The following is a 144179-nucleotide window of genomic DNA, read 5'->3' as shown; positions in this document are numbered from 1 at the left end:
ATTTTTTTCTAAAATGTAATATTATTTTTAAAGTTAACAGTGTTTAATAGTTTAAACTCTATATACTTGCCTTTTTATGACAAACTGTTTTCTTCTATATTTTTATTTTCAATATTTTTGTCTATACTGCCAAAATATGTAAAGTCGATATTTGTGTCCTTTATATTCTTTTGGTGTTATGTTTGTCACTGATACTTTTGCTAGCAATATTTAATCACACAACCAACACAACACAACCCATGGGCTTTTGAGTTTCAGTATTAGTTCACTGCCTGAGCAAACATGCCATTCCTTTCATCATTTAGCAGCTCATATCTGCTAAAATTTGTAAACATGAAATTTCAAAGTAAAAAACACTTACGGAAAAAACATAAACATTCATGTGTGTGGCAGGCTACAAAATGCCAAGTCGATATTAAATACATTTTGAAGAAGGGAAGCACATTAAATTGTAAGGAGCAGATGTTAGTTTATTGTACACAATCGTATTTGGTACAGTTCATGCATAAAAAACAAACTGCAATTTGCAACTGGGGTTTTCAGATTCGTACCTATCCACTAAATATCTTGTTTAAAGTTCTGGATTTTTAGTTAACAAATCAGTGGATTCTGGAAGTTCTTTGTTTCATTAAACCTGATTAGATGAACATCTGATAATCTTACATGCATCACCCATTTGAAGTGAGTTTTCCAAGCTGGAAATAGGATGTAATGGGAATAGACACTGACAAAATTCTTCGCCTCAAATAGTACGTCCTAGGAAAGGAATAAATATTAGGTGAATATGGAGCCTGATTCCTCCCAGCACCAATTAACCACGCATTAATTTGTCTGTCCATCAAGTCATCCCAATGCCTGTCTGTTTTTGTATTGATGTGTTGTTACCTCTGTGCTGCCTTTCTGTATGTGAATGTGTGGCTCGATATTTCAGCTGTCTGTTACCTTCTGTGTGTTGGTGTGTATGCATAAACACCAGTTTTTATGTTTGTGTGTGCGTTTGGTGGCCGATGTCTGTTGATCTGTCCCACTGAGTGCTTGTTGGTCCGTGGTGTGTGCTGGTTTATTGACTGTTTCGGGCCTGTTTTATGATCTGGTGGGCCGGTTTTTACAGTTGGTTTCCCTGATATTTCCACAAACATTCCCTGCAGAAAGCACAAATTCATACAGTCTCCCATACCTTCTAAAAGATCTACATAGCGCCTCTCTGCACATTCAAAACTAACCCGATTTGTAAATGTGGGCCACTTTTTTAGTGATCTGATTTGTTAATGTGGGCCATTTTAAGGTTGCCTGGGCCTGTATTCTGTCCTAGTCAGACCCTCTTTCTGTGTGCATGTCTTTCTATATGTATTTTGCTCTACTGGCATGTGCCCATTTATGTGACGTGATCTATGAAGAAAGTTTACCTTCTGACACTTGTATGGAGATAAAGCGGTTGCCAATGGGCCGTCGGTGGGGCAAGCTTCAAGCTTTGTCCAAAGAAAGGCTTGATGACGAAGGGGAGCCACTGTGCAAAGTCACGGAGTTGGTTGGGGGCTGCTTGCATCAGGCTCAGTGAATCCATCAATGAAGGTTGTGGGCGTCAATCGAGTGCTGCATGCTGTTGAGCTCGGTGTAGCCACCAATCTGGTGCTGCTTACCATCCAATACTCATTGTTGAAACTTGTGAAACTTGTAACTAGGCAGGGAGGAATAGACTCTGACCACACCCACGGTTCCAGAACCCTGGAGACAGTACGTAAGGATCAGGACTCACTCTCACAGAGGCCTGCAGAGGGAACCCGGTCAGGTCCAGTTGGAACTGGGCAGCTAGAATGCAGAAAAATGTCTCTGGAAGCTTGTCTCCCTGTAGCTCCAAAAAGTCTCTTCTGTGTCCAAGGTAAGCAGGCCCAGTCTTCCTTTAAGATTCAGACAGCAGAGCAGCCCTTCGTCTGATTCTTCACAGGCCCAGGAGTATTCTGAGGAGAGGTCAATGTGGTCCCCTTTTTTTCCCTGTCTCAGGCTGTGGGTAGAGGGCAATCCTTTGTGCACACCAAAAACCCCTTTTGTCAGTATCACCCCACCCACTGGATTAGGAGCCAACCTGACTAGAGAGACAAATAGGAGGCAGGACTAGGTGTGAGTGTCACCTGACAGGTTAGGCATCCTTTGAATCTCAGGAAAGAGCTGGGCACAAACCCCAGGCTATTCTATCAAGGTAGTAGACCCTCTCCTCACACACTAATCCCTTTGTCCATTGTCTGGGAGAAATACATATCTCACTATGGGGGAGCCATCAGGGGTCAGGAAACAGCTGGGCACTGGCAGGAACACCCTTTGGCAGGAAAATGACAACTTTCTAAAATTGTCATTTCCAAAACAGTCACATAAAATCTGATTTGACCATTAGTTGGGATTTTAAATTACTATTAAGATGAGCCCTTGAAACATTTGTTTAACTGCTCCCAAATTGAATTGAACATTTTTTAATGTAATAGTGTAAACCAGTGTTAACCTATGGGAGAGTCAGCCTTTGGACTTTGGAGGTTTTTCACCGCCAAGACATTTAAATCATTAACTATATATGTCCTACTTTTAAAAGCAATGCACCCTGTGCTTTGGAATGTTAAGGCATACATTAGTGGTAAGTTATAAATGTTAAAAAGGAAGGTTTAAGACTGGCAAATGTTTTATTTTGCAAGGTTGAAATGGCAATTACAAATTTTAGACCAAGGGCCCGGTGGCAGGCCTGGAGACATACTTTACAAGGCTATTGCAGAGGATGCCAAGAAGAGCCCTGCAGACCACAAGAAGCCTTTAATTTATACTCTGGAAACATAAGTAAATTATATGTGCCAATTAAGTATATGCCAATTCTCCCGTGGTTACAAAGAAGAACACACAAACTTTACTCCTGGTTAACAGGGGCAAAGGATGGAGTGTCCTATGGCCATCAAAAGCACGCCTAGCAACAGAAGGCAAAAATCTGTGGAACAAGATGCTAAAGGCAATGGTGCCGATCACAATCCGGTAAAAACCGGGTACGAACCGTCGGACGGAGCATATTCTCCGTCCGACGCGTACCCGGTCGTCAAAATATACAAACATGGAATTACGATTCGCACGGGTACACCATTACCGTACGAATCGTAAAAAAGACCGACCGAACAAAAAACACCTACCAATGCGATCCGGGAAAGCGCCGACCTGACGTCGGGACGCACGCAGCCAGCCATTCACGACCCAGGAATCACGATTCGCACCGACGTCACCCCGCACGGTGAATATTTTGCGGCAGCCAAAAACTGCCGGGAAATCAGGACGACGCGAACAAGGACCACCAGTACGCGACGGACAGACGGCGACGCGAACAAGGAGGACCAGTACGTGACGGACACACAGGACGACGGCACCAAGGAGGACCCGTACGCGACAGGACGACGCGATCAAGGAGGACCCGTACGCGACGGACAGATATGGACCCGAACCTACGAGTCATCCCTGCCCTCATAGCAGTACACCTCCTCTACAGGTTACGACGCAGACGCCGCAGAAGGTCAGAATAACTAAGGGAGGGGGGAAAGTGGGGTGGGGTGGGGGTGGCACGACCAGGGCAGGCCACAAAACAACCACATGAGTGACACACTACACATGGCCTGGACATACCTGACTCCCATGCCCTGGTCACCACGAGGGGGTGGGGGCGTGTCCTGATAATCCAGCGACCGCCACAACGGAAGTCCGTCACCACGCGAACCGGCAACACAACCAGACAGGTACGTCCCGTACCCACGCCTGAAGAGCGTGGGTACGAGTCGGACCACGCCCACACACGTCACCCCAACAATGGCGGGACGGATCGCACCCACGTGGCAAAGGCCTGGGTACGGGCCGCACAAACATCACATAGCGTGGGGACGGATATGTACGGACCCTACCCCCACCCCGTATGCAAGGAGCGTACCCCCCAGCCCAACAGTGCAAGTACGACCCGTACCCCCACCCGCGGACGTACGGAACGTACCCCCAGCCCAACAGTGTAAGTACGACCCGTACCCCCACCCGCGGACGTACGGAGCGTACCCCCAGCCCAACAGTGTAAGTACGACCCGTACCCCCACCCGCGGACGCACGGAGCGTACCCCCAGCCCAACAGTGTAAGTACGACCCGTACCCCCACCCGCGAATGCAAGGAGCGTACCCCCCTGCCCAACAGTGTAAGTACGACCCGTAACCCCACCCGCGTATGCATGGAGCGTACCCCCCTGCCCAACAGTGTAAGTACGACCCGTAACCCCACCCGCGTATGCATGGAGCGTACCCCCCATGCCAACAGTGTAAGTACGACTCGTAACCCCACCCGCGTATGCATGGAGCGTACCCCCCTGCCCAACAGTGTAAGTACGACCCGTAACCCCACCCGCGTATGCATGGAGCGTACCCCCCATGCCAACAGTGTAAGTACGACTCGAACCCCCACCCACGAATGCAAGGAGCGTACCCCCCTGCCCAACAGTGTAAGTACGACCCGTACCCACACCCGCGAATGCAAGGAGCGTACCCCCCTGCCCAACAGTGTAAGTACGACCCGTAACCCCACCCGCGTATGCATGGAGCGTACCCCCCTGCCCAACAGTGTAAGTACGACCCGTAACCCCACCCGCGTATGCATGGAGCGTACCCCCCATGCCAACAGTGTAAGTACGACTCGTAACCCCACCCGCGTATGCATGGAGCGTACCCCCCTGCCCAACAGTGTAAGTACGACCCGTAACCCCACCCGCGTATGCATGGAGCGTACCCCCCATGCCAACAGTGTAAGTACGACTCGAACCCCCACCCACGAATGCAAGGAGCGTACCCCCCTGCCCAACAGTGTAAGTACGACCCGTACCCCCACCCGCGGACGTACGGAGCGTACCCCCAGCCCAACAGTGTAAGTACGACCCGTACCCACACCCGCGAATGCAAGGAGCGTACCCCCCTGCCCAACAGTGTAAGTACGACCCGTAACCCCACCCGCGTATGCATGGAGCGTACCCCCCTGCCCAACAGTGTAAGTACGACCCGTAACCCCACCCGCGTATGCATGGAGCGTACCCCCCATGCCAACAGTGTAAGTACGACTCGTAACCCCACCCGCGTATGCATGGAGCGTACCCCCCTGCCCAACAGTGTAAGTACGACCCGTAACCCCACCCGCGTATGCATGGAGCGTACCCCCCATGCCAACAGTGTAAGTACGACTCGAACCCCCACCCACGAATGCAAGGAGCGTACCCCCCTGCCCAACAGTGTAAGTACGACCCGTACCCCCACCCGCGGACGTACGGAGCGTACCCCCAGCCCAACAGTGTAAGTACGACCCGTACCCCCACCCGCGGACGTACGGAGCGTACCCCCAGCCCAACAGTGTAAGTACGACCCGTACCCCCACCCGCGGACGTACGGAGCGTACCCCCAGCCCAACAGTGTAAGTACGACCCGTACCCCCACCCGCGAATGCAAGGAGCGTACCCCCCTGCCCAACAGTGTAAGTACGACCCGTACCCCCACCCGCGGACGTACGGAGCGTACCCCCAGCCCAACAGTGTCAGTAGACACGTACCCTCACCTCTAATGCAGTGTGCGTAACCCCACCGTGTATGTGCCAAGCGCACATATCCAGAAATCGGAGGTGTGTGTGCAGAGTCCACCCAGCAGTGCCCTGAGACAGGAGTGGTGGGTGTGGAGTCCTCCCAGCAGTGCCCTGAGACAGGAGGGGTGGGTGCCCATCACTCCCAGCAGTGCCCAGAGACAGGAGGGGTGTGTGCAGAGTCCTCCCAGCAGTGCCCTGAGACAGGAGGGGTGGGTGCAGAGTCCTCCCAGCAGTGCCCTGAGACAGGAGGGGTGGGTGCCCATCACTCCCAGCAGTGCCCAGAGACAGGAGGGGTGTGTGCAGAGTCCTCCCAGCAGTGCCCTGAGACAGGAGGGGTGGGTGCAGAGTCCTCCCAGCAGTGTCCAGACCCAGGAGGGGTGTGTGCAGAGTCCTCCCAGCAGTGTCCAGACCCAGGAGGGGTGGGTGCAGAGTCCTCCCAGCAGTGTCCACACCCAGGAGGGGTGTAACACATGTGTGTGATGCCACAATTACCCACATCCATACTGCCTACAAGGGAACATGTCCCCATGAACTCATGTCAACTGACTCCACACACAAGTACAGTGATCACCAAGGATGCCACGATTGTTGCAGGTGGAGACATGGCCATGCATGCATGGCCAAAGTAGAAGGGCTCCGTCACACACACAGCTCATGTACACACAGCTCTGCGCTAAACATTGGGAACACCCTGCAGGGAAGAAACTGGGTACACAGAGGAAGGAATACACCCTGGGACAATTGAACCATGCAGTAACTGCTGACATGACCTAAGGAAGTTAGCCAACACCTTGTGATGGCACACAGATCCTAGGGTGGCCCCAAAGAGCAGAACACTACTACAAATCCCACACACCCAAAGCCTTAAACACCACCCAAAACAATGTAGCAGCCCCACCAACACCAATACCACCATAGCAGGAGTGTGATAATGAAAAAAAAAATAAGCTTTAATCAGCATGAGCACAATGTCCGTGGATCAACGGCAGTTCAAAGTCAACAAAGGCCATAGGGCAGTCAATTATTCCCAGCTGCATGGGGGACACAGTGGGATGTGTGTCCCCTACCTTGCCTGCACAGTCAAATGCCATCGTCTTCCATACTGGTGAGGGCATCAGGGGGGGGGGAAGCAACAGGCACCGCAGGGACATCAGGGCAAAGGGGCGGCGTTGTGGGTGCAGGGATGGAGGACTCAACCACAGGGGGTGTGTCATGGCCAAAGGCGGAGGCCAGGATGGCACTACACACCTTAGCAAGGTCCTCCAGGGAGTCCCCTGCACCCGAAGTGACTTCAGGCCCCAAGGAGGGGGGGGGTTCAGAGGGATGGGTTGCAGCGCCACCGGGGGAGGGTGGAGACAGGGGGGGAGACTCAACCACCCTGACCGAGGACTTCCTTGACCGCTTGCGTGGTGGCGTAACTGTGGGGCTCAGGGACAGAGCGGCCATGAAGGAGTCCTTGGGGGAGATGTGGCCAGGAGAGCTGAGGGGAGGGGATTTGGAGGGAGTGGATTGTGTGGAATGCGGACTCCCACTCTGGCTGCGTGTCACACGTTTGCCCCCCGACCCAGTGGGTGTGCCTATCTCACCCTGTGTGTGCGTGTCAGGAGGAGTGCGGTGGACCTTCCCTGCTGGTGTGGTGCCTGTGTCTGTTGTGGTGGGTGCATGCCGACGTCTGGGTGTACGTGGGACAGGCATGGAAGTGGGAAGTGTGGATGGGGCAGGGGTAGGTGGGGGGAGGTCGCGCTGCAGGAGACCCACTGCTGCAGTCAGTGTGGAGTCTAGGGACCTCAGCAAGTTGCGTTGGTCAGCCTGCAAAGAATGAATGCCCTCCAAGAATGCCTCGATGTTGGTGAGGGTTTTCCCGTGGGAATGGAGGACATTCAGGATCGCAGCCTGACCAACCTGCATTTGCCGCTGGATGTCCATAGACTCAGCATTGGCGGCAGCAGTGGAGACAGGGGCAGGGGGTGCGGTGCCTGGCAGGAAGGAGACATGCGGTGACCGGGCACGCTGGGAAGGGACACGAGCAAGTGGGAGGCGGTTGGTGGGAACTGAGGGGGCGGTGGCAGGTGTTGTTCCACTGTCAGCTGCTGGTGCAGCCTCCGCCAACCCTGAGACATCCTCCTCGGACCTGTCAGCTTCGTAGTCTGATGTGCCAGTCGACAGGTCCTCGGCCACACTATCCTCCGCCTCTGTCCCACTCGATGTGCCAGCCCCGATGTCACGGCTGCCACTGGTGCTCGGTCCCTCCGCCTGGTCCGTGTCCATGTCTCCCTCTGTGTCCCCCGACGATGCTGTGGGCAGGGTGGAGAGACAGAAATTAATCAGACACCTGTACACATCTGTCACATGAGTCCAATCTACATAGTCAACATTGCATAGCCTGAAGAGGCAGATCCCTAACATCTGCAAAACAAGGTACCGATGTAGGGCATGAAACACAGTTGGTTGAGCCACCATGCCACTGAAATACCATGGAGAGCATGAGACAATAGCTGATGACAGGAAACGGAGTCTGACATAGCACCCAGGCCCTGGGGACAATCCTGCACTGCCTCTGCACCACACAGCGTTTGTGAAAATACCTATGACCAGGGACAATATCCATGAACTTGAGACACATGCTGCATAGGTAATGCTGCAAACATGCCCAACATAACTCGGTCACTGCACCTTGCGTGTGTGTCCAGTAACATCACACACTGTCCAGACCCAGCAATTAGGAATCAGGATTTGACACATAGGCATTGCCCGCCCCAAGCAACCCCCACACGATGCTAATTGCTGAGACACAGGTGGCACCAACATCTCATAGTCTGGGTGATAAACACAGTGGCAGGCAAAAGGCAAGATTGGACGCAAAACAGCAAAGGTGCGCCTGTACAAATAATGAGGTACCAGTGCCCATCCTCAGATGAGTATAACAAGACACACAGGCACTGGCAACTGTGAGTATGAAGAGGGACAATCAGGTCAGGCTGCACAGTGGACACCTGTACATAATAGCACGTCTATATACATGGTGACAGGGGACAATGGCACAGAGCACAACCTACGCTGTAGACAGTGAGAGTGTCCACGTTGATGATGACACAAACAACACTGAGGATAAGGTGCCCCAGGGGACAGTATTGGGCACGCAACTACATGCTACTGAATGGCTGAATGGGAATGACTGCTACACACGTCACCATCCCTGCACTATGCGTAGCGCACACTCATGCACATCATGTCACAGGCCACTACATAGGACATGCGCGCTGTAAGGCATGACACATGAGAGACCAACTCCCATGTCTGGAGCCAGCATCAGTGCCAACTGACATGGAACCCACATGCAGTGAACTTGACAGTTCACAGGCAAGGTCCCACAACCTGTTACCCACCACCACCACCCATGATGCTACAGTCATTGTTCTCGTGGACAAAGCGCCAGCCTACATTACCTTGTGAAGGAGTGACTACACACAGACCAGGGAACACATTGCAAGGAGGGGAAGGGTGGCAGGGGCGCAGCGCTACACTTGGGCAAACTGGATGGGCACAGCACCTTTAAACCCTGCCAGTGAATTAATGCCACTGTGCCCTTACAAATGCCGGTGACACACAACAAACGCACATGTACCTACCCCCTTCCGCCTGCTGCATCGCCTGTAAGCGCCTCTCCAGGTCTGGAAAGACCACCGGCAGCACACGCCTGTGGAGGTGGGTCAGACGGCGGCGGCCGCGGTTCTTGTGGCTCTCAGGTGAGTCCCCCAGCAGGAGCCGTGCAATCCTCCGCGTCCAGCACCGGATATCCTGCCAGCGTTTCCTCACCTGGGACAGGCTCCGCCTCCGACCATCCACACGCCTCACGGCACTGACGGCGGTCAGCCAGATCTGCTCCTTGGCAGAGGCGCCTACCTGTGAGGAAGTACAAGTGACACCACATCAATACACCAGCCACATGTCACAGAGAGACATATGTGAACATAATAGCTGGTTACTACATGGCATGTAATGCAGCCAACGCATTGCACCTCTGTCATAGGGACATCATCCTCTGGTGAGGGAAAAGGCAGTACGTGCCATAGTGGGTACTCAGGTGGAATGATGGCAATGTCACAATCAATGATCAAGGCTCACACTGTGCATCACACCCACCCCTCCTGTCTCAGGGCACTGCTGGGAGGACTCCACACCCACCCCTCCTGTCTCAGGGCACTGCTGTTAGTGATAGGTCCCCACCCCTCCTGTCTCAGGGCACTGCTGGGAGACATCAGGCACCCCCCCCCTGGTACCCCCCCGACAGTACATGGCATGTGTGTCACACCGGGTCACAATGCCTGAAGACACAGTCACAACATAGGGACAGTCTGTGGCAGTGGCCTATGCACTCACCTGATACCCTGGTCGCCCATACAGCATGGGGTACTGTGGGAGGATCACATCCAGCAGAGCCATGTTCTCCTCCAGGGTGAATGGCTGTGTCCTCTCCACAGCCCTTGACATGGTTCCAGGGAATCAGTAGCAGCAGCTTGGTCGACAAATGCAAAGATGTGCAGGCAAGTAATCCCTCATGGGACCTGGCTGCCTTATATGTGGCCTTCTGCCCAGTCTCATGCACAGGAGTACAGAGTGATTGGTCACTCACATTTGCATCCTATGTTTCCACCAATCCCTTCAAACCTAGCAGTCTGTGGGTTCTCTATCGGTTTCATTCTCCTGCATGATGTCAGCCCCACAAACACATTGCAACAAAGTAGAAGAATTCCAACTGACTTCTGCTGTGCACCTTCCAGAACAAAATCGAAATTTGAACCTGGTCGCCATGACAACCAGCATGCATGTAGGCCTTAATACTTGTCCCCTATGTAATTTGGAGCATCACACACAGGTACGGTGCGTTTCGGGGCCCTAGGGCACCCCAAATGCATGGCAACGGCCCGTACATGCATGCCTACGTTCAAAATCACTATGGGTCTGCACGCGTATGCGTACACGTAGTGGTACGGACCGTACACTCGCATGTACGCTCACTATCACTACGGGTACACAGACCCATAGTGATAGTGAGCGTACAGGCATTTGTACGGTCCGTACCACTACGTGTACGCATACGCGTGCAGACCCATAGTGATAGTGAGCGTACAGGCATTTGTACGGTCCGTACCACTACGTGTACGCATACGCGTGCAGACCCATAGTGATAGTGAGCGTACAGGCATTTGTACGGTCCGTACCACTACGTGTACGCATACGCGTGCAGACCCATAGTGATAGTGAGCGTACAGGCATTTGTACGGTCCGTACCACTACGTGTACGCATACGCGTGCAGACCCATAGTGATAGTGAGCGTACAGGCATTTGTACGGTCCGTACCACTACGTGTACGCATACGCGTGCAGACCCATAGTGATAGTGAGCGTACAGGCATTTGTACGGTCCGTACCACTACGTGTACGCATACGCGTGCAGACCCATAGTGATAGTGAGCGTACAGGCATTTGTACGGTCCGTACCACTACGTGTACGCATACGCGTGCAGACCCATAGTGATAGTGAGCGTACAGGCATTTGTACGGTCCGTACCACTACGTGTACGCATACGCGTGCAGACCCATAGTGATAGTGAGCGTACAGGCATTTGTACGGTCCGTACCACTACGTGTACGCATACGCGTGCAGACCCATAGTGATAGTGAGCGTACAGGCATTTGTACGGTCCGTACCACTACGTGTACGCATACGCGTGCAGACCCATAGTGATAGTGAGCGTACAGGCATTTGTACGGTCCGTACCACTACGTGTACGCATACGCGTGCAGACCCATAGTGATAGTGAGCGTACAGGCATTTGTACGGTCCGTACCACAACGAGTACGCATACGCGTGCAGACCCATAGTGAGAGGGCCGTACACTCGCATGTACGCTCACTATCACTATGGGTCTGCACGCGTATGCGTACTCGTTGTGGTACGGACCGTACAAATGCCTGTACGCTCGCCATCACGATGGGTACACATACGGCAGCACTCCCACAGTGATTGGGGAACATACACAGGCCCTCTTAGCAGCAGTACGCCGGTTTGTACACATCACTGTGGTGATAGTCGACACACAGGTAGGAATAGGGCGGACATACTTGTCCATGGATGGACATACTTGTCCAGGAATGGACATCAAGGCATCGTCTGTGCATTACTACATGTGTGGGGCACAGGTGTGACAGGCTGTGATGTGGAACATGCCTCCTGAGTGGAGGAGGCACCAGATGTATGATGAGATGTGTACAGGTGTACTGTGTGAGGGTGCAATGTGTGCCAGGCATGCCCTTGACTCCTTTGACATGTGTGCATGTCGTACTGCGCACTTGGGGTGAGCGTCACTGGCATGGCACGGACACCAACACACGGAAGTGTCCCATGATGCCCGGTACAGGGGTCATGACACCTGACTTGTCACTACCCACAGTGCACAATGTGACTATGTCATTTATGTGTCCGGGATTTACATCAGGTTGATGTTGTAGCACCCTCAAAAGCTGCAGCCGTTGCAGCAACCAACATGTGTCTGTGTGTAGATTATCATTGCACACTGTTCCGCACACCATGCCACATGTGGTATCTGATGTGAGGTGCACATGTATGCATGGGACACGGAGTAGCGTGACAAGGCCATGTCAGCATCCTCACAAGGAATGTGTGGTGAGTCATGACATGTGCACCTTCATGGCAAGGTGTGTGGGCAGGCCTAGTGTAATGTCATGTGACCTGTGGCTCCGGTGTTCCGCTACCAGTCTCTACAATCGGCATCCTACTTCTGCTGATGTGTGGGTGTATGTCACTTCTGTCTTGCGTCGGGCTGTTCACTTGCACTGGGACACAGCTATTCCCATGGCGTGGCATGGGGAGGTTCTCAATCACCGTGTGTGGCTGGGTCTTGGAAGGAGTGTCACCTTGCATCCATACGTGTCCTGGGCATGTAGCACATGCCTGACTCCCTATGTGGCATGTGTGTATTGGCAGATTTACATGTGCTCAGTAGACATGCGTTGTTCTCGTAGTGCACTCACTCTTCCTTGTCACTTCCAAATTACTGCAGAGCGCCTCCTGTTGCCCGAAGAATTCCAGACTTGGCCACCATGCAGGAGAATGACAGGATCCGGCTCTACCGCTTCACCCAACCGTTGATTCTGGAGCTGACGGCGAGACTGGCACCACACCTGCAACCGCAGCACAGGTATCCTACGGCACTGACACCCCAGCTGAAGGTAATGGCTGCCCTACATTTCCTTGCCACGGGTACCTTCCAAAATACCATAGCTCATGTTGGTGGCATGTCCCAGAGCATGTTCAGCGGTGTGCTGCATGATTTCTTGGAGGCCATGTTGATTCACCTGGATGACTTCATCAAGTTCCCAACCCCTGAACAGATGACTGAGGTCAAACGTGGTTTCTATGCCCTGGGAGGGATGCCCCATGTCATTGGGTCCATAGATGGGACACATGTAGGTTTGGTACCACCACACGCACGGGAGGTGGCGTACCGCAATCGGAAGCACTACCACTCCATCAATGCCCTTGTGGTGTGTCTGTCCAACATGGTGATTTCACATGTCTGTGCTCGTTTTCCAGGATCAGCACACGATGCCTACATCATGAGGCGTAGCGGGATGCCTGATATGATGATGCAGCTGCGCAACGAACGTGCATGTGTTGTTGGTGGGTACAGTCTGTCTGTCCTGTATTCTGTTTGGCCGAGCAGCACTACCGCTTCGCCTGTTCTAAGGATATCCATGTGCTTTCCATTTAGGGGACGCTGGCTATCCCAACATGCCTTGGCTGCTGACACCTCTCCGCAACCCCATCACGCCGGCCCAGCTCCGCTACAACACCGCCCATGGCCGGACAAGGCGAGTGATAGAGAGGACGTTTGGCATGCTGAAGAGCCGATTCCGGTGCCTCCACAAGACCGGCGGCGCACTCCCATATGCCCCGGCGAAGGTCTGCAAGATCTTCATGGTCTGCTGCATGCTGCACAACATGGCAGTTGAAAGAGCTGTGCCCCTCATCCTGGATCAAGATGACGAGGACCATCCACCCGTGGAGGACGAAGGGCTTGGCAATGGGGCTAGTGATGTGGAGGATGTGGAGCCGCAAGAGGACATCCGGACTCGGCTCATACGCGACTTCTTTGCTTAGTGGTGAGTACCAGGGTCTGAGTGTGCACGCATTGGTCCCCGTGTGGCATGCGTTGTGATGTGTGTCTCCACCTGCATGTATGGCACGTGGGTCAGAGGTGTGTGTGGGTGTGTCACTGGAGTGATGGTGGCAGTGATGGTAGTATTTCCCCAGACATAATTGTGACCTAGCATGTTGTCATACATACATGTGTCGAGTACATGCACATGCAAGTGGCTGTGCTTCTTGTGGCTGACTTCTTGTGTGTCTCTCTTCCCCAGGTACCTGCGCATGCCGTTTGCTGGTTGCATTGTTGTGGCACTGCTATTCCTCATGGACATGGCATCGTGGGCTGACTCAGCGTTACAGGCACGGACACGTTTGGAAGTCTCCATGGGGTAAGGGATGCATCTGGGGTGTATTGGGTGTGGCAGTTGTTCACGATGTGTGCACACTGCCCCGGTCGGGGTTTGGGTCCTCTGCAGACATGTGGCATCCCCATGGGACACGACATGCAGCTGGGTACACCTGAATAGATGGGCTGCCTGGTTGTCAGTCATCAGTGATGGGATGGTGGATTGTGATGAAGGCATCAATGTGTGTGACACTGCCCTCGGACACATACGGTTAACATTGTCTTGACATGGCGTGGGACTTCCACATCAGCGGATGTATGGTGTATGGCAGGCTCTCCGTGAGCAGCTGTGGGTATTTAGCTATTATCCGACACTTGTGTGCCAGTTCCATGGCTATCACGCATTTGTGCTGCAGAAGGGGGGTGCCAGTGTTGGAGCCACATGTTACTCCACATGATGTGTTCATGTGTACTTCAAGTTGCCTCTGCAATCCCAAACACATGACTATTAAAGGTGTCCCTATGCCTCCAAGGTGCCTCTTCTCAGTCAATGCTGGTGTGTTGGCACGGTGCATCCTGCATGTCTGGCATGGTATTCCCTGATTGTGGCTATGTGTCAATGTGTCGAGTGGCAAGATGCAAGCTGTGTGTGTGTGCTGAGACTGTGTAATGGGCATGATGTCCATGACTGTGTGGGTATTGTGACATGTGCCATCCCCATGCATCCAACGTTGTCCATGACCCCATTCTCTGCATCCACCGGACTCAAGCTTGCAGGACATGGTTCTGCCACCTGTCTACACGTACCTGGGTGCCCCCCAGGACACGGGCCAGGATCCCTGACCTCTGCGCATGACTGTTGCTGTACTCAATGTGTCTGTCAGCACGGTTGTTCGGCCACCCCCTCAGCTGGTTCTGACCATCACGGGTGTGTATGGTGCTCCATGTCTGTCTTGCCTAGAAAACTGTGACCCATGTGTCCTGTGCCAGACTCAGGCCCCAGGGTGTGGATGGTTGAAGTGAACAGATGACTCAGGCATGTTTAGACTGTACAAGACACATGTTAGGTAATAATGCTACCAGCAGGCATCTACTCTTAATAGTGTGATTTATTATTGGGGGGGGGGGGCCAAGTGAGGGCCTTTCCGGGATTAGGGAATCCAAAGTTCAGTAGGGGAGTTGGTGTCCTTGCCATTGGAAATCCTCAGAGTCCATGCCACAGTCTTTGTCAACATTGGTCAGCCAGTGACCAGCAGGGCCATGTGGCAGAGAATGTCTCTTGATGCTGTGATGCTGTTGCTCCAGTGGGCCAGGTGCCAGGCCAGGTGTCCTGGGAGATGGTGATGTAGCAGCCACCCTCACGGTCCTTTCCGTGGACGACCCGGCTTCCTGCGGGGAACCTCAGCAGCAGGCCGTGACGACGTCTGGGATGCTCCGTCGGATGTTTCCTCCTCCTCCTCATGATCCCTCCCTGTGGGTGGTGATGTTCTCCGCCTTCTGGCACAGGGAGGGTCGGCCATGGTGTCGGCCATCCGACGGAGTTCAGCGTGAATCCCCTGGGACGCCGTCACTTGCTCAGCCTGTCTGTCCTCCATCCTCCGTTGGTGTAGCTGTAGACAGGCTATTAGCTCCGCATGTTGCTGGGCCTGCTGGACCTTGATCCCCTCGAGGACGGACACAACCTGGGCCATGCCCGTGGTGTCCTGCCGGTATGAGTCCAGGATGTTACGGACATGGGAAAATACCGGATCCCCAGCCAACTGGTCAGGCTCGCGCCTCCGCCGCTCTCCACTCCCACCACCCCTGCCCACTTGCGCCTGGCCTGCACTTGTGGGCACATGGGGTCTCCGGGACCCCTGAGGGGTGGCATTGGCGTTGTCGCCTGCCTCCTCCTGGGTGCCCGGGACACCGTGTCCCTCCTGGCGAGCCTGGCTGCATTGTGGTGTTGGGGCAGGGATCCTGGGTGTCTCCTGGGATGTGGCAGGAGTGGGGGTGGTGGTTGGCACGGTTGTACCTGACGCAGGTGCTGCAGGTGGTTGGACACCAGAGGGGCCAGGTCGGTCGGGGTCGTCCGCAGAGTGGTGAGAGTGGTCGCTGCCGGTGGGATCGGTCTCCTGCAGATCCGGGTCCTGTGAGTGTTCCCCCCCAGTGTTGGGGGGTGCAGCACGACGTTGACCTGTGTGTGAGAGAGACAATGTTACTTTTGATCCATGCAACATCCATGTTTCATCCGTTACAAAGTTGGCACATTTCCTCTTGGAATTAGGATCTGTCTTGCATTCCACTCACAGTGCACTTGTGCATGTGTGTGTCCCTTGGGCACCAATTTGGCCCCTTTAACTATGTGTGGCACAGTCTTACTTGCTGCGTCAAGTGTGACTGCAGTCAGCAGTGGAGTGTGCATGTGTGCCGAGCTATGCGTTTGCGCCTTCCTTGTAGCACTGTACATGTGCACATGGAGTGGATCCACACACTCATATGATGCAGGTGGCTGTCCTTGTGCTCGTGTACAGGTTGTAACATGGCCCTGCGTTTTGCCATGATGAAGAGGGGGGGTTCTGGCACTGGGCACCCTTGTCTACATGCACGCAGTCCACCTGCTGACGTGCAGACATTCCCACACACCAAAGGACTGATTTGCTCTCCCTGTGTCTCCCTCCCTCTCTGTCCCCCTCTCCCTCCCTCTGTGTCCCCCTCTCCCTCCCTCTGTGTGTCAGCCTCCTCCCTCTGTCCATCTTCCTGTGTCTCCCTCCCTCTCAGTCCCCCTCTCCCTCCCTCTGTGTCCCCCTCTCCCTCCCTCCGTGTGTCACCCTCTGTCACCTTGGCCCAGCTTCCTGGGCACACACTGTTAGCAGATCTTTGAGTGGCCCTTGGCCTGTTGATGTGAGTTTGTTTCTGATCTCCAGGCACCCATTTTGTCTGCTGTGTGTCTGTGCGCTGCTGCTGTGGTGGTGTGTGCTGCCACTCTTTCACACTGTTGGCTGTTCATTAGCTGCTGGCATGTGCAAAACAGTGCCTTCACCCCCATGTGTTGATGCAAGGCATCCGCCATTTGCTGGCAAGTCATTCCTGTGTTGGGACACAGTGTTTGTCTGGCTGTGACCTAGGCCATATGGGCAGAGGGCATTGTTGTCTGCTTTGGAGTCGCACTATGTGATTCTTGGTGCCCAGCCTCCCGCCATCCGGGTTACCGTGTCATGTGTTGTTGTCTTCTGTGGCCTGTGACTTGACATTGTCCAGCTGGGTGCATGGGGCATGGTGGCAGCAGTGGCATGTGCCTGCTCATGGAGTGTGGTTGAGTAATGCGATGGCTTGTGGTGTTTGCGTGCCTGTTATTAATTTTGGTTGTGGTTGCAGTTCCCCCCATGTGAGGTGCGTTGTTTGTGTACTCACCCGGGTCTCGGAGTCCTTCTACTCCTTCAACTGCCTCCACCGGCAGTATGGCCATCACCCTCTCCTCCCAGGGATGGTACTGTACGGGTCTGCGGGAGGGCCCTCCTCCGGTGGCGTTGGCCTGGTCGTGTTCCTCCTGTCTCTTGGCTCTGACCCTCCTCCGCAGATCGTACCACCTGTTCTGGCAATCCTGCTTGGTCCTCCTGGTGTCCGCAACAGCATTCACAGCATCGACGATGGTCTGCCACATGGCTGTTTTGGCTGCCTGGCTGGTGCTTCTGACCAATGTTCCAAAGATCTGTGGCTCGACTCTGAGGATTTGATCAACAAGGACCTCCAACTCTCGGTGACTGAACTTTGGATTCTTGGTAGTGGGCATGGTGAGGGGTGTGGGTGGGGATGGTGTGGGTGTGGGGGGTGTGTGGATGTTGGGGGGGGGTGTGGATGGTTGTGTGTGTGTGTGAATGTGATGAGAGGGTGTTTGTGAGGGTGGTCGTGTGAAGGTGTGCAAGTGTAAGATGTGGTGTCGCTTGTAGTCTGGTTCTGTGGTGTCTGGCAGCAGTGGGTCTGTTGCAAAGGCTCATGGTTTGTGTGTGTGGGCCCTTTTTATTGGTCCATGGGTGGGTGTGGCAGTGTTTGAATTTTGGGTGGGTGTGTTATAAGGAGTGGTGGTGTATTGGGCCTCTGTTTGTTTTTGACAGTTGCAGGTCAGTGATTGTGTTATTTTAGTGGTTGTTGGCCATGTTTAGTGGCTGTGTGCCTTTCGAATGGTGTATTGTTGAGTTGTTTTGTTTTGTCCTTGTTGTGTACGTGCGTTTTGAGCGTGTGTACGGTGTGTACATGGGCCATTTGGTTGTACGATTTGGTCCTTGTGTGTGGCTTTGTACGACTCGTACATGCGGTTGTGATGTTGGGGCATGGGGTGCGCTCCGTACTTAGGAGGTTGTGTTGGGGGTGCGCCAGGAACGTACTGGGGTGGGGGTACGACTGGAACGTACTGGGGTGTACATAGACGGTGGTACGACACGTACAGGGGTGGGGGGGTGTACATAGACGGTGGTACGACACGTACTGGGGTGGGGGTACGACTGGAACGTACTGGGGTGTACATGGACGGTGGTACGACACGTACAGGGGTGGGGGGGTGTACATGGACGGTGGTACGACACGTACAGGGGTGGGGGGGTGTACATAGACGGTGGTACGACACGTACAGGGGTGGGGGGGTTTACATTGACGGTGGTACGACACGTACTGGGGTGGGGGGGTGTACATTGACGGTGGTACGACACGTACTGGGGTGGGGGGGTGTACATTGACGGTGGTACGACACGTACAGGGGTGGGGGTGCGACTGGAACGTACTGGGGTGTACATAGACGGTGGTACGACACGTACAGGGGTGGGGGGTTTACATTGACGGTGGTACGACACGTACTGGGGTGGGGGGGTTTACATTGACGGTGGTACGACACGTACTGGGGTGGGGGTACGACTGGAACGTACTGGGGTGTAGGTAGACGGGGCTGTGACACGTACTGGGGTGGGGGTGTGGCTCGAACGTACTGGGGTGTAGGTACACGGTGGTACGACACGTACTGGGGTGGGGGTGCGACTGGAACGTACTGGGGTGTACATAGACGGTGGTACGACACGTACTGGGGTGGGGGTACGACTGGAACGTACTGGGGTGTAGGTACACGGGGGGTACGACACGTCCAGGGGTGGGGGGTGTACATAGACGGTGGTACGACACGTACTGGGGTGGGGGTACGACTGGAACGTACTGGGGTGTACATAGACGGTGGTACGACACGTACAGGGGTGGGGGGGTGTACATAGACGGTGGTACGACACGTACTGGGGTGGGGGTACGACTGGAACGTACTGGGGTGTACATGGACGGTGGTACGACACGTACAGGGGTGGGGGGGTGTACATGGACGGTGGTACGACACGTACAGGGGTGGGGGGGTGTACATAGACGGTGGTACGACACGTACAGGGGTGGGGGGGTTTACATTGACGGTGGTACGACACGTACTGGGGTGGGGGGTGTACATTGACGGTGGTACGACACGTACTGGGGTGGGGGGGTGTACATTGACGGTGGTACGACACGTACAGGGGTGGGGGTGCGACTGGAACGTACTGGGGTGTACATAGACGGTGGTACGACACGTACAGGGGTGGGGGGTTTACATTGACGGTGGTACGACACGTACAGGGGTGGGGGGGTGTACATTGACGGTGGTACGACACGTACTGGGGTGGGGGTACGACTGGAACGTACTGGGGTGTACATGGACGGTGGTACGACACGTACAGGGGTGGGGGGTGTACATAGACGGTGGTACGACACGTACAGGGGTGGGGGGGTTTACATTGACGGTGGTACGACACGTACTGGGGTGGGGGTACGACTGGAACGTACTGGGGTGTACATAGACGGGTGGGGGTATACATATACTGGGGGTACGTGTCGGACGTACGGGGGCTGGGGGCAGTGTTGGGCGCGTATGCGGGCACATGTCTCCATGGTTGCTATTGGTGTTCGGTGCGGACGGTGTTTTTTCCATACGGTTGTAGGCTCGGACGCACGGGATGGATCGTGATTCCTCGGTCGGACTTGGATTTTTACGTTTGTAAGGTAAATCGTCCGAGGACGTGTCGGACACATTTTCCGACCCGAGGACGTGTGGGGAATGATTCCGGGTGCGGGTCGTATGGACTTTTTACCATGCGAATCGTGATTGCCAGTTCGTACGGCACTTGGACGATTCGTACGGTAAAAAGACCCGATACGAGTCGCACGGGGGAATTTTTTACCGGATCGTGATCGGCACCAATATGTTAGAAACTGGGTTTTTGGTGGACTGGGTTGTGAGCCCTGGTCAAGAAGCAACCACAATCCTAGTCAGGGTAAGCCATAAGCAAACATCAAATTAACCTGCGCTCACCACGTGGTAGCTTGCAACAGAGCAGTCAGACTTAACTTGAAGGCAATGTCTAAAGCATTTTAGCAACACTTCAAACAGTAAATAAGCAGAAAATACCACACAAAAAGATCCCCAACTAGGTTTAGACCTATAGAGTATTTTTTAATAAATAAAACAAGACCAAAACAACAAAAATCCAATCAGTAGAACTGGAAATGTTAAATTATTATGTTTTAGGTTAAAATAGCGGCAAAAAGCACAAAACATAAAATTTGTCATAAAAAAAAGCACAAAGGGCTAACTAGGGACATATTTTTGCACTGGCCCTGGACAAAGTCACTAGTTCATGCCGACTGAGATGGAGTGCAGGCCAGCTGCAGGGACCCAATTAGGTCAGATGAACACAGTACCTTAAATTGTGGTTGCGGAGCATTGCATGGGTGCAGGTCGAAGAAGCTCAGTGCAGCTGAAGCGATGCCTTGGTTCCAAGATTGGGTTGTTGTTGAGAATTCTGTTGAGGGGCTTGACATGTGAAGCCTGGATATTGGGGATGCGGCGTGCAGCTGGCGATGCATCGGTTCCGCCGAGCTGCGATGTGGAGGCTGGCATCTTTGTCGAGGCTACCGTCGATTAGAGATGCAAGGACCTGGGCTGGAGATGTGCCTCTCTGTCAATGATGTGCTGGTCGGAGGACTGTGAGAGGGCGATACAGGCCTTCTGCACCTAGTCCAGTCGACGTAGCAGTGGCGATGCATCTTTTCTGCTCGAAGATTTTCTGCCCAGCCGAGGAGATGCATCAGTTCTGGTTGTGAATGTGCCACTCAGTGGAGAAGTTGCGTCGGTTTTGCTGGTAATCACCTTAAGCCCACCTCCAATGGTCCAGGACTGGGGTTGCCCCACTTGGAAGGGTAGACTCTCAGATGGCAGAGTCCAGGTGTCCCTGTTTTGTCCTCGAAGCGTCAGATCAGGAGGCCAGCTTACTAGCCCTTTGAGTCATTCTGGGTTCAAGAGATGCAGGTCCAGTCCTTCTCACCCAGGCAAGAGGGCAGCAGGCAGCAGGTCAGAACAACAATGCAGGTGTCCAGCATAGTAGCAGTCCAGCATAGTGGCAGTCCTTTCAGCAGCACAGCAGTCCTTCTTGCGCACAGAGTATTTGCAGGACCAGAAGTGTACTGAAGTCAGTGCTTAATTTGAGCCTATGGTTTCCGATGCTCAGCACCGGCACTTTTCTTGAGCACCAGTTAAGGACATATTAGTTTATGGGGACATTAGGTGATTTCCCTGAATCACAGGATGTTGAGCCGATGCCACAACTCAAACTGGGTTCCCCAGCTCCGAAGTCGGCAGCTCTTGCCATTATGCCACATCCTCTCATCACTTTCATGGTTAGTGGCTGGTTATGTTTTAAGTGGCACTAACAGGAGAAATGGGCTACTGAAAGTTGCCTCCTAACGAGAGCGCCAGCACTTATTTTTTTGCAAATTAACCACTGACTGAAGTGGTGCTGTCCTAGGTCTTTCTTTTACACACAGTTGTGCCTTTGAAGTGGGGAAAAACTTCTAGACACATGCCTTTGAAATACGCAGATGCCCTGCCAGCCCTGGCTTTAGATTAACTACAGGGGGTATGCAACCCTTTGTGTGGGGACAGGACCCTGCATGTGTAGGTGTAAGTGAGACTGGGTCCAACTCCTCTCTCCTACCCTGTCAGTGATGACCCATTCAGCCACACCTAAGCTCCCATTGTGAGTGGCTGTCTGAGGGGAATACACAAAACCCAAATGCTAACTACGCCCAATCATGTGACCAGAGACAGGCTGCAGGCACCAAATGGCTGAGGCAAGAAAATGGCAACTTTCCAATAGGGGCATTTTTTTCATTGCAATCTAAAATTCGACTTCAACATTAGTTAGGATTTTCAATTAGGATTCCAGGCATCAAACATGAACCAGTTATATCTTTCCATTTGGAAATTACACTTATAAAATGTAATAAGGCAACTCCAACATTATCCTATAGGAAAGATATGCCTTGCAGTAATGAAAAACGAATGTAAGAGTTTTTCACTACCAGAACATGTAAAACTTAAAAGTACATGTCAATCTTTTTAAATACATTGCACCCTGCCCTTGGGGCTGTCCACGGCCTACCCTAGGGGTGACCTATATGTATTTAAAAGTAAAGCTTTGGCTTGGGACAGGGTTTAGCTTGCAGGTCAAAATGGGAGTTGAAACTGCACACCCAGGCTCTGTAATGGTAGTCCTGAGACATGTCAGTGCTGCAGGCCCACTAGAAGCACATAATTTACAGACCCTGGGTACATGCAGTGCACTTTACTAGGGACTAATAAGTCAATTACATATGCCAGTTGGGTATGAGCAGTTCTACCATGCTTTCAGGAGACAGCACAAGCACTCCAGCACTGGTTAGCAGTGGTAAACTGCACACGGTTCTAAGACCAGTACAATCGAGGTCAGCAAAAACAGGAGGTCTTAAGGTAAAAAGTTAGGAGAAACCATGCCAAGGATGCCAGGTCTAACAGTGATCATTTCCAACAACATACCCACAGCTTAATTGTGCAACATGGCCATTTTAGTTATTCTTGCAACTGTTCTGTCTTGTGGTACCTGTGACGTGGCTTGTTGGTGCAAAATATTCCTTAATTACTGAATCATGGAGTATATGTTGGGCTCACAAGTATGGTATTGTAAGGGGTGTGTTAACCTCATTCTAAGTGCACTGTGAGAATATGATGCAAAATTTTACTAGGGAAATAACATTTGCGCATAATATCGGTGAAAGATTTTTGGAGACCATTCCATCGTTTGCTTCTTCAATTGGGATTAACGGAGTAGGTCCATGAATTTCTCATGCAACACAGCCCAATACCGAATTAGCTACACTGCATTGCACAACGGTCTGCTACTGGTGTCATCTCCTGAGCCAAGGTGCAGAGGTGGGTGTGCACTGTCGAGCTGAGGATTTGACTGAAGGCAGAGCCATCCAGTACATGTTCCGGTGCATAGGCAAATTTGTTAATTTTCCGTACGTTCGATGTGCTGTGCACATGCAGCACACAACCTCAGGACTGAGCACAACAGTTGCAGAATCAGTGATGTGTATAAAGTGCAAACTGTTTGCTCCTGAGCAGCCCATGGAAAGAGGTCATTAGTAGTGGCGTAACATTAGCCCCCACAGCCCCTCAGTGTGGGGGCCTCCAAGCTCCAGGGGGCCCCTTCTGTCACTATGCACGAGCATCGGGCCCCTAGCCTGAGAGCTTCTGACTGGATCTGGAGTGTGGTGGGCCCATCCATGTACTTTGCATGGGGATGGGAAACAGTATTTACATCGCTGTACCATAACAACGCGGTCGTTACAATGACCGCATTGTTCGTACGCAATGCATTTACATCGCAAGTCATTACAATGACTTGCACTAGGGAGCGCTGAGGTATTGAAAATTAATTCCAACACCTTCCCTACTGTTGCGCCAACGTAGACTAGGAATTAGAATTAATACTATTCCTAAATCCAGCAATCTCCCTAGTGCAAGTCGCTGTAATGACTTGCGATGTAAATGCATTGCGTACTAACAACGCGGATGTTGTAACGACCGCGTTGTAAAAGCACCCGATGTAATACATCAAGTTGCAATGTACCATATACCATGGGGACTCGCTCAAGTTTCGTTATGCCACTGGTCAATCGATAGTTAAAAGTGTGTTTTTCTGAGATGGTGTGAGGACGTCTCCGCATATCTATTTCACCGCAACAAACAAAGTCCGATATGCAGTCTAATGGAAAAATGATAAAAGGCCTAACAGAAATGAATATGCAAATATATCAAGTCATCACATCCAACTGGATTGGGGCAGCTACAGCATTATAATTCTGTGGTTGGTAACCACATTACAGTCTATATATAAAGGCTAGTGATGTCCACGCCACAAGAGCCGCTGGGCTCAGAGGTGGCTTGAAACACAATCTGGCATTTTAAATAAAAAAAACTTATGTTATTATCATGATTAATCTGGGCGATGCAAGTTATACGTAATTATTTCGAATTTTATCTAATTCTCTGTCGATTTTTCTTCCACGTTCTACTCGGCCAGCCTTTTTTTGTGATCTTTTTTAGGAGTTACAAATCATCATTTGGTAGAGAATATGCATTTGCTTTTTTTAATTTGCCAGTAATTGGTTTAATACATCTCTAGAAGCTTCCTGGTAAATTACATGCTACCTTCAGGCCTAAACAATGAAAAGCGTCTTGGGGATAAGGGAGATGGTACCCTATTATCTTTTCTGCAAATAGCACATATCATGTGTAATGATGGTCTTGGCCCTGACTTCTAAGAACGCTGTGAATAGGTCCAATTACGCCCGAGCAGCGATGCACAAACGAGTGTCATCCTGTGTCGCTTCGTGGGCACTGTCATTTGTCGAAATGATGCGGCCTTCCCGGAAAATTCGCATTGTGAAATATACGTAGCCTTTGTTGCTTTCTGCTATTTAAAACCCTCCGAATGGGCCGGGGTCGTCAGATTCGCCCAGCAAACGAAGACGGTTGTTTTTCAGGTAACATGTTTTTCATCTCTAGCACAATTACAACTGAAAGCTTTTATGTGCATTTATCATCTGATGCTCGCTGCTCTGTAATGCCAGGTGTTATCTTTCCCATCTGAGTGTTAGATTTACTTCCGGGTACATAAACCGGGGCGTGCAAGGGTTTTTTTACATTAACATAGTCTCGTCTCCTTCCTGGGTATCTCTTCCTTGGGGGCTTGTGGAACCCTGCTCCAGAAACAATGACATTTCCCAGGCCCGTGATGTCATTGCATTGTTTACCATGCGTCAATAGCATCATATTTAGCGATTACTGTATTACCCACGTAGCCCTTTAGGGCTAATGGTGTTAATTAGCAGAATTAAGAGGTACATACCCTCACCGAGGCACCAGGCCAGCATCTACTGATAGTCATGTGCCTTCATCATATCCAGGCCCACTGGAATTATGCGGCAGGAGAGGACTAAATTATGATGCAGGGTTGAGTACATTATGCGGCAAGAAAAGGCAAATTATGCTGTATAATGCGGCACATTTTGGGATAGTATTACATCCTTATTTCATCATTTTATACTTGGTAACATGGTCTGGGCATTGGATACACCTAAGTAGTACCAGTTCAACCCCAAAATATAGCAACAAAAAACAGAAATGCGACCAATGGATTCTTTGCAAGAGGCCTTCTACTGCCCGGCAGCACGTGCTGCTGTATTTTTAATGCCTTTTGAACCGTTTGAGCTAGAAACAAATTTATTTTTGGTAAAATCTGCAGATTGTGCAGATGATGATGGATTATGTGGCAAATGCGGCAAATCTATAATTATGCAAAATTTACAGCTGCTGTGTCCTTAAAGCCGAGACTTTAAACCTACTGCATACAACGTGACCGAAGCACTCCTGAAGAATGTATAACAGAATTCTGCATGCCTTATGAACTCTGTCATTTGAACAATCGTTTTAACGACTTGGCTTAGGGGGGGGGGGGGCGCTGGATATTGGAATAGTTTAATTTACTATTCTAATTCCAGTCAGTCTGTGCAATAGTATGGAAGGTGTTGGACTATAATTCCAACACCACTCCACCTTTGCGCACCTCTAATGCAAGTCGTTGTAATGACTGGTGAGCAGAAAGATTACGTGCAAAAGATGCATTTGTTCTGCTTGTGGCTCTCTGAAGGCACAACGAGTTTGGGGGTTTGACCTAAAGGACTTTTCTCACTCCGAACTCATGACGGAATTCCGCATGCGTTTTTCACGCATGCCCTAGGAACTCCCTCGTTTGAACGAATGCGTCTTTAGCACACATTTGTTCTGCACGCAAGTCATTTTAAGGGGGTGCTGGATATTGGAATACTTTAATTCACCAGACCGCGGGTTCACGGAACTATTTACAATCACGTTTCTGACTCGATTGTGCTTTTTGGGGTACCCGGGGAGTTTTCGACTATCGTGTCGACAGATTAAAGCATCCTGCAGCAGAGTCCCTTTATAAGCTCACCTTTCGTTTATCTTTGCAAAGTTAACACTTAAATAAAGGTGGTGAAGTTGAGAAGTTTTTCTCTTGAGAACCTCCTGTAACCATAGTTCAGAAAAGCTTTTGCTTGTAGTTTTTCACAGTAACATCCGGGCTTTGGCCCCCCTGATGGGGGCATATCAGCAAGGGCATTATCGCCGCATTAGCGGCACTTTTTGCCGCTAAAGCGGCGATAATCTTAACGCCCTATCAGCATGGACACGTTACCGTGTGTTTCCATGCATTTTCGCCATTTCCCGGAACGCCCAGCTGAGCATCTCTAATGCAATGCAAAGTGGGCGTTCTTCCCCCAAATAACGGGAGAAATGTCGCTAAGCGACATTTCTCCTATTATCTAGCTTCACGCTAACCTGCAGAGCGATCAGAAAAGTAGCGCTAACCATGGTTATCGCTACTTTTCTTACGCCTGCTTTTAATCTGACTTAGCCATTATATCCAATGGAAGGTGGATATAATGGTTAAGTCTGTCCTGCCCTATCACCAACGTTTGGCCAATAATTTTACGATTATCGCTGGATTTCCAGCGATAATCGCACAATATGTATCTATCGCTGGTATGTTAATGTTGATGTATTTCCTCGGGGCACAGGCTCCCGCGAACATGGACGTGCCATTTTGTTGAGAGGAAAAGCTGGAAACTTTGCAAACTCCCCTTAGGGCAGTAATCTGGGGTTGTAGCGCCTCTTTCAGAAGTCATTTGAGTGCTATGCAATTCAATCAAGACAACTGATCTGTTTTTATACCATCTCTATTTACTACGTTACAAAAAACAGCGGTCCTAGACCTATACTTAGAATGAATTAATTTTGATTAATTCATTCTAAGTATAGGTCTAGGACCGCTGTTTTTTGTAACGTACATTACCCAGGTCCTTGACCAGATTGGGTTACCCCGTTTTCTGTAATGATCTCTATTTACTAAGCATCATGCAAAGCATTATCCTGATATTAAAGGTAAGTTTGGGATAATCTTTATTCTTCTATGCTGCATTGCTGAAATGTTGATTTATTTATTGAGGTTGGTGCCTCAGTATAGTGGGGTAAGGCAGCAGCCTACAGGCGCCATCTAGAGGTAGTGCCAAATAACAGCAAAAGACCACAAAAAAAAAAAAAATCTTTGTATTGAAAGGATTCCAGTGACAAAACAATAGTTTGCCTGAATTGTATTGTAGTATATTTAAAGGTATAGTAATTTTAAAGGGTAACTAAAAAAAAAAGCATTCAGTGAATGCTGGTTCTGAAAAGGAACGCGGATATTCCAAATACGTCTATTTGCAGCAAGTCTGGTAGAAAATAACACTTGTATGCAATTTCATGGAAAAAAATGTATGGACTACAAAGTGAGATAATTCATTTCCTCTACCTACTGTTACAATGTTCAAGATGAGCAGCACTTGAAATAATAGAATTCACAGAGTGCCTTTATGTTAAAAAAATACATTTTGCATATTTATCTGGTGTAAATAACATTCATCTTGAAAGTAAGTTCTCTGCGGGTTTGTCTACTTAGTATACATAGGTCCTGTTTCCCTTTACTTTGATATACTTCCCACATCCTTGAGTGGGTAAAATTTGTAGTTTTTGTAACTACGGATGAGTTGGGTTACCCCTTGAGCCCCTCTCTCGGTTTCCACTAGAGGTAGGAGAGCCAACAAATTAAGGGAGCGCCGAGCCAGAGCCGAGCCGAGGGTCTAGCTTGAAATTTAGAGCTCAAGCAGGAGCTGTTCCCTGGGAATATTTGCTATGTAAATAATACACCACCATTAAGTAAAATAGAATAAAGTTCCTTTGAAATACAAAAAGCGTATTGCTATAACAAGTGGAAGCTTTGACATTAACAAAGCACTACATTGAGAAGTACTTATTAAAAGTGATCATTTTGTACAACTGATAGTCTGAACTCACATATTTAAAAGTGCTTTCAGGCATGATAATGAAGAAAAAAGTATTTTGGTGAAATACAATATTTGCCTAAAATCACACAATTTAAGTGGGGAAGCCGTGATTTATCCAGATTTTCTTGTTTCACTTAGCGCAAATCTGGGGGAAATGCGTATCTATTTGTCTTTCCTTGTGTTAAGGCTTCGTTTTTACATATTCATTTTTCTGCAGTTTTTAAATGCAGCGTAAACGTGTCCTGATGCCCGAGTACCTTAAATGAGCGCCAGTTATATTACACACTGACACATACACTATGTATGGGCATGGGAATATTAAGTGATTTGTCCAGAATCGCAGGATGTTGAGTGGATGCTGAGACTGGAACCTGGATCCCCAGTTCCACAATAAGCAGCTCTGACCGCCATGCCAGATAAGGAGGGAGTGTGGCTAGCATGCAGCCAGGCATATGAAAGCTCGACTCCTTTTAGGCTCGAGGTTTCAATATGACCGGGAGTAGAGCCAGGCTTCAGGCTCAAGCCTGGCTCGAGCTTTTAAGGCATCGGCACCCGCCTCTGCTTTCCATTTGTTTGCACCTTTTTTCCCCCCGAGTTTATGCATGAGCTGCATACAGCACATCTCAGAAACAAAACAAAAAACACAGACTGCCTTTTTATGTTGCGCATTTTTGCTCTCATCAACTAAGGAACTAAATCTAAATCGGAAAAAGTTCAGAATTAAATGTATGCGCCTGAGACAGTGCAATTGCAAAATAAAAAAAAATAAAAAAAGGCGCGCGCTTTGTCCCTGTGCTAGAGCCCACATGGATGACGCGGTCCCAAGATCTCAAGCGCGCGGCAACGTTGTCCACTGCGGAGATCTTGCATCGCTGTGAATTCTAAAGCTTGAACGTTGCCCCACACTTATGTAAATTAATGCACAGGAGATAAAGCTAAAAACCAGGGGCATTCCTGAACATCAAACGAACCCATGCAAATGGAAAAGAGTTTCATAAAATGGCTTTTAATATATGCAGGGTTTTATCTCGTGCTTGGAGGTGAACGAGCTGGGTCTGGTGCAGGTTTTTTATCGAGCCTATCGAACATATGACCATTAGTATGCATCACTATCGCAGGCCTTCTGCTTAAAGGAGAACCGTCCCTTGAATTCGTATTTATTGGCGTGTATTGAGTTTAAAAAGCACTTTTGATGGAAGCGCTGCATAGAGCAGCAAGTCGGTAAAAAAGAGCGTTATTGCAGGTGAATGAAACAACGTTGATTCAATACATTTATGGATTTATGGCATGCGGACTCATAATAAATTACACACATATTTACCTAAATTCACATGAAATAAATATACGTTTACATCACTTTTAGATGTTGGTGGGTTGAGTGAGGTCAGGGAAAGACGAATGGGATATCAGACGAGAGGGGCGAGTTGACTAGCGTCCAGTTTTCCAAAGTACCAAAAAGTGAGGTTTTAAGGGCCAAGCAATTCAAACTACTGGAACTCTGAAGCAGCACACATAAACTTGGATACACTTACAAGAGCTAGAGTGCAGGAATTTAGTAGGTTTCTGGTGCAGAGTAGAAGGAGAGAGCAATCGAAGTGAATCCTTTAATTAGTGGCCCATGACTAGACGGAAGCGATTGGTAGACCTGACATCCTTAGCATTGTATTCCCCGAAACATTTTTCCTACACCCCTCCTGTTTCGCTGAAGTCGTTTTTGTTGGCCTTAGCCCTATACCACTGCTACCGGCGCTAAAGTGCTTCTTCTCTTTCCATAAAACATGGTAAAATTGGCCTACACCTGATTGGCATCATTTTTAAATTACTTGGCCCTAGTATATGGCACTAAATGTACCCAGGGCATGTAAATTAAATGCTACTGGAGGGCAGTAGCACTCATTGTGTCACCCACTCAAACAGCACTTCAAAACATGTCCCAGACCTGTCATTGCAGTCTGAGTGCGCAATTGTAAACTGCCATTTCAACCTGACAAAATACACCTTTAGCCAGGCCTAAACCTTCCTTTTTAATAAATATAAGCATAGTGTAGCCCTTAGAGTCCATAGGACAAGGTATATGGAATTTATTAAGTAGGACATGGGGGGGGGGTAGATTTTGTACGTCCTGTGTTAGATCTGACAGCCTTAGGGTTGTCTTCCCCTCAAAGTTTTGACTTCCTCCTCCAGTTTTCTGACCCAATTTTTATGCTGGTATTAGGACCCTGCACACTTACCCTAGCTAACCACCACTGCTAAGGTGCTTGTGCTCTCTCCCCTAAACATGGAAATATTGGCTCATCACCAATTGGCATATTTAGTCTACTTAGAAGTCTCCAGTAGAGATAGCATTTTTTTTTGCTTTAGCTAATTGGTGCATGCAGCCTGTCTCTGATCACATGACTGGGTGTAGTTGGAAGTTGGGCTTTGAGTTTTCCACCTAGATAGCCACACACATTGGGAGCATGGGAGTGACTGAGTGGGCTATCCGGACAGGATGGAGGGAGGAACTGGACCCAATCTTATTTACACCTGAATAGGTTGTATCTTGTACCCACACAAAGGGCTTCTGACCCTCTATAGTTAGTCTGGAGCCAGGGCTCATATGACAGGACATGTGTGCACTTCAGAGGCATGTCTTTGAAGCCTCCCCTACTCCGAAGACAACCCTGGTTAAAAGTACTTGATCTCAGACACCACAAAGACAGTACACTTTTGGACCTGTGGATACTCTGTAGGAAGAAGGATTGAAGTGCTGCTGAAGGACCGCCACTCTGCTGGACTCCTACTTTGCTGTGCTGCCCTGATGGACAGTTGTCCTCCTGGCTGGGTGAGAAGGACTGAACCTGCATCAATTGACCCCAGAAACCAGAGTGACTCTAAGGGCTTTTTGGCTGGCCTCGTCATTTGAAACCTAGGGACATAACAGGCTTCCATCCCCTGCACCTAGACTCTGCCATCTGTGACTCTACTCTGCCAAGTGTGGCCACCCCAATCCTGAACCCTGAAAGTGGCCCTAAAGTGCTTACCAGAGGAACCAACGCTTCTCTGCTGAGCAATGCATCCCCGAGCAAAACCGACACATCTCCTCGGCTGAGAGGCACATCGCTGTTGCATTGAATGGGCCCTTTGCAAAAAACTAGTATCACCGCCACATCTGGGACCAACACATCGCCTTCAGAACCACCGCTACACGATCCTTTTCCCAGCGCAAGCTTCCCACATCCCTCATGGATGGCAGCCTCGACAATGACGTCGAAACTCGGCTTCTTAGCTTCCAAGCATATCGGAATCGATGCATCGCCATTGCTGAGACTCTTATCCTCAACACTTTGCATCGCAAGCCCCGTCGGAAGGATCCTTGACATTGACGCAGGAGGAACTCAAACTGCAGCCTTGTCGCATCTTGGAACCAATGCATCACTTCTGCTGCACAACGCATCTTCAACGAGAATCCATGCAACTCTCCACAACCAGGGCTTAAGGTATTTTGTTCAGCTGGCCTAACTGAGTCCCTGTATCTGGCTCAAGCTCCATCATGGTTGGCCTAAACTTGTGACTTTGTCCCAGACCTGCATGATCAGCTATCCCTCAATAGCACTTGGTGCTTTTTGGTGCTATTTTTCACTATAAACAATAAAATTCAATATCTCCACTCATACTAATTTGATTTTTGTTGCTTTGGTCTTGTTTTATTTATTAAAGTCTGCTCCTTTTTTCTAAACCTGGTGTGGGATCTTTTTGTGTGGTGTTTTCACTGTTTACAGTGTTCTTCACACATTGCCTCTAAGTTTAGGCTGATTGCTCTGTGCCAAGCTACTAGAGGGTGAGCACAGGTTAATTTAGGGTTTGCCTGCCTCTTACCCCGACTCAAATTGTGATTACTGGTTGGCCAAGGCTCATACCCCAGTCAACCAACAGCCCATTTTCTAACTTCCTGGTAGTGAAAATCTCCTAAAGTTGTTTTTCACTACTATAAGGCTTATCTCTCTCATTCTCTAAGACTAAGTTACTCTATCACATTTTATGAGTGCTAACTTTGGATTTGGAGCAGATAGAGATATGTTGCTTAGACACAAATTGTTTGCAGTTTAAAATTCTTTTTAATGGTAAAGTCAGATTTCAAGTCACAATTTTGAAAGTTTCTCTTTTTAGGAAGTTTACATTTTCTTTTCCTAGCATTTCTACCTTCTGTCTAGGTCTTGGATCACATGGCTATGGGTGGCTTTGCTGTTCAAGTCTGTGTATTCCTCCCAGACAGTGGCACAAAGGAGACTTGTTGTGGGCAGGATGAAGCTATGCCCTGTTGCATTTACACTTCAAATGGCTTGCCTACAGTATACACAAAGGAACCTGGCGCCAGCATAGTTGTCACCCCAGACAGTTTAGAACCTAGACAGAGGAAGCAAAGAACTTTCCAAAACCAGATTTGAAGGTAGGACAGGGTGTCCCCCCACACACAAAGGCTGGCACCAAGTTGAACTATAGGACCCTATGAACCACTCTTCAGTACACTCCTGGACCTGTGGAGAAGATTCAGAAGAATGATTACCCTATGGCTCTGCTGCCAGAAGGACTGTCTTGATGCAATGCGGCTGAAAGGACTGCTTTGCTGTCCCTCTATCTGAAGAAGGAGGACTGGTCCTGCTTCTTGAACCCAGGACCACCACAGTGACTCCAAGGGCTAGTTGTCTGGCCTCCTGTGTGAGCTACAGGGACATAACAAGCTCCTGAGGTAGAATTCCATCCTCAACCCCTCCCAATCCAGATTCCGCAGCAACCACAGCACAAAGACCTCCATCCTTGCCTCCACTGGTGACATCCGCATGCTCCTCGACCAAGGCCACACCGCAGCCCTCATCCTACTTGACCTCTCCGCAGTCTTCAACACCATCTCCCACCGCACCCTTGCAGCCAGACTCCATGATGCCAGATACAGAGAACCACCCTCGACTGGCTCCGCTCCTTCCTCGCTGGCAGAACCCAAAGGATCAGACTCCCGCCTTTTCTCTCCGAACCCACAGAGATCAACTGCAGAGTACCACAAGGATCTTCTCTCAGTCCCACGCTCTTCAACATCTACATCACCCCCCTCGCTGTCATCATCAGACGGCATGGACTCAGCATTGTATCCTATGCCGAAAACACCCAGCTCATCCTCTCCCTCACGAAGGACCCCGCAACCACCTGACTCAGCGTCCATGAAGCAATAAAAGACTTCTCAGCTTGGATGAGCAGCAGCTGTCCTAAACTCAACCCGGAGAAGACAGAAGTCCTAGTCCTTGGACCCTCCCACGCTGCGTTGGACAACTTCTGGTGGCCCTCTGCCCTCGCCCCACAGATCACGCCCTGAACTTCGCATCATACTCGACTCCTCCCTCACCATGACCCGACAGATCAACTCCGTCACATGCACCTGCTTCTACCCCCTCCGCATCCTCCGCAAGACCTTCAAGTGGATCCCCCCGAGCCCAGAAAGACCATCACCCACGCACTCATTACAAGCAGACTGGACTACGGAAACCCCTCTACGCCGGAATCAACAAATCCCTACTACGCAAACTCCAGACTATTCAGAACACAGCGGCCAGACTCGTCCCACGGCATGAGCACATCCCCCAGCCGCTGCAAGACCTCCACTGGCTCCTCGCCGAGAACAGCACAACCTTCAAGCTACTCACCCGCGCCTACAGATCCTTCCACAACAGCGGACCAAAATTCCTCAATGAAAGAGTCTCCTTCCATGTACCCAAAAGGAACCCCCGCTCTGCCGACCTTGCCCTAGCAGAAACCCTGCGCATCCACAGAACAAGAGCGGGTGGAAAAGCCTTCTCCTGCATAGCAGCCAACGTCTGGAACCTGGAACGAGCTCCCAGTCAACATCAGACGCTCTCCCACTCTGCACACCTTCAGTAGGAGCCTCAAGACCTGGCTCTTCGGCTAATCTGGAGCTGTAACCCCCCCCGTGCCTTGAGACCCTCACAAGTGAGTATCTCGTTTTAAACCCCCTGATTGATTGATTGAAACCTGCTGTGGGCCTCTAATGGACTGAGTCCTAACTCCAAGGAATGCCCGTCAGGTACTTTATCATTGGAAGGGGTGTTGGTGGTACTCCTGCAAACAGAATTCAAAATCAGACTCAGAAACATTTTCACCAAAAAGTACTCTGAGAATTGACAAGAGACCGGTCCGAGAGGTTTGGCTTCGAGTAGGTGTCAGAAGTATGCGGGGTTCAACGTACAAATGTACGAGATCTCCGCATCCCCTCCAGTGACCATGAGGCACAGTGTTGCTTTTTCTTAAACCATTGTGCTAACGTACATTACGTATGTATATTTTTTTAAAAAAACGCATGCCTTACTATTGTGGCATCACACTTATTGCACCTTATTAAGGTTGACTAGGAGTGGCAAGTTTCTCGACACTGGGCTGGTCCCAGTGTAGTCCTGACGAAGAGCTGGGGAGCTCGAAACTAGTTGACCTCAAGATATGCTAGGCACACCTTTCCATTATAGTTAGGGTCCCTTGTCATATTACCCCGTTTTTAATTTTTTCAGCTTAGAGCACCAATAAAGTTTATTTTGTAGCCCACTAGCTGATTATTTTAATTTTCCCACTCCACCACTACTTCTCTTGCACTACACATAGTCCACAAAATTTCTAGTGCTCCTACGTAACACCGCAAGTCGTAGCACGCCTCAGTCCGTAGAGGACTGGGAGGACCCCTATGATGAAGCATGTCACCGTGGGGAAACCCTGGTGAGTGAGGGGACTATAGAAAGAGATAATACTTCCCTTTCTTTCTGATAACGGTGTCCTTAAGGATCAAATTGTTTCCTACACCTTTTGTCTCTCCCGGTTAGGTTCCTGTCTACTTGACTCGTTCAGGTAGTTTTTTGATAGGTATATTAGTGGAGGGTGAACCTAACTCTAACCTCTACTTTCCCCTTATTTCTGGATAAATTATTACAATTCTCTGGAAATTCACAGGTTATGTTGTCCTCATAACTCAAAACTCATGCCATTAATACTAGCACCACACACTATATAGGGGATAAAGTACCCCCAGCTGTACATTATACGGATATTGCGGGTCACTGAGGAGTTCTATATAGAGGAAAGAGGCCGAAGGCAGACTTCCTTTATAAAGTCAAGAAACTCCAATGTGGCATGCAAAATCATTATAATGTGCGGTGTGGGGTACTTTATACCTTGTAATACATGAGCACACTATCGCCCTTCCACAAACCACTTATACCCTTGGTGTGGTGCTCTTTCATATGAAAGAGATAGGATATTTGTAGACGTGAAAAAATTAAACACACCAAAAAGCAATTAGATATTGTTTGCAAAAAGATATTGGAATCGGTTTAGCACAAGTCAGATTAAAGAAAAAAACTGCATCTCAGAATGGGAAGCAAAATGCAGAGATAAGTACCTAAAGCGTGGAATATGCACATGTTGCCATAAATACTGCATTTCTGCTTAACACTGTTCATCTACAAAAGCTGAGCAGAAAAAGGAAGTGCATGTTTAATTTTCTTATTTTAGGCTGCTTTAATTATGCCCTTGACATGTCTTTTCACTATGTTGTTGGCAGTAGGCATGGTGGTGTCAGACATAACTGTAAAAGTTTTTACAGGTGAGCCGCTACAGCATTTCTTTATTACAGATGACTAAGGAAGCCACAAGTCGCCTGTAATAGGGAAATTAGAAAAGGGCTTTTATACAGGAATTGCAGGCTCCCATGTATTATTTGTCCGATAAAATACTCTCTACTCAATATTATAAGGATTTTGAAAGTCACATAGAAGTTCAATGACCATATAGATGAATAAGGCTAAAGGCTGAGTTCCGTTAAAAGCAGTGCTTAATTTGAGCCGGTGTTTTCGGTGCTCAGCACCGGCACCTAATTGTGAACACCATACTTAGAACATTCTACCACATGGTGGCGTGCTCATCCAATTTAGAGATGAGCAGCACAGCGGTTGTCTAGGAATACAATATACAATTAAATTGCTAATACCTGCCTCCCGAGCCATTCCTTCAGCTTTGGGGACCTGGAATTATCTGAACTGTCTCAGTGACATGCAAGAGAGATGGTTAGTAGTTGTTTTGGCAGCCATGACAGGGGCGATGGGTGGTGCAAGCTGCAGTGGCCTCCTGGTCAGAGCCCTGGCACTTAATATTTTATAAATTAAGCACTGGTTAGAAGGTCACTGAACTCAAAGTTGATTTGAAAGACAAGAGTACATTTGTGGATATCTAGAATAACTGTGAAAACTGTACTGTGAAACGTACCAATACGCAGCTGGCAATTTGTTGCAAATACATATCCTATGCAGTTTAATGTATCTCTCTTTCAAAACTGTTTATACTCCAGATGGGGTCAAATGAAGATAAATTCCTGCTTTTGTGTAAGGAACATTGGCAGTTCAAAAACATGCTGCCAGAAATTTCTCCTCTCTGTGAATGACTGTTCATCTGAAGGTGATATAGCACAGGAGAGCTGAAAAGCCTGTTTTCAAATGCACTGTAATTTTGCTCTGCAACCTTTCCATCACACTGTCTTTTGACACTGTTAGCAAGTATTGTGACTTCTCAACTCAGCAGAAATGAAGTATTACAGTGGAATATCTCCACCATTCTTATTACCGGTGACTGGTCATGTCACAGCTAGACTGAAATAAGAACATTAGAGTCGGGTTTTATACATTCTTTGCAGGCTTCCATGTGAGATATCATTCATAACTGCATGACTCAGCATGAGATCAGGCCACATAGGCACCTAGTAAGGAATGCAACAGAGCATCTTTGTAGATGGACTGCAGTGGGTGATGGACAAAGCTCCAAACAAGTGCTGATGCTGTACAAGTTAGAGTGACAGCTACATTATCTCATCTCCAGACTAGGTGCCAGATGTAGGTAATCCACAAATACCGAATTCTTGATACTCAATTTTACAGATTCGGTATTAAGAAATCGGTATTTCTTATGTAGGTAATGAATCGGTAAAAAATACAGATTCCTTAATATTCCTTATTACCGAATCGGTATTACCAATTCGGTAATAAGGAATATCTACCCATTCATTCCTATGGGCTAGGGGACCCATAGGAATGAATCTAAAGCCATTCTGTATTAGCTATTCGGTATTACCGAATCGGTAATACCGGGAGGTATTTCAAGGGTGCCAGGGTGTCCAAAGGAAACCCTGTTGCACCCCTGCAATGTGCCTGTGTGCACATGTGGCGCACATACATGCCCTAAGGGCATGGATGTGTGCCACATGGCACTTAAAAAAATATTCAAAAGTGAAATTTTAAAGGAATTCGTTAATTACCACCAACTTGAAGTTGGTGGTAATTAACAAATTCTTAAAGCACATAAGCACTCTTTTATGTGCTTTCTACATTGCATTTACCGAATCATCACCTACATTAGGAATGGCTAATTACCGGTCGGTAACCCTGAAATTTACCGAATTTCAGGGTTACCAACCGGTATTTAGCCACCTACATCTGGCCCTAGGTTAGCAAACTGTAGGGTTCATGAATGGATTGGAGGGGCAAATTACCAGATGAAAGGAGTGCTGGGTTGGTTCTAGCATAGTGTGAATCTTTGAGTGTCAGGGGTAGGGGTGAAATATTTTCATCTGATGCAATCACATTTGTTTCTCAATTAGCCTAAGTAACACGAGTCTCAATAGAGGAGCTTGTACAGTTAAACCATTACACTGCTTTTTTCACAAAAATATTAGGCTGATGTTGGTGCTGCCAGTCTTCTTTATACCATGGTTAATAATAACACCTTTTATTTAAAGTACTTAGATACAGCAGAAGTGATGTATGAAGCACTGAGTAAAACAAGGATTATAATCATTAATAATAATTATGATAATACTAATGAAAATATTAAAAATAACAACAATAATAATAATATGAATACTTCTAGTAATAATACTAATATTAACAATCATAAGTACAATATCAATAATAATGTAACTAATATTCCCCGGTTATTATTATAATTTATAATTATAATAACAATGATAACAATAATAGTACTAAAATTATTCAATTCAAAAGCAAGTAATAAATGGACTTTAAATACACCCTCGTTCTTACCAGTCACATAGGGCCCAATTGGTAAGATTCCCACCTGGACTTTCGGAAATGGCCAATCATAGGATTATTCCAAGGGGAATCGTCGACTGTTGTGCATTCAAACGGCAAATATAAGAAGTCTACATTTCTGCAAACAAAACAAATCACACATGGGCAATTTCAATTTTCTATATTTTCTTTGTGTCTTGATGAGAGAAAATAGTTTTTCCCATTGAAGATTCCCATCCCAAATAATTCAACCAAAGTTGGGTGTTTAAACTCTCCATCATCATCCGGCAGAATACCTGACTCCTGCCCCTGTTAAAATTAAGTCTCTAACCATTCCCTGGATGGGACCCCCAGCCAAGAGCTTTGTGAAGACACACACATACCTGCAAGTTTGAGGAAGTGCACCTGTTTTTGGAGGTGTTTTTTCCATGAATGCATAAAAAGAGCACTTATATGAAGAATCAACAGTATTGAAAATTCTGCCATACATCCAAAAAGCATGTTCTACAAATTACTGAGTTATTTCTGTACTTTTTAAATCCTGGTATTTGCAGTGGCGGACAACACAGATAGAGTGGTAAGGTGGGTGTAGGAGGTGTGGGGAGCATGTGACGGGAAGTTGGAGCATGTGACAGGAAGTTTAATAATAAAATAATTAAAAGATTTACCTACTGCTGCCGTCCGTCTTTCGCTCCTCTGTTTCCTGTTCCTGGTGCCGGCAGTCCCTTGGGACAGCACCACGGACGCCCCATCCAATACCTGCCCTGCTCTCAAGGTTGAGAGGCACGTGGGGATTGGCCTGAACGGGCTGGATTGACGCTCGCTCAGGCACTGGGAGTCTGTGCTGTAGGTGCGCATGTCAGTTTGGCTGGCATAAGAATGACATGTGCACTTAAAAGTGCACCTACCACTCCTCCTCCCCCTCTGATGGCCTGGTCCTGAACCCTCCCTGAAGACGCTGATTCAGCTAGCAGCTGAAAAATAAAAACCATAATAAAATATTGTTTTATTTATCAGCTACTTGCTCTGAGCAAGTGCTGCGACGAGCCTCCGCCATTGTGGAAGATCTGCTGCTGGGTATTTGTACCACTAGTTATCACTGTGGTGTGCAAATACCTTCTTGAATCGGGACCATAATGAGCACCGTGTCAATCAGAACAGGAAGGCTCTTTACTCATTTCAGCTGCCAGGCATTTTACTTAGCTGCGATAGCAGAAACCAACATATTTTCCTTTATGATCAAATGGATTGGTTTCCAGTGCCAACAAAAATACTAGCCTTCCCAACACTTATAGGCACTTCAGCACAGTTTATTTTATCTCTTTATTACAATTTTATATTTGTAACAATTTTAAAAACACACTAGGTGAGGGGCAAACTGTGATTAATTTATTTGTAAAAAGCTCAAAAAGGATCTATCTATCTATCTATCTATCTATCTATCTATCTATCTATCTATCTATCTATCTATCTATCTATCTATCTATCTATCTATCTATCTATCTATCTATCTATTTACTTTGGTGATGATCCATTGAGACAATTATACAACTTTTTTTATTCTATTGGGCGTTTTAAACAACAGCCTCATTTAATTTAATTTACAAATGGAGTTGTATAATGTCTATGATGTAATCAAATGAGTAATACAGCCTGCCTTTTTTCAAATTCATCAATGGTTGGGGCTCAGGAAAATTATTAGGTGAGGTTCTTCAGAGCATACCATTAATCACAGATTGAAAGGCATAGGACACACAGAGCATTGTTATTGCAGGTGAGACCACAGAGGAAATCTGCTGCCTGTAAAGAGAGGAGATGCGGAACCGAGCTGGTGGTAGTTAGAAAAGGGAAATGAGAAACAAATGCATGCCATATTCAAAGAAAGCACCGCCAACCCCCTAAGAAAACTAACAACACCACATTTGTGTTTAACTTGATGGTATTGTTCTGTATGCTAAGATACTTGTTGATAATGTTTTGTTGTTCCTAACTGTCTGTTGGAAATAGCCCTTTCTGCAGCATTACCTCTAACATGTTTCATTCCTCCTCCCTTTTTTGAGGAATTCGTTTTTGTTGGCTTTAGGATTCTTGCACTTTACTACTGCTAACCAGTGCTAAAGTGCAAATGCTCTGTACCTTAGATATGTTAACATTGGCTTATCCACAATTGGCACATTTGATTTACTTGTAAGTCCCTAGTAAAGTTAATTATGTATACCCAGGACCTGTAAATTAAATGCTACTAGTGGACCTGCAGCATTGATTGTGGCACCCACAACTATTAGCACTTTAAACATGGCTCAGGCCTGCCGTTTCAGAGCCTGTGTGTGCAGTTTTAAACTGCCATTTCAACCTGGCAAGTTAAACTACATGCCAGGCCCAAACCTTTCATTTTATGACCTGTAAGCCACTCCTAAGGTAGGCTCTAGGCAACCCCAAAGGTAGGGTGCAGTGTATTTTAAGGTAGTACATATAATTTTGAGTTTTCCATATTATGGTAGTGAAAAACAGCTTAATAATTTGTTTTACTACTGCAAGGCCTATGTCTCCTATAGGTTAAAATGGGGATTGCCTTAAAACATCTTTTAAGTGTAAATTCCGATTGGGAGCATAGAGGAAATTTGAGTTATGTGTCTCTGGACTCACAATTTATGAACACATATTTTAGTAAAGTTGCTTTTTAAATTACAGATCTGAAAATGCCACTTTTAGAAAGTTGGCATTTTCATACTTTAACCATTCTGTGCCTCTGCCTTTTTCTGAATACACATCTGGGTTGGGTGACAGCTCGGCTTTGTGCATTCCATCTAGACAATCACACACACATGAAGCTTTGGTGTGCCTCACATATCCTGATGGGTATCACCAAGCTAGAGTAAGGAGCAGACACTTGTACCTGAATAGGGCTGTGACTGTCCCCACATAAGGAGCTGCATACTCACCTGTAGTGCTTCTGGAGCCAGGGAAGGAAGGGCAGGGGCCTTGTGAGATTCAAAGGCCTCTTGACACCCCAAAATAGTTCACTTTGGGGCCCTGAGGAGACTCTGCAACGAAGAGGTGCTGCCAGGAGGGATTGACACTTTGCTATTTGCTTCGCAGTATTGGCCTGCTGCCAACTGATTACTCTGTTGCCTGGAGAGACTGCCACTTTGCAACTTGCTCTGCTGTGTAGGCCTGCTGCCTGTTATCTCTTGCAGTGAGGGAGGATTGCAACTACTCTCTACAACCTTTTTTACCCATGAACTCCTAGGGCTTGGTGGTTTGACCTTAGTTTACAAAATCTCAGAGCCATAAAAGATTTAATCAACTTTTACGCCAGAACCGGAGTCTGCCAACCATGATTCTGGCAGCTGAACCCTGCTTCGATTGACGGTACACTCCCAAGGGCAGCAGTCCCAAACCAGACTACCTGCGGAGCTCGAGGCTTCTTGTACTCCTACACGTGCTCACCCTTCGGGGTCTACAGTGGAGTGTGGTGCACCATGCTGCGTTGCCCCCAGAAGCCGCATTCTAACCTCTAGTGGTGGCAGAGTGCTGACAAAGGAATCAGTGTCTGAGCCGAGCAGAGTTCGGCTTCAGCCAAGCATGTTGCACTCGAGCATCCCAGACTGTCCCCTACCCAAAATCAGATTAGCGAAGACGTCCAGGCTAGCAACAACATCATCACTGCCTCAGCCCCTCCCAGCTGAATAGTACGACTCACAGCAACCGCATTGCTGCAGTGGGAGCCCCGTTGAGGACCACAGCACTACTTCATATGTGCCCCATTCTTGCAGCATTGTCTACAGGTACCTCTTTCTTTGATTATGAGATGGACTCGGGTGTTCCCTGACAGCCAGTGGCTGTCCCCAGTCCCAAGCCCTCATGCTGAAGCGTGTTTACTTGCAAACGGATCTGAGAGGTCCCTCTTGGCCATGCTACGCTCCTCGCAGCTTAACACTTAAGTAGAACACTTAAATTCCTGAAAGACACTGCTTGAGGTTCGCTCTATGGATTGAAAGCATTAGGAACTCCCCAGCAGGAATGTAAATACCCAATTAGAAGTGCAAAGGTTCTTCTAAGACTGCAGTAATATTCATACTTTTAAACGCTGAAATCTTGACCAGTACTGGATGTTTGTCGTTTTGGTCATATTTAAATCAGGTAAAGATACTTTATTTTCCTTTTTGTGGTGTTTTCACTTTGTTACTGTAATCAAGTTGTTGCACAAATACTTTACACATTGCCTCTTAAATAAAGCCTGACTGCTCTGCCCCCAGTTACCAGAGGGGGAGACAGGTTAATTTAGGTTGTGTACTTGACTTACTCTGTTTCGTGTAGCGGTCCTTATTTGGACAGGGTGCATGCCTCTGCCAACTAGAAACCCCATTTCTAACACTTTCACTGAATAATCAAGAAAATATTTTTTTTGCGTATATTTTTAAATTTGAAGATGGTCCTAGAGGTCGATAACAGAGAAACCCGTAATTAGACCTAGTAGTGTTATCACATGGCATTTCTCAGTGGGCACTCATAATCAAACGATAAGTCCGCTCTCTGAAGTTACCAGTAACCTTAGTATCAGTAACTCTGGGGAGGGGTGGGGGATGAAGTTTCCACCACATTTGGAATGATTTAGTGATTCGGAAATAGCAAATGTTAACAAATCGCTTTCTCTGAATAGTAATCTGGTGTGTACTAAGGCCTATCACTACCAAATAGTGATTTCTAAATGTTCGCTATCGCTACAGGGCCGGACTGGCTGTAGCGGGCACCAGGCATTTGCCCAGTCTTCTGCAAAGGTTGGGACCAGTTTTGGAGGCCGTTTTTTAGGTCTCGCATAAAGCAGCGCATGCGCTGCCTCTGCGAGGCATCAAGTAATAAGTATTACTACTGAAACTCCACCCATTGCATCTCACTTTGTTTTGTCACTTGCCATTGGTTACATCTGGCATTGCTCTTTTTATGTAGCTCATTCATTGGCTGGAGGTCCGAAACGTCACTTCCGTTTTGCTTCCCTTGTGCAGGAAGCAGCACTGACCAACTACAGTTTAGTTCCGCTGCTCCGCATTATCTACTCAATTTGGGACTACTTCCTTGTTTATTTTCAACCGCCGTTCACCACTAGCTGCTGAGTTTGGAAGTGTTGGCATTTACTTTTCCTGTTCCGCCCCCCTCCCGTTGGTCGTGTTATCCATCCTCCCGCCCTCTTTCCCGTTGTCAGTGTCACCGTTCCCTTTGTTCCCGCCCCCCTCCCGCTGTCCGTTTCCCTGTTCACTTTGTTCCGCCCCCCTCCCGTTGAGTGTGTTCTCCATCCTCCCGCCCCTTTCCCATTGTCAGTGCCCCCGTTCCCTTTGTTCCCGCCCCCTCCCGCTGTCTGTTTCCCCGTTCCCTTTGTTCCCGCCCCCCCCCCGCTTTCCGTTTCTCCGTTCACTTTGTTCCGCCCCCCCTCCCGTTGAGTGTGTTCTCCATCCTCCCGTCCCTTTCCCATTGTCAGTGCCCCCGTTCCCTTTGTTCCCGCCCCCTCCCGCTGTCTGTTTCCCCGTTCCCTTTGTTCCCGCCCCCCTCCCGCTGTCCGTTGTTTGGCAGCTTGTGGCAGTCATGGAGGCGCGCGCTTGTTTTTTTATGGCCTCAGCGTATTGCGGCTGTTTTAGGTTAGGGACTCCATGCCGCTCCGGCAGAGGCTGAGTTACTCCACCGGCCACTTCCTGAATAACCTGTGCCCTTCCATGTGGTTCACCTACTTTCTGCTCTACTACCACTTGGTGCTGGGCTTCAACACCACCTACGCGTGGGTCCTCCTCCTCCTGGGCCAGGTGGCCGCCGGCATCTGCACCCCTCTCGTGGGCTACGAGGCAGAGAGTTTCCCCGGGTGCAGCCGGTACTGCCGCCGAAAATTCTGGCACGTGGTCGGTAAGTTTGTCGTTTTGCCATTTGTGTAGTGGTGTACATCTTTCAGTGTCAATTGTGAGTACCTCCGATACCCAAAGTCTAAACAAATCGAAGTAAATCATAATGTTAATTTGTTTTCTGGGCGGGTCTGGAAAGGACGTTGTCTTTAAACCTGCCTGCCTGTTTCATTTAGGGATTTATTCCATTCTAGCCCATACCTTTAGGCTTTCAAATTAACAGTAGCTTTCAGTTTTAATGATTTGTGTTTGCCCTAACACCAACAGCAAAAGCCAAAACCAGCTTCCTGCCGTTCCCGCCCCCACCTTCCTTTCTATGCCCTCTCGTGCCTACTGTCCATTCCCTACTCCCAGTGCCCCGTTCCCCTGCTCTGCCCAGGTCCTTGCTCTCTGCTCTCTCTTCTCCCTTCCCCCCCCCCCCCCGTTTCCGGCTTTCCCATATCGGACGGTGTGTCCAAAAATATTAATTTTTCCAAACTTATCGCTGCCTCCAAACCACTCTTGCCAGGGGCTGTGTTTTTTTGTCTTTTCTAACTTTTGTGGGGTTAGCGGAGGCGTGTCATTACTTAATGGTGTCTGCTGAGTTATAACTGCTCTCAATTGTGGAAAAGTGCTGCTGTATGTGTGAGAACATGGGCTTATTTGCTGTATGTAATACTGTCGGGATGCTCTGCTTGCTCTTGGTAATGTGAGAGGGATTTGCCTGTGTCTATCAAAGAAGGTGGTTCATATGTATGTGAGGGACATCCTGCTTGCTCCTTGATCTTGGGTGTCTGTGTGTTTTTCTTCTTCTTATCTGAGGGAGGCTGTAATATCAGATCATGTTTCAGCAGCGCTGCTTCCCCCATCAGTGTCCAGCTGCCCCTCTGGAGGCTTGCCTCTCACAGTTCAAGGACCCCCACACCCAACAACAGTAATACATGAGTATTTTGCACTCTGTGCATGTTTTACTTAAAGCTTTTCAACTTCTAAAAAAGGTCATTTAGCCCAATAGACTCGGTGCCAGTGCTCCATAAAAACCTCTGTAGGCAGCTGCCTCAGGGTACCACCTCAAAGGGCAAATGCAGAGCGCCAGACTGCAATGAAGAATTTTAAAAATTGCCCTACATCTTTGGAAGAGTGAGCGCCCAAGTGGCAAACTAAACATTTTGCCGGTAGTTCTGGAAATACTTGCGGCAAGCGGACCAGATTGCACGTACCAGGGCCCATTTTACCCAGGCCAAAGTTAAATGAAGTTAAGCAGCTGAGAGGGAGAGAAGGAGGCGCCCTGTCCAGTGATACCTAGCTTTGTGGTATATTGCATCTGAGTTTGATATGTATTCAGTGTTCTGTCTAATGTGTTCTGTTGGTGGCAGGCGCGCAACACCCATTGGGCTTACCGGGCTTCAGCACCCCACCCCCCCCCCTGTCATGTGTGTCAGCCCAGCTGAGACAGCCTCGCGGGCTGGCGCCCGTCTAATTGCAGCCGGATCCGAGTACTTCACAGGTCTTTAAAAGACCATTTACTCGTTAATGAGGCTTTTGTGTTTTCACCCCTTCTTACAGCCACTCTGCCTATGGCTGGAAGACTTAGCCCCCCCCCCCCCGAAATCTTGTCCAGCCCCCCCCCCCCCCCGAAATGTGGCTCTAGTTGCCCGCATGGTTGGTGGTGTTTGCTGCCTAAAAGAACAGTTGTGCCAGCCTCAACTTAAAAGTAATAGTATCAACCCTAACACCTTCATGACTTGTACACACAAGTGCAGGTGCTGTATTTGTGCAGTTGTGTACCATTTATGCCACTGTTTCCCAAACTGTGAGTCGCGGCCCACTGGTGGGTTGCAAGCTGGTTTTTGTTGGTTAACAAAAGTCCAGCAAAAAATAAAGATGTATTAACATTTGGTGCCCCACCACCCCAAAATTTGTGTCTATTTGCGCCTCTGACTCCGAGTGTCCCACAAAAGGGTGTAAAGTGAACGGGAATTATCCAATGCAAATAAGAGCCACTAATTATTTGGGAGACTCGGCAGGAACTGGTCTTTGGAAGAAGGGTCAGCGTTTAAGTTAGTATTTCACTATGCTGGATATTTATTGCCATCACATGAGCAAAGTAAAAAAAAAGCATTTGCAATGCAATAGGTCTCACATTGACACAAGTTTCAGCTATTGCTATTATAAATGACTGCGTTTTATTTATGTATTTTTATTAAAAACAAAAAAAAGGCATTGTCATTTACAATGCGAGAGTTTAAGCTATTGGCATTGTAAATGACAATGCCGTTTATTTATCTGTTTTCAAAACCAACACATAGATAAAAGTTTTGTCATTTACAATGCCAATAACTCAAACTTTTGCAAATGCGAGACCTATTGCATTGCAAATGCTTGTGTTACCGGGGCTGGCAATATGGGCCCCCTGTAACAAAACCGGCTGACACCGGCCCTAGCAAACAGCTCGGCAGCAACCCCCGAGGAGCCAGACGAGCACTTTGCCAGGGCTGTTTTCGCTTCCCAGTGCAGCCCTGATCCGCTAATTCCGATTTCCAATTTTGTAAACATCAAAACTGCAAATCTTTACTCACAAATTGCGAGCGTCACAGCAGCAGTGACTGATGACCTCACAGATCCTGGAAGTGATCAAGAACCAGTGTAGCTGCCACTTTAAGAGCACACTTATCCAACAAAAGCTCTCATCAGAAACAAGCAAAATTGTAACCACAAGAAGAAGAGTGAAGAAAAAGGAAAAAGAAGTTCAAAGGCCAGGAAAAGGTATTCTCTTTGAAGAATACGTTGCTGAGAACTCACTCACCACCACAGCGGCTACCAAATCAAATATGGAAGCAGATGCAAGGCCCGATGAATGCTGTAAGGGCTACCAAGAGCAGAGTGTAGAAAATCTGCAAACACTGGTTTGACCCAAGGTACAGGACCAAGGAGTGGATTGCAACCAAAGGCATGAATCAGGATCAACAGCTGAGCGACCCAGCACCAAGACACCACTTTCAGCAATGAAGCAATTAACAGGGTTAACTTCCCAGCCAGAGGTGGTGACTGGCATATTATGTATCCATCAAGTCCAAGAAAACATATACTATATGTGTTTGAAATTGAAATTTTATTTCAAAACGTGTAACCTTCCAAACTGTGCATTAATGTATATTAACTATATTTAGTGCAAAAAAAAGACAAAACAAATTTAGCAGTAGTGCATTCCATTTTGGATCTTATGTATATCAGATACAGTGCATGATGGGTAATGAAGTCCTTGTTGAAGTCCTTGTTGAATGAGGCCTACCATCTATTGAAACGCAAACAAACACTATTATCCTAAAAAAAATAAAAATAAAGCTGGACATTTTACTTTTAACAACATTTTAACATTTTTTACGACACCTTAAACAATGTTTATCTTACATTTTAAAGAATATATATTTTTAATTTGCAAAAAGACATATTATATCATTACACAAACAGAAATGACATTCATGTTGCTGCATATCTTAACAGATCTATCTAGCCACAGAAGCCAGGCACATATTGAACAAGCACCATCAGAGCAGGAAGGCATTGGTCCATCTGTAACAGGGGAGAGGAGTTGGCCTAACGGCTAGGGTGCTTGACCTCGGACCTGGGAAACTGGGTTCAAGTCTCGGTAATGGCGCTGAACATCCTGTGATTCTGGGCATATCAGCAAGGCGAGGCGATAGAATTATCGCAGTTTTCGGCCAAAAAGGGCAGATAAGTTTATCGCCTAATTATCAAGCTCACGCTATGGAATTCCAATGGAAGCTCAGGTTAGATGTCCTTCACATCTAACATGGGCTTCAATTGGAATTCCATAGAGCATATTATCAAGCCCATTATCGCCGTTTTAGCAGCAGTTTTCTGCCGCTAAAGCGGCGATAATTTTATCGCCTGTCTTGATAATATGCCCCCTAAACTTTGGCCAAGTTCCTCTATCTGCAGTGTCAGCTGGCATAGGCAGTGTGGAGGCGGGGTCGGGGAAGTCGACAGATGACGGGTTAGTTCAAATTAAATTAAAAAAAAATAAAAACGGCGAGCGCAAGGTAAATGGTTTTATCTTTTTTTAATTTAATTTTAACTAACCAGTCATCTGTCAATTTCCCCATCCCGCCCTCACCCCGCCCCACCATCCCACTGCTCTTACCTGTGCTGGCCGCCACTGTCTATATGATCATGGAACCTCTCGTGGCTTGCAATATTCCCATAATGTACGGCAGGGGGTTATTTGTCTCAAAATTTGATCAGTGTAGCAGGGATACCCCTGGAAGTCGCCCCTCTATGCAGTAGCCTATGCAACAGTGAATGAACAACATCAGTAGTAGGCCCATACAACATTTAAATTATATGAATTTTGCATTACACTTACGTGAAATTCCGAAATTAGACCCTAACGCTATGTAATTGCATGGCTTTTCCAGGTAAAATTATAGTGCAGGAGCAAAGTGTGCAATCAGAACGCGAGCATCTGTTGACAGCTGCAACTGTGTTTTTCAAGGATACATTTATATCTAAAACAAAGTGCTAAACGACGAATTGGCATTTTGCATACTTTTGCTTAATTTTCGTGACATTTTGCATAATTATACCAAAGCAAATATTGCACACACCGTACAAGCCATATATGGCAACAGCTAGCAATTCATTTTCATCAGTCTGGGCAGATAACCAGTGGGTGTTCAAGATAACTGTACCATATCAATGAAATAAGCTTTATTCCAGTAAGACGTGATAATTGCAATGTGTATGTTTCTCTTTTGGACAGGAATGGTTTCCATGTGGCTCCCAGTCATGCTCCTGTGCTGTGCCCGCGGTATTGTAACATCAACGACCTTCCTAAGCCTCACTTCGAACCAGTTGTTCACAATGGATGCACTTAGCAGGGCCGAAAGCAGAGACCAGGAACAGGCCTCCACTGTTCCTCCTGAGGCAGACCCCTGGACACCTGAAACTGATCCGCACACAGATGCTGGGGCTCCAGGAAGTTCCCAGAGTTCTCTAACATCGCCAACAACCTCCTCTCTCTTAGACAATGGGGCAGATGGAGTGGAAAATGTTATTAACTGGTCCGAACCCAAGCTGCCTTTTCCTGAACCCAAACAGCCTGTCATCTTAGAACCATTCAGCACCCCAAACACTGACTCGACTTTCACTGGGCCCGATGGCGCAACAGAAGAGAATGGAAACAATGACGCGGTGATCGCCTTACTAGAAGGGGACAAAGGCGGCCCGTCTGAGGACCAATCAGCTCCTTCCTTGAAAATACCCAGGGAAAATGGGACAGAGTTGGGGCAGTGCTTCTGCGGCATTCTAAGACCCAAAGAACTGAGCAGAGGCCGAGGTAAAAGAGGGGAAAGGGGTAATTTTATCTGGTAATGCATTGACAGCGTAAACAGCTTAGGCGTGCTGTTTGGCTTAATTTCAAAACAAAGAAGACAACGTGACTCCTTCTATATGTAGCAATGGGGTTCATTGAGTGAATGTCACATCTATCAAATGTGTTATTGTTTCCACGCATTGAGTGTCACTTTTGTTCATGTGCTGGAGGATTTGTTTAGACATTTTTCAAATCTGGACCAGTTTTCAGGCAGATAATGTCACAATATCTTGACTCACACTACGAATGTACTGCCCCGCCGCCACCCCTCCTGTGCTCTTGCTGTCTGACAGAACTCAGATGGGGCCTGGATTTCATGCCACAAATACCACAAGCTATGAGGGTAAGACCTGTCAGGTCTACTGAGTGCAAGGTCCAGTGTATATTTGAAATGGATGCTCAACAAAGCTCTTCTTCTAACCAGTAGCCTTGCCCATTTCAAACTTCTTCACAGCCAACAGGCAGCATAATTGATATGATAAAAATGGTTTGAGCCAAACCCATACACCTGTAGGGGCAGATTTACAAGCCCCTTGCGCCTCTTTTATGCCACCGTTGCGTCACTTTTGTGACGCAGCGGTGGTGCAAAACCAGCACCATGCTGCGGGGTATTTACAACGTGACGCATCTGGGAGATGCGTCACGTTGTAAAGCCCTGCGCCAGAAGAAGGCGTTCCTGTGCGAGGGGGACGTTCCGTCGCAGGAACACCTCCTAAAAGTGGCTTTCACTCAGTCACTTTTGAGCCCATGCTGCATCAAAACCCTGCGCCTGCTTGAAGCAGGCGTAAGGATTGACGCAGTATTGTAAAGATAGGGCTCCCCAGAGCCTTGCTGGAGGTGCGCCGCGCTTGTGACGCAACTCCAGCAATGCGCTGCCTTTGCGGCACAGATGCGTCACGCATCTGTCCGTTTTTGCCCCATGGTGCGGCGCATTGTAAATGCGGCGCATCCATGGTGGCGGAACCATGACGTTCAATAACTGGCGCATCCCTGCTGATATGCAGGGATGCACCAGTTATTGTAAATCTACCTGGTAGTATGGAAAGTGAAACAGGAGCGTACACCAGCTTTTGTACCTTTAAGTTTCTTTGGTATAACAGAAGGGCCCGCAAAGCAGACCTTCCTGTAAGATACATCTAATCGGTGCTAAAAGTTCACCGGCACAACCTCATGGGGGTGTTCCATCATTTTCATGTGGGTGGGGCTCCATGCAAATGAAGGGAATCCTTTGCCTCTGTGCCCGCACCTTATTACAGACTCAGGTGCAGATGCAAACAGGCCATCACAAATCACGCTGACTGCACTGCAGAGAGTTGACACACAGTCAGTGCGTTCCTGAAATAGAGGAAAGCGGTGCCCAGGCACATTTGGGGCACCGCACTTCAGGCAAGTGCAGTTACTCACTATACTAGTCTGCAGGAGAATTGCTCCTCCCCTTAAAATGCAGGCCAGGTTACCACCTGCACAGCGACTTTGAAACAACCAGTTCGCCTTTTTCTAAGGCACTGTTCTCACTTGCTGTGACATGGCACGTTGCCCTACTCTGAGCCTTAGACACAAACAAGTGTGCGGTGGGTGGCACAAAGTGGCAAAATGTACGATATCTGTAATTTAGTCCTTAGAGGGAGCATTTTGGACCTACGTTGTAATCTTGTGTCCGGCATAAATAGTTGTTTAGGCTGACACAAGATTGGCAGCCATTTTGTGAAGAGGGCCTATAAGGGGAAATCTCTCTTAGGCACTAGATCAGTACAAATGTCTATATTGCCCAATCTTCAACCGAGGGTTTCATTGATAAAACAGTGTCTTCCTGTATGGGGCTGCTGCGCACTTTGCGGAAGATTCTCCCTCTGCTCCCCGCCCACGCCAGACCAGAAGTAGTGCGCAGTATTATTCTAAGTAGACTTGACTACTGCAATGCACTGCTTCTGGGGGCACCTACCACGGCATTAGGCAAACTCCAACGGGTACAGAACTTTGCTGCTAAGTTAGCACTCTCTCGCCGACGTTTTGACTCGTCATCTGCAGCACTTAAAGATCTGCACTGGTTGCCTATCTCTCAGCGGGTTGAATTTAAAGCATTATGCTTGGTCTTCCGGGCCTTGCATGGTTTGGGACCACTTCCCCTACAGGAGATGTTCTCTTGGTACATCCCCACTAGATCTCTCCGTTCTGCTTCAGCTAATTTGGTAGCTGTCCCCAAAATCCGGAGAAAGCGGATGGGGGGACGCTCCTTTGTCTACATGGCATCTAAGTTGTGGAACGATCTGCCACTGCCGCTTAGATGCTCAGGAGACCTTTTTTCTTTTAAAAAAGAACTGAAAACTCATCTGTTTCCTAGGACTGAGTAGCTTGCCGATACAGTATTGACTTTGCTGCAGGATTAGTTAGATCACAGCGCCAGGATGCCCGATGGGTGATAGGAGCGCTATACAAATATGCTATACATACATACATACATACATACATTGCGATGAAGGTGAAAAATGAATTCTGCCACCATAGTAACCGTGCTACCATTCAAGGCATCCCTTCTCTTGAATCCCAAAAATGACCCGTAATATGCATCACAAATCTACGCAGCATGTGTCTAATTCCCTAACAAGCATTGACAAAGCCAGTGATATCGCTAAGTGTAAAAGGAAAACAAAAGAAGGCACTTTCTATGTTGAAAGTAATTTGGTGTAATAACCAATCTAAGTAAAGAAATATAATGTAATACAACTGAATAATATGAGACATTCCACTTGAAGGGATTTGGAATGCCAGTTATTTGAAAGTCATTATTTTTGTTATGCACTATTAGACTAAAAACATTATGAATGTCGCACAACTGTTCTGAGGGAGGCTGCAATGCTGCACTGAGATGCCAAAGCTTGGTCAGCGCTGCTGTTCTCTCCAGGTTCAGCAAGAGACACAAATGAGGTGAATGAACAATGCACAGGTGCCTCTGGAATGGGAATAAATGTATCACATCTCTGAAGATAAGATATATTATGTGAGATTAACACCTACCAGACTGTACAAAGTTACCAGGTTTTATGGCGGAGGGAAATGGGCTGGTTGGAGGAAGCTAAGATGGTGGGGGCAAGGCAAAGCATGTCTAGAGTTGAGAAAAAAAGAAGCAAGAGAGGAGAAATTAGTTGAACAAAAATGCATGCATGCACAAAAGTTAAAAACAAAAGTGTAGTAAGGGGGTGATGCATTTTAGTAGGTAGCGGGTCATGAAAGAAAACTGAACAAGATAAAAGGGACACTGTGAGTGGGAGGGAAAGGATGGGTGGGCAAGGAATGAGGGGAGAGAGATAGCGGTAGCAAAGGAAAGTATGAAAAAGGGCTTGACAGGGGAAAAAGACGTGGGGGAGATGCAGTTGGGGAGACAAGATGGGCAGAAGAACATTGGGAAGTTAAGTGCATAGGCTTGACTGGAAATACAACAGACACCCTTACTACGAAGGACTCCCCATGTTGTGGCATGCTGCCTGTTAGATAATACAATGCTTCTTTTTACTTAGCCCTTCATATGCTGTAGTTATTTTCTTACAAGTGGTGGCTGCTACATAGCGGGGTGAGGGGAGGGGTGGGGATGGAGTGGGGGGTAAATGAAAAACAAGGGGAAAAGACCACTTACCTGCATTGCAGCCGCATCCTCTTTGGCTCTTCGGTAGAGTCCAGGAGCAGGAAGGAAGCAGGAACCAGAATCCCCTAGCCAACCACAATATTGCATTACAGTAGCGTAGTGATTGGTCTGAGAGCCGTGGTTCGGTGCTCAGGCAGGAAATGGTAGGCTGGGCATGTTCTTCACCCAGGCTATGTTTTGCAGCAGGTGGAGAACATGAGAAGTGTGCATGACTGTTTGGCCGGCCTGAGACGACCGGACAAACTTTAATGCGCAATAGAGTGCCACCACTCCTCCCCATGTTCCTGAGACATACAGCCCCGCCCCAACCCTAACCAGCTGAGCCAGGAACGGAGAAATAAAATGATAATGATATTGAGTTATTAACATTTTATTTTACCTTTTCCAACTGCTCACAGAGCAGTGGGGCAACGCTCCGCCACCTTAGCGGAGGAGCCGCCCCTGGCTCTTACCAAGGAACTAGGGCCAATATACGAAGCCATTTTGAGTTCACAAAGCCTGTGATTCTCAAAATCACACAGTTTGCAACTGCAAAACAGCTTTTTATTATATTATGGAATCAGAAAATGAGTTTAGGTGTGAGCTTGGGAGGTCCATTCCAAATAGCGAAATGTTAAGGTATACAACAAGGAACTGAATTCTAATCGCAAAACATTGAACTTTTACTGACACCTCCAAAGAGGTGATAACCCTTTCGCAAGTAGGAAGGGGTCCTATGGAAGTTAAAAAAATGTTTGCTGGGGAGTAAGCAGGGGTCCATTAAACCACTATCAGCGCTCAAACATACCAAAAAATCTATATTCTCAAATACAGCACCTTTTCCATTAATGAGATCGAACTGCCTTTAAAAAAAAAGTTGACTTCATTTGAAATGCGATCACAAAAATGGTGGTCTGCCGACCCCAGCTGGCCACCATCCTTGTGACAGCAACCAATTGTAAAGAGTAGCAATTTGCAATCTAGCTCATGCATATTGATGAGGTAGGTCAGATCATGACCCAGTATGATTTGGAATTTCGTGAACCGTGCTATTGGCACATGGTTCCCAGAACTCCTTTCTTGTCTCAAAAAGTCAGTGTGCTTTTTTGTGAATTGAAATTTACTACATCAGGCCATCATTTATTGGCTGTTGAGAGGATGGCAGAGTGGGTACTGCATGGAATTCAACTGGTGATCTGTCAATTATCAATTTGTCTGCGTGACAAGTGTTTACGTCATGGAGCCGTAACTGAGACACGTTAAGACATAGTTTCACAGCTGTTAGAAAAATACAGAAGAGTGAGTATGTTATTGCTCAAGGAAGATAATTTATCAACCTTATGGAAGGTGGCAGAGTTGATTTGTTCGAAGGGATGACTATTCAACTCATTGAGCCACACTCATCAAGCCATCCCTCCCCTATGTTAAAAAATAGATTCACAGCTGTTAGAACAACACAGCAGAGATAGTCGAGGTACAGATTTGCATCTCACTTATTACTGTTTTCCCAGAGGCTGTATTGAAATTGCAAAACTATGTTGACCTACGGCCTCCATATTTAATTGTCAAGATATTGTGACATGGCTAGGGTGACCAGACGTCCCGGATTTGCCCAGACAGTCCGGGGGTTTCACCAGCTGTCCCGGCAGATATTGGCAATTTTGGCTCATGTCCCGGTTTTTAGAGGGGGTCAACTGAAAACAGTGAGAGGCAATTTTTTGGTTGTTCTAAAGCTGTGCTAGTTGGCAGCTGTTAAAAGGAAGCAATTTACTTAATCGGTATGATGTTGCTTGCAGAAATGATATTTTATTTATTTTCTTAGTGTCTCTTCTGGGTTCCTATGTTGATGAGAGCTGTCAGTCTGCGCCATATTGTGGATGAAAAATTGTAGTCCTTCTTCACTTTTTCCAAAATGTCCCTGTGTTTGGTTCTCAAGTTCTTGTCACCCTAGACATGGCTCACTTGGGTAGCGATAGTGTTGTCAATGAGGACACCAAACTTAGAAATGGTTATACTAGATGTAGAAGCAGGCATCCTGGGACATGAGGATTGACACCAGAATGTGCCACAGAGAGGCATACCTCCCACTTACAGCAGCTGCTGACATCATATTTACATGCTACATTAAAATGGCTGTCTTACAGAGTGTATTTCATTTCTTATATAGCGCCATGAACTCTGAGGTTCAAGGTGCCAGTCAATGACAGTATATAATGTGGCCAAAACGCCCAAACAAATGCGTCTTTAATCTCATCTTGGCATTCTCAAAACCAGGAGTTAACCTCAGATCCAGCGGAAGATGATTCCACCATTTCCTAACAATAAGATAATGGTTAGATACACTTGTGCAGCCATGGAAGTGTTTTAGGGATTCGCATCTGGGACCCCTGGCTTGCCCCTTGTTACCTCTGGCACTACCTTTTGCGACCCCTTCCTCAAAGGTGCCAAATTCAGTGCCTGAAACACAGAGGCAGCTGGCCCTGATGGACGTCTGCTGCTGCTCCACTCTTCTTGTTTTCTGTCAGTTTCCATTACACTAATAGTGAACAATATTACATTATTCACTATTATTTGAAAAATGGAGTACAATTAGCTGGAATGACCTTCCATGGCAGCTGAGGTAAGTAAATAAATGATTTTAAATGTATGTTGTGAGCGTGCTAGCAGATGAGAGTGGAATGAAATGTTTTATTTGTCATATTTTTGTTACTTTTATGGATAAAAATCTATTACAAGCAATGTGTTTGAAACTGAACTGAGAGTGGATGTACGTGAGTGTGTGAATGTGGGTGTATGTGTAAGCATGTGAGTGTGGGTGGAAGTGAAAGTGGAAGGGAGTGCGATGTCACTTCCGCTACCCCAGCCATTTTGGTTAATTGATGTCCATGCCAGCAGCACCACATAGATTAACCAGGGTTCTTTTTGCACTGGACTGCTTGTGCATTGAAGTCTCTCCCTCAGCAAAATGCTCTAGATACAAACAGGGCCGGACTGGCCGTTGCGGGTTCCCGGGCATTTCCCCTGTGGGACGGAGGGGTGGGGGGCAGCTTTGTGCCCATGGGGGTGCTTTTATCACTGGGGGCCAGTTATGCAGCAGTGCTGCAATATCAGCCCAGTGTAAGAAAAGCGGGAGCGGTGCTTCTTGCTAGTACCCCTGTGCTTTTAGGGTCGGTCGAGCCGGAACCTGCCAGGGCTGGTTGCTGCTCCCAGCCTGGCCCTGGATACAAACTAGGTTCACACTAGCCAGGGGAACACATGTACATGCTCTGGACCCGCACCAGGATGTTACAATGCCACAGTATTATACCTTGCTTGGCACAGTCATTGTCTGTGTGCCATATTTTGTGTAATATGTGACATTAAGTTATAAATTATGAAAGTAAAATGCAAATATGTGGAAGACCTCCATTACAATGTGGTAACATTGTAGGGCAAAGAAAATGAAACATTTCTATACATCGAAACCTTTTCAAAAGTAATCTGTTTTGAAGACCCGTTTGTCTAAGTGCGAACATTTTGTCACAACCCTGGTCAAAAAGGAAGATCATCCTGGAGTCATTCTGAAGTCATCTGATGACTTCAGCTTGGCTCTTCCTGTAATTATCTGGTGAAGTCAACCCAAATCATCCTGAAGTATGCCTACAGGGCAAAATATTTCAATGAGATGACTCTAGAGTCATCACAAAAACTACTCTAGGATGATGTTCTGATTTCTTCCACTGGCAGGGAGTGATGGCCTTTTACAACTCCACGAATACTAATTGACAACTTCAGGATGAGTATGGATTACTCCAGGATGGACTCCAGACAATTTATCGATGAATGTGGAATACTCTAGGATGATTCTACAACAATTTCAGGATGACTGTCGATTATTCCTGGATGATCCGATTACCGCTTCAGGGTGGCTGTTGATTATTCTGGAATGGTCCCATGACAATATCAGGATGAGTGTGGATTACTCGAGGATGATTTAATGTCAACTGAAAAATAAGCATGGGTTACTCAGGATTAATTTAGGACGGCTACAGAATGAGTGTGAATTACTAAACAATGACTACATTAGGACTTTAAGATGATTGTGAAATACTCTTGGATTAGTTTATGCTAACTGCAGGCCTAGTGTAGATAACTCCCAGATGATTTAATACATCAAATTAAGATGGCTGTGGATTACTAATAAATCATTAAGGGTTGGATTACATCTTGACAATTCGATGTTACAAGCACATTAGCCGACTGCCAGTATTCCCTTGCAGGGTCCCACTATTAGTTTAGGAATATGGATTTGCTGGTAGGAAAATATTTAGAGGACCACCTCCTCAATTTACCTTCTGTCGAAAAGAGGCCACTTGGATGTGATATACCTTCTTTACACAGTACCATGCAATATTTGCAATGCCATGAGTTCTAAACTAAGGCCCAGATTTACAAAACAGTCACTGAATGCAGCGCAGGGCCCAAATTTGCTGTGTAGGGTAACAGGGAGAGATCAGAGAAGTGCCATGTCTACCCCTCTCCCTTGCACCACTAGGCAGCCAAGCCCCATGCACACACATATGCACTATAGTAGAAAGGTGTCTGGAAAAGTTTAGCTTAGGTTTTGTACTGGAAGGGTCCCCTTCCAGTACAAAAAATATTATACCTAGACAAACTTAAAAACCTTTCCCATTTCGAATGAGTGTTGTACCAAATACCAATTTGCTTTGGTTTGCAAATCCTGAAAAGGATTTTGATTTGAGTTTGCATTCTAAAACATGAGTAAACCAAACACAAAACTTCTATAAATCTGGTCCTAATAATCAGATCAATATGTTCCTGCTTTGGAAAGATTGCTTTTTAAACTCTACCGTGAGAGGCGAGCACCTGCATAAAATAAATCTGCGAAACGTTGTTTTTGGCTAGGTTTGGCTGTGGAAACCCCTGCATATAAAAGTAGTGGTCTGCATCAATGTTATAATTTGCATTCATCTTAACAATTTGTGCCGCTACTGCTATACTCTGAAAACACTGGAACTTGCCTTACTTTGAGGTACAGAGCATTATCTAAAGCTGCTTTACATGGTGGCCAGTGGCAAAAGACTGAAAAAACAGTGCTTAAAGGCAAAGCACTAAAAGGGATGTGTCAACATGTAATTTTAGTGATCTAAAGCACACATTGGGCACCATAGGGACCAGGAAATCCAACAAGAGAACAACAAGAAAGTTCAGGACACTGTAAAAAAGGGGAACAAAGTCCAGAATACTACAAAAAGAACAAAAAGGCTTAATGAAAACCAGCAACTTTGTTGTTTGTTTCTAGATTCAGAGTTATTTTAGTCCTCTTGTACCATTTCAAATATTTATAGCAACCTTTCTTCTCATAGTTTTGTTGTCTAGTGATGTCCTGCCATTGGCCGCGTACACAGATTTCATAAACTCTGGGGAAAGAAAAAAACATGCATCAGTATCATGTTACCACCACTATATTAGGTTTTTAATAGGGCTGGGCTTCTTTTAAAATGTTCCAATCCCACTAACCTATATAGTGTGCCAGATAAGATACTGTTACAAGGGTTCATAAGTATAACATTAAGGGCACTTGGTCAAGGGGTGGGCAGGAGGTGAAGAAAGAAAATGTTCTTTTATGGATTTAAGAGTAAAGCAAGTGAATTCAGGAAATATGTCGGAGTTTCAGGAAGAGGACAGAAAAGGTCCATTTACAAAATAATTCTTAACTTTTGTGCAGTGAGCCCCCCTGATTTAAAATGTTTGGAAGTTGGGCCTCCCTTGTTCTGCTTGGGTTTTCGGATCAGATAGAACCCGCTCAACAGAGCCTCTTTAACCCAGCCAGAACGTTACCCCCTCCCTAGGGCCTATTCACACCTAAGAAACCACATATATATATATATCACCTAAGGACAGGGAATTCCTACTATATATATATACCAAGACCTCTTATAATACAAGTGGCGGCCTCGCGGTCCTAAATGGACCCAGGACTTCCTACCCAGACGGCAGCCTCAGCCTCGCGGTCCCAAACGGACCCAGGACTTCCTGCCCAGACGGCAGCCTTAGCCTCGCGGTCCCAAACGGACCCAGGACTTCCTGCCCAGACGGCAGCCTTAGCCTCGCGGTCCCAAACGGACCCAGGACTTCCTACCCAGATGGCAGCCTCAGCCTCGCGGTCCCAAACGGACCCAGGACTTCCTGCCCAGACGGCAGCCTTAGCCTCGCGGTCCCAAACGGACCCAGGACTTCCTACCCAGACGGCAGCCTCAGCCTCGCGGTCCCAAACGGACCCAGGACTTCCTGCCCAGACGGCAGCCTTAGCCTCGCGGTCCCAAATGGACCCAGGACTTCCTGCCCAGACGGCAGCCTTAGCCTCGCGGTCCTTGAGGGACCCAGGACTTCCTACCCAGACGGCAGCCTTAGCACGAGTTCATCCTATAATTACCACGACATACAACAAGGGAACCAGTGTTACTATGTATCAGATCACACAAAGACTGCTAGTTGAGCACAACCTGTTCCCCAGTTCGAGGGGCTCCTTTCTCCCTTATTCAGTTACCACTTACCTGATCAGGATTAACATCTGTTCATATCAAGTCACAGCTGACTAGAAGAATAGGCTACCCTCTTATACAAGAACACGCAGCACATGTTGATTCACTACAAACTGGATACTTTATTTAGTTACTACATACACGCTCACAGAATACATATCACATATAACCTGCAAAGAAAAGTGAAAGATTAAGTTGTACACTCTAATAAAAAGGGGTTGACATCACCTTGGTCGTATGTAGCCTGCACTCAATGGTCATCTAGGTTCCCTTCTTGTCTGTGCCTCGGCTTCACCTGGAAGTCACACCTCCGCAGTCACGGATCTACTCCCCTCTCCTTCTCCGAGTCACTGGGACCTCTTCCTCATCGGCTACTCTCTTTTCTTTGGCTATTCTGTTAGAAGAATATCTATCTCTCGGTTTTTCTCCACCTTCAAGTTTGTCATCTGTCTTCCCTGGAATAAGTAGTAGCTTTACTGCTAACGGACAGGTGCCGCCTACGGACTAAAAAGCAAGTGCCAGTATCTGCCTCAGACTTTCACTAATATAGAGGTGCATTTTCTCATGGAAAATTCCAGCCCGTAACCTGCCGCCCACCAAATTCTTGTACCTCCCCGTACCAAGGACACGTTCCCAGCCGGCCGGCCTGATGTAGTGTCTTCGGCATGAAGAAAAATACAATCCTTCGATAAGGGCCGGCCTGAACCGGTTCTCTCCAAGCGAATAACACCTCATAACTAAAACATCACCCTCGACCTAGAAACTTTCCAAGCTGCCGGGGCGGAAAGAAAGATGGAGTCTCTCCCGTTTAAGGCCTACCAGGCCTGGATTCAGCACGGCTCCATGAAATACCCTCACTATAGAACAGATTACCCCTAATACTAACGAATCTATCCTCTAGGATATATGTGCAAACCCTGATCTATGGGGAAGAACACAGGATCATGTCGAAGAGCCTAATAAATAGGCTCTATACACTACTCTAACCCTTAGACTTGGATGGAAAGAGACTGAAGTCACATTAGTTCCCCTTAATCACAAGAAAGCCGGGAAAATCGAGCAGTACATTTCACCCTTGACTTCAGTCTATTATACATTCATTAAACGGAACTAACATCTATGGAAGAATAATATGAAACAAAGCTAACTGATCTATGTCTAGTACCGAGTGTACAGAATTGAAGTAGTGAAGGAATACACTGAATAAAGCAACAGATAGAAATCAAAACAGCAACAGCAATCAGAATACCACCTAATGTTTGACGTAGCATATGTACATCAGGCAACCAATTAAAGAGCCAGTCAAACCAGCCCTGGTCAACGTGTTTTCTAACTTCTTCCGTTAAGTCACGCAACTTGTCAATATGTGCACGAATGGATTGTGTATGATCAGATAAGTTAAAACAACAGAGACCTTCAAAATCAGAGCAGTCATGTCCATGTTTAAGCAAAAGATAATCAATGGCTGCTCTATTTTGCAAAATGGCCCTACGTTCACCCTGGGCATCTAGTAGCATGTCGGACAGGACTGTAGAAGTATGATTAATGGATTTCACCATCCAGCAGGCCATTTTCCCAATGGATTTGGCATTATAAACTGCCAAAGCAGGAACACCAATAATTGAAATAGCTAGGCTAAGGTATTCAGACTTGGAATATAAATGCAAAGATGAGTCACAATCCTCCTGTAACATCACAGTATCTCGAATCACACGAGAGTTGGCATTCGGATGCGACGAGAACATCAGTAAACTGAGTCTCGTAATGGCACAAGGGCCTCCAGAAATGTTTGCAGGGACATATGGCCAGGAAGTATTACCACATGAGAAAAGCCATCCGGCAGGTAGTAACATCGTGCGATAATGACTGGGGGTAACTACCAAACTATTGCAAGTCATATTGTTCTGAACTGAAACACATGTGGTCGGTGTCCTTTAAAAGCACAAAGTCCGTTCATGAGCTGTAAATGACGTGGCGCCTTTTAGTTTTAGGCGTAAACATTCAGAGATCGCACTAGGATTACACGTAAGAAAGAAGCATAAGTCACCTTGTGTGATATTATAAGTAACTATTTGGGACTGGATGGGGGGTTGCTCGTTCGGCAGTTCAGTACATAAGGGGCAATACACATGGGTAGCAAAATCACCCAGGAGAACATTGGGACGAGCCTTTGAAACATTGAAGATGTGAATTAGAGTTTCCAATGAGGCAGGAACAGCAACCAGACAGGTCGCCAGGATGTCATGTACAGATCTCATCGGTGTCAGACAGAAGTGAGGGGCATCAGTCACCCTCTTGGCTAACGATGTCCAAAAGTTCGATGATGAATCCCACGCAGCGAAGGAACGCAACACTCGGGTTCTCAGTTCATCCCGGGTTGACGGGATCCCTCCTCTCTCGTCGTACCATCCCAAAAGGAGTCCAGCGCCGACACATCCTGCAGCAACAGTCCAAAGAATGATCTGAAAGAGAATCAAATACAGGCATTAATCATTCTCGTAAATAACATTTGTCAGCCGGGACCGCTTCCCAGCTATCTTTCCCTGGTCTCATAACCAAAATGGTATTGTCCTGACCGGTGGCAATGACCTCTGCTTGTTCAGGGGGATTCTTAGGCGACTGCACCCAAACCCTAGCCCCAGGGTTATCCGTAGAGCCAAAACCTTTCTGGCCTCGTACAGTTAGCAAAGTTGGGGCAGTGCCTTTCATTAGTGAACCACTGAAAACAGGCATTATGAGTAATTGAGCCACTCGGTCAGTGCGATGTATCAGTAAGTCAACCTCACTGCTATTCAGCAGGAGCACCTTAATCTCTCCCTGATAATCACTGTCAATTATTCCTCCAAGCACCTGAATGCCTTTTACAGCCAGCCCCGATCTAGGGGCGATTAATCCGAAATTCCCAGGTGGTATATGAATACCAACACCGGTAGCAATGATGACCCGATCCTTACTTTTTAAAACGGTGTCATCCATGGCATGCAAGTCTAAACCTGCCGACCCTGGGGTCGCTCTACATGGAGCCAAAGCTCCGGGAGTAATTTCCCAATACATCACAGTCTCTCTGATTTCATTAGGCATAGCCTCAACATTCGGGGGAAACAAACGCATAAGTGGAGATTCAGCATTTAAAAAAGGACGATTATTCAAAATCAATAGTGCTTGGGGCAAAAAGTCTCGCCAATTTTTATACTTGTCATCTGTTAACTTACGCAGCTGGTCCTTTAGCAGGCCATTCAATCTCTCCACCAGGCCCGAGGCCTGTGGATAGTAGGGTATATGGAATATCCATTCAATATTGTTTTCCGCACAGAATTCCTGTACCAATCTTCCACGAAAATGGGATGCATTATCAGATTGAATTTGGAATGGCACACCATAATACATCATAATCAATTCTAATGTTTTAATGGTATTCAATTGGGTAGCTTGCTTACAGGGAAGGGCTACCAGCAGGCCACTGTATGTATCAACAATAGTGCAAACATATTGACAATTCCTACTCATAGGAAGTGGACCAATGTAATCAATCTGCCAAATTTGAGCGGGCAGTTTTCCGCGATGTAAATGACCTTTAACAATTTGGGGCACCTTACGCTGTCTGATATGCTGACAAACGGGACAATGTAAAATAACATTTTTAATTAAATCTAGGGGAATATAAATTCCTCGATCAGCAGCCCACCTGCTAGTGGCCTTTTCTCCAAAATGTCCTGCCTTCTGGTGTGCCCATTTCGCCAATCCCGCAATATCAGAATCTTGCCTGTCCACCACTGCCTCAGCAATTTTAGATTTCTCATCTGCAATGTTATGAAAAAATTTGTCAAGAGAATCTATCGGGGTGTGAGCATCCACATGGAAGATTGTAACAGTACTCTGTGGGAGCATCTCCCAAATCTCTTGCCATAACTCTTTTCCCCACAATTCTTTGGAATGCAACTTCCAATTATGGGAATGCCAAGTCGGCAACCAAACAGCCAGTCCATTGGCAGTAGACCAAGAATCGGTGAAAATATGACATGTACCAGGTAACTCTTGTTTCAAAACTTGATAAACAGCATAAAGCTCGGCAAATTGGCTGCTTTTACCTTCACCAGTTGTGCTCAGCAATTTCTGTGTGATCGGATTATAGGACACCGCCTTCCAGTGCCGTGTCGTCCCTATGAACCTCGCTGAGCCATCCGTGAACCAAACATGGTTTCTGTCCGCTGCGGACAAATCATCAAAAGGCTTACCCCACTTGACAGGAGACTCCTGTGCTAAAGGTACGGAACATTCACTCTCAGTCTCAGTCGACGGCGCTCGCGCCACCTGCTCATGTAAAGAAGCAACTCCTTTCGGGCCCACACGTGCCCTGTCTTGTATATACCATTTCCATTTAATCACACTCGCCTCTTGAGCATGTCCAATTCGGTGAGTTTTCGGCGAACTCAGAACCCACTGCATAATAGGAATTTCAGGACGCAAAACTATATCATGTCCCAAAGTCAATTGCTCGGTATCCACCAGAGCCCAATAACAAGCAAGTAACTGTTTCTCAAAGGGTGTATAACGCTCACCAGCATCAGGTAACTTTTTGGTCCAAAAACCTAACGGTACTCTACTTCTGCCTTGTTTCTGCCACAAACTCCAATTTGCATAAGGGCCCTGTACAGACACATTCAAATCCACGTCACCATCACGTACAGGCCATAAATCCAGAGCATGTTGAATTGCTTCTTTTGCCAGACTAAACGCATCTTGCTGTGGTTTATTCCATTCAAATGCATTCTTTTTACGCGTGACCCGGTACAAGGGGGCCAATATTTGACTCAAATGAGGAATATGCTGGCGCCAAAAACCAAACAGGCCAATGAAGCTCTGGGCTTCTTTCCTATTCCTCGGAACTGCAAAATCAAGAATCTTCTGTTTAACCTGAGGGATCACTTCACGGTGCCCTTCATGCCAATTAATACCCAAAAATTTTACAGCCTGGGACGGACCTTGCAATTTATCCGGGTTGATTTCCCAACCTTTCCCACGCAGGCCCTCAATGATCCTGTCCAATTGGGTCTGAACTTCCTCCTGTGTTTCGCCTTGGATCAAAACATCATCAATATAATGACATATCTGAATTTGGGGATGAACCGGTACCTCAGCCAAATGCTCTGCCACCAGCCGGTGACATATTGTAGGACTATGCACATAGCCCTGAGGAAGACTCCGAAACGTCATCTGACGCCCGTTCCACGTAAAACTGAACTGTTCCTGACACTCAGGGGCAATTGGAATAGAAAAGAAAGCATTAGCAATATCAATGGACGCATACCATGTACCTGGATGCTTTTGGATTCTTTCAATTAGGGTAATAACATCCGGTACTGCAACAGTCAAAGAGGGCGTGTGTTTGTTCAATTCTCGATAATCAACAGTCATGCGCCAAGAATTATCACTCTTACGTACAGGCCAAACAGGATTATTCCAAGCAGAAGTAACCGGGGTTATAACACCTGCATCCACCAACTCCTGAATAGTGGTACTAATCTCCTCATGGCCACCTGGAATACGATACTGCTTCTGACAAACCACTTTTGTCGCCTGGGGAACTTGTATGGGGGGCATTCTTAAACGACCAACCCGTATAGGCCTGGACGATATATAATGCGTGGTTCCAAATTGGTAACACCCATCATCTAAATGCAACGTCATTCCTTTCAAAATATCAATGCCAATTATGAATTCTAAGAGAGGCACCACTAGTACAGAATATTCTTTTCTAGGGATTCTACCTATTCTCATTTCAAGCAAAGTTTGAACTGCAGGAGTTTCTTTTCCACCTAATCCGGTAATAGTGAAAGGCTGACCTTTAAACGTCTTTGATTTTCCATGAATAAGAGTGGCCTCCGCTCCTGTATCTACCAATGCTCGGGCCCTTTGGATATTACGATGTCTCCAATAAATATCAATATCTACATAGGGTCTATTATCTCTGTGAGCCCATCTGTGTACCGGAGCTTGACCTATTTCCTAGTCATTCTTACTGCATTCTGTGTACCAGGACAAATCAGGATAAAGACTCTCACGTTTCTTAGGTATCGGTACCTCCTGTTCATATCCATTCCCAGTACGGAACGGATTCGAGTCTTCAGCATTGTACTGCGGGTTACGATCGACCAAACTGTGACGATCCTCTCTCCTCCTCAACTCAGGGGAGTGGACCCTATCATCTCTACGTCTGCTGTAAACATAATCATTTCTCCCCCTTTCTCTTTCCCCCTCTCTCTCCCTGTCTCTCTCTCGACGGGGGGACATATCATGTACATAACGTCGATCATCACGACGAACAGAGCGCCCACGGCGGTCGTCATCACCGCTACCGTCAGAACCACCACGATCACACTCAGTGGTCCGAACACGCCAGGCACCCTCCTTCCGATCCAAACCACGTTTACGAAACAACTCCCACAAACGAGCGGTGGTCTCACCGTCAATGTCCTCCCTACGCACACCATCAGCCAGAAGACCAGAAAAGATATCACGTCTAGTAAGTTTATTTTCACCAGGAGTACGAGTGTCAGGCCGGGACTGACGTTCAGGTTTAAACCACTCACCCAACTCACCGAGCTGGCGTACCGACTCCAGTACCGTAGATAACACATTACCAGTCTGATTAATCAATAAAGTCATCATGACCTGCTTATAGGCAACAGGGGAAGACCTAATAATACGGTTCCGCACAGAAGATGTCAACAAACCATCAAGCAACCTGTCAGCAGTACCCAGAAAAATAGCCGTTTTCATCACCTCCTCTTTGAGACGTTGAGCAGCATCGCGCAGAGTATACCACGGCTTGTCATTCACAGGCCAGTCAGATTCAGTAGGATATTTTTGATTACAACCCTCAGTCGCCAATTGGAGTAAAGAAATTTGACCACCACCATTATAGTTACGAAAATGATCCTGCACAGTAGAATCCAAACTCAAAGAACAGAATTTCAAACAATCGCCAGTATCCAACATAATACCAGCAGCGCCCAGTTCATAAAGGCGCACCATCCATGTGAGCAAGGTCTCACCAGCTCGCTGCCGAAACCGCTGCAAAATATCACTAATTTCTTGTTGAGTAAAGTCTTCTAAACAGTCTAAAGAAACACCCTGCGGAGCATTGGGAGACTGCTGCAACTTCCGACGAAAAACCGGATGCGCAGAGACCGCGGGACGAGCATCACAAGGAGCCCGATCAGTACTCGTAGAGGGACAATCAGTGTAAGAGGAATCGATCCCACTCGAAGAACGAGCGTAATCACGGGGTGCACCATCAGAGGTGCGAGAAGCAAACTTACAATCATGACGGGAACGAGAAGACTCGCGCTTGGCAGACTCCTCACCCGAGGAACAAGAATCACTCGAGTTCCAGATATTACCATCCCATTCATCAGGATTCCAATCCAGTCCGGCTTTCGCCACGACCAGACGCACCTTTCGCGTCGAAACCCGACCGCGCCTGTTCTTGTATTTATAACGAGCAATTCGCACAGCCGCCCTTTCGGCAATAGTTTGGTAAGTCTCCAGTTTATCAGCAAGCAACTTATTTTGACACCACAACAAAGTATGAGAATTTTGAATCTCAACAAAGTGCGCTTCCACATCTTCAAGAGAGATTTGTAATTTCAACAATCTCTCATGTAGAATCCGATACGCAGACAGAACAATCCAACCTCTGCGCCCCAAAATGGGAATCTCCTCACCCTTCGATACGGGTGCCTTCTGCAAACAAGTAATCACATTAGCCGGCTCCGCCAGCTCCAAAGAAGAATTCCAATTCTCACTCAACCCAGTAGAATCAGCCCACTCACGGGCTAGGGCTTCATAAGGCGTTGAATCCCATCCGGGAATATCAACGGGCAACTTAAAAGTAGATTTAGATCTTCTAGAAAACATCGTGAAAAAGAAAGAAGAAAAGAAAGAAAAAGAAAAGAAAGAAGAAGAAAAGAAAAAAAAACTATACAAACGAATATGCCACAAAGAATATACAAACAAAACCACGCACACGCCGAGAGCAAACACGATACAATACGACGCACACAGGTTTCGAAAACGGTTCGTGACGCCAAATGTTCTGCTTGGGTTTTCGGATCAGATAGAACCCGCTCAACAGAGCCTCTTTAACCCAGCCAGAACGTTACCCCCTCCCTAGGGCCTATTCACACCTAAGAAACCACATATATATATATATCACCTAAGGACAGGGAATTCCTACTATATATATATACCAAGACCTCTTATAATACAAGTGGCGGCCTCGCGGTCCTAAATGGACCCAGGACTTCCTACCCAGACGGCAGCCTCAGCCTCGCGGTCCCAAACGGACCCAGGACTTCCTGCCCAGACGGCAGCCTTAGCCTCGCGGTCCCAAACGGACCCAGGACTTCCTGCCCAGACGGCAGCCTTAGCCTCGCGGTCTAAAACGGACCCAGGACTTCCTACCCAGACGGCAGCCTCAGCCTTGCGGTCCCAAACGGACCCAGGACTTCCTGCCCAGACGGCAGCCTTAGCCTCGCGGTCCCAAACGGACCCAGGACTTCCTACCCAGACGGCAGCCTCAGCCTCGCGGTCCCAAACGGACCCAAGACTTCCTGCCCAGACGGCAGCCTTAGCCTCGCGGTCCCAAATGGACCCAGGACTTCCTGCCCAGACGGCAGCCTTAGCCTCGCGGTCCTAGAGGGACCCAGGACTTCCTACCCAGACGGCAGCCTTAGCACGAGTTCATCCTATAATTACCACGACATACAACAAGGGAACCAGTGTTACTATGTATCAGATCACACAAAGACTGCTAGTTGAGCACAACCTGTTCCCCAGTTCGAGGGGCTCCTTTCTCCCTTATTCAGTTACCACTTACCTGATCAGGATTAACATCTGTTCATATCAAGTCACAGCTGACTAGAAGAATAGGCTACCCTCTTATACAAGAACACGCAGCACATGTTGATTCACTACAAACTGGATACTTTATTTAGTTACTACATACACGCTCACAGAACACATATCACATATAACCTGCAAAGAAAAGTGAAAGATTAAGTTGTACACTCTAATAAAAAGGGGTTGACATCACCTTGGTCGTATGTAGCCTGCACTCAATGGTCATCTAGGTTCCCTTCTCGTCTGTGCCTCGGCTTCACCTGGAAGTCACACCTCCGCAGTCACGGATCTACTCCCCTCTCCTTCTCCGAGTCACTGGGACCTCTTCCTCATCGGCTACTCTCTTTTCTTTGGCTATTCTGTTAGAAGAATATCTATCTCTCGGTTTTTCTCCACCTTCAAGTTTGTCATCTGTCTTCCCTGGAATAAGTAGTAGCTTTACTGCTAACGGACAGGTGCCGCCTACGGACTAAAAAGCAAGTGCCAGCATCTGCCTCAGACTTTCACTAATATAGAGGTGCATTTTCTCATGGAAAATTCCAGCCCGTAACCTGCCGCCCACCAAATTCTTGTACCTCCCCGTACCAAGGACACGTTCCCAGCCGGCCGGCCTGATGTAGTGTCTTCGGCATGAAGAAAAATACAATCCTTCGATAAGGGCCGGCCTGAACCGGTTCTCTCCAAGCGAATAACACCTCATAACTAAAACATCACCCTCGACCTAGAAACTTTCCAAGCTGCCGGAGCGGAAAGAAAGATGGAGTCTCTCCCGTTTAAGGCCTACCAGGCCTGGATTCAGCACGGCTCCATGAAATACCCTCACTATAGAACAGATTACCCCTAATACTAACGAATCTATCCTCTAGGATATATGTGCAAACCCTGATCTATGGGGAAGAACACAGGATCATGTCGAAGAGCCTAATAAATAGGCTCTATACACTACTCTAACCCTTAGACTTGGATGGAAAGAGACTGAAGTCACATTAGTTCCCCTTAATCACAAGAAAGCCGGGAAAATCGAGCAGTACACTCCCTCCAAAACGTTGTACAAGACTTGGGGCAGCAGGAGTGAGTAGGGCTAAGAGTAGGGGTACCTTTCTGTAGCAGAAAAACTGCAATAAATGTGAAAATCATAAAAAAGCAAATACGACTAACTGAGAACAGTTATTGAACACAACACACAACCACCTATAACTGGGGTGTTTAGCTCCTCATGCTCCTAGTCCCTAAGGCAACTAAACCTGCTGCACTATTGATAGTTCCAGCCACAAGTAGCAGGCTGTCTTCTCTGCTTCTTTCACCCTTTTGAAAGGCTGGGGTAGTTGAAAGAAAGATTGATTCAAGTACCGATGTAAGGGTGTCGAAAAACCAAGTTGTGTGCCCTAGACATGTTCTCCAGACACTGTCATGATTCCTCTCCAAACAGAAAGTAATCAATACCAGATTTAATTTGCAAAACCATTGTGGAGGCAGCCACGTTGAGCCTGAACTCTACTTGCAATATTCATATTTGGAAAACAGTCTAAGAAACGACCATTACTGACCAGAAATCCAAATAAGAGCTTACAACCAAGTGCTAGGAACAGGGCGACTGATCCATTAATTGGGAGAGTTGATCAAGTCTAATAAAAGCTGGGAGCACAGTGTTTTCTAAGTGCAGTTTGCTATCAACCTCACCTGTACCTACAGATTCAAAAATTAAATCCCAACTCAAGGCTTTGTGCCCGATTTGCATGCCATTTATAGAGGAAATTCAGCACAAAATTTATAAATTGCAACCTCCATTCTTCTTTTGTAGACAGCTATGAGTTAAGCATGATGGAGTCCTTGTACAATAATATGATACAGGACCAAATATGCAAACAGATTTTAATACTGTATGCATATTAATATATTTTCATAATCCTAGATTGACCGAAAGTTAATGTGAACATTTGTAATATCTTACCAAATAATGCATTAACCTGCTCTTCATCAAGGACAGCTGTTCCAGCACGAGCCTTAGTTATACCTTTTGCAGATGCAAGTTCTTTCTGTAAAAAAAGTATTTCACCAACACTATTCAGAAGAAAACCTGCACTGTCCTGAGCTGCCTTGGCTTCCTCCAAGAGTTTGTGCAGTTCTCTCTTTGGCACAAGAAAATTTCTGAACCTTGAAGGGTCATTTGAATCCTCCACCAACTGCTGCATATCAATCTGCAAAATAACTCAGCTATAACATATTTGGCATCATCTTAGGTTACATACTAAAAATAGATATATTATAATTCATATTTTTTGGAAGTTGATTCGGCATTTGTACATGGCTAACAATCTAAGATTTGCTGGGCTAGCTCACTAAATATAAAGCAGTCATATTTAAAACACATTCCACGCAAAAAGATTAAAACATTCCTCATGCTGAGCATCTACAAGGTTTGTCCTATATAAACTTTAATTGTGTGGAAAGATTTACAAATTACAACACACATAGTATGCCAAAAGAGTGGAAAAGAAAACAAGTACCTTTTCTACAGTGAATGATCGACTGCTTGTTTTTGAGGCTGCTGTAAATGTTACGTTCTTTGAACTTGCCAAAACAGACAGCGCAGCTTGCAAATGCTGTATAGCTAACTCACTGTTGCAAGTGCCTTGCAACTGTGTATAATGAAAGAGTTGTTAACACAGCAGATCATATACACATAACACAAGCATGTGTTTGGGCGGAAAAAAGTATTGTTAATGGAAATTTGTTACAGTTTACGTGGTTAGGTTTGAATATCAATCACGTACCTTTTAAGTGTTCGTTTTCGCTTGTAAAGCATTCATTTCTGCTTGTAACCGTACACACGCCTCATTCAGGCAGGAACCAAGGCCAACAGAATAGCTTTCATTATGGTTAATAATGAACAATGTGTTATTTGCTATTTCCTTAGAGAGCTAATCATAATCAGGACATACAAGTGGAAATACAATTTCCTATGCACTTTAAAAAAAATAATAAAATATTCCCCCAGTGTGAAATGATGGACTTTCCTAGTTATCAAATGAAAGGATTCTTCATTGTCCTGAGGGGAACAAAAAAAGTTTTTAAAAAACACAACCATTAGGCCATCATTTATACTGTACAGTTCAAACAGTTTTCCATTTGTTTATTCAAATTTTAAAAGGTATGTATATATGCCTTATTGCTGAAGAAATTATTGCACCATATTAATTCTTTGTTTTAATAAGGATGAAGGCTGTGTGCAGTGATAACAGGCAGAAGTTAAGTAGTTATTAAAGATAGGTTTTGGCAGCAAAAGGCACGTTAAGGTCACCAACAAAAAATGGATGGCATTAATCATAAGGCAACTTTTTGTCCACTTAAGGTATCCACGCCAAATTTGTGTCCTTTTCTCCCAACAACGCAAGGATTCTAAAGGTATGCAGGGTTTGTTAATTTCTAAAGGTATGCAGGGTTTGTTAATTCCCTTGGAGGGGACCCAGAAATTAGCCAAAATACAGCTACATTTTGTTTTTGTTGTTTTAAAAATGGGAAAAAGTGCTGCCTTCAAATAAGGATAATCTGCCCACGGGGAGGGTAGAAACTGGCCACAAGATTAAATAAAAATTAGGGGCGATCCTTGCCTAAGGGATCACCCCCATACACTATAAAAACAAATCTCTGGCTCTAGTAGGGTTTTCTGATGGGGATGGGGCAGATGGGCCTTAAAAACAGGCCGATCCGTCCTGGGGTGGGGATGAAAACAATCACAAGTCCAAAAAAAAACTAGGGGGCGATCCTTGCCTAAGAGGTCTTCTGATGCACTATAAAAACAAATCCCTGGCTCTAGTGAGAAAGGAGTAGGCCCGGTGAGTTGGTTATTTCGTATGTAAAATTTTGTAGTGAAGGCTCCCAATGGTACCTAAATGTATTTGCGCTATTAAACACATGTACTATAAACACCAATTGATTAAACAAAGCAGGCAAAGTACCTGATGCCAATTAAAAGTCATTGTCAAACTACACTTTTTAAAAACATCTTTGAGACAGCTCCTTTCAAAGGAGGGCTCATCAGATTAGTAAATGCATAGGGGTAGCTCCTGTACTAAGACGGAGGAGCGTGACCCCACTGCTGTCAGAGCAGCAAAAATAAAATGATAATAACGTTGTTAATATCATTTAATTTTTTTGTAGCTGAGGGCTGAGTTAGGGCTGGACAGGGCTGATGGCACAGGAGAGGAGTGGTTTACAAACTTCCTAAGTGCACATAACTGTTTGTCCGGCCCTCTTGGACTGATCAAACAATTATGCGCACTTTGCATGTTCCCTACCAGGCTTTATTACACAGCTTGATGAGGAACATGCAAAGCCTCCCCTTCCCCGTCTGAGCACTGAACCATGGTGCTCAAATCAATCACAATGCTGCATTGCAGCATTGTTATTGGCTCAGGGTAGCCTGTGAGCCAGGTGCTTCCTGCTGCTGGGACTGCAGAAAGAAAGAAACTGAGCAAGACAGAGGATAGGCGGCAGCCGTCGAAAAGGTAAGTGGTATTTCTTTTTATTATTTCTTTCACTCTCTGCTGCTACCTCACCCCTCCACTGCCGTTCCCTGTCCATCCGCTACTGTAAATACACTATAGGAATCCTGTGCCTACAACTGCCTTCTGCAGTAGGCTCTTTCTGTGTCAAGTGATACAAAAAATAATACACTGGGCTCAACTTCAGAGCATCCCTCACAAGACCTCACACAACATCCACTCTATGCCCCCCCACTCCTCCTTTAACCATTTCAAAGGTTGTCTGTGCAAATCATCAAAGCATTGGATGACATGACCACTGCACCTTCTTGGGTCTTTCCACATATCCTTTATGAACAGTGAGTACCAGGGTATCACAAAATTGTCCTTTCAAGACCTCAGTCCAACTCAGGACAGGACCTCTCCTCCGGTCCCCATACCCTCCTACCTATCTTATTTCTACTAACCTACTGTGTTTTGTCACTTTCTCTCTTCCTCTTGCTTGAACCCCACTCACTATTCTCCTGTCCATCATGTTGAATCACACCCACTAATACTTCTCACTTTTCTTTACACTATCCCTCTCGCATTTCTATTACTTATACCTTTCTGTCACCCAACCCCTACCAGCAGCATCCCCTACGATCTTTTCCTAGTTCCCTCAAATTTCTTGCACTGAATGCAATCTCTCATGTTCATCATAGTCATACCTCTAACCATTTCCTTTGAGTTTCTTCTTCCTACCTTTCATTATCTCTCTCTCTCTCTGTAATCTCCCTCACTTCTCACCTTGTATTTTTTACCAGTTCTTACCATCTACAGAAGAATTGTTTAACTGATCGATGGAAAGGAATGTGTTTAGGACGCTGGCTCAGTATATGGTGTACACCTATTGGTGAGGCACTGTGCACCCAAGGCCAGGCAGCCCTTATTGATAGTAGTAGTGATCCCTGATATCCAAAGCTCTCAAGGGGTAGCTGTGGAGAGCAGCTAAGGCTTATTCAGGAAGGTGTAAAGTGAGTATATCACTACACAGTCAGTCAGTGAGAGTTACACACAAGAAGAAAACACACCAGTTATAGAAAGACAACTTCTGTTTTTATTAAACACAACACTAAGAACTACATTGGTATATCTCCTACTCAGCGATATCAATACACATAGAAATATACTTCAAAACATGTAAGTAAAGCATAGAAAACACGCAGGCCCCTATGGGGGGGCAAACCATATACTAAGAAAATTGAATGCAAGGTGAGTACCAAACCAGGACTGATACCCAAGGATGAAGAAGCCATGTGAAAAACAGAACCACCAAAGGTCAGTAGCTAGATACCCTCAGATGCCCTGGTGCAGAGGTGTTCCACCTGGTCAAATGTCCATAGGCTAACACAGGGAAAGTCACGGTTGGTATTTTACGGATTTAGGACTCTTCCCAAAGGACCCGAGGAAACCAGTTGGATCAAGGAAGGTTAGAGAACCACCCCATCCATGGAAACCCAGAGAACCAGGATATCTACACCAGGGAGCCCAGGTGCATAGGTGTGAAGTGGTGTAGGAACCGCCCGTTGATACCAATGGAGGATCTTGGAAGTCTGGCGGCTACAGCGCCTCGTGTACCATGTCGGTGGAACCCAACCATGGATTCTGAACGAGAAGTACCTGGAAGTAGAGGGGACAGAGCCAAACCACCCGGAGGTGTCCAGGAGGAGCAGGAGCACGATTCCACCCCTTGTCAGAGGTGCTGGCTGTAGCATGCAGGTATTGATGTAGCATCTGTGGAGCCCTGGCGACGATGCTGGAGCACAGGAGTCATCCAAAACTTAAGTGTGAATCCCATGACATCAGGGCACCAGTTTATCTGGTAGTAGTAACTAACAACATCACAGCTATCAGGATATCAATGATAAAATATTCCTGCTTTTACATTCAGGTAGAAAATGAATCATTTGTAAGTAAAATGGCAAATTGATTTGAAATAGATTAAGGCAAAGCATGATATACAAATCTCCTACATGCATGCCTCTTCATATAGCGCATTAGCTTTGAAATCATCTGGGTCAGCATTCTTAACCTGTGTTCCAGGGACCCCTAGGATTCTGGGAAACCTACGCTGGGGTCCACGGCTGTTCATAAAACATAATAATGCTGACCGAATAATAAAGTTTATATCAATATAGAAGCAAAATGTACAACTGAAAATTAAAAAATGTTCTGTAAATGTGCAGCAGTATGAAATTGGAGGCTAATAATTCATTTGGTATCCTCAGATTGATTCTTGAGAGCAGTGCAAGTACATCAAATAGAATACAGTATGGCCAAAGGGCGGTCTCAATTGAATTTATACCTGCCCATTAAAAGTAAAATGTTGTTTTTAAACACTTGTTTGGGAATTAAATAAAATATTTCATCAGTTGTGTATTTGTTTGATCAATGCTTGAAATTCTGTGTATTGCGTTGCGGTGCAAGTCATCAAATATCAGATGGCTAGATAAAGAATCTGCTGCATAATGTGCCTTCAGCGATTGCACAATATGCAGCATTTATTTTTGCTACATTTAGTCTACCCTGCCACATAATTTCATCCTTCATTGTGACTTAATTTTAGTAACCATGCATATAATGACCAATGTTCATCTTTATTAATGTTAGGCATTGATCATTTTACCAGCGGATGCTTGTTTTACCTGTTTTGTAAAAAAAGAAAGTGGCAAAAATAAATAAATGTGTTAAAAAATAACCTGTGACTTATGCACAGTTCTCGGAGGCACATTGTAGGCTCAGTTGTGTATAATAGAAAACTTATATGTCATTTTGCGTTTATCTGCAATTAATTGGACAATCATCCAACAGTTTGAATTTTTCTATGAAACTGAAACCAAAGTGGTGGGCATTCTCTTGAAGTAACCAACAATTTATAATAAATTCACCAGAAGAAAAACATGTTACTTAAAACATAATGCTACTTTTGAAGTAATCAGATACTCATTTTCAAATTTCATTTTCATCAGGAACAATCTCATCTTGTAAAGTAATTGGATACTCATTTTCTAGTCATCCTTAAATCATCAGGAATAGTGACACCTTCTGAAGTCATCAGATACTCATTTTTAAGTCATCCTTAAACATCACGAATAATGACACCTTCTAAAGTCATCAGATACTCATTTTCAAGTCATCCTTAAATCATCATGAATAATGACACATTCTAAAGTCATCAGATACTCATTTTCAAGTCATCCTCAAATCATCAGGCTCAGCTTTTAAGCTTTGCTGATGACTTCAAGAGCTTGATGATGTCTGATGTTGTGAAAATGACTTCTAATGTAGTTGGATGATAATCAGATGACTCTAGGATGGCTTCTAAAGTAATCCTGTTTGACTTGCGAAGTTGGCAAGGACACAGGTGTGAATCAAAAAAGTTGCACTTTTACTCAATCTTACAAATAGATCAACAAGTCTAGCAACCCTTAGATTAGTTAACTTAGTAATAGGATAATTTACACCTTTGAATAAAGTGCAAAAATGGAACACACGTTTTCTTCCCGGATTTTTGCACAGCACCTACACATAGCGTGCCCTCTTTGCTTTTGCTCACGTTTAGTTTACACATTTACCAACAGCTTTAAGCTAGAGGTAACTATCCTGACAAAACCGAATGTTTTGGATAGTAATGTGCATACAATGGGTGAAAAACAAATATGTACATGTTAATCATTGTATTTCTCACTAAAAAGGTAATAATTAAGTACAAAATCCTACCTGACGCCCATTTCAAATGTATTTCCACTTTGGCGTTTTTGCACCCATCATCAATGTGGTATTACTGTGACAAGAAAAATGTATTTATTTTCAAAGGCAGAACAGTTATTATTCACAACACCATCGTCTAAGTGCCATCTTAAATTTTCATGAAAGTGGCGAGCATCGTTAGATAATGAATATATTGCAATTTTACTATGCTGGAAAAAATGCCTGAGATGAAACATACATCAAAAATACATTATTTTTAAATAAAGAATGCAAAGGCTAGGGCTTTACATAGATCTCAATGTGGTATTTCTATGCCAAGAAAAAATGTATTTATTTTCTAAGATAGCAGTATTATTATTTACAGTCAGCATGTGCTGTGTGTAGATATGCTAGGTAGTACACATGATAAGTCAACTGCAGTTTGTCTTTGTCACAGGTGAACCTGAGATGGTTGAGAAGACAGGAATGCAAGGATTTGAAGCACCCAAGGAAGCCCTTGCATTGGATGTTCCTCAAGGAGAAAAGGGTGATCAGGCCCTTATGGGAGGTGTTGTTAAACAAGGGCCACCTGGCCAGAAGGGGGAATCTGGAGAACCCTGTACTTCCTGCCCAAAGGGTGAGAGAGGAGATAACGGTGAGCCTGGACACAATGGCACTGCGGGACCTCCAGGATTCATGGGCGAAAAGGGTGCAAATGGTAACCCGGGACTGAAGGGTGAAAATGGAATAGCAGGAAATCCTGGCCAGAAAGGGTCAATGGGGCCTAAAGGGGACAAAGGAGATGTAGGTGAGATTGGGCCAAAAGGGTCCAAAGGAGCATTAGGCCCTCTGGGGCCTGGGGGTCCAAGAGGAAATCCAGGGATTCAAGGAAAAGTAGGTTATCCAGGACACTACGGGCCACCTGGGCTTCCTGGACGCAAAGGAGACAAAGGGCAATGCGGTGACTGCACAGAACAAGAGCACGTTGCCTTCTCTGTTGGTCTTCAAAGACAAAGAAACTTTCCACTCCCGGGATCACCAGTACAATTTGAAAAGGTTTTTCTCAACTTGAACAATGGATATAACACCAGGTCAGGCATATTTACAGCCAGCTTTGAAGGAATCTACTTTTTCAGTTTCCATTTGAGTGTCACGAGCAAGCCACTAAAGGTGGCCCTCTTTCACAATGGGAACATTGTTGTACAAACATTTACCAGGCAAACCGATAATCATGTTTCACAAGCAAGTGGATCTTTACTAATTCAACTTGAAGAAGATGATGAAATATATCTTCAGGTGTTAAATGCATCCCAAAATGGTCTTGTGGCAGATGCAAACACAGATTCATTGTTTTCAGGTGTACTGTTATTTCCCATTCCTGACTAATTATTTGTCTTTTCATATTTTTAAAAGTTTTTTAAAGTAAGGTAGGCTACATAATGTTTTTATTTTGTATCTCTTTACTCAAATGTGAAGTGTATTGTTAATACCTGTGTAAATTAGAAATGGGCAAATTTATGCAGAACATGAATGCAACTGAAGCACTTTTGTATTCTCCAACCCAGTCGTAAACTAAATTTAAACAGAAAATACAGTTTCTTTAGAATGATACCTTGGAAACCATCACATTTGGAAAAAAGGTAAAGTATTGAAAAATAAATGCCCAAGGAGGGTAAAACTAGTATTGGGTCACTTGTGTTCTGGTTCAGAGAGAACCTGGCTTGGCAGTTCAGGCTGGACTATTTCTATTGGAGCAGGACCAAGGCCGATTTGCATATGGCTGGTAATAAAATGATGGACTGGAATACAGCCCAAGTCATTAACAGTGGCGAAGATTAATTGAAGCATTCCACCCATCACTTTTTGTGTTTATTTCAGAGGAACTCTCAAAATGTGATGGGTATGCCAAGGCATGGGTCTCGTGCTCACTGTGCCACCAGAAGCTGGCGGCACCCGACAGAAGAGCCTTAACTATGTCATAACTGTTGTAGGGCTGCTTGTGCTTCAGTTTGGAACGACAAGGCTTGGAAATTCGGGCTGGACTGCTTCTGTTGTAACAGGACCAAGACTGATTTCCTTATGGCTAGAACTAAGCTTAGGTGACACTAAAACAATGGATGGGATGAAGCCCTAAGCAATTGCCAGTGGCTGGAATTAATGCAAACATTTCACCCATCACATTTTTTGTTTATTTCATTAAATTGTAGATAGCAGGGCATCGCCCCTTTTGCAGGTGAAATACTGCTGAAAGTAAAGTATTACTCTGTGGAGAATACAGTATAACAGATGCCACCTAAGATATTAAACACCTCTTACATAAATAGTACACTGTTCAGCCTATTTAACTTCGCAGTCTGTGGGAAGAGGTTTGATTGCAGGGCTACAGCAGCAAGTACTGTTAAACATATCCATTTATCCAATACTTAGCTCCATGTGCTTAGCCCAATACACTTTACATGGTGGCACTTGTCAATAATGTTCTACCACAGTATTGAGTACTTAATATTATAATGTAACAATTTTGAGTAAAGAATATTGACAACCCAAATATATTGTCAAGGTAAGTATACATAGGTAAGTACATGTTTACCATTCTCAAATAACCATCTTTATGCCTTTATAATGTAAACATACAATGAAATGCTGGGGGCTATTAACCTATGGCTATCCTGGTGCTGAGGTTCTGAGGCCTCATTCAAAGAGCCAGGTCTTGAGCCTCTTCCTGAAGTCGAATTGTGAGGGGGAGTTTTGCAGGGGGAGGGGGAGGTCGTTTCAGAATGTGGCAGTGAGGTAGGAGAAGGAACAGCCTCCGCTGCAGCTCCGATGGATGTGAGGAACGTGTGCAAGGGAAAGGGAGGCAGAGCGGAGATTCATGGTGGGTTGGTGGAATGTCAGGTGGTGGTTGATGTAGGTGGGTCTGATGTTGTGCAGGGCTTTGTAGACATGAGTCAACAGCTTGAAGTGGCATCTCTTCTGGACGGAGGAGCCAGTGGAGAACTCTGATGTAGGGGTGATGCTGATGATGAGTCTGGCTGCAGTGTTCTGAATGGAACTACACTGAAAAAAAACCCAGACTAACTCTGGTCCACAACACAGCACAGTGCAACAGCATTCTTGTAGGCAGGAGATAGATCAGAGTCCACTAAGAACCTATGCTTAGTAGTACGCTCATAGGCATTGCAGGCCAGCATCATGGTAGGTGTTTTTGAAGATACACTGAAAAAACATGGTCAGATACTTGCAAAGAAGACAGAAATTTGCTGGGAAACACTTCTTGTTCTCCACATGGTCCTTCTCCACCAACATGCTATGATGAAGAATTCTATCTCCACATGGTGCTTCTTCTAGGTGGCATTATTGTGGAACTAGACAGTAGAGGAACTCTGGAAGCTGACTTTGGGTTGAAGCACACTTGAATAATTCCAGTGCACGTGCTATGGTCTTGGTTTGCATCAATGTGTTATATGAGTTCACTTTAGAAGTTAGACCATATCATAATCTTCAACCATAGGTTGGACACTGAATACAATTCAGACATGAAACCCTAGATTTTTTGTCTTCTCTGCTTGGACTTGGCTGTTTTCCATTTACTGCTCTCCTTCTCCCCTGGGCTAAATTGGTATTGCCACAGCCTCTTACTACAAATTCCCTTCTCCCATGCATCATGGCACCTATCTGTTGATGCCCTTTTGCCGCAATCCCACCTCTTGCAAGGCATCTTGCAACAGTGTATCTCCGTGGCGGCTCTCCCCAGCCACACTGTCCCTGGGAGGCTACCTCACCAACAAACCTCTGCTGCAAAGTGGGTTCCACCAATCTAATCCTCCTGGATTTTTCACTTTTGAGTACCTGGATTTTGGACTTTTACTATGAGCGAGTCTCACTTTCTAAACCTCACTGAATGTAAATTCAGGTAAATGAACTAACAGTGCTAACTACCACCATCTGCTACTTAAGATAAGGCTTCTGCTGTGCAGCTAGAGTAAGAGGTTCTGGGTTGGTTACAGGTGAACTTGTTAGCACCTATATGTGAGTACATGAGCAGACTTCACAAGTGAGTCTACCGCTTTACATATCCTGGTATCTGCGCACAGGTAGCCTGAGATAAAAGGAATCCTCCAAGAATTGGTCCTGGCCTGGGGTATACATTTAATGTGAGCGGGCATTTATAGTGTAGGTCTGTAGTGCTTAACTGAATTATACATTATAGGGAAAATCTGCACTAAAGGGCAGATTTAGCTACATAGGTTTACAGGGTCCCATGAGGTGGGAAGCATCTCTAGGGGGAAATATGTATTCTGATTTTAGATTAACAGGACCTGACATCATAAATTCACTCCATATGGTACTTTAATAATTGTCATATTTTCTTGGCTGAGGTCATAATCAGATTCCAATCTAATAATTTTGCTGTCCAGCAGGAGGATTGGATGTCTCCATATATAACCAAGCCATTAACAGTGCTTGACCCAGTTCCTGGGAAAGGAAGGGGTGGGTAGGAAATCGGTATGAGTTAATTAGCTCGTCGCACTGTGCAAGGGATAGGACAGGCCAAGCCCACAGAAACAAAAGAGGAGAGCCAGACCTCTGCAGCCACGCACGGGAGGGGTTGGCCCCTGAGGCTTTGGTGGGAAGGGATAAGGCAGCTCTGTCAGTTGGGGAAGAGCTGAGGCTATCAGGAAAGCTGTTTCCATAGTCAAATTGATGTTGCCATGCTGTAATTTCCCAGAATGCTGTGTAGCAGGGTTGTGACAGGGGTTGAGTGATGGTGTGGCACACTAGTATTGGCAGGGATGCCTGCCTTTTAGAACTTTCTATTCCCAGTTATAAACCCCTGCACAAGGGACAGGCAGATGAGACCTGGACCTGGCAGAAACAATGACAAAAAAATGCTCAGCTGGAAGAAAAGCCACCCCGATGCCACTGCAAGAATGAACCAAACCACTTTCATTCCAGCTGATCTGCAGAGCTAGGACGGGTCTCTCAAGGGCCAGTGGCACTGGCCCCCCTAAGCCCCTTGAGGAAAATGTGGGTGAATGGACCGGCATTGTAACCTAGAGGATTCCCCAAAGACTTCTGTGGACAGGTCCTGCTGCTGAGTGATCCCCATCAGGAAGGTTACCCCTTACTCGCCTATCACCCAGGCATCAAATACATGGGGCCTGAGGAGTGTGGCAGGAAGAATGTTCTGCTTGTTGGCTGTGGAGGAGCAGCACACCCCCATAAGCAGAATAGGAGCTCCAGAAACCAGGCAGAGGGGATGCCAGGCACAGGGAATCGTAAAATCAAGATCCCCACAAAAAGTGACCGTAAGAGACCAAGAAGCCTGAGAAATATGCTTCTGGGGGCTAGGGCAAGTTTTCTGAAGAAAAATACATCAAAAGTGCCTCAATCAGCCTTAGAGGGATGGAGGAAATCTCTTGCAAAGCTCAGTCTTGTGGAGGGACTCAGCAGACAACAAAGCACATGGCACTTCACTAGAATTTTCAAAATTCCCTCAGGGAGGGCCATGCCCCTGGGAGTTGGTGCAGCCTTCCTTGACAAATTCCCTGGATTGGAGCACCATCCCTGAGTGCCACCTCAGTCCTGGGGATGCCATCATCTGGGGCCCCCATGGGACTCCGTCCCCCTGGAACAGAAAAGGGCACCAAAGCCCTTTGTGGTTTGTCAGCCCCCATTTCTGGAATGGTTTGACCAGCACAATGTCCCTTAACTATGGTCGACATGGACAGGAGAGGACCAGGTAGCTCCCTCTTCCAGATGAGAGCCAAACACCAACAGTTCTACTCTCTTGAGGTGGGAGCATAGAACAGGAGGCTGGCCCCACACTGCCACACAACAGCTGTGCAGGCAGTGGAGCTTGCCAACTGCCTGGGATTAGAATCCCTGGGTGGCCCCATCTATAGATGCACATCGTGTGCACCATCAAAGAGGCATAAGCACCTGGCTCCAAGAACAGCACAGCACATGTCCACAGCTTTTATAAAAAACAGAAATACAATGTAGTGATTCTAAAAGCCGCTCATGTCATATGCATGCTGAGGGGCAAGGGTTTGCCTCATAAGCCCACATGTGCACTTTAAATTTTTCATTTTTGTTAATGTGGTGCCAAGTAAGGACTCGGTAACCACCAAAGTGATTGTGGCACTTTTGGGGATTCTGCAGAATGCAGCAGCCCCTCATACATGTTGTTTTAAACAAAAGTCACCCTAAAACTACATTGGCACTGTAACTATGATCTCGAGAGTGGCTTTCTTAGCTGTCAAAGCACTCCTAGAGCTGAAGCCTTTCCACTTGGATTTGGAGTGCAGGGACCCATGATTGTTATCCTAAAGCTTTAGTAGCAGTGTGGTAAATGTAAAAGAAATGCTCTGGACAGACGTTTTTCAGTTCAATACTTTATTTACAATGTTGATGGTTATCAATGAAAGGTGTTAAAGTTCAATTAATACTATTTAATGTTGGAACTAACCCTATTCATTTCAATAGGAAGTACAACATCTTTCATATTGGTAGTGTCCCTGTTGATTCCATTGGAGTAGCAATGGTGAAATATAACATTTTCTCCATTATGCTGATCTGGTGATACCCTGCCAAAGCCAGTAGCTTGCCTTATTGACAATGACACCCCTCATATTTTAATATAGAATCTAGTATAGGTAGGGGTATTGTGGTCATATCCCTCAGGACCGAGTATGGTTGTCAGGACATATGAGGGTGTTAACAAAGGTATTTCCATCTACCTGATTCCACATATTTGTAAATTAAATGTGTTGTATTTAGTACTGTGTAAGAAATAATTTTTCCTTTGTAAAAGAAATAGCACTGACTGCAATGATTTATTGAGCATTGTTGTACACACTAGTGAGCTGGGGTTGCTAGTTCACACCACCTCGTTTGAGTATGCCTTGATCTGCTCTGCGATGGTATCCTGAGTCAAGGGTTATAATGGGGAATTGGATCCCAGTAAAAAGACACTTGTGAACGTATTACTTATGAAGGACTCACATCTTTTGCAACTAATAACCCAATTTATTGCCCCCCCCCCTTGTTTAGCCATTCCGTGAGCTCATTCTTCTGCAGGCTGGTTTCATACCAAATAAAACAAACTTCCTCAAGAGACATGGGTGTATGTTCTGTTTAAGCACTTGCTATTCGATTGTTGCCTTAAAAACTATACATCCTTATGAAGTGGATGGTGATACGTAATAGGTTACTCCAGTTATTGGGATCCTCTGTAGTCTTTTTGGGTGCCTATTCTCTTTCACTAATGAGAAATTCAGCCACATACCTTTTGGTTTGTGATCAGAGAATGTTTCTATACAGCCTTGTAAAGGAAAATAATGTGGCAGTTAGGTAGAGCCTAAAGACAGGATTAAACCAGAATTTGTATAGGTTGACGGCCCACGACTGAATGTAAATAAATTATGGACAAAGAGGAAAGACATGTTTTATACAGCCAGGTAACATGAATCAAACATGAATATATAGATCACAATTTTAAAGAAAAGCAACAACATAAAAGGTATGACCTATGTGTTTGGTTGCTACAGTTTCTATGGTTAAGTACAACACCAAAAATAAATGGCAACTGGATGCACTGGTCTTCAAAACAGAAAACAAAATTAACATGGAAGGATTTCCAATGCATCTAAATTCATGCATCACTTTGAAATTTTAGATCCACACATCGTATGCTTGGTATATGATACAGCCCTATATGAATCATGCAGCAACAAAGACATATTTGTGCACTATTGGAAGCATCTTTTATTACACAAGGACTCATTATCAGTAGCCCCCTTACTCTGTAAAGGTCAGTAGGGTACCTGTTTAGATAGAGGGCACTTATAATTGCAGATCCAGTTTGGGAGTGAAGAGATTCTAATCCAAAATGTAAACTGAATTACACACTAAAGCCATTTGCTTTACAGATACTCACCAGAAAAACAGACCCTTCCATCACCAGCAATGTTCACTATTATCCCCTGCAACTGTCTCAAAAGATATAACACAATAACTCTCACTGAATTAAATTCTGGTAATATCAGTGATCACTACCATAGCAAATGAGCCTCTGTTCGATGTCTCCAGATCTAAACAAATAATGGGCTGAGCTGCCATTGGACATAGAGATCTAACCAATTTAACTCCACTCATTTTTGGACCCACCAAATTTATAGATACCCCTCCCTCTTCGAGACTAGGTGATATGACATGTGAAGTATCAATGCCGGTAGGAGAGCTGAAAATATAAGCCCAGAAACTATGACCACATGACTGACATTTCCTTTTCTCAAGCATTGAACCAAGGTTCAAGACCTTAACTTTTTTTATGCAGATGCTTGCAGACTTCACTTACTGGTGCTGTAGCTGGAGTCAGTTCCAGAAGCATAAATCCAATACGACCCCAAGGTATGGTTGCTAAAGCTTAGGCCAAACAGCTATCCTGTGAAACAACGGCCATGGACCAGAATGCCAAAGAGACAAAGCTAGAACAAACTGAATATGCCTCATATGTTTTGAGAACTGCTTCTCAACATCCAAAGGGACCCATGGAATATAAGGGGTCTAGCTACAACTGCTATCACATGCTAAATCAGAGTTCACCGTATGTAATGACAGAGAGCAAGGTTTGGCTTACACATCTGTGTCCTTAACAGAATATCTTTCAATGCCACTAACATCTTCTACAGAATACTCTGCATATTGCAGTACTCAATCTTCAGGTTCAATAAGCACTAAAACAATGTTCTGTATGATACTTAAGAAAGTCATACAATCAAAAAGCCAGTCAACTCATACAAGAAGATTTGAAGCTCTTGAACACAACTTTAATTCATTTGATAAATAGATTACCCTCTTCATCGAAGAAATAAGAAAGTAAAAATAAATGGAACAGAAATGGCAAGCATTGTCGAAAATCACACCTGATTTGTTAGGTGTTCCAGAAGGTGCAGAGAAAGCAAAGGCAATGTGATACAATGGATTGCTACCCTTATCAAGAATTATGTTTTCAACAATAATTCAATCCTGGCACCAAATGCATCTATTCCCAGAGTACAAACAGTCACCAGACTCACCAAACCTGGTCCTAAGCCACACATTATTATTTGTTTTTTTTCCGAACTTCAAACCAAACCTTGCATTGAAACCAGCCACCCTCTACCACAACATGAGATCTCTCATACTAGAATTTCACACTCTTTCAATCAATGTAGCAATTATTGCTGGTGCATCTCTGAACGTTAATTGGCGAGGAACTTTTCAAATGTATTCCCAAACTTCAAAATCAAATCTATTTCTTTCAGAATATCCATGAACAACGCTAATACTATTTGACCCTTTAATTCCCTCATTTTTCTGCTCTTCTGAGACCTAAAGCATGAAGTATAGAAAGGAGATGACAAAAAAGATGTATTTCCCCATGTTGCAGGAAGTAATCTTTTACTCTGTATTGTGTTCATCAAACCGCACATGTGGTGGGAGGGAGGGTTTAGGTTGAGGCTTGGATGGGGTGGGGGAGGGAATAGTGAAGAAGGTGGGGGAGATATGAACCTGGGAAAGAGGGGGAGAACAAGAGGGAATACACAAAGAAGTTCTAAGACAATCTATCATGATAATTTGAGTTATTTAGGTCATTAGCAAGAATGGTAATGGGCTGTGCCATAACTTAAGAGCTGTGCTGTGGATAAGAGAGCTGAGCTTTCTGAAGTCTGGCCCACCCAGCAGTTGTAAAGAGCATTTGCTTTCCAAGAGCTATGATATTGTACACTTATCATCCTCTGCTGTAATAGGGAGTAGCAATCTTGATCTTGAATCATAATGATCAGATTAAATATCCTAAAATGGATTAAGCTGTAAGGTAGGCAAACACACACATTTAAAATAATCAAAGAGATCTGAAATGTAATTTCCTTTCTTTATCCTTCTACTATGATAGTCCAAAGTTTCTCTCCAATCTTGCCGTTGTGATCTCTGATTGAGTAGGACCTATTATTATTGTTGCTGACTTCACCAGTTTCTTCCATACTAAGCTGGACCTTCTCAATCCAGTGCACATAGGATGAATAAAACAAACCAAAACCAGCATTCATAGTTTAATTATCACTTCTGATCTCATAGACCTATGAAGTTATTTGAATTGGAAGAAAAGGGCATACACATTCTTCTCTAGTACATGATTATGAATCAGTATCCTAGAATAGATCTTACCTTGGTAAGTACCATAATTATTGATCACTGTTTGATTTTCTATATTCTGATCATTACTCTATTCCACTCCTTGGAAACCATCATCAAGGTCAATAGATAAAAGCCAAAGATAATAGTTCTTTTCAATTAATTACTTAGCTGACAGGAATATATTATATGCATTAAAACTGAAGCCAAGTAACTTATTCAAAATATTTTAAATTAAGCATCACACAGTATTGTGTGGGAATGTTTAAAAACATATGTTAGGGGAGTAACTCAGTCATTCTTAAAATAGGTCAGAATAGATTGATGAAGATATGCTCTGAAACATTGAAATTGTCATGTTAGTAGATATTCAGGGCAAGTGGCAGATTCCGTACAGGATTCATATCTTACATATTTAAAATGATTGTTCCCAGGGGCCAAATCCAAATGGTTTGCAATCCCCCCAAAAATAGAAATGCCTTTCTTTATATATTGCAGGCTTTTGAAACTGCAAAGAAATCTGGTAAAATATTGGCCTTCGTGAATGATTAAATTACTAGAAAACTCGGACTATATTAAATCTTATAAAAATGATAAGGGCAGAAATTATATAAAGGTACTTCAAATTGCAATGATTTCTTTCCAACCACCTATATCAATCATTTAGGAGTCCCTGTAGTTGAGGAAATATACTTTTTACATTTGGTCATAAAATTTACTTCAAAGAAGATTAGAGCAGTTATACCTTACTTACCCACAGCCAAAGCCCCTGCTCATAACGGTATCCTGAGAGAAATTTATAACATACTTAAGGATGAAATTATACCCCTGTACAGATGTATGCCTCAAGAGAGCAGATGAAAAAAATCTAATTCCACATTCATTGTTTAAATCTATTATCTTGATATTTCTAAAAAAAATAGGCAAAGGTCCAAATCTATGTAAATCTGATCACAAATATGTTGGCTAAATTTGAACTCTAAAATATATATACCGATTTACTAGCAAAGAGGCTTAATGTCATTCATTCTGTACTGATCTCTAACTATGAACATACCAGGTTGAGACACTACTTCACCCACTAACATATCAGTATCATTGATTGATTGTGCAGAGACAGTGCATGATCCTCTATTCACTATACTACTAGACAGAGGAGTCTTTTGTTTTCAAATACTTTATTAGGGTTTTAAAAAGGTGAACACCAAAGAAAAAAAGAACGACATAACATATTATAGTACTCATTAATTAGGAATTTAATCGGAAGTTTAAGAGATATGAAATTGTCCTGTACTCTGTTAGAATCGAAGAAGATCTTAACATTAGCAGAGAGCTGATTTGTATTGAAGGCGTGTACATCATATTTAATCGGAGAAATTCGAGGTCTTAAATCCAAGTCATCTTCTGGTTATGACTGATCTTTATCTCAGTGTTTTTTTTGTTTAAACATTTTTTAATTATTTTCGTACCAACAACCAATACAATTCCCTCGGGTGCCCCAGCACCCCACCGGAGAGTGTTACATACAACAGTTCGACTATTTATGCATAGGAAAAGTTACCCTTCCCGCTTGGGCTCCCCCCTCCCCCTCCCTCCCACAACCCATGTCAGTGTGCCCCCGTCTTCCTGTCCTCCCCCTGATGCGGCCCCCCCTCCTACTGTAAACTCGTGTAGAGGTGCTCAGGCTCACCCATGGCAGCTTGGGCTTTCCCCCAGGGTCAACCGTGTCGAGCGTGTCCACCCACCATCATGGCCCCCTTCCTACTCCCCACTGATCGCTTCCTCCTGTCCGTCAGGTATGCTCCCTTCTCCCCCATTGTCCGACCCCAGCTACTGAAGTTCAACCACCAATGACTCCCATGCGCGGGCCGATGCCAAGGCCTTTTCGTTGTTCCTCCTATGTGCTAACTGCAAACGAAGTGTGCCCTCCGCGCCTGCCCATTTCACAAAAGCCGTCCTCCACCTCAGAAAGCTAGGCCCCGCCCTCGACTTCCAATGCATGGTTAGCTCCCTCTTAGCCGTAATCAACCCTAAGTCATAGAACTTGCTAGTAACCTTCGTTCGGCGGGTGTGGAGGAACCAAAGCAACAGGCAGGCCCCCATCTCCGAAGTAATTGTGCGATCTGTCACGTGATTCAGGCAGTCGATGACGTCCTCCCAGTAACCACCCAACGCCGCGCAGGACCAAAACATATGCCAGAAGTCTGCCCCCTCTCCCCCACAGCGCGGGCACTGAGCATGCGTACCCCCAAAATATTGCAATATCTTAACTGGCGTCAGGTAAGCCCTGTGCAGTGTGAAAAACTGAACTAGCTGAAACCGAACTTTATCTCAGTGTTGACGGTAACAATCGTATTTGCTAAGGGTACTGAGAAAGGATCCACTATAGTGAAAATAAATAATAAGAAAACAAGCGAGGAAAAGAGAAAGGAAGAAAGAAAAGAAAATGAAAAGGGTCGCCAATGGAACTTCCCCACAATCAGATGCCACGTCAGGTGTATTTTTCATTGGTCTACTAACTCAATGACTGACATCACAAGAGCACATTGGCCAAGGAGTCTTTTAACTGTGATGGAGCAGGGTTTCGAAAAAGAAACCTGCTCGAATTAAATACCCCCATAATGCTTACTAACAGTAAGTAGTAAGTGAACTAACGTGCACCTGACACAAACACGTGGGAAATAGCTTTGCGCTTGTATGCACTAATATGAAATAATATATGACAAAAACGAAAACATGTTTGCAGTATGCTTTAAAGAAAACGAAAATGAATGCATGACTAGGCCGCATGTGCATTTCAAAGATTGCATGTTACTTTCAAACAGTAAAATATTGCTGCTTTGTGCTTAAAGCTTCTGCTAGGTAACTTTAACAAGGAATAGTGCAAAGATGGGTGGTAAACAGTGAAGGTTTCATCATCACATAATTAATGAATGTTTAAATTTCATTTGCTACAGTGTGCTGGAAAAGGCGCCATCTTCGTTAAGTTGGCTAAAATGGGAGGGAAAGCTGTGGAGTGAATCCGCTCTGTCAGAAGCAAGATTGACGCGCTATGCACCGCGGAGAAATAATAAACGAGTTGAAGGACAAGTTGACAGCTAACTGCCAAATGCCATGACCAGTGGTGGGACTGGAGACACGTTCTGTGGATGATGTTAGAATTATGAATAAAAGTCTGTCTAAATGTAACATGTCTAAGACATCGTGAGAACGAGCTAAGAAACAAACCCTGGGCAAGAATGTAAAATAAGAAATTAGCTGAATCGTGGGTGAAGTCACCATGGTGTGACAACACCACCACCCAAGCCAACGAATCCACTTGCGTGTTACATGAAAGCTTGCAACAATTGTGGGATGGACATGTCAATTTTAGGGTATAATTAAGGTGCCTTTAGGGGTGTGGTTTACACTTAGGCTGGCAGTAGAGAATGAGGGGATATGCATCGGTCTCTGTTGGTTTGCAGAGAGGCCTGGCTGTACCTGACCTGTCCTGTTCCTGTTTTTTTCCTCTTTGTTCATTGATCCTATTTCGGGGAACCCCCATCATCTCCTAGGCCGAGGGGGTGGTTTCCACAAACCAATAGGTTTGTATTCTGTCTCTGATTCATACATGCAAATTGTTTGCAAATGCAATGTATTCCTGAATCTTTTCTCTCTCCACCTATCCACTCCGTTTGACTCGTTGAACATATTATTTTAGATGAAACTATTGTCTCTGCATCTATTCTTTCCGTTAGGTGTATTCAGTTTTTGCATATAATTTTGCTGAAACTTCTGTTTCTTAAACTACCCACTCCTCCAAGCATAATGTCATTGATTTAAATGATGAGTTTGTATTTCATTTATGCTGCTGATGTGTATCTCTTCCTTTGTGAGTTTCATTATTTACCTTTGTGACTGTATGCATTGAGCAAAAGCTTCATAACTTTACAGAGTGTCTGTGTTTATTTAGTTAACTGTAGGGTTAATTTAGGAATGATAATCATTATCATCGACTATTCAACTAATTGGTCCATCGACCAAATAGAAGGAAAGTTGATTAATTGAAATTGATAGGTATTACAATGATGCTTTACATGAAATAAAGAAAAAAAAGAACATTGGACGAAACAAATTGACTCCAGCGCATCAGGGATTCTGGGTGAATGTGTATGGGCCATTGTAAATGTATGAAGTGAGTATTGATCCCTGATCAGTTATTGACCGCGCGCTGGATCAACTGTTATCCTGGGATTTTCTCTGGGCTGGGATTTGGGCCATAAAGATCCATCCTGCATTACTCACTGATTGGAAAATGTATACCACACACCTAAAATCTGTACACTTATTAATGATAAACTATCTTCTGTAATTAATATTTTTCTGGATCACGACCAGGGTGTCCACTCTCTCTCACACTGTATAAGGAACTCTATCTCAATCTTTTGCAACTTTCTCCATTTCTAACACTTAATCCACCAACCTCCTTAGCAGCTTATGGAGATGATGTTGCTATCTTCTCTCCTACACTTAAACACACAGTGTAAATAATGAAAAAAATGCACATGAATTTGATCTACTCTAGGGTTACAAAGTAAACTCACCTAAATATACCCAAATGACTATGGTCAGGGAAACTTTGCACAACTATTATTGGATTTTACCTTTCACACAATATTTGGAAGTTATGCTTACCCCTACCTTCAACAACTGCTTTCCTCTTTATTAAACTGCTTTACTTCAATCTCTAACTTCTTACTAGGAAGATCAAAACTTTTAGGTTAGTGAGCTAGATAAACATTTTAAAAGTAATATCCTTCCAAAATGTATTATTCTCTTTTGTGCTTTATATCTCTATATACCTGCCTCATATTTTATGAATAGAAATATCACTATTTTTCAGTTTATTTGGCACAGCAAAACACCATGTAGAACTCGTACATTTCTCAAACTACCTATATCCAGATTACCAGATTACCTGATTGGAAACTAGTTTACTGGGCTAGCTTCTGTAAGAAGATATAAGTGTTTTACTCATAGGACATATCTCAAAGTTGACCTGTTGTTCGAAAAATATTAAGAGAAGCTCAGGACTGGGTTTTGACAAATCAAAATTCTTTAAAAAAATTAATTCAACCCTCTTTCTAAAATAATAATAGTTGGGATGAGATTTTTACCTTCTTACATATTTCTAAAATGTATTCACAAACATCTCTGAAAGATGACTATGAATTACCATGGCTCTTTCACGATAAATTATTTTGCAAATGTCTCGGAAAGGCATTATTAAAGTAAGAGATTTACTTCAAGGAAACTCAATAAAAACCTTTGTATAACTGAAGGCAGAATTTAATTGTCATAACTATGATGTTTGCTCATTCAACACTTTTTGAAAGAATAGTTCACTTTAACCCTTCCATTATTCTAACACACATTTTACACTTGATGCCCTTAAGAAAAACCAGCCAATAGATCACAATGGGCAGAGAAAGGTTATATATGACTATATGAAAATGGAATAGCCAATCAAATTTCCTCACTCCTGGATACGTTTTTCAAAATTGTCACTCAAGATTAGGTAGCCAGGCTTAGGGTGGTCATCCTCCCAACATTTTTCCTTCCTTCTCAAATCTTCTGATCTTGTTTTTGCTAGTATTAGGACTCTGTTCACTTTACCACTTCTAAAGTGCTTGTGCCCTCTCCCCTATACATGGTAACATTGACCTATCCCCAATTGCATATTTAATTTGCCTATAAGTCCGTAGTAAGGTGGTAACACATATAACAAGGACCTATAAATTAAATACTACTAGTGGGCCAGCAGCACGGATTGTCCACCCACCTACGTAGCCCCTTAATCATGTATCAGGCCTGCCATTGCAGAGTCTGTGTGTGCAGTTTACACTGTCATGTCAACCTGGCAAAATACACATTTTGCCAGTCCTGAATGTTCCTTTTTTCATCCCTAAGGTAGGCCTTGTATAACCCAGATGGCAGAGTGCAATGTATTTAATAGGCAGGACATGTATGTTTAAGTTTTACATGGTCTGGTAGTGAAAAACTCTCCAATTCGTTTTTAACTATGGCAAGGTCTATATCTCCCATAAGGGATTACCTTATAACATTTTATGAGTGTGATTTCCAATTGGGAAGAGATAAAACATTCAAATCTAGTGTCTTGAGAATCACAATTTAAAATCCAATCCTATGGTGAAGTCAGATTTTTTTATTGCAATTCTGAAAATGCCACTTTTAGAAAGTGGGCATTTTCTTGTTTTATTTGTTTGGTGTCAATAGACTGTCTTTGGTCTCATGACTGGGGGTGTTTGGCATTTGGGCTTTGTGCATTCCTCTTAGACAGCCACACACAATGGGAGTTTAGGTGTGTGTCAATGTGCCATCTCTGGCGGGATGGGCGGGAGGAGGTGGGCTCAGCCTCACTTACACCAGAATAGTCTGTGTCCTGTCCACACTCAAAGAGCTGCATACCTCCCTGTAGGGAGTCTGTGCACTTCAAAGGCATGTTTCTGAATTCTCCCCCACTTCAAAGGCACCACTGGGTATATGTTCTGGACCTCAGACGCCACCAAAACAGTACACTTCTGGACCTGTGGATATTCAACCAGGAAGAAGGACTGCTGTGCTGCAAATGGACTGCCGCTCTGCTGGACTGCTACTCTGCTGGACTCCTGCTTTGCTGTGCTGATATGCTGGCCTGCTTCCCTCCTGTCTGTGTGAGAAAACTGGACCTGCATCACTTGACCCCAGAGTGAATCCAAGGGCTAGTAGGCTGGCCTCCTGATCTGAAGCCTCAGGGACATAACAGGCTGCCAAATCCTGTACCTGGACTCTGTCATCTGTGAGTCTACCCTGCCAAGTGGTGCCACTTCAATCCTGGACCCTTGGGTGTGGGCCTAAGGTACTTACCAGCTGAACCGATGCATCTTTTTGGCTGAGTGACACATCCCCGAGCAGAACCAACTCTTCTCCTCAGCTGAGCAGCACATCCCTGCGCAGAACTGACGCATCGCCGCTGTTGCGTGGATTGGACCAATTGAAATAGACTTGCATCACCGCCACCTCTCACATCTTGGGCGGGTGCTGTATGGCACTCTTCCTGGCACAACCTACTCGCATACCTTGTCAACAGCAGCCTCAATGCCGCCACCGGAACTGCATCACAGAATCACAGCTCATCAGAGCTGACACATCACCTTGGTTGCGCCTCGCATCCTCAACACCAGACATAGCATTGCAAGCCCCATCATTAGGATCCTCTTCTTCAATGCAGCAGAACCTCGCACAGCAGCCTCACCGCATGTTGAAACCAACGCATCACCTCTGCTGAGCGATGCATCTTCGACTCGGATCCACGCAATTCTCCACAACCAAGATTTAAGGTACTTAGGGGCATATTATCAAGACAGGTGATAACATTATCTCCGCTTTAGCGGCAGAAAACTGCAGCTAAAACTGCGATAATTGGCTTGATAATATGCTCTATGGAATTCCAATTGAAGTCCATGTTAGATGTCCTTCACATCTAACATGGGCTTCAATTGGAATTCCATAGAGCATATTATCAAGCCAATTATCGCCGTTTTAGCGGCGGTTTTCTGCTGCTAAAGCGGCGATAATTTTATCGCCTGTCTTGATAATATGCCCCTTTGTTCAATGAGCTTAACTGAGTCCCTCTAGCCACCCAGCACTCCATCCCGATCGGCCTGAACTTGTGACTTTGCCTCAGTCCACCATAACCCGATATCTCTCAATCGCACTTTTTGGCCCATTTTTCACTATAAATTTTAAAAATCAATATCTCTGGTTCTACTTATTGGATTCCTGGTGTTTTAATCTTGTTTGATTGATTAAAATCTAGTCTAATTTTCTAACCCTGGTGCTGGATCTTTTTGTGTGGTGTTTTCACAGTTTTACTGTTTGAAATGTTGCTCAAATACTTTACGCATACCTCTAAGTTCTGCATGACTGCTCTGTGCTAAGCTACCAGAGCGTTAGCACAGTTTAATTTAGGGGTTTCCTGTCTCTTATCTTGACCAGGTAGGTGGTTGCTGCTTGAACAGGGCTCAGCCTCATACCCCTGTCAACCAGTCACCCAATTTGTAACAACAAGCCTATCATACACCTCATGATTTTAACATAACTCCAGAAAATTAGCTAAATGGTACAAACAAATTAGGCTTTGACGCAATGCTCTCATGATCAGGGGGATAACTTTCATATGTTTGTTACTTATGCAACTCTGGGTGAACTTTGGATGGCCATTTTTTAAAAACTGAGCAAAGTTATGAATAAACACATTTAACTTAATCTGTGCACCATATTACTATAGTGCAACACAAAAGAGATATTTTTTCTATGCAATGTCAATCACCCAGCCACTTATTACTAAACAATGGAAAGACCTGACAGCCCCCACCTACAAGCAATGGTGGAAAGAGCTAAACATAGTTTTTGAAATGGAGTGCCAGATAGCTGTTACAAGAGAAACTTTAAATAAATTGTAACCTCCATGGTGATTATTTATTTCAAATTCTAACATCTAATCCTAAACATTTGGGGGGTTTGGGGATTAATATTGTTGACATCGGTTTGCGCGCAAGCGCTGGGACATGACCCCAGAGGACCCCTTGGGGCTAGAATCCATCAACATAGCATGCATGATTATGGGACCCAGTTTCTGAAGGGCGTGACATCATTCTTTTATAGAATTTATTCAATTCACTTCCCTGGTGCTCACGGAGCTTCAGGAATCCCAACTGTATGACTTCAGAACTATATATGCAGATATTGTAAAATGATCTCAAATGTCAATAAAGATATATTAAAAAAAATCTAATCCTAAGCATTCAGTATAATAAATTGTTATTGCTGTGAACCTTTTCTCACATCTGTTGCAATAAAAATAAAGGCAGAGCAGCCCTAGGCTCGTTGGTACAAACCATGTGGGTAGGTTAGGGCATTGTGGGACAGTGAGGGCAGTGGGAGAAACACCCAATATAACCTTTAAGCAGCCACTGGTGACACCATTTGAAATCACCTCAAGTTGGCTGCTGGTGTTACAACTCAATATTGCATTCAGAAGGCTACTTCCATACTGTCCACATTTGTCCGTCACTGAATCAGATCCCAATTCCAGTAAAGGCAGCATTCATGGAAACAAATAAAGTCAAACACATTTGCTCATAGCAAGCTTCCACCACATGGACTGAGAGAAGAGTGGGGTAGCTGCGTGAGGCAAAATCTATGGTGCAGGCCACATGCCAGAAATATTACATCTGACCTTCAACATATGGATTGCCTCGTGTGTAACCTATCCCTCCCCTCAGCTAATAATATCTCCTTTCAACAACTGCCTGGCTCTGGAGCAGTGTTGGGCTTTGAAAACCCACAGTACAGGGTAGAGGATGCACAGAAGCTTGTACATATGGCACCCACTGCCACCACTGAGCTCGCAATGGTCCTAAAACAGCATTTAGTTCCCCTTCTCTTCACCTCAGTGACTATCAATCTTCATATAACTGGAGATGTCATAGTCTTAAAAACAAAATGCGCAAGATTATTCAGTCCATTTTTAATTCAGTCTCTTTTTACATCAAATGTGCTGTAATGCAATAAACACTTCTTTCAGTAGCAGCTCACAATTTCTGTCCAATCAAATATTCCCAATAAAGACAATATGTGGGTGTGGCCAAACCTCTTTCTTAGGATTTTTTCTTAAAACTATTCTACTGTTGGCACATAAGCTGTGGTGACAACTGCGCTGTGACGCCTTACCTAAAAATGTGTTCTTTGTGAACAGTATTCTTGGACACTTCTACGCTAAATTTTGAGTGGCACTTTTGCCATATTTTGATCAAGTATGGAAAGTTAGGTTGAGTATGCAGATGATAGCAACAGAAGCAGTTCTCAAAGGCACTGTTACCATTCTATGTGTCTACGTAGAGGGATGAAATTGGTAATTTATATCACAGCATCTTATAACAAGTAGGAGCTACTTCTCATGCAAGGCTCCTATATATTGCTTTTACTAACAGATAAGCAATCCTTTCCTATTGTCTTTGTCATACACTACTTCAGCTGAATAATGGGCAGTTATTATGTAAATCAAATTTGTGGATTACAGTTTCTGAAGGACTGCACAAGTACAGACAGGCTGTAGGTAGAAAATATGTATTCACATTTAGGACAGTGTTTTAGTGTTAGATAAGTGTTATCGTATTTGCGGTCTAGTGTGAATTGTAAAATCAGAATAGATGTTACATTCATTTTAGAACATTTGGAGATTAACTGAGAAATGGCAGAGTGAATTTTTGGGTTTGTAAATTGTATTATACATTAAAAAGTTTGTATAGTTTGGTTAGAGAAATTGAGTTGTTCGTTGACTGGGGTGGGAGCCCTGTTCAACCAACAAAGCAAAACCAAAGGGGATGATGGACGGAGCGTTGAACATTGCAAGCACTCACCCCCAGTCAACTGATCTGGGTTTAATCCATCATCATTCTTTAGCGCACTCCGCCGCCCCAGTTCAGACATGGCCATATGCAAATCAGTCTGACCCTGTGCCTCATGGGTAAAGTCCAGCCCGAACTGCCAAGCCATGTCTTCTCTGGACCGGAAAGAAGCATCCTGGGACCGGTTTCGGGTTCATAACCCTCATCAGCCAGGCTATCTTGAATCCAGTGGCAAAGTGAGCAAGGGACCCACGTCTGGGCATACCCTGCCAACTTAGGGCATCATCCCCTTTGGTTTTGCTCTTTTTAACCAACAGCCACAATCCCTAGCAGGGTGAATCTCAAAAAGTCACTAAATTAACCTGTGCTTAGCCCTGGGTAACTTGAAATAAGAAGCAATCAGGCTTAACTTAGAGGCAATGTGTAAATATGCAGCACACAAACAGTAATAAAGTGAAAACACAACACAAGAAAAATCACACATGAATTTTGAAAAACAGAGTATGTTTTGATAAATTATTTGACACCAAAATGACAAAAATCCAAACAGTAGAACCAGACTTATGAATGTTACAGATTTTAAGTAGAAAACTAGCGACTAAAAGATTAAAGCATCAGCCACAGATGTCTAGTCATGCGAGACTGGGTCAAAGTTGAAAAATATGGCTGACTGTTGATAGAGCGCCATGTGATTCTGAGATTTGTAGGGGTGCATCATATTCATCGTCGGCACCCGCATAGAAGCGCCATAGAAATGTATTTGCTATAATCGTTTAACATAGAAGTGTTAGATGTGTAATAACGTTTTGCGAAGTTTAACGTTGCCAGTTATTGTGAATGTATTTAGTATAATGTAGATGATTAGTTTTCACAAATCCATGTAATGGATTAAATGTGTGACACCTTAGAATTAAAAAGTAGGTTGCTTATTTACAAGATGATCATGTTGAACTGATGCTTAGAATGTGATTTCATAGTGTGTTTAATTTTGCAAGGCCTAACTGCATATGTAGAAGAGAAGGCCTGTTCATTTCTTATTTTAGCTATATTTTATAGGCCGACAGGGATTTCTTGGTTAAGGCTTGAGTTGCAGAGAAATGTAAAACTCCAAGATGCGAAGAGCTTTTCTTTTCGTTCCCATGTTTTTGTTGCAGGTGCAGGGACATTTAGCTCGTTAGTGAGAATAAGTCTTTGTTTTAGGAGTTGAGTTACCGTGAGAAGTCCACAGGGGAGTGCATTGGAATGTGCAACTGTAACTCTTAGTATGGAAGGTGCCTGGGACCCAAGGTCAAGCTAACGGATGATGGAAGATGAACAGCTCTGGATGGAAATTTACCGGAGGAAGACCTGGCTGAAGAGATGTGCCGAAGGGTGTGTTCTGCTATTTTGGGGTTTTGTATTAGGGACAGTCTCCCGTGGGTTGGGCAGACGAGGTTTAGGCGGGAAGCTAGAAGGAGCATCATAGATCGAGCTCTCACTAAGTGAAGACTTCTTAGGAAGTTTCACTCCTGACACCTTTCTCATGATTCTCTTGCTTGGGAGGGAATGCTAAGTAGGGATGCCACTTTAGAATAGAGTAGGGACAGAAATGTTTTGACTAATGATTCCAAAAATTGATATCAGTATAACGATTCTTTATTTGAGGCTTTTAGAATCTGAAATTCTTTTTATTTTTAGTCGAATGCGAATCCTTCGTAGGTTGGCTTTTGTATTAGTGCCCATTTATCTTTAGTGCCTTGTATTGAGGTGCCTTTATGTTCAGATGTTTTTGCTCATAATAAAATCTCGGAAACTTTAGATTCTGAGTCCTCTATCCTTTAATGATGTCAAATTGCGGTAGATATATTCTGATAATTGTGTTTACTCCCTATTTGGCAAGAAAAAAGATCCTGGCGACCGGAGAGGGTTCTTGTTAGACAAGAATCCGGCCCTATCACTGTGATGGAGTACGGGTCAGATACAAGAAGTGAATTGGCCCTTGTCGGCGCCTCCCTTTGGACTTCTAGACATTTTTGAAGAAAAAGTTCAGAGAAGATAAAGTTTAGGAGGGCCAGGCTGCAGGCTGTGTCCAAGGAGGGAGTTTCATCATCCGGGAGTCACTGGATGAAGTCGCTATGAAGATAACATTGTTTGAACATGTTCAATTTTTTGGAAGTCGAAAATCTGCAGCTGGATAAGGTGGGAGTCTGTAGCCAACAAGAATTCTAAGAGGCCTGATACCCCTTTGTAGATGGACATCTGAACAGACTTTCCTGCGGGGGGAGTAGAACATAGAGGGAGCAGATGCGCAGTCAGGTCAACCGGCGAAGCACCTTGGGGGGATAAACGAGCAGGCTGGTCCCAGTTTGGCTCTCTGGGCTTTAGACTGAGAGGGGCTGGGTTGTGCATTCACACTAGACAGACACCAGGGGGGTTGAGGTGTGTCTTGCCTTTCCTGGGTGACTCATAGCTATGCTGAATAATCCTTGCCGCATTTAGAGTAGTGGGAGGAGTTGTCGTTTGCACCTGAATGGACTGTGTCTGTCTTCCACAATGATGTCTCCACCCCATGGAGTGAATCTGGACTGAGCCAGGCAGAACTGGCTTATGTATGCCAGTGGAACTTAGTTTGTACCAACTTCAAAGTGAAATTTTGTATAAATATTGGGGACCTTACCGCAGAACTTTAGATTAACGCTGGACTAAGGAACCTGCCAGAAAGAAGGACTGGTTGAGCTGTGAAGAGAGACTACCACTTTGATGTGTGCTTTGCTAGGTTGGCCTGCAGTTGCTGCTTCTGTCTTGGGCAGGAAAAGGACTAGACTGTTCTTTCTACATTCTGATTATCCACAAGGACTTGATGTAGAACTTGCCTCCTGTTAAAAGTCTTAGGGAAATCAAAGACTTCAACTTCTTCTGGGTACCGGGTTCTGGAACAGAATGTTTCAGCTGCCACAGAGGAAAAAGATAACTCAATACCTTCAATGGCGCTGCTGCTGGCTCCATGACCTGAAGGCACCACAGCGGGCACAACCACACTTTGCAATGCAACCAAGGTCTCACTGATGCTGACGCCCAGTGCTGCCACCGAGCCGCTGCATGCACCGTGACCTGTGAACACGGCACTCCACACCGCCTTGCTTCACACCACCACCTTCATATCCCTGACGATGCTGCCACGCCATCACTGAGGCTGCTGCCTGCATCATGACCCGTGGCCACTGCTCATGGAGAACATAGAGCACCGTCCCACTTAGCACCACAGCCCTGGTCTCACCAGCGGCTCTGCTCCAAGCTGACATTGATGCCACTGCCTGCACCGTGGTTTGAGGCACCACTCGTAAGTTACACAAAGCACTGCACAATCCTACACCTTAGCCTTGGCCCACCGATGCCAGAGCCATCAAATCCAAGTTGGTAACTGATGCTGCTGCTTGCGCCGTGACCTGTCAGCACCGCAACAAGCAGCGCCCTGCTTCACACCACAGCCCTGGTCTCACCGACGCTGCTGGATGACCATCACCAAGCCACTGCCTGCACCGCGACCTGAGGTCACAGCATGTCACACCGCTCCACTTCACACCACAGCCCGACACAGGGCGCTTCTGACTTCACTCACGGAATTCAACCTCCAACACGTGTGACTTCAAGGGCCCAATGACTCCTACCCAATGACTCCTGCACCAACTCCAGATCCCACCCCGAGGTCCAGCACCCTGCTTCTCCAAAGGTAATGTTTTACGGGTCTCCTCGACACCGTGGCTGACCCGTGACATCGTGTTCAGCCAGAACTGTTAGATTTGTTTGTTCATGATGCTGTGATAGCACTGGATGGACCTATCGACCTCAAGAAACTGTCTTTAAAGTCTATTTTTGCTTTATTGTTATTTTAGATTACTGTATGTTGGATTTTTATTGTTTTGGTCTTGTTTTTCACAGATAAATATTGGATATTTTTCTAAAACTGGTGTGGTGTCCTTTTATAGTGTTTTTACTGTATTACTGTTTGTTATATGCAAATACTTTACACATTACCTCTGAGATAAGCCTGACGGCTAATGCCAAGCTACCACGGTGGTGAGCAAGGGTTATTTTAGACGTGTGATCCCGTCTAGAGTGGTGGATTCTGCCTGGCTTAGGTGCATACCCTAGCCAACCAGAAAACCCATTTCTAACAGTAACCAATCAAATCTTAGCACTTATTAAATGTAATAAGGCAACTCAATGTTATCCTATAGGACAGGAAGGCCTCACAGTTGAGAAAAATGAATCTAGGAGTATTTCACTACCAGCACATGTAAACATTAAAGTACATGTCCAACATTTTAATTACAATACACTGTGCCCTGTGGGCTACCTAGGTCCTAACTGAGGGGTGACATGTATGTAATAAAAGAGGAACTTAAGGCTTGGCAAGGGGATATATCAATAAGATAACACATCAGGTGACAAATGCCTGAAGGTACTGGGTGAGTTCTTTTGTAGAACTTTATCAATTTTTAACCATGAATTACTAAATTAAATCACTACATTAACGCATATTGTTATTATCAAATTTTTCATTGTTAGAAAGGAATATAATACATCATTGTACTTTCTCTTTGGTGATTACAAATGCTTCAATACAATGATGAAAAAGGAAACATATAAGTTCAAACTTTCAACAAAATATAATTAATGTCAATGCATTCTTCTTCAATGGGGATCCACTTATTTATGTGATGCCCAATGTATTTCGGGATGGGCAGTCCCTTCCTAAAGGGCCACTACAAGACAAATATAGCAAAATGACAAGTCAACCAAAAAATGTATACTATTACTAACTTCCAAACACTTCCTGTACCCAGCTGGGTGAATAAATCAGGTAAACAAACGAATTTCAGCAAAAAAGGGGGGAACAGGCAAAATCTTTGGGGGAAGACCAACCAGGGCTGATTGGCGGGGAGGGGCCAGGGGTCACAAGAGGGGTCGCGAGAGGCATAGAGACTGCACGCTGGAGTGGATGCGCAGTTAGAGAAGACGCGCTAGCCCAGGCAGTACTTGTATCACTTTTAAAACGTCAAAACCTTGATTTTAATTCACTCGCTTTTTAACTATTGAAATGGTGTTATTGTTGTGCTAACCTGCGATCTGCCACGCATACTCTTTAGGCTCACCAGTGCTTTCTCTTGGCCGGTCCTGCACTCCCTCTACGCTCCCTCCAACATGATCAGGGGGTCAGCTGCTGCACAGCAGGGCTGATTGGCGGGTAGGGGAACGCCTGGAGAAATATGCCCCTTGTTGATCTCTAAGGTCCTCTCTAAAATGCCCAGAATTCAACTACACCACTAAAGGTGGCCAAGCCTTCTTGGTCCTTATGCCGCAACTTTAGAACAGGCTACCTTGTCAGCTTTGCTCTGAAAGCTGCCTCCTTCCATTCACGAAGAAACTTAAGACCCTACTATTTTCTGAAGCCTGGGCATAACACACCCCTCTGTGATACAACTCTCCCTTGGAACTTCCATAGATCTTCTTGAAGCGCTTAGGGACCTGCAGGTATTAAGCGCTCTACAAGTCAACATTAACATACATAACATACCCTAAGGCGTACAGGTCTAACACGTTTCATGTCAGAAACCTCAATAAAAGTTAATTGAGACAAAAATACAGCCCGCTAAATCAAACAGAGAAGGCAGGCAGCAGGCTGGTTGCTGGTACTATGTAGATTCTACTATCAGTGCCCAGGAGCCACAACCAGCTGCATTCTTGCAAAATAAAAGTTCTTGATGTGGCTGTTCGAGCCTAGGCTGTGAAAGTTATAATTAAATCAACTGCCTGAAAGATTATCTGAGTCAACTCCAAGCCACGTATCTGACATTTCTCCCTTTGTTTGGGCTTAAATGCAACATTTAGGAATAACAAAAAATGCAGTTAGCAAAAAGGGAAGTTGAAAAAATATTTTTTAATTGAATGGTTGGGTTAAGAACACACATTACCGTTCTGAAAGATTCTTTACTTTGTGCAGTGTGTTTAACGAGATAGAGCTCCTATGAGCTCTTACTGTGTTACAGTATCCCAGCGGCAAACAATTTATCAACCTGCTGAAAGCACTAGGCACTGCATCACCAGACTGTCTCGGATCCTTCTGAGATGCCTTCCACTCTATTGCAGCGGGCACTTTCAGAAATATAATATTGATTTTCAGTAAATTTGTCACACTTACCAAGGACCTTTCCCTTCCTTGCTGCCATTTTCCTCTAGGCCCCTTTGGCTCATCTGTGAGAAATAATTGGCTCGCCACCCTTATTTTTCACATGGAAATTAATACAATTACAAAGTCTGCCCACATAGGTCCCAAAAGTCATCGATACCTCTTAGGTATAAATTCTGTTAGGTTGGGATTTAACAAGATTAATTACAACAGGCAAGGGGCCAGCCTCGCAGCTAAGATCTTGGCCCAAATGTCAGCGCTAGGAACAAGATAGGCCACGGGCCTTGCAAAATCTTATTTTCATAATTAAAATGCGGTTATGTCGAGCACATCGCCTAAACGCCCTGTCTTACTCTGAGTAAGTGCATCATGTACAGTACGAAATGTATTACAATTTATAAGGGTCCATGAGAACCACAATTTAATGTGTTTATTTCATTTAACTTTTTTGTCCTGATGTGTTTTGAACTTATAATCAGTAATATAAATGGGACTGCATTTCTGTTTTTGCAGTAAGCAGCCATTTTTATTGTTATTCCTCTACATATCCCCACTGCGCGAGGAAACACGTATTAGCAACGCTAATAGGTCTGGCTTTAATGTGCTGATGTACACAATCATAGTCATGCAGACACGCTCACAGTCACCCACTTTAGGAGGCAGGTTGCACAAAGATGAGGCGCAAGAAATCTGTGCACACGTGTATTTTACACATGTTGTTAGCAAAACCTGGCCTCTTGACTTTTCTTGGGCTTTTTTGGTTTTCTCAATTGAGAAAACCTAAGAACAAAGTGGTACAACGATGGGGCTAGAAAAGCCAAAATTGTCTGGGTTTTTTTGTGATCCCACAATTTAGAAGTTTGGGTTGTACTGTTCCCATTGTAGCAGAAGCATAGTTGATTTTCTTGTGTGTTGACCTTGTTTGTAGTGGCAGAGTGTGCAAAAGATGGCTTGGAATGTGTTCCCATTTTATTAACAGTGACTGTGATTAATGAAAGCATTCAAGTCACCACTTTTTCATTTTTCACAGTGGTGACAAATGTGGTTGATTCTTTTGCCCCTCCTTGCAGGTAGTTGCAGTTGTTCTGCTTGTTTCGGTGGAAGGTCTTGTTGTGGGAGCAGTCATTGCTGCTGTTGACCCTGCTGTGTTTGCACTTGAAGTCAATGCTGTTTTTCCTGCCGCTGTTAGTTTTGTTGTCCCCGCTACAGTGGCAGCTGTGGTCACTGCTGGGTATTTATTGTGGCGACTGCAGTTACGGCAGCTGAGGTCTCTCTGTTGTGACATTAGTTATTGCTGTTGTCCTACTGCAGCAGCAGATGCGGTTTTTGCAGTGGTTCTTTTTGAGGTGCAGTTGTGGTTGCTACTGTGGTGCATGCTGTTGTGGCATCTATTATCGGGGCTGTGCTCCCTGCTGTGCAGGCATCCATTGTTTCTGTGGTTCTGGTCCTTAATGTGATGGCAGCCATGGTGGGAGCTATTTTCTTTGCTTTCCATACTGCTTTGGTTGTTGATACTGTGCCTGTTGAGGTGGCAACAGGATTGCTAAAGTGGTTGCTGCTGGCAATACAGCTGTGATGGAAGCTGGCATAACTGCTGTGTTGAATGCTGTGCTTGAAACTATTTTCAAAGTTGGTGCTGCTACTGTGTTGGTTTGGGTTGCCACAGCTGCTTTTGCTTCTGTGTTCCCTGGTGCAATAAAATCTATTTACTGCTGCAGCGGCAGCTCTGGTTATTGCTGTGGTCCCTGAGTATTTACAGCTATGGTCATTGCTGTGATCACTGCCATGGTTCAGTTGTGGTTCCTTCAGACAATACAATGAGGGGTGATTTGTGGGTCCCTGCTTTGCATGTAGCTATTCTTGTTGAATTGGCAGTTGTTCTCGCTCCTGTGATAGTAGCTAGTTTGGCATCAGTTGTGGCTGCTGTTTTCCAGCTATTGTTGCTGCTGCGGTGGCAGTTGTTGTTACTGCTACTGATTCTACTGGTGTATTAGCTGTTCTTGCCATTGTCAGTGTTGTGGTTATAAGTGTGCTCACTGATGTTTCCTCTGTCTTGTTGAACTCTATTGTTGGCACTGTGCCCTACAATGGTGGCAGCAGCGGTCACTGTTGTCGTCCCCACATTTGTTACAACAGTGCTTGTTGCTGTAGCCCCTCCTCTAGTAGCAGCTGCTGTTGTCCCTGCCATGGTGACAGCTTGTGGTTACTGCGTTCATGACAGCTTTTCTGATGCTGCTGTCCATGCTGTTGTGGTAGATGTAGTTGCTGTTGTATTTCTTTCCATGGTTACAGTTTTGGATGCGTCTGTGGTATCTGCTGTTTTGTAGAGCTGGGCAATTTCTTTTCAGGACCCTGAATGGCTGAATCTGCCTCCTACCATTGGAAAAAATAACAAAGAGAATGGTGGTGGGGAATTGGAATCTTTTGTCCTGTAACTACCATGGTGCAGCCCTATATCTGGGGTCAGGCAATGGTAATTACAGGGCAGAGGACCCTGCTGTTCTTCTCCAGCAGCATCCTATTCAAATGCAGTTGCAGGGGATTCATATAATGTAGTCTCCAGTCCAGGCATAGACATCTACTATTTAAAACACAGTGCATTGGACATAGGATTGACGTAAAATATATTGCTATTGACAACACTTATGGCCTCATTACTGGTACAGCGGTCCTCAGGACCGCCATACTCATGGTGGCAGTCCGACCACCGCCACCACTGTGGGTGCACGATTCGCAGTATTCTGAGTGCAGCGGTCAGACCACCACAGGACCGCTGCCTCTGACAGGATCCAGGATCACACAGCGGTGGCGCAGCAGAAAGGGGCAGCAATATGCAGGCAGTGCCTTTATGGCACATTAAGCATATTAAGGGTGGTGAAGATGCAACCCTTCTGCCTCTGGGACTGGGGATGCATGCAGGGGGCACATGTTGAGCCCCCCTCGGAATTGCACCCCGTTCATTCACGGTAGGTCATGTATGACATGGTGCATGCCACACCATGCAGGAACATGCTGCAAACACTGTCTGCTGGTAAGGCTCTCCTATGAGCCTTAAACAGCCACTGCCGAGAGACTGCTGCAGCACCCTCCTTTTGCCATGGAGTAGTAAAGTCGTAATCCGGCGGGCGGGCCCACCACAGCCTTGGCGGTCCTCCTGTGTGCATAGCAGTGGCCGGCCCATAGGGGGACCATTATACTCCTAATCAGGCCATTATTGTCAATGGCTCTGATTACACCACCACACAGCCTTGTAACTGGCATTTGTCTCCCTTGGTGCTGGAGACTGTAGTCAACGTCTTTGATCATGATTTGTTGCCAGCCCAAGGAGAAGGTGAGAACATTCCAATTACAAGCTATCAGCTTACAGACAGTGAACACCTTTACACATCTTAGACTTCCCTTCTATAAAAAGTGTAACTAGAAAACCATGGCAAGTTTAGACATACCCAATACGAGCAAAGTGAGGCCTCTGTCTGAAAGTTTACTGAAAAACTGGGGTCCTCCCCTATGGTGGTATTGCTTAACATATATGAGGCTAGCTGTATTACGGCAGTTACATATGGGGCAGGTATTGGGGAAATTCAAGACCTGGTATGACTGCATATTACGAAAATAACTTTTGACACAAATTATTGCGATTACCTGGGAGTGAACCAGCGTCTTTATGCCATGAAGAGTTGAGGCTAACTCAATTGAGAGATACTGTTAAAGTAGCCCCCATTAAGTTATGGATCGCCTAAAGTTGTCGACCTGAAACAGAAATGACTAAAGCGGTCATACATGTCTGCCTGAAGCTAGACAAGGCTGGTGACAACCAGTAGCTGAAATATGTAAAGACCCAGCTTCACTCGATTGGAAGAGAAGTTTTTACTATTCCCCAAGGTATATCCAGGCATATAAAACCAATTGTCAAATAATAATTAATGAATCATATGACAAAAGAAAAGGAAGAGCAGGAGAGTGGTAAGCGGTTGGTGAGGTCACATAGTATGTTAAAACACCCAGACATGTAGAACCATTCCTGCTCATTATTCCCTCTGCGTAGTGTTTCTATTTGGTAAGATTTTGCATCAATATGTCCCAACTATTGGTTGCTTGTCTGTTCATAACCTTTTGTTATAAGGATCTCGCCGCCTGTCCATGTGATTCAAATTCTGTCCAGTCGCAGCCACACTTTTTCTTTTTTTGTGGCCGATATAATGAACCTAGAAAAGCCACACTTGTCCCTCTGCTTAGGCATTTACGTATTAGGCAATGTAGATCTGTCCTTTTACATCTCCAACTGCTACAAGCTGAAATGGTGTGCCACACAGTGTATAGGTACATTACAGCCTCTATTAAACTGTGTAAGATTGTGGGGAAATAAATTATGTTAAACAATTTTTAATATCTATGCATTTTATTGAACTAAATGTTTTGTATAGGATCAAGGTAAGTGGTTTGAAAATATGCTCTTATTTTATATAGGTTACATGGTATTGCAATGTATTATTTTATGAACTTTATTAATGCCTTGTAATGATATATTTTTTATAACTTGTTGAAATTATATTTGTATCTTTTTATGGTTTTTTTAACTGAATAAAGAATACTTTCCTTCCCACTGTAATTCAAGAATCCTAATGCTAAAACTTCCCTGTCTTGAAATTTGCTTGTATAGTGAATATACAACCAATATTTCAATTCTGAAGATGGATGAAAACTCACAAGCAAGAATGAACTTAATTTCCCAGAACGCCCAATTAATGTGAGACATTTCATCAACCATTTGTGTTGCATATGTATATATACTGTGCTCCAAAGAAGCACCATTGCTTATAAGAACTTATAAATCATGGTAAATAACATGGATATAATTGAAGTGTGTTGTAAAATATAAATTCCCTAGGTAATAATAATTTACTATTTCTTGTTTCAAATAAATCAGTTCTTTAACTACAACATTCTGAGTAGCATTGCAAATACTATGATTCCGAACTTTTAAGTGCTGAGTCAGGCCCATCCTCTACCAAAAAGTCTTCTGTATAATGGCTAACATACTTACCCAGATGAATTTGAGGGGAAAAGCTTCTCGCCAAAATTTCACGACTAAGGGGGTAATTATTAGTCTGGCGGTCCGATTGCCGGACCACAGTTATGGCGGTCGGGAGAATGCCCTCAAGCTGGTGAAATCCTCAATTCCACATTACGAATTAACCTTTGGGCTGGCGATGTTTCGGCTGCAGACTTGAGGCGGTGGCATGCTTCATCTCACAGAATGAGCCCGAAGGCCATACCACTGCAATGCCTGCACTGTTGTACCTGCACTGTTGCCAAGCACCACGTTGTGCATGGGACACAGTGCAGACACATGTTCTTCCAGCCACAATGTTCAATAAACAAAAGCACCATAGGGCCCTTTTTGGAGGCCCTTCCTTGCCTTTCCAGTGACCATTCTAGACGGGGTACCCGCCATGGAAAAGTCAACAGAAATCCAACTCATAATTGGCACAGCTGTATCAATACTGCCTCCAATCCCCTCCCTCCCCCCCTTCCCCAGCACTGGCCCTGTGGGATCCAGGATCCTGACAGTGGTCGCGGTCTTGTGCTGGTCTGACTGCCATGTTCGTTATTGGGCTGTCAGACCGCCTACTAGGCGGCGTGTGTTCTTGTCTTCAACTCCACAGAGGTCCCAGGTCTGCCCGACTCAAAATTAGCCCCTTAGACTCAAGTAGTTAAAGACAACAAAAAGCTGTGTAAATTCTCTTTCGCCATCTACAGGAGTCTCAAATTTCCTTTGCTGGAATCCAAATATACATCTTATGATTATGCTCTGACCAATGAAGGTGCTCAGACAATCCTGCTTCCATAATAGATGATAAAAGGTATTTGGACAAGCGCTGCCTTAACTTACCACTAAGGACATGAAATAGCACAAAAAATGTTCTGTAATCCAAACCAGATTGTTTATTTTCCCCACTGAATCTAGTTGTCATAATTCATTATATTTAGGATACCAAATATTTCTAAAAGATTCACAAAGCTACATGCCCATACTTCGCTGGGTTGCAAATGGTACTAAGCAGGGAATATTAAGAAGAAACCTAAGAATTCTAGACCTAATTCTTTTTGTCCAGCCTAAACAGTATTTAATGGATTGAAATGATATAATTTACGTTGCATAGTAATCCATGTGTTCCACAGCAAAAAAGTATACCTCTTATCCTTGACAATTGTGGACTTGTAGTACATTCATATAACTGCTATATTCTATTTATAAAAAAGAGTGCATTACAAACATTGATCCTTTACAATTTAAATAAATAAATACAAATATTGTGGTCTCACATTTTTAAAATAAAAAACGTTATCAATAAATGAGTGACAGCCTAAAAAAATTAGGAGTCCAAGATGGGTCCATGAAGAGCCTTATGACGATGGATTATTAAATCATTAAAATGGTATTCCAAATCGGAGATAACCCTTTCACTATCAGATAATTAAAGACAAAGCAGCTGATATTTAATTTCTTACTTCATCCAATTAAAAGATAATATTATTGAAATCAGATCTCTTAAAAGGAGTTGGCTTTCACACAGAAAATATACATGAATAAAAACAATACTTCAGGGGCTCATTATGATGGCGGTCTGTCTGACCGCCGTTGTTTCGGGCAGGAACCGTCCAACAATGAGTTGGGGGTCCTGCCCACTATAATAAGATACAACCGCTTTGCAGGCGGTTGTAAAATGCTTTTTTCTACTGCGGCTTGTGCTGCAGCCCAGGAAAAGGGCCGCAGCACAAGCCGCAGTAGAAAAAGGCACTTTGTGCACTTCCATTCACGGTGTACTAGGCACCATGTGGTCCATGGCATACGGTGCATGGGTGTCTGGAGGGGCACTATGTGTACCCCTCAGGACATTCAGCAGTGGCCCACAGGGGACGGGGGCCCTGCTTGAGGCCCCAAAGTCGATTTCCATCTGCCTTTTCATGGCAGTGGGACCACCATGAAAAGGCAGTCGGAAAGTGACACCCTAATCCCAACAGCGGTGCCTGCGAAGGCACCACCTCCATTGTAGGGATAGGATTCTGACACCCGCCCAAAGGGCTCCTTGTGCCTGTTGGAGGCGGTGGTCTTTCCTCTGACCTCTGCGGTCCGACTGCTAATATTGTAATCCGGCAGTTGCACCAATGACCTAGATGTCGGGTGGACTGCCACCAATTGCCTGTCGGTGGTGGTCTGCCCAAAATCGTAATGAGGACCTTAGGTGGCAACATTCTTCTTATCTAGGTTTGCATTAAGGCAGTTGTGAGTGGGGAGAACACAAAATCTTGTGGCTTAGTTATTTATAATGTTCTTTACAGGAACATTGTTATCGCAGTCTGATTATCAGTGGGCAGTGTCCCAATGTGGAACTTAAGAGTTCCATTAACATTTGTATTTGATGACAGCTTTCCCCAAAAAGTAGCAAAGTTCAATGGTGTGGATCTTTAAGGCCTGGTTTACCCTTTGACGGAACAGGTTATTCCATCACAAACAAGAAGGATATTCTTATTACAAGTGCCATAGAAAATAAGGCACTTGAAATAAGGTAGGATAGATATCTGTCACATTGTGACGGAGTAACCTGTCTGCCCAAAACCAAATCAGGCCCTTAGTTATAACTTGAACGAGTGAAAAGGCAAAAAAATGTCAATCAGCCTTTGTCTGCAGGAAAGTACAAAGCCATATCATCAGCAATATATTGGGTCTGTGTCTGATCATTAGAAAAGTAGCTCAGGACACCCTCTTTGGTACATGGAGCACTCACAAAAAATGTGATAAAAACATATAAAAAGTTGCGAAGTGCATTTTGAAATATGTCCGTGTCGGTTTAACTTTCTGCTTCGGGGATTTGATTCAATGAAGTCTTGAATCTAAGCAGCGGGAAATATTTCAAAGGCAGGCGGCCAATAGAATTTGAATCGTGTAGTGTAGCATGGTAGCAATGCTTTGGAGGATCGACTTAAGTCTACTGGATATATGCTGTGCTTATGATGTGGATACAACGACTCTCCTTATGATGTCGGTCAGAGTTGCCTCCGACCAACACCGTTTCAGTGAGTGAACCTCCTCGACCATAGGTCTTCGGTTCTGCACACCTGATTTCAATGCGACCGCACATTGTGCAGTCACAAATTCCCATTTCTCTATAGGAGCTTGTGCAACGGGAGGAAATTGCCTACAGCACAAGCGCCTAATTGAGAAATGGGAGTTTTTGAAAATTCCTACACCGTGTGGCAGGCATCTCACGCTGCCTGCCACACAGTGTGGGAATTTTCAGGCAGAGGGCTAAGGGGGAGGGGGCCCCAATATTGCATTACAGCAGCCTTTCCATGTCAGAAAGGCCAACATGAAAAGGCTGTTGGAAACTGTCATCATAATCCGGACGGCAGAGCCGAGCTGGCTCTGCCATAATTTAAGTGATTACTATTTTGCTCCTGTTTCGATGAGCTCACAGAGCTCACCGGAAGAGGAGCAGAATCCCCTTGTGGTTTTCCTTCCTCCTGCCATAATCAAAATACGAAACGCATGGGGAAAGCCAAGGATGCTGGCAGAGAGCCTCCGACTGCTGGTCGGAGGCTCGGCACCCAACATCCAAATCGGGCCCAAAATTGCGCAGTCTGCACCGCGTTTATTCATGTTGGGATATTTCCATGCCGGCTTAGATTTACATTTGGGGCGCTTGAGCTAACAAGGGTTTTACTCAAGCTGCATGAAACATTTTGAAAGCAGGTGGACTGCATTTAATGTTACACAGATCGCTGATTAATTTTGGGATGATTTTCAGTGGAGGAATTCCCTGCTCATTTCTTCCCATGAACCCTATACTTGAAAATCAATATATAAGATATGTTCCCTTCAGGTGTCAACATTTGACTACAATCTCCTCCTCTTCCATTGGGATGACTGTCCCATTTGACAATGACTCTTTTGACAATTGTACATTTGGATTCGATTATTGTGTGATAAAACTTGCATTGCCTTACAGAGGTATGTTGTGTATATAAGCATACAGGAGATTTGAATGTGAATTTCACTTCCTGTAAAATAGGCTTTTAACTTATCTCAAATGCAAAATCTAAAATGTACGAACATTCCATCTCCGTGAAGAGATTTCACTTGGGGTTAAATGATTCTCTATACTAGATACTTGTTACTGTTTCTTTATATTACACTTGGGCTTGCTGTTATTTTCTGGTTTCTTGTGCTTTCACGATAGGTTGAAGATTGAAGCATTAGGGGTGGTCCAGGTTAGGACCTTTCCTTGGTGGGATTTGTCTTGACACTTTATTATGTAAATTCATTTTAAAGTGTTTTTAATGGTTATGGGTTTTGCTAATCATAGTTCTAGGACTGTCTTTTTAAATTTGTATGATGTTTTTTTCTTCTGTAGGTGACATTGTTCACAGCCCAGAGGAAGTTTGAATCTTTTGAACAAAACGTGTTGGCTGTTGCCTGGCTGTACTGGAACGAAATAAAAGAATTAAATAAAATAAAACTTCAAGACAAACTGGATGAGGTACTCTTTAATGACTGGGTGCATCATTCCACATTGTTATTCTCTACATAATTTGATAAAAAAAGATACATGACAAAGGAGTGAGAAGGCAACACTGACTTTCTTTTTGTTGATGCTGGATAGTATGGGCAAAAAAACATTGCCATATACAATTGGTCTGCAATGTAAGACCTATTGGCTTTGCTAATGCCTGTTTTACATTAGTGTTCTTGAGTCTTTCATAATATCATCATCATCATCATAGTCTTTATTCGAATTAAAAGTAATTCATACAAGACACAAACATATACATAAGACAAGAGTATAAAATCCAATTCACTAAGGCTATACAAAATTTTGCAATAAATAATTAAAAAACAGTTTTAAATTGAGAATTAAACATATCAATTGACTACAGATGAAGCAAAATATTTAAAAAAAAAGAAGATAAAACAGCTGGACAATATAGCGTCCCAGGATAGAACCCTATAAAAGTGGCGCCTCTGTTCCCCGTATAACGTTACATCTTAAGGACCATGCCCATCCCAGGTATTTAGCTAAGGCGATTGAGTGGACTGGAAAAGTGCTTGTGCTTAAAATCCTAACAGCGACAGCATAACTCCTTGTGCCCAATAATTTGCACAAAGGAGTGAGCCACCGTCGTCTGGGATTCACATAAACAGGGCAAACAAACAAAAAGTGGGCAATAGATTCTTTTGTGTCACCACAACCAGGACAAGTATCTTTGCCTATACCAAACCACCCACTAGTTAGGGACCTGAGTGGTAGGGAACCTGCTCTAAGTTGGAAATAAAGTTTCCTGTCCCTAGGTGAGGTGATCAAATCCCAATAGGGTTCAAAAAGCGGAGTGGCCTTTGCCTCCAAAAAACAACAAGTCATCGAAGAGGAGGCAGAATCACTCCACACCCTATGATCTACCTTCTCCCAATAAAGCGTTTTCAAAAGCTTCTTAGCGGGAAAGGCAGCAGTAGCGGGGTCGCTCCATAAATCTGTCAGTCCCAAATCTGCCAAAGTTTCCCGTAGATTCCTAAGCCACCCTATCTTATGAAACTTGTCGGCCTGCATTACATCCATGATGCCCATTGCATATGGCCGAAGCTCTGGCGTAGTCCACAATCTCCTCCAGTATAAGACTGGACGGAGTTTGGCCAAATCCTTGAGGGCCTTTCTTCCTAAGTCATAGCGCAGTGGGACCAAAGGTGTGCTTTGTGGGAGACCTGTTATACAGCGAAAGAATTTGTTTTCAACAACTGTAAGAGTCGATAATACGTCAAAACCCCAGAAGTCTGCCCCATACAACACTGCACTAAGGGCCTTTGCCTCGTAAACCTGGAGCACGGCCTTGACCGGCTTGGTGGATGATTTTTTATGCTCTTTGATCAATGTTCCCGTGATCTGAGAGAGTTTCAACGCAGAAATCTCCAGGTGTCTATTCCACTTATTGTTGTCTGACACGTGGATGCCCAAATAGGCAAAGTTATTTACCTCCTCGAGGACTTGGCTATTCATTGTAAGTTTACCTGTTCTATAGCTTGGGTGCGGGTTGAATGTCATGAGCTTGGTCTTGGTCACATTGACCTCCAGTCCATGTTTGTTACAAAAGTCTTCAAAGACTTTCAAAGCCCTTTGCATGCCACTCGGAGTTTTTGATACTATAAGGGTGTCGTCGGCAAACATTAGTATTGGGGTAGGGACTCCAGCCAACTTTGGAGCATCGGTGCTAGTTTGAAGCATATAGTCAACTATGCCATTAATATATAAAGAGAAGAGTGTAGGCGCCATGGCACACCCTTGGCGCACACCACGCTCTACTGGAAACTCGGGGGTTGTGTCCCCCAGGCCTCCCCACTGTATTTTGGCAAAATTAGGTTCGTGGAACCTCCTGATTAGAGTCAGGAGTTCCATGGGAAGGCCACGTTTTGCTAGTACCCACCACAGTTGTTCACGAGGGACGAGGTCAAAGGCAGCTCTTAGATCTACGAAAGTGACATAGAGACTGCCTTTGCCTAACGTGACTGTCTTCCAAAGCAGTTGTTCAAAGCGGAACACCTGGTCCACGGTGCTGGTAAATTTTCTAAAGCCTGCTTGGAGATTAGAAAGGATCTGATTATCTTCTATCCAGACCAGTAACTCATTCAATACCATCCTCCCAATAACTTTTTGGATAGTATCAATAAGGCTAATAGGCCTATAGTTTCCTGGAAGGGTTTTATCACCCTTTTTGTGAATAGGAATTATAATAGCACCCCCCCACGATTTAGGTACCGGGGCACCTTCAGCCACAGCATTGGCCAGGAGAGCAATATACTTACTCCAGGGTATCTTGTTGTTAAGAAAAAGATCAGATGGGACCCCATCTGCCCCTGGTGCCCGCCCGGCGGCTACACGAGCCAAAGCAGCTAAAACGTCCTTAGGACTAAAAGGGCCAGGCGAATAGAAAACATATGGGGTTGTCCTCAAGCAACTGTAGAGGGGGTCACATGCGTATTGGGGTTTAAAATACCCCAGCCAATCTTCTTGGGTGACATGGTTTGAAGGTTTTTCGGGGGAACCACCTCTGTTCCACTTGATCACATTCCAGAACAGTCTAGTGTCCCTGGCATAACAAGCCTCCTTCAAATCTAGTCAAAAAGATTCGTCCCATCTTTTCTTAGCTTTATCTATACACTTCTTATACGAGGACCTGGCTTGCTGAATGTATACCTTGTTTCCGCTAGAGACAGCTAGTGAAAGAGTACTTCTAGCGCGTTTACATTCATTATCATACCACCTCAGTTGCTTGCGCAGTGGCTTATTGCCCTTATTGAGTGGTTTGAGAAAAAAAACGCGCAGGCCTTCGAAGAAGGATTCATGTATTCTGGTAACTTGGTCACTTTTACCTTTGTCATTCAAAGCGTCCTCCAACCTCAAAATGGTTGCGGTAAGCTCAGTGTCAATACTAGCAATGGTCGTGGGATTGGTCATTACCTGGGACCACTTTAACCTCCGCATGTCGTTGGACACAACACATCCACTGGAAACCATAGGTGTCTCCTCACATCTCGAATGATCTCTTCCCCACCAACTGTGGGAGACACAAATAGGATTGTGGTCGCTCTCTAATCTTATCTCGACCACCATATCAATGAGTTTGCACCACATGCTCAATCCACAGAGCACATAATCTATCCTGCTCATTGAGCGGCCATTGTCAAAGGTGGAAGCTCCCATCCTATCCCCTGGGGTCCTACCATTCAGGGCCCTTAGGCCCCTCTCGAGGCAGAGTGCATTTACCTGCACTGCTACTGAAGACCATCTTTTAATGGGAGAGAGTAAGAGTGCTGGGATGCCCCATAAACTATCCTCTTCGGGATCAACGCCACTTTCTAGGTCAGGATCTAGTAGGGGTTCAAATGTGACATTGAAGTCTCCTGCAACAATCAAGTCTCTGTTACACGATTCAGTTTCTATAAGGCTAACCGAGGTATCCAGCACCCTTGACGTTTTCCCTCTTGTGCCTCGGAGGTATAGATTATAAATATCCAAACTACCCCCGTGGTCGAGAGTTAATCGTACTAATTGAATATCTGGGGAGCCCGTATCAATCGTAACGGCGCTCGGGAATAAATCCTGGCGAGCCCAGATGATTAGTCCACCCATTGGGCGCCCGAACGGACCTTGGGTGGCTGGGACATGGAAATTTAAATATCCCAACAGACACTGAGCCTCACAGGCCCATGTTTCCTGGAGGAGACAAACATCATATTTACTCATGAAACTAACCCATTCTGGTGAATCTAGTTTGGTCTTGATACCAGCTAGATTCCAAGACAACAGGGACCCTTGTTTAATAGTGAGTGGTGCCATGTGAGATGGAGCGATCTGGCCTTGCGCGCTTTCCCTGACGCCCGTTCTGAATTTAGGCGGCGAAGGGGCCCCGGAGATTAAAAGTGGTCCTATCGAATTTAGGGGGACAGCATCATAGTCGGCCGTGAGTATGCTTTCATTGGCCCTCGGCTTCTTAGGGGATAAAACGTTTGTCGCAGAATGGGATTGTCAATAATTGAAGCCCTTGTTGTAGAAAAAGTTTAAATTATGGGCCTCTATCCCCGTTCTGGGTCCGTATGTTGGGTATTCCGTAATAAACCTTGGTAGACGTGCATCCTCGAAATTAACGATGATGCAATCTCCCTGGGTAGTTTTAGGTTGAGGGCCTACCCATTGTACTCTTCTGACAAATAGAATCCGCCCATTAAAGTGAGTAGGGATTGGCCTGTGTATATTCAGCCAATGACTCGTTTTATTTTTTAATTGGTGAAAGGATTCAGATTTGCCAGTGGGGAGTTCAGGGACACCAGTTAAGATCACAACATAAGGTAGTGATTCGGGGGGAAGATGTATTTGCGTTGGAGATGCTGTGGGCGGAGTGCCTGGGGTAGGTAGCTCAGTAGCTGTTCTCGTGCCCACAGATTTCTTAGGGTTTATAACCGGGGCTGCTTTACTTGTGCAACCCTCCCGCCCGGGTGGCTGATGGATAACTGACATCCCCTCCCCCCCATGTGACCCAGATGGCTGACTCATGTTTGTAGATTGTGAGGGCAGGGCTTTACCTAGGGCTATGCCTGCATCAGTTGTAACCGGGCGTTTGTCTGTTGGAGCCGGGATGGGGTTTATAGAACTTATGCCATGATGGCAATTACTTTTACCAATGTCCCTTGTAGCTAGCTTAACAACATTCTTAAGTGAACAAAAGTTGTCCAAAATAGTTTGTTCAAGTTTGTCCACCTTTTCTACGACTGTTTTTATCCTTTCTAGTAAGGGTAAAATTAAGGAGCGAACGGTGTGTTCTAGCTGGGAAATCATATCATTGCCATTAGGCAAGGGGGGAGAGGGTGCAATTGCATCTGCTGGTGTAAGACAGGCTGGAGAATTAGAAAAGTCGAAAGTCAAGGTATTATTAGTAGATTTGGGGATTTTCGCCTGCCTGTCGCCGTCAATTACCCCAGCCCTTTTCCTTTTATGGTGCACTGGTCTAAAAGGTTTCCCCCCTGCCCTGGTCTGTGGTCGAGTGGTTTTGGGTTTAAGTGTTACCACAGATTCCACTGCTGAAACCAAATCCGTCATCACTGGAGATTGTGATAACCTCCCAGGAGGTAATAGCAAGTTTTCTGGAGATACAATCTCTATGTGGGAAGAAACAACCCCCCGTGTATGGTCTGTATGTTTGCTTGATGACTTGACAAGTGCTAGCGGGCCCAGGGAAGAACGTCTAGCAAACTTAGGATCAATGGAGAGGCGCCTTTCAGTAATAGCGATTTCTTGCTCAAGTACCGAGACAGCTCGGGTGATGAATTGGTCCATGGTGCCAGACACAGTTGAAGGGACCGCAACACGTTTCCCCATACCAGGCATTTCTCACACGGCAAGTGGGGTCCCAAAGAAAGTAACAGGATAGCGCAAATGTCAAAAGTTATGCAGCGAGTCTTCCAAACGTTCGGTAAATGTACTCACTGTACAGGGGGGTGGCCCAGCCCGGCCTCTTCCGGCCCCGGATGGCCACAGACGGTCCCGCCCTTGTCCCGGGCTTCTCCCGGCGCTACCCGCGCACGATCCCGCGTCGCGGGAGCGGTGACGCTGATTAAGCGCCTCCAGGCGCGCAGCTGCAGGTCAGGTGGTGTATGTCCACTGGGGCTGCTGGGGCGTGTAGTCCTGTCTCCCAACAGCAGCCGTGATGATTGAAACACGGCGGCGGGAGACCAGGATCACCCAGAGAGCGGAACAACCAGGCAAGCAACAGGGTCCACAAGTCCTCTCAGCGAGGGGAGACAAGCTGCCAAACGAGCTGCCAAAGAGGTAATCCTTCGGGCAGTGCTCCTCGTCTCCGGGCTGCCTCTCCTATTAAAAGCGCGCCTTACCGAGCACCTGGGATGAGGACAGCAGAGGCAGCTCCGTGGACTGAATGTGCATTCAATGTTCAACGTGCGTTCAATGATAATATCATAAAGGGCCAGGGGCAACATGCATGAAGCATTTTCATGGCTGAAAATGGGCAATTGGGCTATTTCTGACGGCAAAGATGCTTTTACATATGTCCAAAACACAAACTGCGAATTTGTGTTTGTGATTCAGTATTTGGAAGGGCGTGCTTAGGGTGTCACTTCCAAATACCGAATCTCGATGGGATGTATGAATGTTTTTCAACTGAATTACAGAAGCAAACCCCTTCCCCTTTTAGAATGAAAAGCAATTCTTTTTTAACAGCAGGCAGTGGTTCCATGGACCACTGCCTACTCTTCAAAACTGAAACTGCAACGTTTCGTTTTTTTCCAGTCTAAGGAAAACTGCCAGCATTTAATATTTTTTTTTAAAGATTGCTTGGGGACGTGGCCAAGACCGGGAGCATAATGGCTGCTTTGTCTAGCAGCTCCGTGAACCCTTTTCTTCCCCCAGACATCCTGCATGCTAATCCTGTCTCCCCGTGGTGGGACTACACACGTGATTGCGGGCAGATGCTCCATGACTGACCCCCGCCTTCAAGAGTGGCGGAGCCAGGGACTCGATTTTGGGAACTGCGCCGCAGAGAGACCTTATTGGCGCGGCCTATGTTCCCGGTGAGCGCCAGCTGCACGCACCCTTGAGAGCTGAGACCTGGGGCGGTGGACTTTGTTGGTGCCCCGGGGGACTCGTGTGCCCAAGTGCTGACCTTGTAGCGGCACATTAGCACCCAGCGACGAGGTGCGGACACCGATCCAGCTGCGGTGCTCCGGGCGAAGATTCCTGCACCTCCAGTCAGACTCGGCATAACGGGAGGTGAGGCACAATCCCAGGGGTGGAGGCTTGAGGTCCGAAGTAAGCGGTGTAGAGTGACCGCGGAAAGCCCCCCCCAGCCATAAAACTACGGGGTGAACTCAGTAGACCCAATTAGGGGCACAACATGGCTGAGGGATAAGATTGCACCATGCACCGAGGGCGCATACCCTGCTAGAAGGTGGTTGAAGCAAACAGAAAGGCCCATTAGCTTCACACAACTGCCGATGGAGACACGGTATGCCCTTTGTCACGGGTGTCTCCCAACCTGCATATAGCTCGCAACGGAGTCAAGACTGAGTGGCGTGACATGCAGAAGTTCATATGGTGCCGTTCTCTATTTCCCTTGGCCTTCGCCGACATCACGGCCTGACCACCTAGTGCGATCCGTGTCGATGCCATTGGTGTGCTTTCCACTTTTGTCCGGCCCTATATAGCGAGTACCAGACAGAGTCTTGCTTCCCTTTGTAAGTCATGCACTCTTGCATGCACCGCCAGACGCTAGGGCACATTAACCAAGAAACTCCCAGCAAGCGGCCCAAATGGCGGCAGAGAAGAGAAAAGGGCCTGGGGCAAAGGTGCAAAGGGTGGTGCAAACGAACAGGCTTGACTGCTACACCCTCCCTAAAGATATGCTCCAGAACCGGCATTCAGAGGTGGCCTAACCAGAGAACAAGGAGGGGAAGACCAGGAATTATCTTTGAAAGACGTGATGAAGGCAATCACCACTGGCCGAACCGCGCTGGAGCACAAAATGGACACCATTGCCATAGAGGTCAACTTGATCAGAGCCGACCTCATCAAGCTGAATGGAAAAGTCAAACAGGTGGAACTCACCACCGTCAGTCTCATTGATGACGTCGCCCAGCTCCAGGGTCAATTTCAAGACATATAGAACTTCCGTAAAAGCACTGAACTCAAGCTAGATGATTATGAAGTGTGCCTACGCCGCAATAACCTGGTCATTTTGGGTGTGCTGGAGAAAGCGGAGTGACAGGCCCCAGACCTCTTTGTCGAAGACCTCGTGCTACAACACCTGAAGCCCAAGGGCCTCAGTAAGTTCTTCGTTATTGAGAGGGCGCACAGAGTCCCAGGGGGTCTTCCCAAGCTGGGAGCCCCCCCCATGACCGATGCTTGCAAGCGTGCTCAACTTCCGGCACAGAGATGTGATCTTCCAAAACGCCAGAGTGGGTGCCCCACTCCGCTTTGAAAAACCAGACATCTCCTTCTTCCCCCATTTCACGCAACAAGTGCAGCGTCAAAGACGATCCTTCACGGCGGTGAAACAGAAACTCAGGGACAAGGGTCTGAAATATTCTATGTTGTTCCCAGCGCGTCTCTGTGTGGAATTGGACAAGAACATTTTGTTTTTCGATCAACCTGAGGAAGCAGCTGACTGGCTTGAATATCAAACGGAGCAAGTCCCGAAAGATTGTTCTGCTGGGAGTGAGGCCCCCCCATAGGCCCATGGCTGACAAGAAAGTGCTGGGCGTTGGACATCCTTTAGACTGGCTAACTATCGGGTTTGGCTGGGCAGGTAACGGGATATGGAGAGATTTGGTCCCGGTGAAATGCCTCCCTACGCTAAAAAACTGACTTTCTGAACTTCGGTGTGTAACCTACGTTGGGGACCCTTTATTTGCTATACCCGGGGGGAAATGTGGATTGCCACGCCCTCACACTTTTCTACTAATAGTTCTTCTCCGGGGCGATAGGCACTCTGCAAGTTTCTAATGGGCAGTTTTGAGCCCAGAATGCAGGGCAGCAGGGTGGGGGGCAGTTGGGTTAGGGGGTGGGGGGCAGTTGGGCTGGGGGGTTGTATTTAAGTGTTGTTATGGCTCGCACATCGGTAACTCATATTATCAATGCAGAGGCAATAGCCATTAGAGACCTGAGCTGTGAGAGACACTGGGGACAAAAAATGTAAGATTTTAAGCTGGAACGTCAATGGCCTTGGGGATAAGATTAAACGCAGTGTGATTCTTCAATATATCAAGTGGCAGGCCCCAGATGTCGTTCTCCTACAGGAAACACACCTGGTCAGAAACCTCTATAAAGCGATGCACAGGGGAGGGTATAAAATGGTCTCACATGCAGGCTTTACGTCTGGTTCAAGGGGTGTTGGTATTATGGTCAAAAACTCATTCCCACTTGAGGTGAGCTCAGTATGGACGGATGAGAGAGGCTGGTACGCAGGGATTTCAGGCACTTGGGAGGGCCGAACGATCACGTTCTTATCAGTCAATGTACCCCCGGGTCTACAGGTTTCCACGTTCACTGATCTGGGTTCATTCCTTCTCACAATACCGGACGGCCTCCTGGTCCTCGGAGGCGACTTTAACGCTGTGGTCTCGGGTCTCCTGGACCGCTACCCTCCCAGAGACATAGGACCCTCTGCTAGCTGGCTACCTGAATGCCTCAACACTATGGGGTTGGTGGATGTTTGGAGGGCTTTCATCCAGACCAGGTACACCACACCTTTCAGTCGGGCACCCATCACAGTTTATCCCGGCTGGATTATTGCTTGGTCCCAGCAGCCCACATTGCACACATACATGAGATCAGACATCTTGCCAGTGACATCTCAGACCACTCCCTCGTATGGGCGCACATAGTACTCAGTCAGGCCATGGTGGGTAGACTGGCTCCAATTAACCCCTGGTACCTTCGTGCAAACCTTCTCTAAGCCATAGATAATTATTTCACTGAAAATGTAGGGTCTGTGTCCTCATCACAGTCCTTGTGGGAAGCTTTTAAGACCGTGATCTGAGGTCAGGCTCTGTCCTTGATCACTGGTGCTAAGAGAGAAAAACAAAAAGAAATTCTGGACATAGAGGTCGACATTTACCGACTCGAGGGTGGCCTACAAGCGGGCGTGACACCTCCTGAGTCTGAAACAGCACGACTATAAATCCCTGGTCACAGACAGAGCCAAATCCCTAAGTAGAGAATGTCAAGGTAGGCTATAAGAACTGGGCAAAAAAGCAGGGAAACTAACAGCTTGGTTAGATAGGAAGGACTGGGCGAGTAGACTAGTCCCTGAGCTCAAAGATGACGAAGGTTCCTCTCTTACAGAACCCCAAGACATAGTTGACAGATTTACTACTCACTTTCAACTGGTATACTCGATAGTTACCCCACACACTGAGGAAGACTCAAAAGACCTCCTACGCGAAATTAAGCTCCCTTGCCTCCCCACGACTGACCGCGATTTTATGGACAGTGAATTGACAACAGATGAAATCGCGCAAGGAATACGTGCACTGAAACCGGGAAAGGCACTGGGTCCCAACGGCATTCCCATCGAGCTATGCAAACTACAGCCAGATAAACTCGCACCACACCTAAAATCGATGTTTGAGGAATCACTGGAACGTGGTGCCCTACTGAGGGAACAGAGGATCGCCACTATAGTCACTATTCATAAAGAAGGGAAGCCCCGGACTGATTGTGCCTCGTATAGACCAATTTCCCTCCTGAACATGGAACCTAAGGTACTGGCCTAACTTCTGGCTACCCGCCTGCTCAAAGTAATAGGCACCCTGGTACACCGGGACCAATCGGGCTTCATGCCACACAGAGACACGACCCTGAACGTACGCAGACTCCATGGGGTGCTGGGCAGAGCTTCATCCCTGCAGGAGTGAGCTGTGATAGTGTCCTTATACGCAACCATGGCATTTGACACAGTTGAATGGCCCTACCTATGGGCGGTGCTAGCTAAACTGGGATTTGGGCCAAAATCCACTCAGTGGGTGCGTCTTCTGTCCCAAGAACCCTTGGCGAAGGTAGTGGTTAACAATAAACTATCAGCCACGTTTCCACTCAGCCGCGGAACCTGGCAGGGCTGCCCTCTCTCCCCCCTTTTGTTTGCCCTCGCCCTGGATCCACTGGCTGCCTGGATCCAGCAGGACCTGATGATACGAGGGCTGAGGTGGTCCCTCGGGTGGGAGGACCGCATTTCTCTCTATGCGGACAACATCTTGCTCTATCTGGCCTCCCCGTCAAAATCCCTGATAGCAGTTCTGGACATCTTGGCAGTGTTCGGTAGATTTTCAGGATTTACTGTCAATTGGGGAACATCGTTAGTGTTCACCCTAGGTGGAGATCCTCCTACTCCTCCTGGAAATTGCCAAATTCAGATCAACACAGCGGGCTTTAAATACCTCGGCATTTATATCTTTCATGCCTAAAATCTCCTCCAGCCCCTGCTTAGACTCAAAAAAGACATCAAAAGATGGAAATAACTTCCCCTCTCCCTGTTGGGAAGAGCAGTCCTGTTTAAAATGATGTCCCTGCCCCGCCTACTATATGCTCTGCAAAATGCTCTTGACCCGGTACCCCAACAATACTTTATAGACATGGAGGGCCTTCAGAGAGAATTACTTTGGGATGGTAAGCCGCGAATTGCCCTCAATAAACTGACCCTAAACTGGAATGATGGTGGCATAAGCCTGCCGGACATTAAAAAATATTATTGGGCTGCACACCTGGCCGCCATAAATCATGGTACCTATGGGTGGGGCGACGATCAAGGCTACGCGGTGGACAAATGGCTCCTCCCCGGAGGTAGCTACAACAGGGCACTCTGCTCACGGGCCAACAAATACCCTCTGACGGGCCCCGCCAAGCACTCAGTCCAGCTTTGGCATGACGCAACCAGTGCCCTTGGGTGGGGACGTAAACTGACACTGGCGACCCCCCTGTGGGATTCGGAATCCCTAGGTGGCCTATGGAGATCGAAAGGTTTTGACAAATAGGATCTCATCAGCATTGCGCAAATCAAAGATCTCTGGGGGGAAGGAGGAGTTAAACCCTTCAGCACACTACAGGCCGAATATGACTTAGCACCTACTGAGTACTTCCGCTATGCCCAAACCCTACATTCACTTCGAACGCTTTTACCAGCGGGCACGACCCCTCCTGAAGCCTCACCCTTAGAGGATAGAATCCTAGATGGCCAGCTTTTTGTGACGTTGTGGTGGCGATAGGGTCAGCTCTCTATTATCAAGGCAGTGTTAAGCCACTTAATGTGGCTTAAAGCCACGTTAAGTGGCTTAACGTGGCTTAAGTGGCTTAACGCTGCCTTGATAATAGTGCCCCTTTCACACTAAATTTAGCATGAAAGGGGCGTGCAGTACGTGTTGTGGTGGGAGTGCCACCTCAACACCCATTGAATTTGACGCTGCCACCTATTATCAAGGGTGGCAATAATAGGTGGCAGCGCCGAACTTAAGACCAGGAAAATCCTATTCTTAAGATGGCGAAAAGAGGAGAAATAAAACATTTCTCATCTTTTTTGCTTTTTCCATGTGTGCTGTCCTGTGTAACACACATGGAAAAAGCAAAATGCCATGGTTTGTTTATGTACAGGAAGGTGTCCCTTCTGTTCATCAACAAACCTTTTTTTAAAATGCCATTTTGGAACTTACATGTGTGCTGCACGAAGCAGCACACACGTAAGTTACAAACTGGCATTTTAGGTTTGTTTATGTGCAGGAAGGGACACCTTCCTGTACATAAACAAACCTCCCTGCTCGCAGACACCCTTGTACTCTGGTGCAAGGGTGCCTGCGTTTACGCTAAGTTATAAAACTTAGCGCCATTGCAGGGGGAAACGCGAGGCTGCACCATATCCTTGATAATATGGTGCAGCCTCGCATTTCCGAAGTGGTGGAGAGAGGCGTTAAGCGAAGAAGGCTAACGCCTCTCTCTGCCACTTCCTTGCTAATGTGCCCCAGAGGTTTTAGGGAGTAGAAGGAAGAGGGGATACAGAGTGTTAGAATGGTGTTTAGGGAGGGGCATGCACCCACCCACAAAAGAATAAGCCAATTGCCATTCAAAAACTGCACTTCTAAAGAGACTATTGTGAAAAAGGACCCAAAACAGTTTTAAATGTATTCCAGCTCAGAGCTCGTATAAGTCAAGCACCACACATGGACATAGCACTGGTAGTGCAACACCTTCCCAGAGAAACAAATGGAGCTAGGGACTTAAAATAAAATCACATAGGAAATAATGCAAAATTAAATTACATTTTTTGTAAAAAATATAAGTAAATGTACTTCAATATTTAAAAAAATGATAGAAAATGAAAAATATTTATAATTTTATTTTAAGAAAATGTAATATGCTTTTTTAATTTCAAAATGGATGTAACATCAAGTTTTATAGAATCATAATTTAATTGAATTACAAAAAATTCTATGCATCACTTTTAATAATTTTTAGTGCATAATAACTAAATATCATTTTTGCTCTGGGTGGGAATTTTGTTTCTTATTTTAAACTAGAGAAAAATAATTTTAATTTAGTTTAATATTCTCAAAATAATTACATTGTAAACTTAAATTAAGCTAATAGTGCTGTTACATTTCTGTATTTTGATCTATATTTAAATTAAATATATAAAATGAATACATTTACATTAACATTCTGCATAAACTATGTTCACTATTTTTTTCTAATTTAAGAAACCTTTTATGATATCCTATGTTTTACCATATGGAGATCTCTGCGATCAAGGTGATCTCTCTGTATGGTAAAATATAGAGATATGTGAAAGAGTTTATTAAACTAAAAACAATCAGTAAAAATATTTTATATTAAATATTAATGAACATTATTTTTGTATATTTATTTTAAATGTAAAACAAAATATAAAAATGCTATAGCACTATTAGCCTAAATTTGAATGTAAATATATTAAATTAACAAATGTTAAGGATGTACTAAAACACAATATCTGACCTGTAGTGAAATGTTTATATTTATTTATTTTATATTAAAAATTACAAAATGGTATTTATAGAACTATTTTAAAATTATGTAATTATATTTTTTTTAAAAGGAGTTGTTTTTAAATTAAATAAATGTTATTAAAATATTGTAGCATAAATTAATATTTATTTTTTAACTATGTTAAACATTTTTAACATTCTGTTTTATTATTAAGAATTAATATTTTTTTTATAATTTTTTAAATAACTGGGAGCTTCCACTCATCTGGCTTTTATGGACCTGACCAGTGCATTTGACTCGCTCTAAGATGTGGGACATTTTGCTTAACATGGGAGTCGACGTGGGCCTGGTCTCTTTACTGAGGCTTCTTCATCATGATCTTTCTACTTCAGTGAGGGATGGCAATGCTGGGGAGTGTTCAGAGCTGTTTAACATCAAGCGCGGGGTGCGCCAAGGCTGCGTCCTTGCCCCAATCTTATTTCTCCTCTACTCAAATGAATTGGAGAACACATTGGTCTCAGTTGGGGCTGATGTCCCAGAAGTGGAGAAAAAGGCTGTGTCAGCACTTCTTTAAGCGGATGATGCGGTACTTCTGGCAAGGACTTTGAATGGCCTAGAAAAACTCATTGCCAGTTATGTCTGTTTTATGAAGGACCTGGGGCTGGAGCCAAACTATAAGAAAACTTTTATAATGATTTGTGGCCCCAAAAACACCAAATCCCACTGCTTGAATATGGAGGGCAAGAGGCTGGAGAGAGTTAGTTCCTTCCCGCATTCAGGTTTGAAATTCGAGGAAGGCTGTACATGGAATACCTGAAAACAAATAGAATAATACGCTATACGCGAGCAGTTGGGACCACCTTCTCCCTTGCAATGTCTATAGGAAAAAGCCCATTATCCCAATTTTAGAGATCTATAATCGTAAATGTGTACCGATCTTAACATATGGCATGGGTATTTGGGGATGTAGGGATGTGCATGCTATACAGACTGAAGATAATTGATTTTGTCACAGAGTTTAAGGAGTTTCCTCCTCATCGCCATATTTCTCTCTCCATCTGGAGCTAGGTCTTGACTATGTACAGGATACTATAAACACAGCACCTTTAGCCACCTGGTGCTCCATTAGGGCTAACGAAGAAGCTGAACTAAACTGGGAAATTATCTGTTTAAGTTGTTCCCGAGACCTTATTATCCCTTGGCTACAATGTATTAAATCTTGCTTCATTGATCTCGGTTGTGTCTCCCTGTTTGAGTACCCTGAATCAATTGGCAAAGGGGACCGACAGAGGGTGTTGGATAGCTTCTGAAAACATAAATAATCCTCTAGGGAACTGATCAAAGTATCCAAACCCTCTTTCAGAGAGTATTACCTTATTCAAGATCATCCTATTATTGCCCCGTATATTTTATATGTAAATAATGTTCATGAAAGGAACTTACTGACGAGATTTAGGTTGGGGTCTTTTCGCTGGTTGATATGTTTCCCCTTGGGCCAGTATTCTTCTGAAACTATTACCATTTGCCCTTGCGACGAACATTCGAGCCAAACCATTTTACATTTTGTCTTTTTTTGCCAATTTTATCTTCCATTCACCAGGAAAATGTTATTGCCACATTTACACAGGTATATGTTTTCTAAATGTAAAGCGGCCTTGTATTCTTTAATGCAACTTAAGGACTGTGATGTTTGCTTTGCTGTTGCAAGCTTTTTGAAGTGCACTTTAGCCAAGAGAAGGAACATGTTGTTTTAATGTTATTGTTTCTTAACAGCCTTGGTATGTACTGTATTTGTATTGCTGCTCTAATGCTTATTGTTGCTGCTAACTCTTCTCTTTTTTATCAAGATTGATTTTAATGTTTTAACATTAATGGCCTACATTTGCTGCTATCTAATTTATCTACACTGCCATTTTATCTCTGATCAAATTATTGTTCTTGCCTGTACTGCGACTGTAATTTTCAAATGAGCTTGGATTTTAACGTTGTTTGTTGTTTTGTGTACCTTTTATGACCTGTCTTCAGAAGGTCGAATAAAGATAAAGTAAAGTAAATCACTCAAAATACATTAATATGATTTAATATTATTTCCTATGGAGTTCTATTTTAACTCCCTTGCACTATTTATTTATTTTTATTTATTTGCAAAGTTTTATATAGCGCTGGCTAGACCCGGAGGTATCAGAGCGCTTTACATGAGGATCAGTGGGTTACAAGTTCCATAATTACATAGACAAGTATAGACATAGAAAAAAAGAAAGGAAAAAAAATGAGATTACACAATAATGTGAGATTATGTGCGCGTACACATGTCTTATGGGGAGCGAAGAGGTAAAGGGGGAATGGTAAACTGGGGTAGGGAATGCAGGTAGGAAAACACAACGGGGAGGCGAGGAAAACGATGTCCGTTGTCTGGCTGGGTAGGAACCAGCCGAGGGGTGAACCGGAGCCAAACTCCTCTATAGCTGCATATGACAGCTCCACCGGGAATCAGCCAAAGTTGCTCGGTCAACCTTCCGAACTGTGCAGTGCCTGGTGCTGCCAGTTAATCCGCATTCACATGCATATAGCTCACTAGATCTTATATATTCTGAGATGGAGGTATATAATGCAATAATGTGTCTGTTAAGTCATGATTACCTGCAAATGGTACTCAAATAATATATTGTTGCCTTCCGATGTGTTTAGTTTACTTTTCTTTAACACATCAGAGCCTCCTCCTCTCACTCCTGGGTTCTGCAAGAAGCTGAAAACCTAGCTCTTCGTATAAGTAGCTCTTCGTATTAGCACATTGGGAACCACAAACCTACACACCTGCCTAAGCACCTGGGTACACTCTCGGGTAATCATTACGCTGTGCAAAGCAATATAACATAACAGAGCATTCTTTGTTGCGGTGAAATTCCCATTTGTGCATGCTAAGCAATTGTGACATTTAAACGTTTTCTTGAATATTGCTGTGCTTCAACAGCACGATAGGCCGCATCTCCAGGTAAACAAAGGTTGTTGCTATTTTTAGTACCAACCAGTGGTGTTTTACCAACTCCCACACTATTTTGTTGATCACTTACTTGACTCTCCAGTGGTTAAGAACGAGCATGCTTAGAACTATTTTTTAACGCGGTATAAACTTATTTCTATGACTAATCTTAATCATTTTATGATGCTAACAAAGTCATAAGTGCATCAATGCAGACGTCTGTTTACTGGATATATCACCTTTCTAAGGCTTTTATGTAAAGTTGATGAGTTGACTTGCATCAATCTGTAAATACTTTCTCAGCTTCCTTCTCGAGTAGTTGCAAGCATGTGCTGAGGTAGTAGTTCATTTGCGAGCAGGATTCTTCCTTACACTTTAGTTGAAAAGGGTGGAAGGTAAACCATTGAAAAAGGCTGAAGTATTTTTCCAAACAGTGGAGACAGTATGCATGAGAAGTGAAATGTTATAATGAAAGGGCCTTCTTTTGAAATCAGAGGATCTACAAAAGACAGTAGGACGGACAAGAAATTCCATTACACAAATTCACAATTTTAAAATGTATCCCAACATATAATTTCCAAGATAATCTTAATGCCCAAAAAGCTTTAAAAATAAAACACAAAGCACATACAGTGAAAAAGCGCAAAGAAAAGATATGAGATGGTGAATGGATCAGTGTTAACATTTTACAATGACATAAAAATATAATGCACACTAATGCAATACTGATTACTGAGCACAACAATCTGCACAGTATAACAGACTGTGCCGAATCCAACCCTTGAAATGTATGGAAAAGGTGAACTACTGTCATCGTTCAATAAACGCTTCTGTTAAGAATATCATTCACGTGAGGTAATGGTTTTGATCAGTGCTTAATTTGAGCCGGTCCTTTCCGGTGCTGAGCACCGGCCCTTAATTGTAAACACCATACTTAAGGCAGACTGCCACAAGGTGGCGCTGCTCATGTAATTTAGGGATGAGCAGTGTAACAGTTGTTTAGGGAACCAATATACATAAAAAAAATTGCTAATACCTGCCTCCCCAGCCACTCCTTTAACTTTGGGGACCTGCAATAAACCGAACTGTTGCATTTACATGCGAGAGAGATGGTTAGTAGTTGTTTTGGCAGTGATGACAAGGCCGATGGGTGGTGCAAGCTGCAGTGGCCTCCTGGTCAGAGTCCTGGCACTTCATATTTTACAAATTAAGCACTGGTTTTGATAGGACAGCAATTTTGTAGAAACTGAGGCTGTTGTCTACTAAAAGAAAGAATATGATTTTAACGTTCATGCCAATCATATATTACATGTTCATTAGCTCTGTAGAAAACAACTGCACTGCAGTAAAACAGTAATAATTTATTTGGTGCATTTACTTTCCTTGAAACAAAAACACACGTGCCATAAAATTCCATATGCAATCACTATGGCATATATTTTTCAACATTCAACATGTATGTCTTATTTAAGTGCTTCGGATGGTCCATAAAATTAAGCAAGTTCATTATTTTAATGCATCAATTGCTCGCACATTGATTTGCATAAAATATGGTAAATCGAGCGTGACCTTGCTGCAGAGTAAAACAGTTGAAATGTTATTTTGGAAAGGTCTTGCTAACAATCCCCATATATCAACTTGATTGGAATTGTTGAGCATTCATTTCAACCTACATAATCCTGCAAAATGAGAATACTTTTTTATAGTGGTGTGACAGTATATATTACTCATTTGACTCATGTATTTATTGCTATATTTCTACACGCATTAAACTTAATTACATAATACACATATGTATTTTTTTACTTCTAAAAGAGTGAAATAATAAAATATCAGGCAATATGCCAAAATATGTTTCCGCACTTATGTAACATACTTCATGGCTCAAACAAAATGATTTCACTATAGTTTAATCTGAGAGGGCATAGCAGTATCAGTGGTTGGTCATGTTTGGTGATGGAGTTACAACTACTTTTTGTTGACTGTAGTAATTTACAATCCTAAATTTGGCTTCACTCCCTGTTTCAGGGGTTGTAGAGATGTAAGTGTACTCTTTTGACTTACATTACACTTGTAAAAGGAGAATTGCCCAAAGTAGTAAAGTAACTCAAGAATATAAGAGTGACCTTACATATGTAACTTACTAAAATGTAAGTTACCTTTGCGAATAGCGCCAACAATGTGGTAGGAATTGTATCTGCATCTCTCACACAGATACGGGTTTCTTCATTTTGAATTTGGTCTATTTGATTATTCTTTTTACACTTTCTTTCTCACCAGGGTAAACATTTCCCTATCTAAGGGGCATATTAACAAGGGCAAGCGATAATTATCGCTGGCCCCACATAGCGGTAGAAATATTATCGCCAGCTATCGCTGAAAATTATTGCCACGATAACGCTATATTAACAATACATAGAGCTATGGCGATAATATGTCAGCGATAGCGGTGTTTACCATGGAACATCGCTGGTTTTCCAGCGATGTTCCATGGAAAACAGCAATAACATTGCTGATACGACTCTGTGGTCGTATCAGCATAATCCACCTACCATTATTAGTATGCCTTGGTCTGGAATTTAACAGACGTTAAATTCCAGCGTTAAGGCCGAGGTAGCGCAATTTTTTTCTATCGCTGCACCTCCTTGTTAATATTTTCATGTGTTCATGTGTTGTCACAGCCACGCCTTCTTTGCATCTAATTAGCGAGGCGAGGCTGTTAAAAAACGGCTCTACATCAAAGAAACACGCGCTGGCGTGTCCTTGATGATATTGCTATATAATTATCACCGCTTATCGCCCGAAAACGGACGCTAAAGCGGCGATAATTATATCGCCAGCCCTTGCTAATATGCCCCAAAATCTCTTGGTTATAACATTTGTGCACGGATGGGTGGGGGTGTAAAACCTTTATATTAGAGTAGATACAACACCATCAGGACACCTTCGTGGGGAGGTCAAAATTTTAGGTGATCCAGTGTAGTGCAATTTTGTAACAGAATAATCATCAAATGCCTCATGAAAAACATAAATTTGCAACAGCAGCTGTTGCAACAGCACTATTTATGACAAAATACTTGTGGGTGCCCTCTTGAATGAAATGTGTGTTCAAAGTCCATATGTTGCACATTTATGGCGAATGAGTGTGCTGCTATATGCGTTATGCAAAGTTACATGACATTGGAGCAAGTTAAATATAATATTACTCTTTAATATTCCAGATACAAAAAATAACACTTGTTAGGCATATGTCAGCTATTCAAAATCGGATTTTCTGTGTGGCAATCCAAATGCTAAATCAGCATTCCAATGTGCCATTTACATTTTCGATATTCTTTAAATCCCTTTTATCTGGAATCAAAGTTAATTACTTGGCTATCTCTTTTCATGATTTAAGTCCACAAGCTTCAGGCTTTGCATGTGTGAATGCTAGAATATAAGTATGTGTCTTTGAATCACCAATTATATCTTCAAGAACTGCTCTTTCTGTATGCGAATATCAGAGACTGACCCAATTCCCTAGACGTGTAAGACTCACCAGGTTCCAGAAATACAATGTATGGTGACAAGCAGAAAATATTTCCAACTGTGAGAGGAGAGGAAGAAAAGATCTGAAGGAAGTCTATAAAAATATTTGAAATCTGAAATATTTGATTGGACTTTAATTTAATATGCTGCACAGCCTCCTATTAAACCTAAGGAATCACTGATGGATGTGATATGGTTACGGTACTCATTATAATTTGTGATGGTAAACCTCATTGTTAATAACACACCCGGAAATCTGACCCATAGGACATGGTAATTCCGGGATGCCGCATTAGTGCACATTACAAGTTTTCAATTTAGTAATAGACAATTATCTACAAAATCAAATATTTTCCACTGTTTCTTGCAAGTTCTTGCCAAATTCAAGGACCTTTTCCATGGGTGTGTTCCCAAGGCCGGCTTTAGAGCTGGTGGCGCCCGATGCGACAATCATTTTTGGTGCCCCAACACCCCATGACCACGTCCTCAGATTCTCTCACTACCACCGGGAAAAAGTGCCCCTCATCTCTCCAATCATAAGTTATTGCTAAATGAACCCCCCCCTTTGAGGTCAGCGCCCCCTCCACAGGCCAGCGCCCAGTGCGGCCGCACCAGTCGCACTTCCCTAAAGCCGGACCTGCGTGTTTCTCCACGTTAGCATTGGTGAATTCTTTCTTCATAGAACACTTAGGGTATGGCAGTATCTCAAAGCTTATGATTAGGAATTAGAGTTTCTAAAATACTTGTAAGAAGGGTCTAATAGTAAATCAGATTATATATGCCAATAATCGTAATGGTAAGCCAGTTAACAGAAAAATGACTAACTAATGTGAATCGTGTTTACTTAGAAACACAGCATAGCTGCATAGAAATCTGTTTTCAAGCACACTAAATACCATTTACAAGCAACTGGAACCCTACACACAGCACTGTGTGCAGCATTATTTTCCTATGCATTTTCTTTTAGTCAATATTTTATTGGCTTTTTAGTGTATCATATCACCTCCTATTGAATGCTTACATTGCAAAGCATGAGGGACTATTCTACATCTTAAAAATACACTCAATGATCATAAATTCGATTCTTTATCTCATAGGTGCATTAGGTACAAAAAAAGCAGTAAATTGTCGTATTCTTCTACTGTAATAGAAGGTGTATTATTATATGGGGTGGGTGAAATAATAACCCTCCTTGTCAGGGCAAACCCTCAAAGCCCTATATTAATCTGATCTCAACTGTCTGGTAGCTATGGTACAGAGCAAACAGACTTATTTTAGGGCAATGTGTAAAGTATGCAGTACCAAACAGTAATGAAGTCAAAACACCAAGAATTCAAAATCCCAAATTGAATTAGAAAAGTACAGTGAAATGTAATAAACAAAAAGACACAAAGGAAATCAGAGATATGAATTTTCAAAGTTTTAATTAATAATAGCAACAAAAAGTGATATGCGCCAATGATAGGTAGCCGTGAACTGGCACAGGGTCACAAATTCAGGTGGACCCAAATGGAACACAAGGCAGATACCCCTAGTGGTTTCATCCCATTCAAAGAATTTACCTTGTCTTTTTTATGGAGCTGCGAGTCCTCAAGCATGGCAAGCCTGAAACTGTATATTTAGAAAATGCATAAAAATCGGGGTCTTTGCTGCAAATCCCACCCTGACCTCCTGGAGGTCTTGGAAGTCTCATCTTTCTGGGATTTCTGCAGCAGTTCCTCTGAGTCACTTCCAAGGCTCCAGGGACTTCAGGGTTGTCAATGCATTTGCTACGATATTCTTGAAGCACACTATTTTGCAGTCAATATTCTGACATACAACTCTCTAGAATACAGTGTGGTGGGTAGTGGAGTTAGAATTCTGTGAAGTATAATGGTTAACATCACCAGGATTTAGCATTGTGGCCTACGGCCCGTGCAATAAGGTGCATATTACTAGGATGCCTTACAGTATGCTGAATTAATGCTTCTACAACTCAATTTATTTTCATTCAACTCAGTGCTCAGTTGCAGATGTCAAAAGACCCAAAAATGCAGGGAAGTGGCACAACATGAGATGCAGATGTGACCAATGTGGCAACCGTTTATGTTTGTGTATTCTTCTGTGGACGCCTTTCAATGTCCTCATTGCCTTGCACCCCGCCACTGTAGGGCCTCTGCACTCAGTTGTTGGGTACCCAGAATCAGTGGCAGTGAGTGTGGTGGTTGCAGGGTAAGCAGGTGTGTGGTGTTCATAGGTGTGAGACCAGCTAAGTGGTTTAGGCAGCACCTCTGCTTCTTCTAGCAGCAACAACGAGGGGATGAGTTCAGCTGTGAACTGGTACTGTGATTTGTTATGTAAAATGCTGTGCTGAGTTCTTCAGGTGTTCAGGTGTCCGAGGAAGCCCCTGGACTGTTGGATTTTAAGCTTCTGGATGCTTCTTGCTCCTTGCATTTGATCTTTCTGGTTTTCTGGCTCCCAACACGTTTTTGACTGGTTGCCATTTTTTTGAAACTCTCAATGTTTACCAACATTTGACCTCAACTCTCTGAGCTTTGAGTACCATTAAGTGTCACTATGTATAGCTGGACACCATTAGGTATTACTAACTAAGTATGATTAAGTACTACTAAGCATAACGAAACTTCTTTAATTTGGTACAGGGTTACGCCATATATGGGCTCTTTTCGTCTTGTTTTCTGATTTATGAGCTTTCTGCACTTTTGCTTAGGTGGTTTTGCTTAATAGATAGAAGGGTTCCCTAGTCATTTGGTGCAACAATGGCACAAGATTGGCATTTTTAAACTGTGCTTGACCAGATCCTGTAAGGGCATGGAAGTAGTATGCAAGTGGAGCTGAGGAGTGGCAGTATCTAAATGTTCACTAATATACCTATTCCAGCTTAACACATCATGTTCAAGAGAAAGGACCTATTTAAGCAGCAACAGGAGCAGCTGGGTGATAACTGGTAGCCTTATACTTTGACTGAAAGCTTTCTTGAGTTTTCAATGGGTGACACTAATGCAGCAACTGAGTAGACAGAAAGAAATATTAGCACTGTACAGCAATTAGCAGTTGATTAGGAGTTCCAATAATTGCCCCACTAGTTGAGGCTGAGACTGGGACTGTGTCTGTCGCTGGGAATGCTGATATTGTAGTAGAACTGAATATACACAATGGCCCTTCACTGCATTGGCCACAGGACGGACTTCAAATCAATCATCAGCACCAACAGTACTATCAGTGCCTATTTTCAAGCACTCCACAACCAGCTTTACTAAGAAAACTGGGTTCTGTCAGGTTTTGTTCCAGTACAAATTACTGTTCTTTCACTGCTTTATTTTGAAGCCCTCACAGGAGGCTCGTGAAGGGTGTTCTATTCTTTATAAATCTATTTTTCAATGATTTTGTGAGGAAAGATTATCTGCATTTGAAAAGTAGCTTTGGTCTGCTGTGAACCTATTCAATCTCTTGTTGCTCTCTCTTATATTCCAATTGCACCTAAGGATCATGAGTCATCTCCCCAGATAGATTAGGGCATAAAATACCATGGAGAAAGGGTATAAATAGAATTACTGTAGGAAATCTGCTTTTTCAGCATGGATACCCCCTGATTGTTTGCCTTTTTCTGGACCTTATATTTGCTGTTACCCGCCAAACAGGAGTAAAGTGTCTGTGCTCCCCTTTTATTCAAGGTTAAATTGCCTTACTCCTAATTGACTTATTTCGCTTGACTATAACTCCCTAGTATATGGTATAGAAAATATATCCAGTCACTGAAAATTAAATGTTACCTGTGGACTGTAGCATCTACTGTGCCATCCACATAATGGGGCTAAAATCCTATTTTACTCCTGCCTTTTTGATAGGTGTGAAACCCTGCTTTTATATATTAATACGTCACCCCTAAGTGCACCTTAATACACAAGCTAAGAGTGGAACATGTGTGAAAACCGGCATGCTTATGTAGTGGCTTTGCCACAAAAGCTATTTTCACTGGCAAGCCTGTAGCTGAATCCTAGAAAATGTCAAAGCACAGATTATAAACTTGAATCTTTAACTATTGACAGGAAGCAGCTTAAACAGTTATTCAAAGAATATTTTACATATTTATTGAAAGTCATATTCATTGTTGAAATTAGATTGTATTATCTATTTAGGAAAAGTTACTTTTGGAAAGTTACCTTTTCCATGCCTGAAGATCCTGATGCTAAATTGCGTTAGCTCTCCAGCAAATGCCCAGCCAGTCCTTGATTTAACGAGGTGTGATAACTGTGCCCAGAGCAAGAACAATGGCCTGGTTGTTGAGAGGTGTTTTTCTTCCTCTTGCAGGAAGACTAGGTAGGGTGAACCCAAGTACTGCATTAACTTGTAAATATAAGCTGGGACCTGCAGAATGCAACCTTTTGTCCCACCTTTAACACGATAAATTAATTTGAGAGGAACAGTTGTGGAAAAAGTTACCACACTCAAAGTCATTTCTGAGGACTGGTGCTATCCTCCCTTTGTTGACCGTTCCAACAAAACAGTCAAATTATAAATATGCCAAACAGAGTGGGAGAAGCACTCGGTAAATTAAATCACAGCAATTAAAAATGTATTAGCAAGAGAAATATAACAGCATTCATTAGTCCGTTAGGTATTTAAAATAGACATTTCCTCTGTCTGATAAAAACCTGCATTCTTTCTTTTCATCTTGACAGGTTGAAAAAAGCATGGACACAGCCAACTCGTTTTGTCTTATAGAATCTAGGACTTTATTCAGGCACATATTTTGAGTCCAGAAAAGTGCAGCATGTGTAAGGGTAATGGGGTTGTCCAAAATTACATTGCAGAAAAGAGTCCACTATTATTTTCAAATAGCAGTGTCCCAATATTGTTCCATTTCCAAAAAAGATGCACATTACCCTTGCATATACGGCATTTTTCTGGACTCATCATTATCTTCGATACCTTCTCCTCATATTTGTAAAGCTCAGAGGGGCCCAAATTCATTTAGTCACTGTTTGTTTGTTTGTTTGTTTATTTATTATGCTTGATTAATTAAAACTATTGCATACACAAAAGAATAAAATATCTTACAGTTTTTGATAAAATCATAATAAAAATTCCCAACTTTTTATCAGCAACGATAATTAGAATGATCTGTAAAATTTTACAACACGTTAAAGAAAGTGCACAAATCATTAAAACATCCTGCACGTTAGTCATATTGACTGTAAGTTTTGTTTCGACTGTGTCCGGTCTTGTAATGATTATGTCAGTTCTTGTAGTAAGTAGTCGTTGGGACGCTCGGTCCGGTGTTTCAGTCTTTTTGCAGTTATGTCAAGATATTTAATTAGCCGGCAATTTAGCTGGACCAGCTCAGGGTTGAAACACAATATTACCGCTTGTCTGCACGATCTGACTCCATACTGTTTGAACGCTGGCTTTAGCAGGGTGCTCCTTATATCTTTTAGCTTATTACAGATGCATATGACGTGAATTGCGTCTTCGACACAGCTACCGCATAAACGACAAGGCTGGACTCCTCCCTTTCTCTCCCAAGGTGGCATAAATTGGTTGAAGGGGCCAACCCCCAGCCGGAGTATTAGGAATTTTTCCTTGGTATTAATTTTTAATCCCATTTTCAGGTAGAGCTGGGGTTTTAGCATTTTGTATGTGTTTAGGACCATCCAGCCGTGCGATCGTTTGGCTAATGTTTTTTTATCCTCTATTGCGGATAATACGCGGATTACCTTTGTTGCATTTTTTTAAAATGTGAAATGATTTGCCGGGACGTCCCACAAGTCTGTTAGACCTAGATGTATAATAGATTCCTGGAGGTATAGACTTGCTGGTGATTTTCCTGGGTGGGAAAGTTCCATCGAAAGTTGGTCATTCAGGGTTCCTTTTTCATCGCCTTTGATTTTATGCCAACATTTCACATATGCTCCCATACGTTCCAGTGACTGTTTATGTAGCCCAAATTCCAATCGTATTTGGGCCGGGGAGACCATTCTGGGGAGTTGAAAGATCGCTCGGTATGAGTTGGATATTATATTGTCATGGGTTGTTGCATCTTTTCCCTTCAGTGCTTCGCTTCCGTAAGTTATTGTTGGCTGGAGTTTAGCTTGCAGAACCCTTAGCAAAGGGTCAAACGTCAAATCCGGTGAAAGCTTCTTTAGGGGCTTTATGGCTAGGTAGGTCATTACCCCCTTTCTCCGCAAGGATTCTATTTGCGGTTTTGATTAATTATTTTGATCCAGTATTACCCCTAGGTATTTGTAGCTTACTGCTTGTTCCAAACAATGTCCGTCGAGAAACCAGTTGAGATGTTTCTTCTTGCGGTAATTGACTGCCATAATTTTTGTTTTGTTTTGTTTTGTTTGTTAGGCAACCAACACATGAGGTCTGTGATTGATATCTACAGATGTGATTGTGGATCTTCAGCCAACAATGGTGCAGGTAATTGAGGGTATACTAATATCAAAATCAAAAATCTTCAGGTTGAGCCTGGTGCTGGACAACCTCGGTCTGGACGCCGAGGCCTACCGCGTGCATTTCAGAAAAGAAAGGGGTCTACCTGGGGAAAACCCCAAAACGTTGTTCTTCCGCCTTAAAACGGCCGCCGACAAGTGGCTGAGACCAACAACCAGCACCAAAGAGGAAATAATGAACCCTGTCTACCTAGAGCAGTTCCTTGAAGCCCTTCCCTATGGTACACAGAGGTGGCTAAAACAACACCCCCACCTCACCCCAGAACAGGCCATTGAGATGGCCACAACTTACTCCCGGGCTCAACCACGGACTCTGGTGTGGGACAACGAGAAACCCAGTCGGTCCACACCTCTAAACCTTGAAAAGAAGCAAAAAATCCTGATGGACTTCCCAAAAACTCGACCCACCAGAACCGAAACACCAGCGTTCCGAGGGCCTCAATGCTTCGAGTGTGGTGACTGGGGCCACATAGCTCGGCTATGCCCCAAGCGGAAACCAGGAGATGAGCCCATGGAAGTGGGCTACATCCCTAAATCGCTGCTATTCACTGCGGAAATGGGGACCTCCTTTTATGTAAGTGTACAGGTCACCCCCATACCAGGTACTCCTTGCACTGTGAGAGTAGGGTTATTAGAGAAGCTAACCGAAGAGCTCATACTGGGAACGGATAACCACGATTTTCTGCTCTTGTTCCGAAACACCATGGAGATAAGGGAAACTAGAACAAGAAGTGTAGGGGACCCCAGTCCATCACGACCTGCCCTCATCACCCCAGAACCCTGGTTACTAGACCGGAGCTTCAGATTCGCTCAAGCCAATGATGCCACCCTGTTCAACACATGGGAAGCAGCCCACGTTAACCAAGACAACCCGTCACCCCCATACCCCCACTTCCTAATCAAAGAAGGGTTACTGTACTGAAAAGGGAGTCCAGACGATCCAGCACAACTCCTGGTCCCAAAATCCTTCAGGGAACAAATACTCTTCTTCTCCCATTCACATCTCACCGTGGGTCACACTGGTGCAAAAAAATGACCCAAACGTCCTACGTCATTTCTTTTGACCAGGAGTGTACAAAGATATAAAGACCCATTGCCAAGAGTGCGAGGTGTGTCAAAAGAAGAACCTACAACGGCCGCCCGCAGTCCCCCTGCAACCGCTGCCAGTGGTCAGAAAACCGCTCGAGATGGTAGGAATATATTTGATCGGCCCGCTACCCAAAACTCATAAAAGAAATAAGTACGCTCTCGTCATCGTGGACTATGCTAACCGGTTTCCTGAGGCGTTTCCCCTCCGAGCACCCACCACCAAGAACATAGCGGACAGACTCTTGGAACTCTTCTCGAGGGTAGGGTTTCCAAGAGAAATCCTAACGGATCCAGGAACTCCGTTTGTGTCCCGTCTGATGGATGTGTGCCGCTCCCTTTACCTGCACCATTTACGCACCTCCGTGTACCACCCCAGACAGAAGGACTCGTCGAGAGGTACAACCGAAACTTGAAAACCACCCTAAAGAAGATGCTGGCTGTGGAGGGCAGAGAATGGGACTGGCTCCTACCATTGGCCCTATATGTAATTTGAGCCCAAGTCCAGAGTAGCCTGGGTTGCTCCTCGTTCGAGATGTTATATGGTCGGCAACCCAGGATGACCAAAGACACCTGGGAAAAGGAGGGAGAAGAAGAGAAGAAAAATCTTCTGGAATACACCCAACAGCCAAAACCTAAGATCGGGAAAATGAGAGACCTGGCCTACTCTAACCTGGAGAGAAGCAGAGAAAACCAGAGGGCCTATTATGACAAAGGAAAGAAGTGGAGGAAACTGGTGATCGGAGACTGGGTGCTCGTCTTACTACCTTCATCAACGAAGAAATTCCAGTCCGAATGGCTAGGTCCTTATAGAGTGGTGGAGGTAATTGGCAATACAACGTACTGGGTTCAGATCACGCCCAACCGGAAGCAGAGTTATCACATCAATCTGTTAAAGAAGTGGCTGGGCCCCCTTCCGAATGCAGCCCACCTAACCCTACCAACGTCCTCAACGTCAGACAGTACCATCGACCAGCTCGTATTGAATGAAGACCTGTCCGAGGAAGAAAAGGCTGACTTCCTCAAAACATTGGCCCCGTTCTCAACCCTCTTTTCCGATACCCCTGGGAAAACCACTCTGGCCAAACATCGGATAGAGACACAAGTGGGAAAAATCATAAAACAGAGGCCCTATAGGATCCCTGCCTCAAAGAGAGCCGCAGTCAAGAGGGAAGTCCAAGAAATGTTACGGTTAGGTGTCATACGTCCATCAAACAGTGATTGGTCATCACCAATAGTGATGGTACCCAAGCCGGATGGGTCAACACGCTTTTGTATGGATTTCCGAGCCTTGAATTCGATCTTCACATTTGATGCCTACCCGATACCTAGGGTCGATTTGCTTATCGAATAATTGGGGGACGCCAAGTACATCGCCATGTTTGATCTGACCAAAGGGTATTGGCAGGTGCCCCTGCGAGAAGAGGACCGAAGAAAGACTGGGCTCGCAACCTCAGAAGGCCTGTATGAATGTAACATCCTCCCCTTCGGCCTCCATAGAGCACCTGCCACATTCCAAAGGCTCATGAACATGGTGCTCCAAGAGTACACTACCTTTTGTTCAGCTTACTTGGATGACATCGTCGTCTTCAGCGCGACATGGCAAGAAGATTTCCAAAACCAACAAGTCATCCTCCATGGCTTAGAACGGGCAGGCCTCCATATGAACTCCCGAAAATCCTGAGTGGCCTTCCAGAAAGTGAAATACCTGGGGTACGTTCTAGGTCATGGCATGATAGCCTCCCAGGAGGAGAAGGTACGGTCATAGCAAAGACTCCATTTCCCACCATCAGGAGGGAACTCCGAGCCTTCCTAGGACTGTTGGGGTACTACAGACGTTTTATCCCTCAATTTTCGGAGGTGGCCTCCCCATTGACGGATCGCCTCTGTAAAGATAGCAGTCCCAAGCAGCTGTTACACCCCATCAGGGATATGCTGGAGGCCTTCCACAGCTTAAAGAATACCCTCACCACGGACCAGTACTGACCTCTCGGAATTTTGACAAACCCTTTATCCTACACACAGACGCGTCTGACTGTGAGGTGGGAGCCGTGCTGTCCCAAGTAGCGGAGGACAGGATAGAACACCCTATCTTGTACATAAGTCGCAAGCTGCTCCCATGGGAGACTAAATATCCTACCATAGAAAAGGAGTGCTTGGCAGTGAAGTGGGCGGTAGACAAGTTAAGGTACTACCTAGAGGGCCGACCATTCACTTTGTACACTGACCATGCTCCCCTGCAGTGGATGTGCAAAAACAAGTCCCAGAACCCTAGAGTCCTCCGCTGGTTTTTAATGCTGCAGCCTTTTTCCTTTGAGGTACGACATACAAAAGGGAAAGAAAATGGGAGTACCGATTACCTGTCCCAAGTGTTACCTCTCCCGATTCGGGAGAATCCAAGGGGGAGGGGATGTGTAACGTGGTGGGGTTATCCGGAGTGGACAGTAAGAATGAGATGGACTGGTGGACTGCAATGTCTCTCTCTACCCCTCTTGTTTCTCAGCAGCAGGACACGTGGAATGCCCCTCCCATCCCCTTGGTGAGCGATACAGAGGATACTGAAGACGGCTCCTTTAACTGGGGATTCCCTCATGATGCGTCTCCACACCCGGACGACGTCACCGCAGCCAGTCCAATAAAATATGAAGATTCACGGCAATGGGTGTGCGTTGACACCGGAGGAGAAGAAGGAGACCCAAGAGTGAGAGTAGTGCAGTATGGAAGCAGAAGATCGGAGGAGATGAGTACGAACCAGGCAGTGGTACCATCAGGAGCTCACGGTGTGCTAGGAGGCCAACGGCACCGCACTTCGCCGAGCCACGCTCCAGGAGGAGCGTGGCTTTCACAGGTACGGTAACGATTCACAGGGTGGATCGGGAGGAGGGATAACGATAACTCCTAAAAGGTCCCTAGTGTTCCTGCTTGCACTCAACCCTGAAAACAGTCACTTTCCTTTCACTAGCGTGTCACGGTTTTGCGGTGTCCCATCACTACCCCTCCCTGAGATAGCATTAAGTAACGGAGCACTCATACCGCTTCTCCCTTTGTTTTCCTCTCACACCCCCACCATCACGGAGAGGGCAACACGCTGAAGAACGGTGTCCCAGGAGGAGGAGCGGACCAGCCTGGAAAGAACCCAGAGT

At 45.0% G+C, this 144179-nt stretch overlaps 1 protein-coding gene across 1 annotated transcript; it reads left to right on the top strand.

Annotated features, from left to right (window-relative positions):
- The first annotated feature begins 49219 nt into the window (after positions 1 to 49219).
- LOC146785856 (uncharacterized) lies at positions 49220 to 78531 on the top strand. Its single transcript, XM_085635215.1, has 2 exons — positions 49220 to 49811; positions 77571 to 78531. The coding sequence occupies exons 1-2, from the start codon at positions 49220 to 49222 to the stop codon at positions 78497 to 78499; spliced, it is 1521 nt and encodes a 506-aa protein (XP_085491341.1). The 3' UTR covers positions 78500 to 78531.
- The last annotated feature ends 65648 nt before the right edge of the window (positions 78532 to 144179 follow it).

The sequence above is a fragment of the Triturus cristatus genome, chromosome 11 (assembly GCF_964204655.1).
Source record: "Triturus cristatus chromosome 11, aTriCri1.1, whole genome shotgun sequence".
In the NCBI taxonomy this organism is placed as follows: Eukaryota; Metazoa; Chordata; class Amphibia; order Caudata; family Salamandridae; genus Triturus; species Triturus cristatus.
Note: the sequence above shows the minus strand (reverse complement) of the source record. Positions and strands in the feature narration are given on the sequence as shown.

What these genes read in the sequence shown, in the direction of transcription:
- LOC146785856 (XM_085635215.1), top strand. Translation starts at nt 49,220, where the DNA reads ATGGTTTCCATGTGGCTCCCAGTCATGCTCCTGTGCTGTGCCCGCGGT. An exon ending in AGGTAAAAGAGGGGAAAGGG is followed by an intron (nt 49,812 to 77,570) that starts GTAATTTTATCT and finishes TCTTTGTCACAG; the next exon opens with GTGAACCTGAGATGGTTGAG.